At 40.4% G+C, this 143,562-nt stretch overlaps 4 protein-coding genes across 12 annotated transcripts in view; 3 read left to right on the top strand and 1 right to left on the bottom strand.

The window, feature by feature from the left end:
* The window catches only part of CD200 (CD200 molecule), a 14,146-nt gene extending 9,260 nt beyond the window's left edge, over positions 1 to 4,886 (top strand). For all 5 annotated transcript variants that reach the window (XM_030456291.1, XM_030456268.1, XM_030456258.1 and 2 more), the window contains one exon: positions 4,176 to 4,886. The gene's annotated coding sequence lies outside the window, so the exon portion shown is untranslated. The remainder of the gene's footprint in view (positions 1 to 4,175) is intronic.
* A 23,974-nt stretch (positions 4,887 to 28,860) lies between these two features.
* Positions 28,861 to 53,098, bottom strand: CGGBP1 (CGG triplet repeat binding protein 1). Of its 3 annotated transcripts, XR_003988614.1 has the most exons (3): positions 52,975 to 53,048; positions 49,413 to 50,393; positions 28,861 to 28,937 (listed from the first exon to the last, which is right to left on the bottom strand). XR_003988614.1 is itself a non-coding variant. In XM_030466146.1 (2 exons), the coding sequence occupies exon 2, from the start codon at positions 50,369 to 50,371 to the stop codon at positions 49,868 to 49,870; it is 504 nt and encodes a 167-aa protein (XP_030322006.1). In that variant the 5' UTR covers positions 50,372 to 50,393; positions 52,975 to 53,098; the 3' UTR covers positions 44,207 to 49,867. The 3 variants fall into 3 exon arrangements, 2 of the variants coding, with proteins under 2 accessions (XP_030322006.1, XP_030322018.1); XM_030466146.1 differs by lacking the exon at positions 28,861 to 28,937 and having other exon boundaries at positions 44,207 to 50,393; positions 52,975 to 53,098; XM_030466158.1 differs by lacking the exons at positions 28,861 to 28,937; positions 52,975 to 53,048 and adding an exon at positions 52,237 to 52,600 and having other exon boundaries at positions 44,207 to 50,393.
* A 551-nt stretch (positions 53,099 to 53,649) lies between these two features.
* Positions 53,650 to 89,695, top strand: ZNF654 (zinc finger protein 654). 2 transcript variants are annotated; one of them, XM_030468108.1, is made up of 9 exons: positions 53,650 to 53,810; positions 65,862 to 66,007; positions 71,634 to 71,715; positions 73,621 to 73,756; positions 77,810 to 78,012; positions 78,771 to 78,910; positions 83,425 to 83,566; positions 84,195 to 86,511; positions 86,904 to 89,695. In XM_030468108.1, the coding sequence occupies exons 1-9, from the start codon at positions 53,679 to 53,681 to the stop codon at positions 86,909 to 86,911; spliced, it is 3,306 nt and encodes a 1,101-aa protein (XP_030323968.1). In that variant the 5' UTR covers positions 53,650 to 53,678; the 3' UTR covers positions 86,912 to 89,695. The 2 variants fall into 2 exon arrangements, with proteins under 2 accessions (XP_030323968.1, XP_030323978.1); XM_030468118.1 differs by lacking the exon at positions 65,862 to 66,007 and having other exon boundaries at positions 53,730 to 53,810; positions 86,904 to 87,918.
* A 6,112-nt stretch (positions 89,696 to 95,807) lies between these two features.
* C1H3orf38 (chromosome 1 C3orf38 homolog) lies at positions 95,808 to 103,368 on the top strand. Of its 2 annotated transcripts, XM_008496837.2 has the most exons (3): positions 95,808 to 95,971; positions 98,088 to 98,308; positions 101,369 to 103,368. In XM_008496837.2, the coding sequence occupies exons 1-3, from the start codon at positions 95,839 to 95,841 to the stop codon at positions 101,942 to 101,944; spliced, it is 930 nt and encodes a 309-aa protein (XP_008495059.2). In that variant the 5' UTR covers positions 95,808 to 95,838; the 3' UTR covers positions 101,945 to 103,368. The 2 variants fall into 2 exon arrangements, 1 of the variants encoding a protein (XP_008495059.2); XR_003987813.1 differs by lacking the exon at positions 101,369 to 103,368 and having other exon boundaries at positions 95,895 to 96,046; positions 98,088 to 98,175.
* The last annotated feature ends 40,194 nt before the right edge of the window (positions 103,369 to 143,562 follow it).

The following is a 143,562-nucleotide window of genomic DNA, read 5'->3' as shown; positions in this document are numbered from 1 at the left end:
GTCTGAGGTCATTATTTGGAGCTTTAGTACTTCTGTTCATGCTGCTCCAGGCAACAAGACAAAGCCTTTTCAGCATTGTCAAGATGTCTATTTCTTTAATAGAACAACAGCTTTTGATCTGGATGGCTGGTGACTCTTCATCAAAGTTTCTTCTCTTCTGCTGTTGGTGAGTGTGGTGGGGTTCTGCTTTTCATTTTGCTGTTTCCCTCCTCTCCATGGCAGACACCTGGGAATCAGGTGAAGAGCTGGAGCTCAGTGTAGGTGTTCCATCCCTCAGGCTTTTTCCTGGTGTACCAGTTACAGAGCATACATACATTTTTGTTTTCCCTGAAAACATCCGAAGTGAAGCATCTTCACAATGTCTGGCAAAAGCTAACTTGTGAAATCTCTCATCTTCATCTTCTGCCAAGCAGAGAGGCAAGCCTAGCTATGCCTGTCACTTGATTTGATCTGTTGGAGTGAGTCCAGAGGAGGGCCATGAAGATGCTCAGAGGGCTGTAGCACCTCTCCTACAAAGACAGGCTGAGAGAGTTTGGGTTGTTCAGCCTGGAGAAGAGAAGGCTCTGAGGAGACCTTACAGCAGCTTTCCAGTACCTGAAGGAGGCCTACAGGAAAGCTGTGGAAGGGTTTCTTATAGAGCATGTAGAGATAAATCTCCCTTCTTTCAATTTAAAGTATTCCTAAGTTAGTCATGAAGAAGAAATTTATTTTTGTGAGGGTGGTGAGACACTGGCACAGGTTGACCAGGGAAGCTGTGGAGGCTTCATTCCTGTGTTCAGACCCAGATTGGATGGGGCTTTGAGCAATGTGATCTAGTAGAAGGTGCTCCTGCTCACGGCAGGAAGGTTGGAACTAGATTATCTTTAAGATCCCTTCCAACCCAAATTCTATGATTCTGTGATTTAAGTGCAATGAACAGGCTGCAAGGAATTGCCAGACATAACTTTGCTTACGATGGAGGTTTCACAGTGCTGTTTTTCTGGTAAAATGTTACACCAGTTCCTATCTGGCTCAACTAATAGAGCTTAGCTATTGACCCCACCAGCATAGAGTTAGTCCAGTTAACAAGCCAAGTGCCTGGATTAATGCAAAATGTGGTTATCTGAATAAATTCTTGTGACTTATCTATCATGTACATGTCTCAACCTGAATGCGTCCCACAGCATTAGTTGTTTATTTCAAGGCTTGTAGTATACTCATATTTCAGCCTGGTCTGTTAAAAAGCTTAATAGTTTGTTTTTAGGACATAGCAGTCTGTAGGGGGGATTAAATACCATGCAGACAGTTTTCTGTAGACTTTTGGTAGTCTGGTAGGAAGGATCATTTCACAAATGGATAAAAAAGACAGCATTATTTTTAAAAAAAAAGCATTGGTACGTTGACCTTTCAGCTAGCTTGTGCATGTTTTGCCATGTGGAAAGCTTTTAAATGATCAAATATATATTTGGGTTCAGAAAACTATAATAACAGAATAGAAAATTCAGTGCATCCATCTTGAGAAATCTGAGCAGATTAGGTGAACCCGCAAGAAGAATACCTGAAGACTCCTAGAAAAAAAGACTAGGTCAGAACAAAAAATCTGCAGAATATGCCAACATATCAATGGGATTTTCCTGTTTGGAAATGGAAACATTCAAGTTTTTTTTCTAGTGGAAATTTTACAGAACTTAGATTGAGCACCATTAAATTCCTTGTTTCAAAATGTTTACGTTATTTTATGAACATTGGTGTACCTCAACTATGACACAAGTGTGAGAAAAAAGAGAGAAACTTTGTTACCAGCTAGAAATCACTTAATATCCTGAACAGGAATTTAGGACACCCTGCTTATTATTTTTTCAAGTTTGGAAGTTGCTACAAATAGTACAGATTCAGGCCCGTTAAGCTGTCTTTGCCTGATCTTTGTCTTTGCTAAGCTAATTGCCTGCTATGTAGATATTGCCTTAATATGTAGATTTTGTGAACCTAAATTTTGGTAGCTATAAATATCCTGAACGGTTGGGAAACGTAGAAGTCTTGTGCAAGAGATTCCAGTTATCTGGGAAACTTTACAAGAACACATAGCACACATTTTCCATTGCTTTGTTTGTAGTAAAGATATAATTTCTATCTGGAAAAGCCGTTATAGAAGTATCCTCTCGTGTTTATTCAGTTTGAGAAAGGCTGTGTGTCTAAACTTTGACTGAAAAATTGTGGCAGTTCTTGTTTTATCTGGATGACTTGGCTTCTTTCCCCAGTGGATTAACTTTGACATACAGCTGGTTTTCTTAATAGTGAGTAGCTGAGTACAAAGACAGTAGCAGGTCATTTTTAGGAAATGCTTTAGAATAATTTTTCCTGAAGTGACAGCTGAATACCAGCCTCTCAGATGATAAACTCAGGACATTACTTTCTCTTGCAGATAGATATAGTGTACCCTGCTAGCAGAAGGATGGGTCTCGGGCCATTTGTGTCCCAGCTGAGGAGGTTCATTTTAGAATTGCCTTGGTTGTGTCTCAAGTGTCGCTTTATTATGAGTAGGAAATTATATTTGTCCTGTTTTGAATTCCCCAAAATATGCACTGGTATAATTGAAAATTGTTTTGTTTCCAACAGCCTCATTCCTTTACCCTTCTTAACACTGCACTGAGAAAAACAACCCAAATCAACAAAAAACCACAGTGTGAGGGCCTTGTGGCCAAACAGACCTAAATAGAACTAATGAGGGGAGAAAGAAAGAAGGAAGAGAAAAAAAGACACAAACTCATATATAAATGTCAACAGAGGGAAAATTCTGCTGTCAGGTTTTCTATCAGGTTTCCCGCAGACATAAATATTTTGCAGTCCAAGTGAAGATGTTGTTTTGGGGAGTTAATCACATACTGCTTGCAGACAACTTCCCTAGTGAGTCACCAAACTTTCTGCTCATGGGATCATGCCTGGCACTATCTTCCAGTTTGCATCATACACAGAGAGAGCAGAGAGTAAGGAGAAGGGGAGAGAGGTGAAGGTGTCTGGATGAATTCAAGTTTCCAAGATCATGGTTGGGGTTTTTTTTGGAAGAATGAAATAAATCATGTTTGGCTTGTCACCAGCATCAACGTAACAGTGTAGGAAACGTCTCAGAGCCTCTCTTGCCCATGTAAAAGAGAAGTGTTGAAATATAGGCTATGGAAAGCAGTTCCATTTCTTTGCAGACGGCAAGGCCTTTACTGTGTCTACACTTCTATGCTGCTCATCATATCTGTGCTTGTATTTATTTATGAAATAATTTCCAGTCTGTGGTTCTCTTTTTCATTCCAACAGTCGGGCTTTGTATTGTAACCAGAAAATAAGAAGGCTGGCAGCTGAAAGAGGGAAAGAATAGCACTTCTGTGATATGTGATTGCTGTTGCAATTTGCTTTTTATTTCCTCAGTAAGAATTATTCTGATTCTGTGTGATTCTGAAATGCTTTATCCTTCACAAAGTACTTTGGAGGTATACAGGGCTATTAGATAAGGAAATGGAAACCTTTTTCTTACTCTCCTACATGAAAAATAAGGATGCCATGTATTTTCTGTTTTTTTGTTTTGTTTCTTTTCAAAGCCATGTAAAGGTGCAGCCTTAAATTGTGTCTCAAAGGCCAGAGTGACATTCTGAAATATCAAACTATTTATACGTTGACTAAATATCCTTAGTTGTGTATTACCAAAACCAAGAAAGTTGGTTTGTTACTAGCAGTTTACAAATCCACTTAAACTTTTGTATATTCCTTGTTTCACCATCGTATTCTGAGTTTTGCAGTGTTTGGTTTCCATATTTAAAAAAAATTTTGGTTTGGTAGTAGGTCCATAGTAAGTTGGATTTTTTTAAATCCAAATAACATTGTCTTCATATCAACTTTTGTCATAATCTGAAATATTGTTTGGACTGGTGCTGATGGTTGTAGTTTAATGAAAACAAAGAACAGTGTAATGACTTCTCAGACTCGTTCAGTATGGTATTAGTAGGAAGTTGAGAGTGCTTGTTTCTTTCTTATTTCTTTGCCTTATTTTTTTTAATACATCATTCCTGTTGTGTGCAAATAGATTAATATTAAACCTGAAAATTTGACATGATGTCAATTTTATTGTTTTTTAAATTCAAGTGAATCTCTGCTCAGCAGCAGTAATTGATGTAATTAATCCTTCTTCCTGTTTTTTATTTCTTCTCTAGGATCCTAGAAGATTTCTATTCACCTACCAAATCATTCCAGTCCATCATCCTGAAGTCAACTTCACAAACAGTGACTTGACTGGCTGGAATGCAACAGCAGAGAAAGGGAAATATCACACATAAACTACCATAGCTAGATGCCAATTTGATTATCAAAAAGACTATGCAACGTTTTTTTATCTGGCCAAGATGCTTTAAAAAGTCTTGCTCAGTCTGCTCCTTTGCTGCCTTGCAAAAATTTAGTTCACTTGTGCTGCTCTTGGTACTCCTAGCATGCAAAATATGTTTTCCTCCTTCCAGATGAGTTTTGAAAATACCCTTGGATTGAAGCTATTTGGGGATCCTCTTCGTGTGCCTAATTACTGTTGCAGTGAAGAGGGGTTTAATTTTTACCAACATTTTTCTGCAATTTCACTTTCAACAACTCTCTATTCATCACCCTCTTCCTGGTATCTGTTTTTCCTTCCCTTATCCAGTTGATCTGAATCTTTTTCCTCAGTCAATGTGTGAATGTGTCAGTGACTATACTGCTTAACTCTCTCTGGAGAGAGCTGCTGGGCTTAAAAACACAGGACTTAAATGATGCCAAATACACATAAATTATTGTGGAAGAGCAATAGGGCTCCAAACAGGTAATGGATAGAGGCAGTAGCAGCCACAGTTGGGAAAGAAGAGGGACCTGGACAGACTGGAGAGTTGGGCTGATTCCAATGGGATGAGGTTCAACATGGCCAAGTGCCGGGTCCTGCACTTTGGCCACAACAACCCCATGGGGAGCTCCAGGCTGAGCACAGAGTGGCTGAGAGCAGCCAGGCAGAGAGGGACCTGGGAGTCTGGATTGACAGGAAGCTGAACATGAGCCAGCAGTGTGCCCAGGTGGCCAAGAAGGCCAATGTCATCCTGGCCTGTATCAGGAACAGCATGGCCAGCAGGTCCAGGGAAGTGATTCTGCCCCTGTACTCAGTGCTGGTGAGGCCACACCTCGAGTCCTGTGTCCAGTTCTGGGCCCCTCAGTTTAGGAAGGATATTGAGGTCCTGGAGCTGGTCCAGAGAAGAGCAAAGAGGCTGTGAAGGGATCCACCACAAGTCCTATGAGGAGAAGCTGAGGGAGCTGGGGGTGTTCAGCCTGGAGAAGAGGAGGCTCAGAGGAGACCTCATCGCTCTCTACAACTCCCTGAAAGGAGGTTGTAGCCAGGGGGGGGTTGGTCTCTTTTGCCAGAAGACTTTCAACAAGACAAGAGGGCATGGTCTTAAGTTGTGCCAGGGAAAGTTTAGGTTGGACATTAGAAAGAATTTCTTTACGGAGAGGGTGATCAGACATTGGAATGGGCTGCCCAGGGAAGTAGTGGATTCTCTGTCCCTGGAGATATTTAAGAAGAGACTGGATGTGGCACTCAGTGCCATGGTCTGGGAACCACCGCGGTAGTGGATCAAGGGTTGGACTTGATGATCTCAGAGGTCCCTTCCCTCCCAGCCGCTTCTATGATTCTATTCTATATATAAGTAATTTATTTTATATGGCTTTTCTTTCTAATCCTGGAGTCTTGTGGGTTTTTTAATATGTAAATGAAGAAGACATGGAAGCAAAGCCTGATAATGGAAGTACTGGCATTCCCATCTTTCCGTTCCTTTTTGTTTTGCTGTTGTTCTGTTTTTTTCTGAGATAACTCTGTTAATACCCTAGACTAGCTCTTTCTTAGCAGTCAAAATGTACAGACTGTCGAGTGCTCCCATGGTCATCTTTTGCAGAGTTCAGAATAGTCTCTCCTCTCTTCCTGTTCTGTTTTGTGTTTTTTAAACATAGACAAATCACTCTGCTGGCCTAAAGCTGTTATCCCATACTTGGACCTTATCATGTGGGATGTCACACCCCGAGCAAACCTGTCATGTGTCACTGCTGTCAATGTCATGTTATCAGTGGGGAGTTTTATAGGCAGAGTTTACTGCTTTCTCAAGTTTTCTGTAGCAGAGAATGGCACTGCACTACTTTTACAAGCTGGGACCTAACTCTGCTCCTGCCCCAGGTAAGATTGAAAGAGTTTCCCTCCTCTACAAGCTTACCTCTGAGTGTACCAGGTTTGTGTCCCTTTTTACTGACATACAAGAAAGAGGGAGGGCTCTGGTGATTTTTTGTTTGGCTGACAAGTGCTGGAGTTTCAGGTGTTTCCCAGTCTTCCTTCTGTCTGCATGTTTGTCATCATGTGGAGATCACTACCAGTATCCCCTTGTCTTTTGGGTATGATTGGCATTTGTTTGTGCCTCTGAAATATTTTGGATTGCTAAGCATTTTGGATTGTGCTTTTTATGTATTTATCAAGAGTGCAAACTGTGCAAAAAAAAAAAAAAGTCAACAGAGGAGGTTTAGCAGGTGCAAAACTAAGTGTTCAAAACCAGTATTTTGTTGGTTCCATAGCAGTGGCCTCCAGAGTGTGGCAAAAGTTGTGTGTGTATGGATGCATGTACTACTGAGGACATGACTGCTGCTGTTTGCTATTACTATTGTAGGTGCAATTTTAATTATTTATATATAATGCTTGTTTTAATTAGAAAAAAGAAATCTGATTCAGTCACAGCATCAACTGGTCCTTTTTTTTTAAGTGAGGCTTTTTGCACCTTCTTACCTCTTTGTACAGGAAGTGGGACTTCAGAGGATTTTTAAGGTGTTTTGGTTCAGTGTTTGTTTTTTTAGTTTGTGGTTTTCTGTTTTTTGTTTGTTCTGGGTTTTTTTTTTTTTTGGTGGGGTTTGTGGTTGTTTGGCATTTTTTTTTAAATTTTGAGCAAAACAACTTTTGAGATAAACTTACGTATTTTTGACTGCAGCAGCCTTCATTTACTTTAGATATGAAAATAATTTCAAATTATAAAATTATTTGCATTTTAGATGTAATGTACATGTCATGTTCTTTGATTAGTTATTCTTAATCTGAAGTTACGTGCTTTACTGATGCATTGACTGCCTTGTTTTCTGTATTTGCCTTTGCTGAAAAGAAGCCAAATAAAGCAACTTTGAACACAAGACCTCACGATTCCTTTGTAACGCACTGGTTGTGAGATTTTATAAATCAATGAGAGAAGCATCACACGTGAGCCCTAAATGCAAAAATAATTTCTTTGGGAAATGCAGTAGTGGGCTAGCATATTTTTAAAGACAAATGATCTTTTGAGGTGACTTGTGAGACCACAATTTTTTTTGTCATAGTATCAGCTTTTACTTCTCTTCTTAAAAGATGTGACAGTGAGAAACTTGGATCTAGTTAAAAGGATGTGGCAATGCTGCTATCTCCCTGAAGGATCCAAATGTTGTCGGATTATGTACTATGTGTTGCAATACAGTGAAAGGCAGTAACTTACTGATTCTCTGAGCTCTACATCCTGACAGCAAGTGATAGATATTCTAGGCAGAAATGTCCAGAGGTTTTGAGATTGCAACATAAAACTCCTATTCTTGATTTTTCAGGGAGAGCAGTGATTGCTGATGATGGTATCTGAAGAACATCTTATTAGATGCTGGCCAGAAGTGCAAGTTTTGTTGCTGATGCACTTCACCCTGAGTGATGGGAGTTCACAGTTTCCTCTTTTGGGAATCTGATGCTCTGAGATCAGCTGGGCCACCTCTCTCTGCAGAAAGGGAAGGTAGGGAGACAGCAGCACTGCTGCCCTGAGCACAGTGTGGGGGGCAAGCTGGGGTTTTCCCAGGCAGAAAAGCCAAGAGCTGCTTGCTGTGGCCCAGGTGCTCCTGACAGAGCTGAATCAAGTGTTGCTTGCTTGGTGCTCCATTTGCAGTTGAGTTGTGCTGAGGGACCAGGGCAGGAACAAACCAGCAAGGACCAGGGTGGTTCAGGCTGGGATTGAAGTGTGGCAACAGGTTTGAATGCCTTTAGAGATAGACCACCTCACTACCAGTAAATAAATGGAGACTGTCAGCTTCCTCAAGGAAACTTTAAGGTTGCTGTAAAACCTGCAAAAGGTTGCGGTTTGTTTTGTTTGGTGGTTCTATTTTTTTTGTGTGGTGGTTTGTTTTGTTATTGTTGGTTTTTTTTTTTTTTTTTTTGACATCCTGCACCTCAGAGCCTGGCAAGATGTTTGTTTTTGTTTCTGAGTCTCCATGGATTGTTTAGTTCCTACAGCTGTGTTTTCTCTGTGTGTTTTTTGTCCCTGGCATGCCCAAGGATGCCATTATTCTGTCTGGAATTGTGCAGATGGGGTAGGAAGGTGAAGTGGCTGCTAGAGAGAACTTCCAAGCATGGCTCAGATGATGGAAAAAGAGTCTTTAAAACCCTAGCAGGTAGGGCTGGGTTTCTAGGAAAGGCAGTTTTGGAAAAAAAACAAAAACCCAAACACACAGATTAAATAATTTTAAAAGTTGCTGGATAATACATTACCTTGGCACACTGACCATCCAGCTCAAGGCCAGGGCAGCTGTTGCAGCTGCCCCTGAAGAAGTGGCAAATGCATGCCTGGGGTTTCTTCTGTATCCTTTAATCATCCATGATTTTTGTCCTCTGCAGAGCATGTTTCCAGGTCTAAAAAGCAGGCTTTCTGGGTGCTTTTGAGTGATTTTTTTCCCCTGTCATGCCATCCCATGGGCCTGCCTGCCTTACTCTCATGTCACCCAGCAGCTCCCATGCTAACTAAAACACTCTTTGCTCTGAAAGCCTAACAGCAGCTTTTCTCCAAGTCTGCTGCATAACAAGATGTCATGGAAGGAAGTGCAGGATAATTTTAGAACGTAATAGGGTGTATGTGTGTGTGGGAAGGAGGAGGAGGAGGGGTTGTTAGATTATTTTTTTTTCCCCTCAAGGCCGGCTAAAGTTCACAGCACTGGACAAGAATTTGCATGTTGGTCACCAGTATTTATCACCCAGAGAGGCTTGAAGAGCTTGTAACTTAAAGCTAAAAGTAGTTAAATATGTTTTTCTGAGACCATGTGAAGTGAGCAACATTCACTTTATAAATATAAACCTGCTACCTCCTCTCTGTGACCTCGTGCTATTTTTCATTCTGAATAGGGTGTTTCTATTTCCATGGTCCTAACCTCATGACATCCAGCTGGAAACCTCCACAGCCTTCTGCAGCCCTGTTTCTGTACCATCAGCCACCTAAGGGTGCACTGATCATTCTGTGGGCCAGATGAAATTCACTTTGTGATGTTTCCTAGGGGTTTGAGAGCTCACAAGCTCTGGTGCTGGGGAGGCAAGCATCCATGCTGACATTCAGCAACATTCATGGGTTATAAAAAAACCAAAAAACAAAAAACCTTTCATGTGTAAAAAAACCTGCTTGGATGGAGCCTTAGGCAGGCTTTCTGCCCTGTCTTAGTAGGAAAATGCATGGGTAGCAAGTTTTTTAGTCAGTCCCCTGCTGCTGAAGCCCTTGTGCTGAAGCAAGAGAGGCCATCTGCAGCTGGTGCATGCTGCAAGGATGGGTATCTCCCCAGGGACTGGTTCCTTCTGGCACAGGATGTATAGGGAGTGCCTGAAGGAGATTGGAACTACAGGAGTTTGGTGATTTGAGTCACTCTGTCTGTGAGAGGGGAAGTGTGGCTGCCCAGACATATGGAACTGGGCAGTAAAAAGTCAGATTGTGGCCCTGGCCTTGCTAATCTGGGTTTCCTTAAGGAAATGGAGGAGATGGATTTCCTTACTGATTGCAGCCTAGTAAATCGCTTCTGGAACACAATGCAGCTGAGTGTAAAAAGGCTGACAAAAGGAAGCCAGGTGTTTCCCACTGCTTTCTTGAAACAGGGTTTCTGCCGGCCAGCTCTTGGCAGACGAAGCATTTATCAGACAGATACCTGCCCCTTCTGGAAGGGGTAAGTTAACAAAACATTAATTAATACATTTCAGTAAGAAAACATACTACAAAGGAGTAACTGATTTATGTTTACTTTCACCCACTCTTGAAATGTTTGATTTCAGCTCCTTTCTTGATTTTTTTTCCTTGCCTGGTCAGGCTTCCTTGACCCCTTGTTCCTTTGAGTCCTGGACAAGTCCTCTTCTGGTTTCTCTTTTGTTGTTTGCAAAGGAGTGCATAAAGAGTGCTATTTTCTCACTTGTCTGGACATACTCTCTATGTGACTGCTCCCTTTCCCTCTCTGATACCTGAAAGTTCACAGCAGTCACTCCATCATGGGAAGGTGTTGTTATCTCTCTGGGTCATAGGAACCACATGGTCAAAGTAGCTCCAGTGAAAGCTTGTCCTTGTTTCCAAACTGGAAGGAAGCCTGTCCATGAAAGGTAAATAACCTGGACACCAGTAGACAGACCTGGGAAAAATGGAGATGATTGTTGGTCTGCAGGAGCACCACAGAGCCCAGGCCCTGGGCATGAACTGCTTGGAGCTTCTGTAGAGCCCTCTGTCATGTCTTTTCCTCCCCTTGATGGGCTGCATGATTGTGCCATCAAAATTCATGGAAAAAGATAAGTTGCTAATGTGGGCCCAACTGAGTTATGTGAGCAGTGTTTCACTGTGGAGAAAAAGGGAAGCATACTCTCAAAATTGTTGCACTAGTGTTAAGTTTGATTTATTTTAAGCAGCTGGGGATTTCAGCTGGTTTTATGTAGGGGTGGTAAATACTGATACTGTTCTGCCTCCTTTACTGCAGAATGATCTGGGGTAAGAAGTCAAAAGGTAAGTCTGAAATCCACTTGGTAATGTTTATTTTCTTACTAAACCAACCAGCCTGGTAGCCTGTGGTGAAGAGAGCAGCACTAGGAAAACACATAAGGCTTTTGGAGCACTGGGGAATATTTTGGGGGGCAGCAAGGAAGGCAGAGGGATAGAAAAGAGAGATGAGAAATCTTGGGGTGAGAGACACCTGACACGTGTGTCCTGGCAGGAACCTTCATGAGTGAAAGGTGAGAGAGAGAGTTCATGTGTCCTGCTCTGCCTCTAAATCACATGCCTGGAGTAAAATAGCTGCTTCTGCATGCCCAGCTGTGCTTTTGTCTTGTCCTGAGCTCTGTGGGTGCAAATGTGTACATGTGTCAGGCAGTAGTCACGTTGCTGCTGCATCAGGTGCTCTGCCCTTCAACATACAGGCAAGCACAGTGCCTTCTACTTGTGTTCCTAATTCTGCCTTAAACCACTGCTTTTCTTTACAGATAGAGAGATGTGAGAAGGTGAAAACTAAAAGTTTTCCAGTCTACCTGGAAGAACAGTGTTGGAATTCAGAGCGAAACAAAGGTAAAACCCTTCTGCTTTATTTGTAGTGATAGTAGCATCTCAGACAAGCTATGCAGACACCATAGGGCCTAAATCTTATTGCAACTTGCAGTAGTGACTATGAACTGAGATCCTTTTCCCACCTGCATCACTGCAAAGAGAAACTGTTTCTCTGCCAGGTTTACCAGCCACATTTTGATTTGTCTGCTTGACAGAGCTGCAGTTTGTGAGAAGGGGCAGAGTGGCCACTGGAGAAAGTGGAAAATTGGAATTGGAAAAAAAAAAAAAAAAAAAAAAAAAAAAAAAAAAAAAAAAAAAAAAAAAAAGGAGAAATAGGGTTTCTTTGAGCAGGCTGTCTCCAAGCAAAAGCTGTATTTTCACTGGAAGAGCAGAGGTCCCAGAGTCAGGGAGGAGTAACAGCACAAGTTCAGACTGCTCTTAGGAGGCAGTGGGTGCTCTTCCAAGAATGAGAAATGCTGAGGGAGAGCCCTTGGAATCTGGTCCCATCCTCTCCAAATTGGTAAGGGAGTAGAGATGTTGTGAAGCTCTGTGACTGACCTACAGCATCAGGCTGCAGGAGTTAGCATGACCTTGTTTAGCACCCAAGGTTAAGGGTTTTGCCATGGTCTCCCAGTTGTGTTTTCTATGGAGTGCTCTTATGGGACTGTAAGGAGTTTATATTTTGATTGCTCCACTGGCCTTAGCAGTTCAGGTTCACAGAATATCTTGACTCTGTGTCTTCAAACACATTTCTGGTAGAGCTCTGCAGGCCAGGTGTGGGTGAGAATCTTTAATGTGATTTTGGCTTTGGGAAAGATAAAACTTCCTGCTGTGAGATGAACATAGTGCCTAACAGTTGATATAAAGAGCTCATTATGTGTTTTTTGGCATATAAACAGCATTCCCATTTATGGAAAAATCTCTCCATTCCCACAGGATTAGGGACTGTGTTTCTGTTAGCCAAGCCAGACATTTTCTCTCTCCCTTCTGACACAGTTTGGCACGGTAATGTAGTCCATGTGAAAAAGATGAGGAGTAAAATTAGCCCTAGAAAGTAAAGTGGTATGGACATGCTGGCATCTAGAAAAACTGTTATGCTAAAAGCAGGAAAAATGGAGACCTCAAATGGTATTAGCAGCTAACTGGTCAGACTAAAGCAGATTTCTGGTTTCCTAGAAGCACTCTTTAGGACATTTTCCCTTTATGTTTACAGTGAGGTTTCTGCTGTGAGGTCTGCCTTCTTCAGGCTTTTCTGTCTTAGATGAAAGGTTGGTATTTAAATATAAGAGGAGAAATAGTCCCAGAAATTGCACAATTGTGTCTTCTGGTCTTTATGACCTTTTTATGAGTCTGAAAATTTGAGGGGACAAGTGGTAAACAATTGGCATGAATTTATTTGCTAGCAGCCTGATTTGTATTTTGCAGATAATATGAGAAATTATTCAACACAAGATGTAAATCCTTGGCTCAGTGGTTTTACAGAACTCTTGGGATAGCACAAGCAGCCTTGCTTTTATATCCTTGCTTCATGTGCCTGCATTGCATACAGAATGAGTATTTTCACAGTGTCTGTATAATCCACTCCCTTGCAGAGTGGGTTTGGGCAGACCCAGCTGCCATACAGTTATGTGTTTGATATGTGTAATTGATTGTATCAGTACCTATCTGTTAGCATTTCCTACTGAAATCTTTGTGAGAGACATCTGAGCTGTGTTTAAAATTGGTTTAAAGCATTTATGTGCTTTTGGGGAAAGAATTAGCTGAGGTCTGTTTCTCAAAGACTCAATGCCCCCAAATGAAACAGGCATTTAGGAGCGGGGCTGATGTCTGTTTCAGTTCAGATATTGCATAATTTAGATGTTTACATGTCAATCTTCTCTGCAGGCATATACATCTATGGTGTAAAACAATAAAGAATTCTTATTCATCTTGTCACAGTGTAAATAATGTGAAGTCAAAAAAAGAAAATATTACATCTGTGACTTTACTGCCAGAAATTTTGCTTCCAAAAACAGGAAAAATATAAACAATTGCTTGTTTTGGCCTTTCCAACTGAAATGGTAAAAGGTACCTTCAACAGAACAAATAAATACTTTGTGAAAGAAGTGTTTCAAGGTTCAGTAAGTCTTAAGTTAAAGTGTTCCATAACATTTTCTTTTATCTTTATAAATTACAATGAAAAAGTTTTATGGTAAGGAACAGATGGCTTGTGATGAACACTAAGTTATGTAAAATTCTACTACTTTGGACTCTGATTTGCTGCTTTAGTTAAAGGTAAGAGATTACAGTAGAAGGGGAAAAAGAGAGCAGTGATTATGATGTACAACAAAGCAAATAAGCTATGCTGAGGTTTTAGGTAGGGTTTAGATTTTAAGGTTTTGGCAGTGGTATTTCCAAACCAGTAACTATTTGGCAATGGAGTTGTGTCCATTTCTATTACCTTGAGTGAAGATTTGTCTTAAAGGGAGAGCTGAGAACAAACTCCACACTGCTCTGGGTCCTTGTCTTCAAAGCACTGAGACAGAGGATGGCAGAGCCAGTCCCCTCGGAGAGAGGAGAGATCCTGAACCTGCCCTTTATGGCATGATGTCCCATCAACACAGGGATGTAGGGTAGAAGAGGAGCTATGTTGAATAGCAGACATGACTACAGGGGAGAGTTTAACTTCATGAAGAGAAACCTAAGGAGGCCACTTCTGTGTGTGCTTAAGGGGGTTATGATGGAGAGTACAGGTCAGAAGCACTTCCAGGTGCAGTAGGACAGCCCCTCTCTCTCTGGAGAGCCTACACCTGCAGAAACCTCACAGCTTTTTGCTGTCTGCACAAACTCAACTTTTCCAAGAAAACTGGTAATATCTAATTTGGGTTTGCTGAGCAACTTCTGTGCTAAAAAAAAAAAACAACTACAAAAAATAACCCAAACAAACCAACAAAAACTAAAACCAAAGAAAACCAAACTAAACGAAGCAAAACAAAACCCCCGAATAAACAAAAAACAAAACAAAACAAAAAAATCCAAACAAAAAACCCCAAGCAAACAAAACCAGAAACAAAACCAAACACCAAATCCATGCAAGTTCTCAAATTTATAAAGGGATCTCTGCAGATATGACTTTACTTCTAGATAGCAGGGTGAAATAGAAACTTGGAAAGACAGATATTATTTTTCATTCTTGCAGAAAACCTTTGAGTAACATGTAGTTGTGTTTTATCTTCTAAGATGAATGTGCATATGAATATACAACTAGTACTTTCTGTGCAATTTGCTGACATCCGTGATGTGATCCTGAGATTAATTCAGGTTTGAGGTTACTCTGAGTAGCCCTTTTTCCAAGACAAGTTTTTCCACTGAAAACCAGAATTACTCTTCCTTTGAAAAGTTAGGTTTTGGTTAGTATCTAAATGAGGAGTCTTTGCCTTCTAGAAAGAAGAAAATGAGGTGACAGACAGAAATAATGAGCCTGTAGTACATCTTGTTTTCACCTCATGGTGTCCTCGTAGGCAGATCCTTGTTTTCAGGTTTCATTTCAGGCAACTCTTTTTTTTTCTGCCTTGCATCAGATTTTGCAGAGTACCTCCTAGCAGCTCCTTGTCTGCTCTCAGCTTTTTTGTAGTGCTTTCTTTAGAGGATATAGGTCCTGGGCTCTTCACTGGAACTCTACTTCTATGTATAGCCTGCTAGGATGGAGCTTTCTTTCCTAGAACAGATGTAGTTACTTCCAAGAAAAAGAGGTCTTCTCCTTCCCAAGGGCCGATCACTTGAACCAATCATTCCCTTTCTAAAAATGAAACCTGCCCAAAGTGAGGGGAAAAAAAAAAAAAAAAAAAAAAAGGCACATGAAAGCTTCATCTCTAAGAAGTCAAGTATTTAGACCCAGTGGAAGACACATCTGCATGTCCTGTGAGCATCTTAAAGGACCCCCAGTAAGCAGCTACTGGAGTACAACTATCCCTGTGCCATACAGCATCTCCCTGTGCGTGCAGCAAGTCCATGTTTTCTGGGATATCTTGTTTTTGAAAAAGAAAAGGTTTGACTTTGCTACATATCATAGGGAATTCCTCAGTCCATTGATTCTTCTGGGAGGAGAATAGTTGAATGTGGAAGATGCAGTACCAAAAGGGTGTGTTCCTATGTTACCTACTTTAGGCTATGCTCCACGGGCAAGCACTTGATGATTTCTTGAGGTCCCTCCCAACCCCTAACATTCTGTGATACTGTCAGTCTCCCTGTAAAGGACAGAGATGTGACATAACCCAGGTGTGTAAACCCAGTGGATTTAGGTCAGAAGAAAGATTTGGGTATTAATGTGGACATCTATCTCTTCTTTCTTATTTTCACTATACATGATCAAAGCAGTGTAGTGCAGAAGGAAAAGGCAATTCTCTGCCCTAGCTTGCATGAAAAATTGTTTTGTCCTATGGGGGTAAGAATTCAAATTTTTCACTGAATACTAATTTTGAGTGTGTGTTTTCATTCTGATACATAATCTCCAGAGAATGAGCTGCTAGCAACCCCCTGCCTTTCCCACATCCTGAGAAAGCTGAGACTACTTTTTTCCCAGAGTGTCTTTTCCTTTTCCCAAGCAGTTGCTTAGGAAGAGGCAAGACCCAGAAGTTTGTCTTGCTGCCTGTGAGCAATGCTGCTGATATCATGACCCAGTCCAGAGAGGGAGGGGTGACCTCTCTTAGTCTTGTAGCAAAACTTTCTAAATGTTTAGTTCCTGTCCTTTATGTTTTCTAAAGGTTACTGGAGGCTACCACTAAGTTCCTAGAAGCAGAACACTGAAGAAGGAGGATGAAAGATGCACGTGTTGAGGAAGGCTGGTTGCAAAGTTATTTTCATATCTTGTACCCTTCAGTGTTTGAAGCCAGAGAATGTGGCTGAAAATCACTGGAGAGGAACAGAATGGGTAGCTGTGAGTTTTGGCTGACAAGAAGTGGACAGGAGGGGAAAGGGAGTGAGAGCCACAGAGAGTTATTGGTATAGGTAGAATAGCAACACGTGTGGTGGCTTTAATGGTTCAGGTTCACAGACAGGTTTTCTCTGTCTTCCCCATCTGGTATCTTAATGTTCTTGTGTCTCAATATCTACATGCTCTTTCTTTTTACTTTTTTACTTTTTTTTCTTCTCATGTTGTTTGCTCTTTTTGACTATTTTCTTGCCATCACCTTTGTAGTCTGCCACACCCAAAGATCATACGCAGTGCAGTGGAAACATTTGAATGAGTCATATTTGGCTCCCAGTTGATAGCATCTATTTTGGCAGGACTGCTGGGATGCCATTGATCGTTATAGGAAAATTTCATACTGGCTTGGTTGCAAAAAGAAAGGTTTTCTTTGAGCTGAAGAAGGATGCAGAGGCATGGATCAAAGGAAGGCCTAATGCCTTTGTGTTCAGCCAACAGAGTGTGGTTAGTCCAGTATAAGCCATCAATTTTGTTAACAACTCATCCTATGGATGAAGATTTATTAAAAAATAAAAAAGTAAAAAATTTATGACTGAAAGGTCCGAAAGTGTGAGAGTCCCATTTTTCCAGTACCTGCTACTATAAGCAGGATGAAAAGATAATTATGAATGAGACTAGTGCAGACTGTACAAACTGTTATTTTTACAGGTGGCTTTTATCTGAATGGCTCACACCCCATCAGAGAAATAAACCATGGCACCACTTATTCTTTCCACTGTTAGTGTCTTAAAGTATTCCACTTCCAGATCTGAGCAGATCTGATTAAATGTCATGAACTGTAACTTTGTTATTTTTTCCAGTGTTTATTTTGTTATGTGTATGTGTCATAATATTCTTTTTTTAACTGAGAACAATTGAAAAGCTGTGAAGAAGGAATTATATTGTGCCAGTACTCATTCGTTGAGTTTTGTTCTGATAAATTATTGTAGAAAAACAATTAAGTTTTTGAAAGATTGTGGAAATATTTTCAGAGATCTAGTATAGTATCACATTCTGATTTTCTTATGTAAATGAGGCTGAAGTTCTGGAGCAGTGATGCAGTGTATACTTCATAACTTATTTTGTGTAGGATACCTGTGAACAGTGACTATGTATTAGAAACCAACAGCAGATGCCTCTTTGCAGGGATTGTGAATGTGGTAAGCATTGGTCCCTTCCCCATCCTCATATGAAGCTCTTGCACAGAGGCAGGCAGAGGTATTGTTAAATTTTTGGAAAGTCTTTTGAAGAGTAAGATTGACAGCATGTTGTTAGGGCCGTGGAGGAGCAAGAAATGCAAAAAGGAAGGGCTAGGTATATGGTGACTATGTCATAGAATCATAGAATTGGCTGGGTTGGAAGGGACCTCAGAGATCATCAAGTCCAACCCTTGATCCACTACTGCTGCAGTTACCAGACCATGGCACTGAGTGCCACATCCAGTCTCTTTTGAAATATCTCCAGGGATGGAGAATCCACTACTTCCCTGGGCAGCCCATTCCAATGTCTGATCACCCTCTCTGTAAAGAAATTCCTTCTAATATCCAACCTAAACCTTCCCTGGCACAACTTGAGACCGTGCCCTCTTGTCTTGCTGAGAGTTGCCTGGGAGAAGAGCCCAACCCCCCCTGGCTACACCCTCCTTTCAGGTAGTTGTAGAGAGGGATGAGGTCTCCCCTGAGCCTCCTCTTCTCCAGGCTGAACAGCCCCAGCTCCTTCAGCTTCTCCTCATAGGACTTGTGCTGGAGTCCCTTCACCAGCCTGGTTGCCCTCCTTTGGACCCGCTCCAGGACCTCCATCTGCTTCCTGAACTGAGGGGCCCAGAACTGGACACAGTTTACCAAGTTTTTTTTTCTTTACCAGGAGGCTGGTCAAACACTGGAACAAGCTTCCTGGAGGTGTGGCTGATGACTCACACTTGTTCAAGAGGCATTTGAACAAAGCCCTTAATATCAGGCTTTATCTTTTCATCAGGCAGTTGGACTAGATGATCATTGTAGGTCCCTTCTAACTGAAATAGTCTATTCTTTTCTGTCCAGGAAGCTATTCCACATCCATATTCCCAAAGGAGATCAGCATCTCATTTGGGCAGTTGAAGTCAATTCACCTCCGATAAAAATGATAGCCTCCGTTGAGATCAAGTTGATATTATTAAACTGGTATTCCCGGAAAGACTGTGAAGCTGATGGATTACAGGAAACTCCAGAGAAGGTCTACTTTTAATTAGGTCCCAAGGAGGAGACAGAGGCATGAATTATAGTGTTCTCTGTACCCCGCTAAAATTGGTAACTTGTCGTGTTACTCTGTGTGGCCATCAAATATTTATTTAGACAAAATATCAACTAACTTATTTTTATGTAGCTGGTAAACCAGCAGCTTTTGATTCCCGGGAATAGTAATTAGTAAAAATGAGGAATGGCCCATGTTTGGAGTACCTAGTACCCTCCATAGGGTCTGATTGAGAGGTAGTAAAGCAGAATATTGACTGGAAAGAGATCTCTCAACAGGAATGTAAACCCTGGTATCTTTGGCTAGCAGGACTATGCCAAGGTGCCAGGGCTGGCACAAAATTTACCATCCCCTCCCAATTAACTATAGCTGATGGCTGCAGGGCATTAAACCACCTGTTCTTGTTCAGTGAGATTTCAGGATCTTTTGGTGTGGAAAAAATAATTCTACTATTAAATTAAACTTGTTAATTACTGGCATGAAAAGCAGATGCATTTATTCCATTTGGGCTGCCAAACAAGTGTGCAGTAAAGTTTCTACATAACTGTATTCCTTAATTAGCATCACATAAATAATTTTAGAAGACTTTTTCTGTTATCTAAAATCTTGGAGGAATGCATACTGGAAATTTAAGCCCTCATAAGTGAATAAATAATATGCAGCCTGGTTTGTTTGCAGCAAACATCATAGTAGAAGGTCTTCCATCTAGAGGCTGAAGTCACACCATACCATGACAGTCAAACAGGTTGAATATAATTTCTTGATTCTTGCCATTTGTTATTTTATACAGTATAATTGTATGGAATTTGTTTAGTGAATTACTAAAATAATTTCCCAAAAAAAGTTGGGAAATTAATCTAGCACACGGGAAGGAAAAATCAAAAAAGTTAACTCATTTCTAGTTATGGGATTCATATATTGGCTCAGTTTCTGTTTAAACAGAATGTAAATTTAAACTTTGACTTGAGGTCACAGTACCCTCCCTGGATGTGTCATTTGCTCCATGACATAAAATAGTTCCTATAAAGGAAGTATTGCTGTAGTAATGGTGTTAAACCAAATAAAGGAATACCAGTAGGAATTTTCATCCTACCTACTTCAAAAGTAGGAGTTCTCTGAAAACACAGCCTGAAATAATACACAGTATTTAAACCAAGTGTATCTGTGTTTAGGTAACAGACTAGAAATCTACTAGAAAGTGTGTCTACTGGTTCAGAATTAGTAATCTAAGATACGTGAGCTGGTAATACAGCCCTTATTCCAGAAGAAAAGGATATTTATTTATGGAGGAGGAGTGAGAGGAGGAGGATGATAGTTGTCATACTTGTGCTTTTTCCTTTATTTCTCATTATGCTCTTATTTCCGAATAGCGTTTGAAAAACCTTGTCTTGTTCCTCTTCCTCCTCCTCTGCCACCTTCTCCACCTCCTCCTCCTCCTTTTTTTGCTTTTGTCTCAGGAGGCAATCTCATCTTCCTGTTTCTCCTCCTCATTCTACTCCTACACTTGAGTCACAACAACTCTACAGGCTTGGGGCTGAGTGTCTGGAAAGTGCCCATCAGAAAATGACCCCAGGGGTGCTGATTGACAGAAGATGAATATGAGCCAGCATGTGCCCAGGTAGTCAAGAAGGCCACCGAAATCCTGGCTTGTGTCAGGACTGGTATGGCCAACAGGACTAGAGAAGTAATGACCCCCACAGTGCTGGGCTGCACCTTGAATCCTGGGGTCAGTTCTGGGCCTCTCACTGCAAGAAAGACCCTGAGAGGCTGGAGAGTAACCAGAGAAGAGAAACAAAACTGGTGAAGGCTGTGGAGAAGAAGTCTTAAAGTGGCCATTTTTACTTACCAGGGCACTCTTCCGAAAAACCCTGCCTTTAATCTTTAATGGGTAATACTTTTATCTAGGTCCAGCCATTCACACATAGTGCAGATGTCACAGTGCACGTAACATGCTGTGAGTTTGGTGTTTCTGCATGTGCTGCAGTACCCATGCCACAGTGCTTGCTCCTTTTAGGGGAAGCATAAATGACTGCAGAAACATTTCCTGAATTGTCTGAAATTGCTTAGTAATCTTGAAAGATGATCTCTCCTTTACCTTCTCTTGTAATTTGCATGTAAAGTTAATTTGTCTTCGGGGCATTTGAACATTTCTGTCAACAGAAACAGTGGGGGCTTCCTCTCAAAAATCCTTCATTTTTTCTAAACCAGGAACATACCTCATCTAAATAGGTTTCTGTTAAGTTAGTTACCTTAGTTGCCTCTACATTTGCCATTTCCAGCTGAGCAATGAGCTCCTGGCTACAAAGCTTTTTTTGACTCAACCCATTTCCATTATGAGAAGAAAAGATGCTGAGTAACACACAGCTGTGCATCAGTTATTGGAATATAATTTCATAGGTACTTTCTTGCACTGTAGGGCCTTCAGGTATATTTTTAATTACAGCCTTGCTCATAAAACCTTGATTTCAAAAGCAGTGCACAGCTAACAACTTCTTCATGATGTGTATTCTAAGCCATAAGGGCAGGGGAATGAAATATATTTGTTTCCATTAACAAGACTTTAAGAGCATTTGGCATTTTACAGGGTTGTTTGGTTTTTTTTCCTTTTGATTGAATCTGATGTTGCAAACACTCCATCAGATATTCTATAAATATAAGCTGCATTTGCTCATAGCATTCAACATTTAGATTAACATTCTAATTAGTGTCCCATGGTAATTCTGTACTTATGAGACAGACAACAATGTAGCACTTCATGAGGAAAAGGAAAATACCACCTTCTTCAGAGAGGTCTTTTCACTTATACTGAACGAGTTTTAGTAATTTTGAATTTGCATAATATTGAAGACACAGAATATCTTTGTAGATATCTTTGATTTGGTGCTGAAAGGAAAAGGTGCTTGCCTACTGCCATCACAAGCCACGGAAGAAGAGGAATGACCAAAGACAGAAAAAACTCTGAATTTTGGTAACTTTAGCCATGGGAAGATGCAAAATTAAAGGAACTGCTCTGCTCTTTGACCAGTCTCTACTCCACTAGCAACAGTCATCACAGAAAATTATGTGATCAAGATTCTTGCCACCAGTGTCACACTCTCCAGTGAGGTTCAAACATATTTGTGAGGAAGAACTTTCATATCTGGTCTCACTTTACCTTCTTTTCCCAAGCTGAAAGTATGCTGAAATGCAATCATCTTCATGAATATGCAGCACATATCAGGGCTTAGGTAAGAAAAGGATAAATCCAACAGCCATCAGTATTTGGGCTCAGATGTTTGCTGCCTGTTCGAAGTTAAAGAACAGAAATTGACAGAAATGAACTCAAAGCAGTTAGTGGCAGCATTTCATAGAACTGGAGAGAACTGTCACCAGCTTGATGTCAGATTATAAGAAAGTTTTCAACAACTCTGTCTTAGATGTTATTGCTGGAAGCTTTTTATTTCACATCAGTGTGCAACAGAATCCTATAAAACTTTAAATTGAAACCATTAGTTTTACATTTCCCCAAGAGCTTTTGCTTGCTCTGGTGCCATCCAGATGCAGCACATCCAGACCTTCTATCGGAAGGTCCTGGCCACCACTGCTCCTGGAGTACACGGGACCCGTGGATGCCACCCTGCTCCACAGGAACCTCCAGATCCTCTTCATGGCTGGTTGGGAATGGGCACTGCACCCCCTGGCCTGGCCACAGTGGGCTAAGCCAACACTGGCAACTTCCCCAGCCCCTCCACAGCTCTCACCTGGCAGCCAGACAGGCTCAGCAGTTGGCTGTCACCAGTGATGCTCCCTGCAAGCTCCCACAGGTGATGGTGGCTGGATGCTCCCATGTGCCTTTTTGTGCTTCCTGGGCTCTTCCTGGGGCACCCTGGATGCCTTAGTGTGCCCCTCTCTTATCCCCTGAGAGTCCCTTTGAGGATATCACCAGTACCTCGTCACCATTTTGGGATGCCCCTACCCCTGGGTGTTCTTTCTGGTGCTCCCAGTTGTAACTCAGTTGCAGAAAGAGCAGAAATCTCTTCTGCAATAGGAGGTGGGAGGAGTTACTGCTGGCTCCCCTTTCATTGGGGACATCCCGGTGCAGTCAGGGAAGTGCTGCACCGCAATCAATGCATGTTTGCTCCATGCAGCCCTCGGTGTCCTCAGAGTTCAAATGTGGCTCAGGCTCTCCTCTTCTTTGTTTTCCAGGCAGTTTTGTACAGGTGAATTCAGGTAAGTGAATATAGTGTTACAGGGTCCTTTGAAGTAGTTTTGCAATTCAGGAGAAGAAGCAAAAGGGTGAGCAATGAAGGATATAATTTAAGGTGTAAGGGGGTTGTTTTTATAACTAAACAATGAAAATCTCTCTGAGGTGGCAGCATGTCAAAGAACTGTAAGAAAAGCATTTATTCAACCCTAAAAAACACAGGTTTTCTTCATGCACCAGCACCCTGCCACAATTCAGTGGTATTTTAAATAAGATGCCACATCCTATTTCAGCCTGCAAGAGGGCAAAACAAGAACTACCAAAATACCACAAAAAAAAAAAAAAAAAAAAAAAAAAAAAAAAAAAAAAAAAAAAGAGTTGGGGCTTGCTCGGTGGAGAGGTGTTGTGCCTGATGCACTAATTGAATTTAGGAAGGTAGGAGGGCTTGTCTGCTGGTTTTGTTTGCAGCAATTTGGAGGAATTTAATAGTCCTGCTCACACGGGAAGAAGACGCAGCTGGAGCTCAATCCCTCTCGTTTCCTGCCACCTAGTGGTCTTTCAAAAGAGGAGTTTATTTTGTGCAGTCTCTTACAGTGTTAAAAAGGGGATCAGAAACCAAGTAGGATGCTGTGTGCTCATGGCAGAGAAGACCGGGAGGCTGTAAGTGTGCTGTTCCTGCACGGCCAAGCCACTGCAGCGCTCCTGCATCTTCCCATCCACTCCCTCTGCCCTCTCTTCCTCTTTTCTCTTCAGAAGATGGCCAGGGGCAAAGGTTTTGGCAGCTTTTTCTGACCTTTTCTAGGCTGGAAATAGCTTCAAAGTTTCACCTGTGTGGTTGCAGAATAACGAAGCTGGGGTTTTGCCAGCACTGATGTGGAGGACGGTGATGCCACAGCACAGGTTTTATGGTCCTTGGGGTTACTAGGTTGGGTGGATCAGCATCCTCAGATCTTTAACAGCTTTAATACTCTGATTTGGTCAGCCTGGCCACAGGTGTGCATACAGCCACTACCTCATAGCAACAGGCAGGTAAAATGCTGGAAAACACTGAGAAAAAGATCCCTGGAGTAAGCAAAATCTCTGGAAGTCTTCTTTGATATTTGGCATGTATTTCCTCAGTGGCATCCACTCTTTTTTGGAGACTTACCCTCACTTAACTATTTGGGAACTACTGTTAGATTGAGATGGTGAACTCAGATGCTGATGTCTCTTAGAAGAGGAAAAGTGACTTGCAAATGTGGCTGAGATGGTTGATCTGACAGTTTTGTCACTCCTGTTTACTCAGTCATGGGAACTATAAAAGGTGTTCTCTCTGAAGTTTTGACATGTTGAATAGATTTCAATTGTATTACATTTTTTCCTGGAAGGACTTTGAGTTGCATCCAGCTTTTTTACACAGGCAGTGGCCCTGCACTTTTGCCTCACTGGACACATTATTTACAAAAAGTAACCCTGACCAGATCTAACCTTCAGGGTATTCTTTTTGCAAGCAGGTTCAGATTATCAGGTGTTTAGTAAAAACAGTTTCCAGAGGAAGTCGGATGCTTTGGCACATTCATCAAAAATTTCCATGAGTGTGGGAAATGAAAGACAATAGTGTTCATTACAACTCTGGTATTTTACACCTCATCTTTTATGGTACTGAGATAAAGTGAAAACAGGAGATTGTGTTTGCTTTTTTATTCATAACTTTTCCCCTTTCCCATCCCAGAGAATTCAGGGTATATCTTGCAGCAGTGGAATGGAATGGTAGGTGGTTTCCCTGCCTGTGCCAAAGCGCAGCAGGGCCAGGGAGTCCCTGGAGCAGCAAGGCAGGGTCTGGCAGCCAGAACCTGTCCCACTCCCCAGCCAGGAGCTGGGCATCCAGGGGACACTGAGGGCAGCCCCAGCCCTGGGTATTGGGCACCCCCATGGGGACAGGGATGGGATATCAGCCTACAAGTAGAGTCAGCCCCTTAGCTGTTCAAATCACAGGTGATTGACACACCCTCCAGGAGACAGAAGGGATGTGGTTATTGTGGCCAGAATGAGGGCTTCTTGGCTGTGGTTCTGGCACCAGTTTGTCTTCATGGCTTAGGTGCCATGCTCCTTAGCCTTTCTTTGCAGAAGTGCTCTTTCTGCTGATGGTGGTCCTTTCAGACCAAGGGAACAAGAGGCACCTCCCTCTTGCCTCTAAAACAGCCACCTTGGTGGTGGCTGCTGCAGTCCATGACCCTCTCCTAGCTATACATCTGTGGTGAGGATGCTCACCTTGTGTTCCTAGAAGCCTGTTTGCCAGATAACTTTTATGCATTATAGCTAAGGTTACAGAAGATCTAAGCTAAATTCTCTTTCTGGTCTTTCTTCAGACATGTGACTTGATCACCTTTTGTCAGGATGGAGTTTGCAAAGAATTCTTGTGGTTGCCCAAGCACAGGGCAGCACACTGAGCTATTTATGTGCCAACTCACCACTGAAAGACCTCGGATATATATTTGTCCTGATCAGCATGCATTTCTCTGGATTTGAAAGTGAGAGGGACATTATGTCACCTCTGCAAGGGAAGGAAAGAATAAATTATATTTGTAGCTCCTCTTCTGTCTTTGCAGTAGGTGTTGGCAGGTGTGCTTAGGTTCAGGGTTGTCACAACTCCTGGCAAAATGAATTAATATAATTTGAAATTTCATTTTTAGCTGTATGAAGAGTTTTCACAGCACATGCTTCCCTTGACATTATGGCCTTAAGATCGTTTTTATAACATTAGGATGAAAGCTTATTGCACAGTATCTGTCAGTTTTCTGGAATGAGAATGTTGCTTCCGGATGTACTAATTCACCATCTTCTATCTAGCACAGAGAACTCCTTGATTTTCTTCTCTCTAGTAAAGCAGCTAAGGAATTATTTGAGAATTGTCTTTGATGATTCAGAGATTTTAGAAGGTAGCAGGTCTGATTTTTAGGCATTATGCTTCAAGAAAAGATGTCAATCATTTTGAGACAGGTGAGAGAACAGCAGCAAGACTGAAAGATTTGGGGTCACTTAGTCTACTGTGAGATGTGATGCTTTCAGAGGTTGAAGAGGTAACCAGAGGGTTTCTATCCAAGCGAGATACGTGATTTTAAGTACAGTCCTAGATGGTTTTACCAAAAGCAGATGCATCATCTTTAGCCAAGAAAACCCCACAAAACACTTACTTTCAGCAAAGCAGTTCCATTTCATTCTTGGAACTGATAACCAGAAATAATTTGCCTTCCAAACAGTTAGCAGTCACACTTCCTAGATGTGGAAATGGGTGAATTTTTGCAAAACATGATGAGAAATATGTTACTTCAGTGATGAAACGACATTTTTTTCTCTTTTTTACTAGGGAAAAATGTTCCTAGGGTCTTCTGTGCTGGTGACAGATGCTGCAGTGCCAATTCTGATACCAGATATCCTCTTGCCAACAAACAGGTGCTGCAAACCTTCAGAAGACAAGAAAATGAAGCCCTGTACACCCACCTGACCCAGTTAAAATTTCTCCCTGAGCATCTGTCAGTTTGCACATCTCAGTGAAATCTGCGCTTCAGGAAGGGCTACACAACCAAAGGACAGTCACAAAGAAATGTGAGCTTCTTCAGGATTCCAGAGGGAGGTTTTGTACTTGTGTTCTTTACTTCCACACTGAATTTTCTTCCTGGAAGCCACTCCAATGACTTGAGGTCAGCCAGAGTACTTTAGCCCTTCTGATTTGTCTCTGGCTTTTCTTTAGTTTTTCTTTTGTAGGCTTAGACCTCTAAAACCCCTTCCATAAAGAAAAGAAGCCATAATGGAAGATGAAAGCCTCGCATGTGTCTTGAAACCTGTTTCTGTTCAACCTTTGCTTCATCATAAGTAGATGTCCAAAATTATTATTAATTCTCATCACTTACTTATAACATGAGACCCTCTGGTTTTAGTGAAGTCTCTTCCCAGCCTGCAAAGAAGAAGCTGGGGAACTGACAGGGGTTGTCAGCCCCTGAGTGAGGCAATTGCCCATCACATCCCTCTGAGACGTACCCGGCTGGGGAGCTGGGAGCAATACAGCAACCACAAGTTACATAAGGTTTTGTGTATTACTTACACAATTACTTGCAGAGGTTGTCACTGTAGTTAATGTTTTCAATATGACTTTCCTGAGAAACCACCACTTCCTCCAGAAAACCCTGACAAAGAGCACTACAAGTTATTTACTTAATTTTCTTATTAAATGCGATCGAAGTGGCAATTTCCAAAGGTTCCAGATCTCTGCAGAATTTGTGAAAATTCAGCTGAGGCAAAATTTCAGATGTAAAGTTTAACAACTGAAAAATTACTTAAATATTAACATCTTAAAAAAGGAAGAAAGAAATTTATCAGAAGCCACCCCAGCTTCACCATCATCCCTGTAATCCAGAGATGCTGTTAAGTATGGAAGTTTCTTAGTGCATGCTAGAAGTCAACAATTCCATCTCTTTTACTGAAGCAGACATTGTTTTAGAACAGGTAACATGAGAGAAAATACATGTAGCCTGAGAGACTGCAGCCAGAAATCTGTGAATAGTAACTTTATGGATTACCTTGAGCTCTGTTTGAAGAACTGTTGTCCATAAAACCTAAACACCTGCACACAAACAGGTGTGAGGTGAAGTAGCTCCATATATTTGATGATGATGAATCCCTTTGCTTTAGGTGAAAAGCTCTTTGTGACCACAAAGTGAACAGCACAGAGACCTGGAGAGATGAAATCTCAGTTCCAGGTCTCACCCAGCAAACATGTAGATGCATTTGGCTACATGCAGAAATGCTGCACATGCAGTAGGTGTGCCCTTGGTTTTGGATAATATCCAACTGAGGGGCAAGTTATTCACAGAAAATATTATTAGCCACAACTGCATTTGGAAATTTGTAGATAGAGGGCTATTAAAAAGTTTAAGGGACCCTTATGAGCCCAGGCAGCTTTATATTATGAAATGTTTAGTGCCTGTGCATGTGTCTTGGACCAGAGAGATTGTTACTCTTGGTTTCTAACCACAGTATCATCAAGTTCCTTATCATACACTGGTAGTGTGCTTGTCAAATATGCCTGCCTCTGAGTTCCTTTCTTCTTTCTGAAGCTGCAGTGTGAAAACTGAGTGTGTGTGATTCACTGCCAGCTGACAGGTTTGTGTCTCAGCAGCAGAAGTGGTTGAGCTACAGCAGACATCAGAGCACTGCTGGTGAGTGGCATCTTGGTAATGACACATGCAGACAAAAAATAAACCACAAAGTAATGCATATGCACTAACTACCCTAGAAAATCTTATCTGAAACGAGAATTTGAGTAGGTTTACCTGAGAATTAATGCCATTTGAGTGAAAATTCAGCTGCCATATGGCTATGTTAAAGCCAAGAAAGTTTTTCTCTTCAATCATATAAAATTATCATTCCCATATTCTCAGTTTAGCCTGGTTACATCTCATGCCAAGCATGTTCTTTACTCCAAATGTCAGTTGATTGAGCATGTCTCCTGACTAAAATCAATTATAGAAGACTCATAATTAATTATGCAAGTCTATTATAACATTAATTTCTCTGTCTCACAGGCCAAGATTCATAATAGTTGGAAGCTCAGCCTCTTAACAGTTCTCTTTCCAGTACTTCAAAGTTGCTATATCTATATCACTAACTATGACAGTAGTGTTCCATCCATGGTTTCCCAGAGGTGTTTATGTATTTTTAAGAAGACAGAAAGGGGAACAGGAGTTTGAAATTTGAATTTAGGCTAGGTATGTAATTGCAGTGGTTAGGACAAGAGGAAATAGCCTCAAGTTGAGCCAGAAGAGGTTTGGATCTGGGAATTACTGGGTAAAGTGAAACTAGGATGGTGTCACGGTTTAACACTGGCCCGGCAATTATACCGAATAACAGACGCTCTCTATTAATCACTCTCTCCTCCTTGATAAAGAAAGGAGAGAGAATAAGGGAGAGAGACTTATGGGTTGCAAACTAAACTACACAACTTTAATGAAACAGTAATGATAAATAGGAAAAAATTACTAAATATATACAAATATACAGGAAAATTGATACCATGTTCCTCCCCCTTTTTCCCCCAATAACTCTCACGTCACCACCGAGGCTGCAGGGCAGCCCTGGGAAAGTCCAGGCTGGACTCCTGGAGTCGGCAGCAGTTGGGAACCGGAGGCAGGAACACACAGATATGGGCTGGCACGGATCAGGACCACAGGCAGATGAACGGACGGACGGAATCCTCTCAGGAAGCCTGGTGAAGGAAGGGAAGCAGGAAATCAATGGCTTGGCCCTCTTGATCCCTCAAATTTATGCTGAGTATGATGTATATGGGATGAAATACTCTGTTTGGTCAGTTCTGGCATCTATCTTGTCTGTTCCTCCCCAAAGGAGGGCTGCAGGTGGGACCTCTTTCTTCCTTCTGGAGGGTAAAAGTTTTCCTCAGAGCTGAGCAGTGTCCTTGGCTCTGCACACCAGTCTCTGGCTGTAACTATAAACATCGAGTGTTATCAGTCCTAGAAGCACACACTGTCTGAGAGACTTGCTGTTAATTTCAGCAAGTGCAACTACTTACAAGAGACTCAGCTAAAAGCAAAAGTACAGGACAGAAAATCACCTTTATCCTGGCCCAAACCAGGACAGATGGATGATGTGCTTTACTGTATAAGAGCCCACTCATCTCATCGAAGCTTGTAAGAGGCTTGTGTGCTATGCAGGTTGTTGGGCAGGCAGTAACCAACACGATGTCCCTCCCTTGCAAGAAAACTTTGCCATGAAGAGCAGTAGTGTGCTTTGATGCTGTGAACAGATCTTCAGCTCCACTGGCTTCACTGTTTTAATTCAACGTGGGTTTGTGGGTGTAACAGAGCAACATGGCTTTGTTTCTAGTCTTTGAGCTTCCTGTGTGACTATACCTCTACAGAACATGCAGCACAAAAATAGCAAAGGAAAGAAATGTTTCAGATATAACATAAGCAGGTAGCCCTCAGATCAAGCTTTGGGGAGGCTGTGCAGGTGCTGTGGATCTCTCATGGAATGGGTGGGGGAGTCCATTTGTTTGTTGTGGCGCACTGTCATTACTGTGGGGTTTCACTGCATGCTTTAACCCCGTACTGGTTCTTTTCAGTCATGTCCTGAGTTCAGAGGATGAATTGTGAGACTGTTCTGCTCCCACTGGTGTCCTGCCCCTTCAGTGGGATGCTGCTCTCTAAATTCTGAAGGCTGCCCACCGTGCTTTAACACAACTGACACTGGGTGTGATGTTTCAAACGTGATGTTATGGGTATGAGTGCTTGCACTAGAGGATTGAGGTGAATATGAAGCACCTTAAGTGAAATAGCACTCAGCCCTTCAGTCCACTCTCCAGCTTTACAGCCAGCAGAAGATGGGAATAAGACTTTTTTTCTGTACTTTCAAAAAGCTATGAAAACTGAGTGAAGCCGTATTTATTCTTCTCAGTTTATGAAATTTTTTTTTTTACCTCCAAACTCCATAGTATGCTGAAGCATAAATAATGTGCAATATCTTGTGGTTTCCAAATTATTCTGAGATACCAGTGGTACCCAAAATGGCATTAATATGTATTAACATAGAGTAATATTTGTCTGTTGGGGTTTTTTAGCATTAGGTCTTTCTGATGTAACTGGCTTCCCAATCTACTTAAATATTCCATAACTTGGTGCAGCCCATCATGAGATAACCACCTCCATTCTACAAAGTATGAAGATAGTGCAAGGAAAAGTGCACGATAGTGTCATTGGTGAATGATATATGGCAGAAGGCTGGCAGAAGCAAAGAAAGGGTCAGACTTAGGGCAGTACTCTGAACTTCCAATAGATTTCTGTAATTGTAATTGTGAACAATAACCAACCATGAGTAAAAATCATTCTTCAGACTATGTTAAAGTGCTGGTATAGTATGGTTGCTAATGGTTCATAAATATAAGCCATACATCACTGAGATAGTAGAGAGCATGTCAGAAGTGCAGAATATACCACCAGGAGTTAATGTGATTGGGTTTGTCTCTTTTATGCTGAGTGCTGGACAGTCCTTGACCCCTAAGGGTCACAGATACTGTGACCCCTGAGAAGATGGATCTTGTTCAAATGGGAAGAAAGAAAGTGTAGTGTAACTCCATGAACTTGAATTTGCCCTAACTATACGAAACACTCTAACCCCATTCACAGTAATACAGATTAGTTCCTTTCTTTTAAAGAGGAATCAAGAAGCAGATCTTACTTTCTGTTGAAACCATGAGAATGTTTGCAGACTTTTCTGAAAGAGAAAGACAGGGAAATGAAACAGCAACCTGACATTTTGCACTGCAGTTGTGGTCTCTGCACCGCATGCTGAAGTCTTTACGAGGCTCCCCTTCAATCTGCTGATGGAAGAGGGAAAAAAATGCAACTGCAAAGGGTAGAGAGTGTTGAGGGAGGCAGGAGTGGTGCTTTGGTCTCCCACTGCTGAGAGTGTAATTCTATCTCTCAGACCTCTTTGGCATTAAAATAAATACATCAGCAGAATTGACCCCTCTTTGGGAATGTTTAGTTTGGAGAAGGCTGAGAGGAGACCTTATTGCTCTCTACAGCTACCTGAGAGGAGGCTGTAGGGAGGTGGGTGTTGGCCTCTTCTCTCAAGTGAACAATGACACGACCAGAGGTAATGTCTAAGGTTGCACCAGGGGAGGTTTAGGCTAGATATTAGGAAGAAATTCTTTACTGAGAGAGTAGTTAGGTGTTGCAATGCGCTGCCCAGGGAGGTGGTGGAGCCACCATCCCTGGAAGCATTTAAAAGCCATGTAAATGAGGCACCTTGGGACATGCTCTAGCGGGTGATACAGATATTGATATATATATTTTATTGGGAGAGGACATTGACAGTTGGACACAATGATCTTAGAGGTCTTTTCCAACTGTGGCAATTCTGTGATTCTGTGATTCAGAACATGTGCTTCTCAGGAAACTTGAATCATGTGTTGAGCATATGCAATGCCTGCTAGCATATTATAGCATAAATTTTGTTGCTGCTCTCTCTGTTGCAGCATTTTGTGTGGCAACAAACGAGGTTCTAAAGGTCATTAACCAGAATAGGAACTGGCAATAGAACAACCTTGGACCTCAGCTGCCTTCAGTCAGTAGGAAACTGTGGCCACACAGATCACTTTCCAGCTGCACATCAGCACTGAGGAGAGCACATGTGGCTCTTCATGACCCAGACTTGACATCTTGACTGCCCAAGTTAATGTGAAGGCCTCATTTGCCCTTAAGATCCTTTAAAGCTATTGTAAGCTTTCCTGCTTTTGAACATATTGATGTACTAATTTATACTTTCTCTCTGTTTGTTGTATGAGGGGTCATTCTCAACAAGATGACTGAATTGCTTTGTCCTCTTTATTGTTGTGTGCCTGCATCTACTGCTACTACATGACCATTTGCATCCTGTCTACTCTAGATGATGTATAACCACACTGTCCTCCCACAACCTCTGGGATATTTTTTTTATTATCATATTGGCTGTTAGGTGTTGGCAGCTTTGTTTTTCTCTTCTGTATCCTCCTGTTACATTTTTTTGTTGTTATTGTTCTTTCCTCAATACCAAAAAGCAGGATGGAGGCATGAAGAAGGTGGTAAATACCAGCACAATTGAGCTACCAGACAAACATGTTGGGAGAAGCCATCATCCAGCATATATGAGCTTTTCTTTTGTTTTTAAACAAATGATCCCTTTATAGGGGTCTTTCATAATACAGTGGGGGACTGGAGGATTGTTAAAATGCACCCTCTCCCTCTCATATGAAGTTTTCCCCCCCCTTTTTTTTTTTTTTTTCATATCTCAGTCAAGTTTGAAAATGAAGCATACAGTGCAGGTTTTCCTGTGTTGCTGTTTTCATAGACTGCTTCTGTTAATTTTAGATTATTTTTTACTTTACAGTTCTTGGGAACTTGTGGAAGTAAAGGTGCTTTTTTTTGGTAGAGTTTTCTTAAAACTGTAGTAATAAAAAGAACTATACTTAATACAAATATACCTTATCTCTATTTCTTGATTTTTGTGAACTTTTCTTAAACTCTGTGTTCAAGCTATGGTACATCACCTTAACTCTGGGTCTTGGTATTGAATGTCCAGACCTTTTATGAAAGATTCATGATTCTTGTGGTGTTTTATTTCTCTAGCTAAGTAAAAGTGACAAAACCCACATGACACTCCTGTGATCCCTACTTCCCTACTCAGTCTTACTGTGCAGTTGTTTGAACTGAAGAGAGTGATGCTTCCAAGAACAGAGAAAAAAACCCGACATTTATCTGTATCTTCTGATTGATAGAGGAGTGTATAAAAAGTGATACAATACATTGAAGGCAGGTTTTGTAGAGAGGATGAAGTTGCTGGGGAGGAAAGAGCAGTGTAGGGAGCAGAGGGGTCTGTCAGCAGCCAGCACTGTGTTAAGGAATGGAGCCTCTGGGCCCCCGGACAGCCAGCACACATAAATGTGGGATTTCCTTCACTATTAGGTGGGATTTCTCATTAACATGATGTAGCAATGAGATATATATATCTGGTGAATACATATATATACACACACACGCACTTGTGAATACCTGGGTAGTATATTCAGCAGCTTGGGATGGCCAGATTAATGTTTTCCACTCAGATAACCTCATTTGTAAGTCTTTTCTCTAAAAATCTCAGACTACTCCATACCATAAATAAATTGTACGGTACACATTGATACTGAGTTTTGAAAATAGGTACGTTGATAGCCTTCATTATAGCAGAGCTAACACTTTGCTACTGTTGGTTTTTCAGTTTACTCTCTTTAAGTTGAGTTTGGGAATGAGAGTCTAAAATTTAGGTGGTACTCATTTGCCTCTAAACCTATCAAATGTGCCTGATCTTGCTTGATAATGAGGAAAAGAGTGTATTCACTACAAGACTGATACTTGCAGCCACTGCGAGAACTTGTGGTCTATGGTACCTCTCAGCCACAAGCAACAGAGAAACTGATTTTCTCACATGACTTGTCATCTTGGCAAGTTTCTGCTTTGAGTGGTCTGAATCTGAAATCATCCTTGTATACTGACTTTCCTTTTGCCAGAATGGCTTTAAATGAGGATCAGTGTGAAGTGAGTAGAGAGTGGCAAAAGCACACAGGTAAGTATGCTGGACAAAGACTTTAAAATTAGTCCAATGGCATTCATTCGAGGCAGGATTACTAATGCTGGTTAATTCAGATCAACATTGGTTGTATAGTTAGTCAGAAAGGAAAATATCTTACTAATTGTTAAGTATTCCTCTAAAGAAATTATTGTCTTGCACTGGTCAGTGTAACCTAGAGTAACACTCGGTGGCAGAAAGTTGCAGAGAGGAAAAGGGGTGATACTGGGTACACAGTATTTAATTACTCTGCAGCCCCATGATGCATGAGAATATATACATTTCTCATGTATATAAAAGCAGAAGCCTTTACTGAGGTCTGAATATACTTCTAGGATAGTTTATGTGCAGCCCTTGCACTGTAGGTGAAAGTAGTTCAAGTGTTATAATCTTGCACTGACATCACAAAAAAAAATTCTTTCCATGCACATTCCTGCTCTATTACCAGTTAAGTGATAAGGAGCTATTCCACTGCTAATAAAAGGCTTCCTTGGTTACAATTCGTTTTGTTTTATTTTAAAAAAGACCAGCTGGCATTGATATTATTTGTATTACTTTTGCTCATATAATATACTTTTTAAAGAGTTCAAATAAAATATGCTAGTACATCTCTCATTCAGGTCACCTTGCATATTATTTCCCCTTTTTTCTCCAAGTACATATGCCAACATATGCCACACTTTTGGTTCTTCATCTTCTGGTGGTCATAATTCACTTTGGTGGTAATCATTCACCTCACTACCATAATTCCAAGATAACCAGGTCTGGTTCCCAGAGGAAAATTCCCTGCTTTGTAGCAGGCCTGACTCCATCATCCTTGCTTTGTCCAACAGATTACCTATGGAATATTCCACTGAGCTTTGGGAACTACATGCAGAAAAATTTCATCTACAATTACTACCCAGCCCAAGAGTGTTAGTAGTGCCTTCCCAGGCAGTAAAGAAGTTGAGCCCTTCTTTTCCAAAGACTTGCAGAGGCTCTTTCAGATGGGAGCCTGCATGTCAGAGGGGCTGCACACACCTGCTTGCTCCTGGCCTTCACTTGGCTGCTGATGCAGGTGAAAGTGTTTGGCAGCCTGCTGTCAATTAACCTTTGCCTAAAAATCCTCTTCCTTTTTTTTCTTAAAATAAGGGGAGTTTGATACTACTGGGTTTCACTTAAGTCTTGTACTTCCTCTAGTTTATAGTGCTTCCCCCCTTTCCTTTCTTTTTGCCAGTGTATCTAGAGACTTAGCAGAAGAAACTTAGTTTACTGAAATTTGATTTAGTTTTCTTAACTATACTTTGTGGATCTCTTGGAAGAAGCCTGTGGGCGCCAGGTAAGCACCACTATTTTTTTTCAATTATTATTTTTTAATTATTATTATTTTTCCTGTTGACCAAGTAGAGAATCTTTTGCACTTCCTAACAAGAAGTCATATAAGCTACTGCTTCCCTTTCAGTGTGTATGATAATTTGTAGACTGTCCTTAGAGACTGCAAAAGGGCCTTCCCTTCACATGCTTGGACTAAAGCAGTTGGACTTTAAACCACCTTTAATTAATTTTTAATTTCTCTGAGACAATGCTTGGAGCCTGAAAAATAATCACAATTGCTTTGTATGTTTCTGTGACTTCTTAATGACTGCTGACTGAATGATTTAAGCTTATGTTTTTCACCTTTTTGCTAGGAAGAAACTTAATCCTTGGTAAATGTTGCTGGTTTTCAACCTGGGGACCCTCTACAACAATGTCATTAGAAAAGATGAATTAATAGGCTTTGGGGTATCTTAGCTTGAATTATTTGCAATGTCAGTAACTAAAATTCTGGGCTAGAGACAGCCATTTCCTATAATCCAGCCTTTTTTCCTCTAGTAATTGAGTATGGGAATTCATAATGTACATACGTGTTTAACCTGTCCTCCTTCCCAAATCACACTTCACTTTGCAAGAAACTTTAAGTAGCTAAAAAGCAGGGGAGAAAATCCTTTTAAAAGCACAAAGATTTGGGACCTTCGTTACGTAAAATAAACCATTTAAGGCAGACTTAAAATATCTTTTGCAGATTTCCTATAGAGACCATTTGTCAGGAATACAGTGTCAGTGAAGATTTGGATTAAATAAAAATATAAACCGTAATATAGAGAATGAGTGATGCAATTTTACTTTATTCTTTTGTTATTAACAGGGAGAAAAACATCAACATGCCTGATAATGAGAACCATTGCTGCTCATTGGTTGTCATTAGAAAGACAAACATGAAATAAACTTTAGTCAGTGAATAAGCACAAACATGGCTTGGCATATTTTTCCTGTGACAGTCTGTCTTAGCATTTCCCAGGTGTTGCCTCCTGTGGCTCATGAGAAATTAGTGGCAGAGACACTGTGTGTCTATTATATTCTATATGTGCAAGCTCTTTCTGAGCTAAATTTAATTCCTTTTTTTTTAAACATTATTAAAGAACTCACCTGGAGCCAGTTACAAGGTGTTACACAGAATCTAAGTTTTCAGTGTCACATATATGGATGGTTGTAAGGAATAACTGAATGTGCAGTTTTCAAGAGGGTGAATGAAACTGTAACATATGAAAACTTTCTGTACCAGCTTCAAACTTGCACTCCTTGGTAAGATTCAAGTTGATTAAAAGCATGTTTTCTTTTAGATCACCTGTGTGTGTTCCTGAGAAGGCTGCAGTGAGCCAGGCTCCGTTGGCCCAAGAATTAATTTGCACAGGTAAGGAAAACTTCATGTACAGTGTACTGCTAGGATAAAGATTTCAAATGAAAGCAAGTATTCCATCACTACTACAGTAACAAAATACCCATAATAACACTTTCTCTTATATACATAAAAAACAACTTTAGGGGGTTTTATCATTTTTGTGTTCTAGAAAATGTAGTTATGATACGACGCATTAAGCAAACAAGAGATTGTTCTTTGATGTTAGAAAAGAGGCAGGGTCTAAATGAACTAAAATTGCAGGGGTGAGGGGTTAGAAGGTCTTCCTCCTTGTAGCTTACCAGAAATGAACTTAATTCTCTTTCCCAAATTTAGAAAATATTTGCTTGTTATTGACTTCATTTATTAAATCTGATTCATCAACTTTGTTTCTGTTAAGAGTAAGGGAAACTCTGGATAAATTTGCAGCATATGAAGTTTAAATAAGTTGGTTTCAATTTTCAGCTTACTTCTAACCAAAACAAAAGCCAAACAAGCTTGGAAAACTTCTTACTAGTATGTAAATACATTTTAAAATATTCACATCATGGGTCTATAGGGACTGACTGGCAAAACTTTTCTCTCTGTAATGCTCCAATAGCCATGATTCTGATATTTATAGTAACATGGGTGTCTAGAAGGAAATAGTATAGTGCAACTAATATTAGTTGTCAGAAGATCAAAGTAGTTTCAATGTACATCAAATAAAAAAATGTAGTAAAATAAATCCTGTGTTAAATAATAAGTCGCTATCTGTTTTAAAACCAGGATCTAGCAACTTGGCAGAAACCTGGGGATTTATCCCCGTATTAGTGAACTATACTGAATGATGCAGAGGTGATTGTGTGAGGGACTAACAACAGAGGCAAACTTGATGAAGCGAACAGAAACAGTTATTAACTCTTAGAAAGAAAGAAGATACTTTGGTTTATAGTATGAAGATACACCCCCTTGGGAAGCACATTAGTTTTTTCATTTGAAAATCAAATGCAAAGCAGTTCAACAGCCTCCTTGAGCTCAGATCACACTCTGATAAAGAGACAGCTGCATCTAAATGAGGTGGTAAATCATGTCTCCAAGCTAAATATTTGGGTTTCTCTTCCCAGTCAGATACTCTGAATACTTGTTTAATTTTTCCTATTAATATTAATAATCACAGCATGTTTTATGTTGGAAACAATGTGTTTAATTCATAAAGAACAAGGCATGTCAGAAGATGCTATAGATTTGCATAGTTAGTCATGCATTAAAACTTCAGAAAGACAACTAATTTTGTTTGTGGAGTTTTAGGAGTGCCTGACATTATTTTGATCAAATTATCAGTTTATATATTTGAAATCTATGAATAGCAAATTTGTTATCCAGAGCTATCATCCTTTCTGTATGACTGCTTTCCTTTCAATACCAACTCTTATGTGTCCTGTATCATATTAGTAGGGAAGAACTTGAAACAAAATTATCTCATTAAGCAGTATAAAGTAAAAATAATACTAGGAGTATAGTGGGCACAATGTAATCCTCACATCAGTCCAAACTAGGAGAACATCCCTACTTAAAAACTGTGGCTGTTCAAAACTGAAAGTGGGATGAAAATTAGAGAGTTAAGCTAAATAATTGAAGGTACACTTCTCTGCTAGGGATAATTTGACTGTGGACTGGATCTAATTGAAAGCTAGTAGGATTCCCAGATTTCAAGTAGAGGCTTGAAAGCTGCCAAATTCCCTAAAAGCAGAATCTTTGGCAACAAAGCAAGATGTATTTAATCTCCAAGTGCTAGAGTTCTGTTCTGGACAGTTAGTGAGTATTTCTCATTTATTATCATCCTCTTCAATCAAATCAGGAGTCTCTGATATGGCAATAGAGTAAGATGCATATTACCTCCAGGGTACACTAAGGATTTCTGTGGTTTCTCTTCTCCCCACACCATTTTAACCGCTGCAGGCAGGTTAATTTCTAAGACCACGTTTTACTGTAAACTTTATTGTTGCTCTGAGGAAGCACTGTTAGAAGGATGGAGAGTAATATCCTTTTCATCAACATGATTGTAGGAGTCTTTGTGCTCTGTGCACGGCAGGAAGAAGAGGTTCCAGTGGGTTTAAAAGCACAGTTCAGATGGTCTCTTGCATCTTGTTAGGTTTACCCAGGGGCTGTGTCTGAGCTTGACCCTTGTGATCCCTCAAATTTATATTGGGTATGATTCCTATGGGACAGAACATTCCCTTTGGTCACTTTTGGTCACCTATTTGGTCCCCTCCTCCTTAAAGGAGAGTTACAGGTGTGACCCCTTTGCTCCCATTCTCTTTACAGAGTATAACATGTTTTTCAGAACTGAGCAGTGGCCTTGGTTCTGCACATCATTCTCCAGCTGTAACTATAAACATTGAGCATTCTCAGTCCTAGAAGCAGACACTGGCTGAGAAAATTGATGTTAATTTCAGCAAGTACAGCTATTGAGAAGAGACTTAGCTGAAAGCAAAATTATGAGAAAGAAAAATTAGTTCCATCTTGACTCAAACCAGGACACAGGATTTTTTCAAAGTACTATTGTGAAGAAAATAATTGAACAGCTTTTAAAAATGTCATGATGTCAAGTATGTGATGAGCAGGAGAATCACTGATGTCTGTGAGAAACTGAAATAGCCTTACAAGAGCTGCAATCCAGCTAAAATGGAAAATATTTATGAAAGAAAACTCTCTGAGTATAACAGTGCACACAGTGTACTTCCACTTGAGACAAAATACTAGTACTGGGGATTGCATTTCTGTACATTGAAGCCATCTAGTGGCTGATTCCATAGCTACCATAGGCAGTAAAATCTGCCATTAAGGAATGTGCTTCCTGGCATTTCTGCTTATGTTAGTGCTGGCTTGTCCAAAGTTTCTGCCAGGAATGTAATACAAGTAGCTGGTACTTAATCTCTGTATTCTTATTAGAACTGACAGTTTTGGGCTGAGTCCTTTGCTACTGACTGAAGCATTTTCGTAAGACAAAGGTTTGTCTGTGGTCTTTTGCAATTTGCTTTCTAGGTGGATAATTTCTTGTTGGTAACTTTGTGGAAGCACTCTGAGCAGTAAGATGGGTACTAGAGTACAGCAGGGAGAGGTGAGGTGGGTCAAAGTGGCAGGAAGGAACATGTATTCCCCGTATCACATGCTATATGTGACCTCTCAGGGTTCCTTACTTTGTATAAAAAATACTTTTGTATTTTCAGTAGTAAATGGCTTGGACACTTATCTATCTGTGGTTTTGGAGATATTTTCTTAGAAGGCTTTGGCAAATGTGACTTGCACTATGACTGCTGAGACTTCATTGTTTCCTTTACCTGCTTTCTGTTTAAGAGTAGGATTGTGGCGGTTGTTTGGAGGTGGGTTTTTTTTTTGGTTTTTTGTTTGTTTGTTTGTTTCTTTTTGGTTTTAATCTGCTGGAAGATTTGTTGTTGTTATGACTTTATTACCTCCTTGAGACAGTTGTGGGAGCTTTTTTATTTTTGTGATATTATTATGCAATAAATGAGATCTTTTAGATCTCCAGATGGCAACTTAAATTCAATTTTTTTTAGAGAATCAGTCCCTGAATTTAAGACACTAAAATATTCTAGTTTTACTTTAAAAGCATGTTTATGAGGACAGTAAATACTAAGTAAATACAAGACAACTATTTACCAAAGAATGGAATGAGAGTCCTACTCTAAAACTGTATAACTAGGAGAGGAAGGAGCATATGCATTTTACTCAAGATACCATTTGAAGGTGGCAGAAAAAGATGTCACTAGATGGCACTGACTTCCACTATCTGCAGTAACTGTGTGACTACTTTGCTATATGCAAATCAGATCTCAGCTGAATCCTAGAAGATAGCAAGTATTTAAGGAATTAGGAGATTTCAATGCAATTAAAACACAATGATTAGTACAGTTTTGTGTGTTTTGGATACTATTTCTCAGGAAGAAGCACAAAAAATACAGATTTTTGTGTATCAGATTGAATTTTGAATAGTCTTAGGCATCTAAGGACTGGTATTAATAGAAACTTTCTTCACTTGATTCAGTCCACTTTGTCATATTTGCTGCTTCTGTGCTGAACACAAGTGGAAAAAGCCAGCTATATAATGTTCCCTCTGTTCCATCTCAGTTTTTGCTCTGACAAGACAAGGTTGTGTCAGGTTCCCCTGTTAAAGGGATAAATTACTTTATTTCTTTGCAAGTTCTTTTCCCACAATATAGCATAGAATCATAGAATTGGAAGGGACCTCAGAGATCATCAAGTCCAACCCTTGATCCACTACTGCTGCAGTTACCAGCCCATGGCACTGAGTGCCACATCCAGTCTCTTTTTAAATATCTCCAGGGACGGAGAATCCACTACTTCACTGGGCAGCCCATTCCAATGCTTGATCACTCTCTCCGTAAAGAAATTCTTTCTAATGTCCAACCTAAACTTCCCCTGGCACAACTTAAGACCGTGCCCTCTTGTCTTGTTGAAAGTCTTCTGGCAAAAGAGACCAACCCCCACCTGGCTACACCCTCCTTTCAGGGAGTTGTAGAGAGTGATGAGGTCTCCCCTGAGCCTCCTCTTCTCCAGGCTGAACAGCCCCAGCTCTCTCAGCCTCTCCTCATAGGGTCTGTGCTCAAGTCCCTTCACCAGCCTGGTTGCCTTCCTTTGGACCTGCTCCAGGACCTCGATATCCTTCCTAAACTGAGGGCCCCAGAACTGGGCACAGTACTTGAGGTGTGACCTCACAAAAAAAAAAAAAAAAGCAATTCCAGCATAATGAGATGAGCTAAACTTTGTTACATTAACATACACATCTTGCACCAGGTTCAGACTGAGGTGCAGACTGAGCATGGGCCTGGATGCTGTCACTGGAGGTGTCACTTCATTCAGTACAGAGCTGGCAAAGAATCTACTCAGGGTTTTGCTGTATACCAAGCACTTCATTAAGTGTAAGCATGGATATTCTAGTTTCTGGAGATTTGTCTTATGGTAATGACAGACTTCAGAAATAACGGGGAAGGAGGAGGCAATTTAAAGCTAATTAAAAAAGAATTAAGGTAAGGAGATCTCCTTTACTGGAATGAAATCTAGTAGTGAATTTGGGAACTACTCTGTACATTGAAGGACAAATCAAAAAACCAACCAACCAAACAAGCAAATGACCCAAAAAGCCCCCCAGCTTGAAGCAAACCAATATAAAAAACCCCCAGCAGAGCCTCTAAAGCTTCTAGTTATTTTCTCCTCCAGCTTTGAATAGAACTGCTGAATGATAGCCTCTCTCCACTGCATTTTTGTAAGCTGCTTTGTTGGTTAGAAGAAAATGGAATATTTCCTCTTTTTCCTCAGGGGCTCTGTAATTATTGCTGAAGAGAAGGATCAGATGAGAGGAAAAAAAGTAAAACCATCCACTGAAAGACAGTAGAAACTTCCCCATGAATGTAGCCTTGCTTTGGTGTTTGTGGAGCACACCTGAGAGTACAGGTGACTTCACTGGACTTAGGCTGTCATCTGCTTCTGCTTCCCCTTCCTGTGCACTACCAGCCAGAAGGTGACAGAAAGTTCAGTACTTAGATCCATCTAAAATGTAAATAAATTGCCTGTGATTGTTTGGCTTAGCTGAATAGGGGCTTTGCATACCAATTGAAACCAGTATTCTTTCTCATGCACTCATCCGGGTCTAGCAGAAATCTTCTAGCAAAATACATGCTCTATCACAGGACTAAAACCTCAGATGTTTCCAGTTTCTGAACCTAAAATGAGCATGGAGTTGGGACATTCAAAAGCTAGACAGAAAGGGACTAGAACAGCAATTGTTTATAATTTCTATTTGATACCTAGGTTTCTGTTTTATAGAACTGTATTAAGTATACTTAATATCTAACATTTAGCTTCAGGGCAGCACCGCTCTTGGGGCTGCCCTATTAAGTCTGAGTGACCACCAGTTGCTGTAGCTTTCTGTATCCTATCTCCGAGCCTGTACCTGCTGCTTCTACTTGATGTGCTACCTGCTTTTTAATATGAAAGATCTGGCCTCTGTCACCAGGAGGCCCACAAACCCCCTTCTAGAAAGAGAAGAGTAGTGGGGAAAAAATCCTTACCTGATATAAGCAGAACTGCCCAGATTGTCTATGCTCCAGTCTCTGCTGTCCAGCCTATGTAAATAACAAATGTCAAACCTAATTATCAGTATAAATATGGCCTGAAAGAAGTTATGTGTACTACATCCTACTGCATCTTGAATACGGGCTAAACAATATCATACACTTAGGGAAGTAAAATGTCATTCTAAGAATTTAACATGGCCTAATTATTAAAATTAAGATATATACTTCACCTGATTCTGATTCTGCTTCAGCTTCCATACAAATCCATGCTGTTACGTTGGTTCTGCAAGTATGAATGTGCTGTTTCAAAGAGGAATTGTCCACATAAGAAAAGTTCACAAAACAGTATGTTTATTTCTATTCCCTTTTTCCATTTAGTATAAAGGAAACAGTAGTGTGTTCTTAATGTGCTGTGACCTGAGAATGTCTGAAAATGAGACAGTAATAATTAATAAAATGGGCTGCCCAGGGAGGTGGTGGAGTCACCACCCCTGGAGGTGTTCAAGAAGCATTTAGACGTGGCACTTCAGAATATGGTTTAGTGGTCATGGTAGCTGGCTTTGGTTGGACTCCATCTTGAGGGTCTTTTCCAAACTTAATGATACTATGACTGTATAATAAGTCAAGATATTGCATGAGTTTATCGCTGATCCATCATGAGATACAAGAACTCAGGAAAAGAAATGTGTAAAAAATCAAATCTACTCTTCATAATTTGGATGGGCTGATAGCATTTGCTCAATTTTTATTAAGTCCCTATGAGAGACAGAGATCAAATTGTGACTGTTCTGTCAACAGTTTGGAAATAGCTGATTCTTCTATACTGCAGAAGCCCTTCCTGAAAAGACCTGAAGCATCAGGCAGCTCCAAGATCTTGTAGCTACAAATAGTTTACTCCAATGTAAACATGTGTAACAGTTCTTAGTGTTTGCTTGCAACAGAAGGTGTAATTAGGGAATTTCTGTCACCACGAAGAAGGTTGCATACTTGACAGGAAACAGGGGTTCTATAGAACCATTTGTGGAAAAGACTTCAGTGTGATTGTGAAGATACATCAACACACTGCTTCAACATATAGTATGGTATTTCCTTAAGGTGGAACAACAGCATGTGCATTCTTTATTTTTCCTGTCACCATCCATTTCTACTATCTTACATCATCCTTATACCTTAACTACCACATGCTGTTTATTTTCTTTCTTGGAAAAATAAAAGAACATTCATAAATTCTATGAAAAAGGAATTCCTTTATTTTTTTAGAAAAGGAACATTTTTTCATTACCAACTGAAAACTTTACAAAGTAAAGTATTTCTCTTCCAATAGTATTTTAATATAAAAACTTAAATCTCTTACTCTGGTCTTAACTGTTCTAACAGGAAGTCTTGTGGCACTGCAGGACCCAGGTATTTTCAGCCTCACTCTGGTATGTAATAATAAATCCATCACTTGTTTAAATAAAACCCATTCCTGTGGCTACTTACCACCAGCAAAAAATCCTTACCACCAAACCAAAAATAAATCACCTTCACTAGTCCAAGAAAGACAAAACTCTAATAGTATTACATGATTACAATGAGAAGCCTTGTTAAAAAAATTTATTCTGAAAGTTAGACACAACCTTAAAATTGTACAAAGACAACAAGCACTCAAATTACATAGTTAGCAGTGAGTACAATCTGAACACAACAACAGTGAGTCTTGTCTCTCTTTATATGTAAATATAAAGAGATTATCCTTGCCAAACTTTCAGCTCTCTTTTGTCTCGCCCCCTTGAAAATCAGATTATGCTGCAAAAGTTAGCAGGGAGCATTTCACTGTTCAGTTCAACAGAATTGCTAAAAGGGGCTCTGCCTAAAAATAGTCCTTCTATCATGAGAATATCCCATACTTTGCAGAACCAAGTTTCTCTCGAAATTGAAAAACAGCTTTCCCTTTCATTATGGCAAATGTTTCACCTCTAGGAGCCTGCCAGATTACAGGCTCCAAAATGCTTAAAAATATTAGAACTCACTCACTTTTTTTCAAGAACATGCAAGCTGAAACTAACACGGTGCATACATGTATTCACAAACCAGAGAATGTTCCTGTTTGCATTTTACTCTTTGTATTTTACTCTTTTCTCTGTTCCAAGAAAACCACTTCAGAGTAACTATAGCTGTAAGTTGGCTAAACTAATACAAGTACATGATCAGAGAAGAAATTTTTTTTCTTTGTAAATATTATGAGTTTCAAAGTTATTAATAAAACCACCTGACAAAAAGTATCCCTCATAGCTTGTCCCTACATATGTATGTAAAATGGTAAGCAAATATTGCTACCATCCTCCCTTTACTTCTGAGAACACTTGTTACCGGAAATACATGGAAAAATGATGCCATATTCTTGCCCAGAAAAAAGGAAAGTCCCGTGTAGACTGTTAACAACTTAGTCACAGCCTCTGTTTGAGGAATTAGCCATTACTTAGGTTTAGATAAAAAAACACAAACCCTTCTGCTGTAAATATTTCCTAAGATCAATTGCAATTAACCCAAGGTTATGATTTATCCAGCTATAGACACACTGGCAGAACTATGCTCTGAAGCTGAGTGTTTGTTGGACACTTCCAAGACTGAGTGGAATAATTTTTACTTTCAAAGAAAGTAAGTGTAACTGTCTTGTTGATGATCTGGATTATGTCCATGAACACAAACTTATTTATTATTCTTTCTAGATTACCTCGAAGTACTTTTTTTTTCACTGCTTTACTCCAATATAAATGTTTGTTGCAACAGATCAGTACCTTGATTTTTCAAAAAGCTTTAAGAATGTTGTGGGTTTCCTTTTTTTTTTTTCTTTTTTATAACCAAATATCCTATCAGAGTAAGTCACCAGCATCCTACAAAACTGCTGTGCCCTGGAATTAAGTCAGTTCCATTCAAATTTCTGATGATGAATTTTGCTTCTAAATTGTTCTGACTTGGTAGGCTATGGCTACACTCATAAGGTTTCTCACCAGGTTCATACCCTTGGCAGGATTTCTGCATAAAAAATAAATGTGTACTAGAAAAAATATCAAAATACTTACAGAATTATATTTATTCTATAAACTGAGGCTCTGTACACAGACTGCTTTATGAGTAGGCTTTTCAAAAACTAGGTGTCCAAATATTACTTTGCCTTATTGAAAATAACTTTTTCCTTTTTTAACTTAAGCTTTTGATGTTGCTGACTTCTAGTTTTATGTAAAATGAGACAAGAGTAAGTAACTTGATTTGTTGTGCAACAATCCAATTAATGGGATGCACCCATGGTTGCTGGGGGAACTGGTGGATGTCATTGCTAGGCTGCTCTCCATCATCTTTGGTAAGCCACTGGAAACAGGAGAGGTGACTGAGGACTGGAGGAAAGCAAATGTCACTCCAGCCTTCATGAAAGGCAAAAGAGAGGACCCGGGTAACTACAGACTGGTCAGCCTCACCTTCATCCCTGGAAAGGTGATGGAACAACTCCTTCTTGGTGCTGTCTCCAGGCACATCCAGGACAAGAAATTTATCAGCAGTCAACATGGCTTTACTAAGGGGAAGTCATGTCTGACCACCTGATAGACTCCTATGAAGGATTCTCTGAGGATCCTTCAGGTGGAAGGATGATGGCAGAGCAGTGGACGTAGTCTACCTTGATTTCAGGAAGGCATTTGACAGAGTATCCCACAGCATCCTTGGAGCTAAACTGAAGAAGTGTGGCCTGGATGATTGGGCAGTGAGGTGGATCGGGAGGTGGTTGAAGGACAGAAGCCAGAAAGTTGTAGCCAATGGGATGGAGTCCAATTTTAAGTCTGTTTCTAGTGGAGTCCCTCAGGGGTCAGTACTGGGACCAGTACTATTCAATATATTTACTTGTCATCTGGATGAGGAAATAGAGTACACTATCAGTAGGGTTGATGATGACACAAAACTGGGTGGAGTGGCTGACACCCCAGAAGGCTGTGCTGCCATTCAGAGGGACCTAGACACACTGGAAAGTTGGGCAGGGAGAAATTTAATGAATGATACCAAGGCTAAGTGTGAAGTCTTGCATCTGGGAAAGAACAACCCCAGGTACCAGTACAGGTTGGGGACTGAGCTGTTGGAGAGCAGCACTGGGAAAAGGGGCCTGCGGGTGCTGGTGGGTGGGAGGGTGACCATGAGCCAGCAATGTGCCCTTGTGGCCAAGAAGGCCAATGGCATCCTGAGGTGCATTAGAAGGGGGTGGTTAGAGGGTTGAGAGAGGTTCTCTTCCCCCTCTGGTCTGCCCTGGTGAGGCCACATCTGGAATATTGTGTCCAGTTCTGGGCCCCTCAGTTCCAGAAGGACAGGGAACTGCTTGAAAGAGTCCAGAGCAGAGTGACCAAGATGATGAAGGGAGTGGAACATCTCCCTTATGAGGAAAGGCTGAGGGACCTGGGGCTCTGCAGCTTGGAGGAGAATGAGGGGTGACCTCAATAATGCTTATAAATATTTAAGGAGTGAGTGCTAGGAGGATGGAGTCAAGCTTTTCTCAGAGGTGACTAACAACAGGACAAGGGGCAATGGTTATAAGCTGGAGCATAGGCGATTCTGTATAAATATTAGGAAGAATTTTTTCACTGTGAGGGTGGCACCACTGGCACAGGCTGCCCAGGGAGAGTGTGGAGTCTCTTTCCCTGTAGACATTCAAAGCCCACCTGGATGTGTTCCTGTGTGACCTGCTGTAGGTGACCCTGCTCTGGCAGAGGGAGTCAGGCTTAGATGATCTTTCAAGGTCCCTTCCAGCCCCTGACTTTGATTCTATGATTCTAATGTTACCATTCTTTTCAAAATATCTGTCAGTTTTCCCATCAAAGTGAAAACATGGCATCCTTTATAAAATGGTTATGGGGTGAAAAACATGTGAAATCTCATGCTAGCAAGAACTGAGCTAACTAGCACAAATTCCTACCTTTTAACCACACAATCTTTTTTGAATGCTTTTGTTTAATGGAAGCCTATTTTCTCATTAAAAGCATTGTTTTCTATTTGCTTCAATTCTAGGATAGCAGCCATAAGGTAAAAAACCAAATAATAATTTAACCGTGTTGTTTCACTGTGATGAAACAGCAGCTGTAAGAGAACACTTTCAATTATTGTCAGGGCAGAGAAGTCTCTTGGCAGTGTACCTTTCACTTGGCTTGAAGTTTTATATAACAGTACTAGCCAAAGGCAGTTCATGATGTAAAGGGCTGTTACAATTTTAAGGTAAGCTCAAGTTTGTGCAACAGCAAATGGTATTTTGGAAGGCATATTTTGACATCTAGGACTAGAGAAAAAAATGTTATTTCTGTCTGAAGTTCTAAACCAGCAACCAAAATCATTACAAGGACTGATATGACTGCACGGAGTCCCACTAGCTTCAAGAGGAACCAAAGGTGCAGCAGTGTTCTGAGTACCTGTGTACTGGTACACATGGGTAGGCAGCCTTCTGCTTTTTTAGTTTTGTCTATTTATTCAAACAAGTCTTATAGCAGAATGCTATAAGACATGGTTAGAATGGAACTTAAGTGCATTTCTGTAGAAGCTAATTGCACAGGAACCAGTTGTTACAAAGTCTGTAAGTCCCTCTTCTCCCAGTTTAAAAAAAAAATAAAAATATTGCTCTAGAAATAGTTAGGCAAATAGCTACAGAAACAACGTAAGTAGGTTATTTGTATCTCTTTTTAGCAATTACTTAGGATTGCTCTAAATACATGGAAAAAAGAAATGCTGAGAAATAGATACTGTGAAACTCTATGGGGAAAGGAAGCCTAGCAAAACAAGTGGCTCCACCTGAGGGAGTCCAAGCACACTTACACCACTGAATGCACCCAGTGGAGGATTTCTGTGCTGCTAGAGGATGCCTGACACCACCCTGAGCCTCCAGCACCTCGAAGAAACCTAGAGCAGGCAGAAGTTGGTTGTATTTCAGCACTTTGAACTCTGTCACTGCATTCAAAAACTTAGTTGAGCACTTACATCAAATGGAGTATTTGGCATAATAATTTGGAATAGCTCAGTAATAGGTTACTAGGTTTCAAAGAGTAAACATCACGGAAATTCTTCAATTCCTCATTATACCTTTTGTCAATCCAATAGGTGTGGCCTTGGCACAGAGTGAAAAATACAGCACAGGTCTGTAATTCCACTATAGCTTCAAAATATATCTGCTTTCCTATTTGCACTTAAACATATTGAATAGCCTTTGCAGTAACTATTTTGGAAACTTTTAATCACTTTACCTCCTTTGACTAAAAAGCTGAGGACAAGGCCAGACACAAAGAGGACCTTCAGTGAAAGTTAAAAAAGCTTTCTCAGCAAGTCAGCATCCCTTCCCCCCTGTTTTTGATTTAGCATCATCTGTCCCGCTAGTAGGAAAAAGGCATTAATTCTTTCAACTAAGATCTTGGTCCAGTATAAGTTTCACTTGCCAGGAGCTGCACTGCAAACCACACTCAGTAACTGGTTTGTCTGCTCAACTTCCAAAGATCTGCACTGAAACTGAAGGGGATGTTAAACTGAGACAATGAAACAGTGATTTGAAAACAGTGGGTGTGGCAGGCCTGCAGAACCTCCTAACTTCATCAGGAATAGTGTAGTTCAGAGGTCAATACAAGAGACCACCTATTTAAGCTGGATAATGAATACATCCACAGTTGCACAAAACAAGATAAGAGAGTACTTGAGAAGACAAATGTTTCCCATCTTAGAATGTAAACCAAACTTGAACAGGGATTTGCCAAAAATCCTCCCCCAAGAGAGCAGTTGTATTTTAGCTAACCATTCTACAGATTCTTGCATCTCAAACGTGCAGCACTTCTTGGTCACTCACGGGCAAGACACTGGACAAAGCAATCCACTGACATGATTTGTAATCCCTACAGCATCATCTTTCTTGTCCTTTTAGATGCAGCGTTCAGGTGAGTGCGGTCCTCCATCCAAGTGCCTTTTTCTTAGCATTAGATACAGCCAGACTGAACACACAGGTAAGGTGGACGCCAGGTATATTCCCTACATTCATCTCGAGCTCTACATCAGTGTAGCTCTGAAGGCTACAGCAGGGTTAGCAACAGCCTGTGGCATACCACTAAGTTCACAAATAGATTGTCATTTCTACAATAATACAAAATAGCTTGTAAAACCAATATGTAACACTGTATATATGCATGAATAGAAAAATAAACCACACCATCAATATGTAAAACTTCACAACGATGATGAAAAAGAGTGTTATTCTCAGCGGTCTTCAGTATTGATGAGCTGGTTCTCATTGTCATACCCATCAGGCAGGTACGCTTTCCTTAGCTGATCTGACTTAGGTATTGAACTTCCATTCTTGACATAGCGGGACAGGAAGGCTCGCACGGATGGGTGATCAGCCTTCTCGAGAGGAATATTAGCTTCCAGGCACATTTTCACAAAGTCCTGGATGACACTGGTTTTCTCTGTCTGGGCAGTACTGTTGCACTGAAGGGAGGCAGTTAGAGTCCTCTGCTTCTTCCTGACGTTCTGTTCTTCAAACTCTGCCCGTCGCTTTGTGTGCGTTTTGGACTTGAGGTGGTCGTTGATTGCAGACTTGCGAACGTGATTGAGAACCACATTGCAGGAAGTACAGAAGAGTTTCCCTCCATCTTCGTGCAGCTCGCTGCCAAACTCAGTTACACGATCCTGAGGAGTCACATACAAGGCAGTCTTCGAGCGGTTACGTGACGGAGCAGACTTCACTCCAAACCGTTCCATCGTGCTCTTCGATAAACTTCACCTGAAAAACCAAACCCCGAACCTATGGTTAGAGGGTGTTCATGATGTTCAGGATGCAATCTGTGTAATATCCAATACAGTTCCTATTGACACCTAAAAGATAGTTACATGTAAGCTGGATGTATGAAACTATTATTGAAAGGCTCTTCATCTTGCTGACTAAAGAGCTCGTGAGAGCAAAGCTCCTCATGGGTCAGAGTAAAATACTTTTTATTTTCTACAACTAAAAAGCTCAACAGAATGCCCAAAACTATTTTTTTTATCATTGAACTTCAAATAGAAAGGTTTTTTTCTTTTTCTTGAAAACAATTTCTTTCCTTTATCCTTTAGCATAAAGGGTGCTTTCTTGGTTATATTTTCAACCTGTTTGACAGTTTCGTAGTTATGTTGAGTCAGTATTTTCCTATTTACGTCCTGAAAATTTGTATTAGTTCTGTTTGAAAATGCAGGTGTCCAAATATCTGGCAAGAAAGCCACAACTGTCACTTACAAAAGCCAGTAAAAAAACCCACAAAACCCCAAGCAAGCCAAAACCTAACAAAAAAACCCAAGCTGGAGCTCATGTGTGAACACCCCTCACTTTTGTCCCAGCTCAAACCATAACTACTGGACAGAATCTTAACATGGAGTCAAAAGCAAGTATTTTTGTCATTGCAGCTGAAGACTGGTAAAACAGCCTAACGTGATCAGAAACTAGTACACATTTCAATTCAAAATAAGAACACGTATTTTCAAAGATGACAGCTTCTCTGAGGAAGGTAAAACCAAGTTTTGAACTGTAACTTTTTAACATCACTCTAAATGACACTATGTCACCAAAGCAGGCAATAGCCTAGTCAACAAGTGTGCTAGAATAGAACAGGACCTGCTTCTTTTTCTGATGTTGGGAAATAGAGTAGCTGGTGTAAATCTCGGTCAAGATAGTTTGAGTCCTTTTCAAAGTAAAGCTGGAGTCAAGAAACAGCTCGGTTCAGGTTTAAGGTTTTCTTAGCAAAACAGTAATTCATTAGCGATCCACTTCCTTATCAAAGGCAGGGTAGCAACCAGTTTTGAATTTTTAAGAATTTATTTTGGCAAATACTTTGAGGAAATATATCAGGTTGCCTGGGCATTGACCTATAGGTATGAATGACTCTGAAGAATTCAGTACTGTCTGTGCTCACAAGGCTAAATGAGAGATCCAGTACTTCTAGATTCCTTAATCTTAATTATTTATAGAAGAGTTTACTGTAGCAACATCTTCAAAGATCTGCATTAAAAAATCACGATTGCCAAGCCAATTTTAAGTTGAGCTTATCCACATCTAAGGATGGAATGGAGTCCAGAATGCCTGTTGCTTGCTCTAGCAAGAGAATAAGGAACAGATACTTCAATCTCCAAAACTGTGTTTTTTATTAAACCACAGCCACACTGGGAGCTGAAAAGGGACACCAAGATCTTGCTGTTAGCTCCTTGCCTAGTTATTTTTTCAATCTACCTGCTACTTTTGACAACTTTAAGCCTTGACTGCTATTGCACAGCACTGCACACTAAGATAAACAAGCTTCTTCAGCATCGATGGAACTTTTTTCATTCCTTTTGTTGCTTTATGCAACTCCTTCCCGTGTGTTTCCTAAGTAACTGTTCCTGGAAATCAAGTGGAAAATCAGACTTAACCCCACACGAACTTGTTGCTGGGGCTTCAGAAACGTCAAAACGAATCTCCTACCCAACTAGGTAGGGTGTGCAGTTCCGCTATACCAAAAATCCATACGAAACCTGTGAGCGCTCAAACTACCGAAACACGGAATTTTGGGTGAGGCTTTTTTTGTCTCAAGTTTTGGGGTGGATTCCTCGATGCCTACCGAAGCCTGAACTACTGAGGGCAGGGGAAGGTGTGAGTGAAGGCGAGGCACCAGGACAGACACCGATCCGCCCTCTGTCACACCTGCATAGAAGGAAAGCCCCGGGGAAGGCGGGTGCGCACGCCTCGCCTAACAAGTGTCACCGGGAGTAGAACCACTCCACGCGTGCCCGGGAACTCCCTGCCAACCCCAGGAGTATTTCAGGTACGGAGGGAGGGATCGGAGCTTCCAGCCGCCACACGGGTTCCGCTGCTCTCCTGGCCTGGAGAAGCAGCCTCCGACCGGCCAGCAGGACTCGAAGTGTTTACCCCCCCCCCCCCGGGCTTCGGACACCGGACTGCCGCCGCCATTTAACCCGGGTGGATCTCTGAGGAGCGGCGGGTTTCACGCCACGCCGCCCGCCTTTCTCCGCTCCCGCCCCGGGGGGCGCTGAGGATCGGCGCCGGCCCCGGCGCACACACGCCAGCCCTCCGCTCGCCGTCGCGGCGGCAGACAGGTGCGGCCCCTCCCGCCCTAGCCCCGCTCCTTTCCACCCCCCTTCCCCCGGCATTGAGGATGTTTCCATGGCAGAGCAAGGAGGCGCCTCCGCAGTCGCCGGTGGCCCCGCCGCCGCCGCCACCCTCCCCGCCCCCGCCCCGGAATCCCACAGGCGGCAGCCCGCGACTCCAGGCGGGCCCCGCCGAGGCAGAGCCGCCCGCCCCGCTCCGTCTCCCCCACCCCCCTGCTGGGCGCCGTTACCCGATCCAGCAGCGCGGCCTCCCCACGCCCCGCCGGTGGCCGCCGCCGCTCCTCCGCCGGGCCGCAAGCGCCCCTCCGCCGAGGGCCGCCGCGCAGCCAGCGCCGAGCCGCAGCCAGACGGACCCACCCACCCTGGCGGCCGCGGTAGGCGGGCCCTAGCAACCCGCCTAGCAACCGCCGCGCCCGCCCGCTGCCCGCCCCCGTAGAGAGGCGGAGGTGGAGAAAACCCTCAGCGATTGGCTCAGCCCGGCCCGGCCGTGCGGTGACGGACGGCGCTTCTGCCCAGTGAGAAGCGGAGGGCGGGGGTAAGCGCTGTGATGGACGCTCTCTCAGGCCAATCAGGGTGCGCGAAGGTGACGGTGGCGTCTTGCGGGCGGCGGCTTTGGCCGGAGGCTGCGCAGGGAAGTGTGACAGGCGGGAGAAGCAGCCAATGGCGAGGGCAGGACAAAGTAACGAAGAGACTTTTGCGCCAATCGCAGGGCGCGTCGGCGGGGCGGGGCGGAGGGGGAGGAGCCGGAGGTCGAAGGTCGTGAGCGAGTCCTCTCGCCGTGGGCCATTGATGGGCAGGGCAGCTGGACCAATGGGAGAGCGGCGGCCAAGGGGGCGTGGCCGGAAATGAGGCGGCGGGGAGGGGGGAGCCCCTTCCGGCGCGGCGGGGCGGGGGCAGGGGGGGTGCTCGGTACGCGCAGGGCGGCCGGAGCAGCATGGCGGAAGACGAGAGCGATCAGGAGTCGGAGCGGCTCAGCGAGGAGCTGGAGGCGCTGGTGACGCCGGGTCTCCCCGCCGGGCTGCCGGCTCTTCTCAACAGTCAGTACTACTGCCGCCGCTTCTGCCAGGTGAGCGCCGCCCCGCTTCTCGCCCCTCCCCCCCCGTCGGCGGGGGTGGGGCGCGACGGGGATCGGGCCCCCTCCTCGTCCCCCGGTCCCTCCGGCTGGGTGGGAGGGGGACGTCTCCCTGTCGGGGGACGCTGCCCCGCCAGCCCTTCGCGGGACGGGGGGTCGGGCCGCTTCACGGCGGCCTGGGGTCAGCGCCGGGGCAGGGCTGGGGAGGGCGAGGGGCAGCAGGCGAGGGACCCTGGCCCGGTCCGCTCCCGGATCCGGTGGTAGAGGAGGGGAACGGAGGTGAGGCCGGTTCTGTCGCGGGTCCGCGGGCAGCAGCTGGGGTGGTGTCCCTCGGTGCCCCCGGGCTGGGGGGTAGGGTGGAGGCCGGGCCGGGCCGGGCCGGGCCTGGCAGGGAGGCGTGTGTGGGGGAGGGTAGGGCAGGCCTGGCCCGGCGGGGGGGCGGGAGCAGGAGAAGGGCTTGGGGCGTCGGGGGGTGCGAGGCCGCTGCTGAGGGTCTTTGCCGTTGCCGTAACCCGGCGATCTGGGACGCAGGCGATGGGGCTGGTAGCGGTGTCGGGGCTAGTGGTGCTGTGGGCAGCGCAATTCTGGGGGGCTCTGCTCGGGCTGGGGGGGTACGGTGTGTGGCGGAGGGAGGGAAGCAGTTCCCATAACGGTGGCTAAATGAGACCAGGGTATTGTTTTCTTTTCTTTCGAAAGGAGCGTTTATTTTCATGCGGGCCCGGAGTTCTTGTGCTCTTTGCAGCCTCTCTGTCCGTGCCTTGCAAAGTAACAAGCAACAACAAGTTGCTTTTTCTAGTTGCTTTCATCGGGAGGTGTTGATGAAGCATTAGTTGTGCTGGGTAGAGTTCGGCCAGGCTGCTTGCTGGTTTCAGAATCGCAGTCTGGAGGTTTTATGTATGGAATTACTTCATTTGATCAGCTTCTTGGCTACTTACCACGACGATTGTTTTCTTCCGTTTAAATAAATGTGTTTCTGTGTTCTTATTTTGTTCTTCTCGTTTTAATGTTCAATGAAACTTATTTGAAGCAATTTTTACTCTAATACGTGTTTAAGATCATCTCGGCTGCCATACTGCTCAGTAAGTCAACAGGTTGCTTGTTGATTTTATCGATACTTTTATCTTTTCTTTTGTCAGCGATTTCCCAAACTTAGTATGTTTATACTTACATGGAAAAAAATTTTGAAGCCAGTAAAAGGAGAAGTAAATTTTTTTGGAAGCATGACATAAACCACAGTTGTAAGGAATCGCAACTGCATTTGATTGAGCTGTCAGGCTGGAATGACATTTGCTCCTGTGGAACATTTTGAATTTTATCTTAATTTTTTCTAGCTACATGTGCCACGTGTTGAGTCCATTGTGTTAAGGAGGAAATGTGTGCAGGGTGATAGCTTCATACATTAATGCTGATCCCTCTTTCCCACACTGTCACGGTTTAACACTGTTAAACCCGGCGATTAAACCGAATAACAGACGCTCTCTATTAATCTCTCTCTCCTTGATAGAGAAAGGAGAGAGAATAAGGGAGAGAGACTTATGGGTTGGAAACTAAACTACACAACTTTAATGAAACAGTAATGATAAATAGGTAAAATTACTAAATATATACAAATATACAGGAAAATGGATACCACATTCCTCCCCCCTCTCCCCCAATAACTCTCACATCACCACCAAGGCTGCAGGGCAGCCCTGGGAAAGTCCAGGCTAGACTCCTGGAGTCGGCAGCAGTCGGGAACCGGAGGCAGGAACACACAGATACGGGCTGGCACGGATCAGGACCACAGGCAAACGAACGGACGGGATCCTTCCAGGATGCCGAGAAGGAAGGGGAGCAGGAAAGCAGGAAAAGATCCGGAAAAGATCTGGCTCGGCCCTCCTGATGCCTCAAATTTATACTGAGTGTGACGTATATGGGATGGAATACTCTCTGGTCAATTCTGGCATCTCTCTTGTCCGTTCCTCCCTAAAGGAGGGCTCAGGTGGGACCTCTGTATCCTCCTGGATGGTAAAATGTTTTCCTCAGAGCTGAGCAGTGTCCTTGGCTCTGCATACCAATCTCTAGCAGTAACTATAAACATCGAGTGTTATCAATCCTAGAAGCACACACTGTCTGAGAAACTTGCTAAAAGCAAAAGTACAAGACAGAAAATCACCTTTATCCTGGTCCAAACCAGGACACACACAAAGCTAGAAATTAACAGGAAACATAAAGGACAAGATCAGGGAAAGAATATTTCTATAAAAGTGTTTTATCACAGCGGTTAATAGTAGAATACCTAAATCATTTAACCTTGACTTCTGCAGTTTCTTTTGTGTAGAAGAATTGCCAAATCCTCTCCCCTACTTTGTTGTGGTTTGCTTTGAGTTTATGAACTCTCCACTCCAGCAGACAGTTTCGAAGTATATAAAATACTCTGTAGCCGTTCTCTTTAACAGTGTATAGTTTAAGTAATCCTGATGTGAGTGAGTTAATCCATTAACATTTTGTTTCTAGGGATTTGTTTGTTTGTTTAAATTTGGCCTGGTGTGATCAACAATCACATGCTCACTCAAAATAAGGTCTTCTTGCTTAAGCATGGTTTTGGTAATGGGTTCTTCTACTTATTTAACTACATAAATGCAGGATCTTAATTCGTGTAGCGTACTGATGTAACAGGCTAGTAGCTGTGTGACAGTTGTGGCTTGACAGCAAATGAAGTTAGGTGTGCCCCACATTAACTCATTTACCCTCAGGAGACTGACAGCTGTGTGATTATATAGGTCTATATATACCTGTACATCCAGAGGGCTGATAGGTCCTTAGCCATAGAAATGATGAAGCATGTTTATAGTTCTTGTTCTTTAGAAAGTATAATGAACTTTAGGCCACCTCTTAGCATTTGCTGTAAAACAAAACTTCATACTTAAAGACTCTGTTACTTTTTTAGATTTTTTTTTTAATATATGTTTTCACTGGGTGTGTTTTTTCAGTTCAGTTTTCTCTTTTGGCTCTTGTTTTTGTCAGAGATGATTGCTTTGTACTTTTCTACCTGGATCTTCTGATGGTTGTATTTGGCTGATATGCAGATTAAGCCTCTCCATCTCATGCCACTCCACAGTAATTCTACAACTTGTCTGATATTGTTTTTGGCACCTCTGTATGTCCTAGTATGTCTTCTGTGGTTTTGTTTTTATGACAAAAGTTGAACAACTTCTGCAGAAATAGTAACTTGGGGATAATACCATCAGTTTGAGCTGATGTTTGAAACAATTGTATTTTCAGAATAATAAGCTATTAAAAGATATAACTCTGCTTTAATCAGTGATGAAGCTTGATGTCAGGTGGAAAGAATATTGGGTAGATTGCTTATAGTTATTCTGCTGTGTGAATTATGTGCACATTCATCTCTCTCTGTAGGAGCTACAAGAAAAGTGAAACAAAGTTTAAAACCTTTTTGGTCTGTAGAGAGGTTTTCTGTAGAAAAAAATCAAAGACCTCTAGACTGATCTTTAAGAGGGTGGCCTTGAAAAGCATTGGCCTGCATGTCTTTCATCCTTGAAATCTGTTAGAAAGGTAAGATAGCCAGGTTCAGTATTCTTGAGGCCTCAAGTGGTACAGCAGATAGGAAATTAACTAACTGTTACAAAAAGTGACTGGATTATCAGAGCATTTTGCTTAAATAAATGTATGATCACAATTTAATGATAGAAAATTAAGTCAGAACATGGAGTCTCTTAACCTGTCTGTCCTTTCTGGGTTCTCTTTTTTTTTTTTTTTTTTGTAGTGTCATGGTCATATAGAGGCATTACAGCCCGAATCTTCCCAGGCAAAGTAGAATAAAATGTTTTCATAGATTGATGACATGGTGAAAACAAAAAAATCAAGTTATCTGTGGTTGGGAATGAAAAGAGACAGTTGGGAATAATTGACGAGCTTATACTTCTCACCAGCTGTTCCTGTGTTACTTTCTAATAATTGCTTATCTAGCATTTCTTCTAATTTGTGGAGTTTGCTGTGTATTGAAACCACTTAGGTGTTGGGAGAAGCAAACCTGCTGTCCTCAGCTTTGACAAGCAGAAAAGCATGGCATCCATAACAAATTTGTAAGTTTAAGAAATTGGAAAGGGGGCACCCAGCAGAAATCCCCTCATTCTGAACACTGGAGAGAGTTGCATAAATTTCAACTTGTTATGGTATCTGCCAAATTTGAAATTACTTTCTGAAGTATTTCAGGGATCAGAGCTATGGAGAGGTTCCTGAGTGAGCGAAATACAAATGATGGAGGGCAGAGAGAACAGCATAGATGGTTTCCCTTTGTTGTGAGGGTGAAGGCATATTTTATAATTAGAAAGATGAATTTCCAAATTTACTTGATTTGAAAACAGACTTCAGCAGTGAGGTGGCAAATGGACATAGCATACTTTGTTGCACTTGAAGTAGGTAGTTTTGTCAGGGAGCTTGAAATTGCATTTCCTCTTCATAATATTTTTCCACAACATTAACTACTGTCAAAATACTACAAGTTACTCCCATCATTTCTGTAATTGTCCACGTGGCTGCATAACTTCACTAGGTGTTATTTTGTTTTGTTCAGTACTGACTGAAATAAACACAAGGTAAGCCTGATCTAAAATAACAAGGTCATACTGTGAGAGCTAATCACCACTCGATCTGCTCTTACTGTGGCATCAGCTTATGCCCATCTAGTATGATCTGACTTCCTGAAATAAAGATTACCTAGTTTGCTTACTTTAATTGGTGGTATCTTGAGTCACTGGTAGAAAAATAATTAGTGGGGTTTTGAACTTGAAAGCTAAGAAGTAAAATTTAGTAACGCACTAGAGAAGATAGTGTTTCTGGGATTTATTTTAGTAGGCAGAAAAAAAATAAAAATGGGTGTATGACTCAACTGTTGTCTGTCTTGCTTTGTGGGTATGAAGGTAGAAAAATATACTTCTTTGCTTGTTTTTCTGAGTTTGGGTTTAATGCATGTTCTCGCTTTTTGTGGTGTACTTAAACTTGAAAATACTTTCTTTTGACTCCTATTTTGAACTACAAGTCAGCAGTTGTTAAGTTGCTTTTCCATTTTATAAAAAAACCCAACCAAACAAAAGCTGGTGTCGACATCAGCTCCCTTGCCCCCAAACCTTTCAGATTATGCAAAAGTTTTATCTTACTATTTTTTTGGCCCTTTGGGAGCCATATATGAACTCCATACACTTTTCAGAAAAGGTTTAGCTACAGATACCTTGCTCACATGTGTACTGGAGCTTACTTCTTTGACCAGCTTTTTTTTTGACCAAGCTTTTTTTTTGTTTTTGTAATGATATGTGGTATAGGATTTTCTTTTAGTTTTCCTGAATAAATATGCTTTATACTTATATATCCCTTTACACTTCATATACATCTCAAATTTTGAGAGCACCATTGAAAGTCACATGTGAGTTTTTAACCAATGTTTTTTTTATTTTTTAAAAATGTGTGACATTGCTAGTCATATGAAAGCTTGTAAAGGGAAACCATACATTGCAGTAACTAAATTTAGCTGTGTATGAAAGAATTTCATAACTGCTTGAAGTGGTTTAAATTTGAAAAATAACCTGTTAGTGTCTTCTCTGTTTACTGGGTCTTCTTCCCGTGCTTGGCTGGTGAAAGAAGCATATTGTATTTGCTGGTTAGTACTTTAGTATTGTGCTTGAATGTGAAGTGAGGTTCAGGTTTAAAAGGGGGAATACTTGCAAAAAATAGCTTTGGAAAGCACCAGGTGGTGGTTCATCCCAAGCTGAATGCCAAGTGTGACTTCCTTTCTGTTGGGGATTACCTGTCTGCAAAGAATATTGTGTTCTGGGTCGTGGTACTTTCCTTTGGTCACTGTCACTCAGGACTGGATTGTGATGTATGTAATGCACTTGGGTGTTTTCAGTCAGCTTCTTGGGAGAATTCACCAAAGTAGTTGATTTGCAAGCTCCTTATTTGCAAATCAGTAGACTTAAGGAGTCATTCTTCCTCAGTGTTCCTGTCGTTAACATGATAAAGTCTTCTTATCCAAGTAGTTTATGTTGTACTGGCTTCTCAGCTTTTGTGCCTGCTGTCCTTTTAGCTTTACCCTGAGAAATTATCTCCTTGTTTTAAAAGTGGAATTAAAGAATATTTTTTAACAGGAAACATTGTGCAAATCTACAGATACATTTCTCACTTTTCTTAGTCTTACTTTTTTCTCCTTCCACGTTTTGGCAGCTTTTCTGTTACACGATTTCAGACTCCTTGGTATTGTTATTTCTTCAGTTTTTAAGACCTCATTTCAAACTTCAGCTTTTGAATGCAAATAAGCTTTTGACTTTTGCTTGGAAAAAATATATCAAGATTGTAACTTAAAAGGAGTTGCAGGGTTTTATACCTAAAAAGGATTGCCATTGAATGATGCTTCTGTAGTACAGTCTGTCTGGTAGCTTTGCTATGCATGCTTTTTCAAGTTTGAAGACGTTCAGGAAAAGAAGTAGTTGCAGTTTTTATTTGAAACACCTCTTAAGTTGTCCTTTATTGCTGTCAGTGGTGATCTGGACATAGGCATTCATGAGTGTGTTCAAGAGATTGTCAGTTACCCCTCTGTATTAGCAAAACTCCTTAAATTAGTTGGCTTCCACTCATTATGGGGGGTTAATCAAAAGCTGAGGAGGAATATCACTATCTTTCAGTCATAAAATCTTACACAGGAACAGTTACCACAGGGCTACAAGTAGCCACAACTGCTTTTCAAAGGATAACGTATAATTTTCACTGTTGTGCAAATGGCAGACTGAAAATATAAATGGTAACTAGCTCTTTGGGTGGCTAAATGTAGTGGGGATGCAGAGTCTTAGTTATTGCTCTTGCCTCGAGCAGGCTGAGGAAATGCTTGAGATTTTGGTGATTAAGGGTGGGGGGAAACATTTGGCTTTCAGGGTTAAGGTTTGGCAGAAATTTGTCTCAGAGGATGTGTCATACTGTTGCTGAGTGATGTTTTTTCTTTTGCCAGCAGTGTGATTATGTTTGGTTACTCCTTATGTAATATTCACGTGTGAAATGCAGTAAAGCTTTTGCTTATGTACTTTTTTAAAAGAAATTACACGAAATAAAACCATTTTAAACTTGTATGTGTTAAGTGATGTTTCATGGATAATGGAAGCCCTTTTGTTAGGACTCAGCTTGTTTGTATGTGGAAACAGAACAAGTTTGTCATACACTAAAAAGGGTAAAACAACAGCTAAAAGGGTGTGATTAATTTTTCTGATGTTTCAAGATATAATGGATTTAGTGTTTCTTAAGCTCTCTTCTAGAACTGTACTTTGGTATCCTGGCTGCTCTTCTGTATTTGCTGAACAGTGAACTGTGAAAGGTGTTGCTTTTAATTAGGGGTTATAATTTTCAGGAATTAATTTTTTTAAAACAAGCCCTTTTTTATTTTGGTATTTTAAATACTTTTTGGTTTGTTTTATTCTGTGACAACCACTGTATTTTCTTGTTATAGCCAATTACAAATAATTGCCAACTAACTTTTTTTCTGAAAACAAAATAGAAGCACTCACATCACTGTTGTGTTTTTAATCTGGTGCTGACTTCCTTTGCTATTAAATCTCACGTAAAGTTATGGGAGTGACTTCAGTGAAGTCCTACTCATGACTAAACTAGATTTGTTTCTTATTACTTTCTCTTTTTATTGCTTTGGGGAGGAGCAGGAAAAGCTGTAGGAACCTCAGGCATAACACTGCATAAAACATTTGTTTCTTGTGTCCTGCATATTTGCAAATCTAGTTATTTGCAATGTTATTTCTCTTAAGTGTTTGGATTGTAGTCAGATCACCCCATATATGCATAATGAGTTAGGCAAAATGCATATTTGATCAGTTAAGACATAATATTCCAGGGAAAATTAATTTTCACATTACTTCAGGTCTTTATAACTTTAACTGGGTGACTACTTGTAGGACACTCCTAAGTTTGGTCTTAGGAGCACATGTTGGAATTGTCAATTTTCCTCTGAGTTACTCAGACATGAGAGAGAAGAGGTAGAAATGGAGTGATGTGGGGAATGGTAGTGCTGAATTAAGGGGTGGGTGTTCAGAAAGATGCTTCAGACTCCTTTTCTGTGTCTATACTCAATGAGAAAGGGAAGACAGACGTCTCAGTCTCATCGTGGATTGCAATAAATTAGAAGGTAGAGACAGGCTGGGAAATGGAGAGTCTTTAAGTGTATGAAAATTGTCTCTTAACAGAATTATTGATGGGAATTTTCACACAAAGTCACATGAAAATGTCATGTCCTTTCTGATTTTCTGTTCTGTGTATTGGATGAAGAACAAAACACATCGTTTTGGCTATGTTATATGTTTCCTGTTTGGCTGACTTAATTATAGTGAAACTACTATGCTTGTTAAAAATAGTCTGATAGACTTGAAATAAAGCGTTTAGGACTCTAGCAGCATTTAATTTTCTGAAGTTTTTTGATGACACAACTTCACAGTATGGAGTTGAGCATACACATGTCCCTTCAACTTTTGTTTTCCTTGAAAAATGACAGAAGTAGTATTTTTGGGGTTTCATTTTTGTTTTGGGAATTCTTTTTGGTATAAGCCTCTACCTATGCTTCTATTTACAGTCCTGTTTCAAAGCATGGCATGTTCAGTGTTTTGAACAAAAAAAAATGTGCTAGTTTCTATTCTAGAAAAAAGCATTCTATGAGATCACTTAAAAACATCCATTGAAGTAAGCCTAGAATTGTTCATTCTCTCCCTCCTGTATAGAATATGTGTAGAGCATAGATTGGAATGTATTTTGTCCTAAGTTTTGCTTCCCCCTCCCCACTTTACCCTCTTTTTCTTACGATTGTTGTAAATCTGCTGAGAATTGACCAAATGTAGACTTTTTTTTTTTTTTTTCTGGGACTGAAAAGTGCATGACTTCAAGTATCAATACTCAGAAGATAGCTGTTCATATTCTTCCTGACCAGTTGATGGGGTCAGAGTATGGGGGGAGATGTTGCTGTGAATGCTACCTGGATATTTGAGTTGAGATACATGAGATTTAACTGTGTAATTAAGGCAATGTGGTTTTTGTGGTGTCTTCCTTTTCTGTCCTGCCTCTGGTACTCCAGTGGAAGGGTGGTAGCCCAGTTCAGGCAGCTGATGCAGACAGTGACTGATAGCTTTCTGTGAGAGAGGAAGCTGTTCTCTGCCAGTTAGTTCCTGAACTGCCTTGCTTAGGGTTCAGATGAGCCCTGTAGGCACAGCAGGGGCAACTTGTAGTGCTGTGTAGACCTTCGTGAAGTGTAGGCAGTAGGACTGCACCTTTTGGAGACTGAATTGTCTATCATCCTCAGCACAAGCCTTTTTTCAATTATTTTTAATTACTGACTGTTTGCAGAAGCCATATCCTAGGTATATGCCTAACCAACCCCTTTCTAACCATTTTCAGTTCAGATGAGTTACTGTAGTTAATAGCTATTCATGTAGTTAGAGCCATTCAGCATCCACAGCATCCCTTTAGTAAGGAGCTCTACAGCTTTGTTGCACACTGTGTGAAGAAATCCTTTCTGTAGTTTATTTTGATTCTGCTTGCAAACCTTGTTTGGTGTCCCCCCTGCACTTACTTCTTAACAATCTGAAGTGTCCTAGTGAGCCTTATGTGAAATTTATTTTGCTACTTATACTTACTTTCCTTCAAAGCTTTTTTTAAGGCCTTCTGTGTTCTCTTTTGAGATAGGAATGGTAGGCAACAAACCAGCATGCAGTTTTATAGATATGGGGATGTGTTGTGATTTTGAACAGCTAACACTCTGATTTATCTTGTTACTCTCCTAATATTTAATCTGCTTTCTTCACTATTTTGATGACCATTGAGGTGATTTTTTTCATTAAAACATTTACCATAACTACTGGTGCCCTTTTGGCTATGCTGAATTTCATTACTCGCTGACATAAATCCTTCCTACAGTTCTTTACACTGTTGGAATTTATGCTACCAAGAAAATAGCCCAGTATCATGACAAAATGTCTCGTTGCTTGAAATTACTTATGAACATATCTATCCTGTGCCTCTTGGCACACACAAAGTGTTGTGCAGCACCATAGTCGGAACTGATGTCTTATTTCTACCTTTGTTTGACCATTTGAAGTTTGAAACTGTTAAAGGGCATTCTTTTGCTCTACTTTTTCTTCTAAGTGTTTCTTTGTGTTTTCCTATCTAAGGGACCTTGCTGAAGGTATTTCAGAGAAATTGCAATAGATGTGTGAGGCAGTACTATTTTATAAAGTCTTTGTTCTTCCATGTAAGAGGAAGGCTATTTATCTCTAAGTCTGCTAATTCTCTTCCAGTTGACCTAGATATCTGCTGCATTAAACTAACAGATTTTCCATCAGGAATTAAAATAAATATGGTGAAAAGAGAAAATCTACCTACAAAAATCACAGCTGTGGGTGAGGAGGAAAAATTACCAGTTCCATTATCAGCAAGTGCTTTGTTTGGGAGCAGCTATAACCAAAGTCTCAGAAATGGAACTGTTCCTTCTGCACAGCCTTAAAGTTAAGCACATTGCTTTGGAACTAAAAATGTAGGTCACTTAACTTGACTTAGAAGACATTTATTTAGTTCATGGGGAATTAAACAAATCTAAGTGGGATTCACAGGCCTTGAAGTCAAATCCTAAAGAGGGATATATTTGATTTTTTGTTTGTTTGTTTGTTTAATCTGTGCTTTGTTGGCCAGCCTGGCTCTTTAGATAGGCAGCCAGGTGTAACTAAGATTGGCACTCGTGAAGTCAGTTACTTGTCTCTTCCACATGCTGTGGAGTGCTTTAGCTTTCTCTTTACAACATGGCTGATGGTATTATGTTTTCCTACCTGCTTCTCACATTCTCAGGATGTCTAAGATCTCAGGTTTCCTCAGGTGAAAAAGATGCCCTAGGCCCTGAAGCGTGCAGCTAGTTCACTTCTCCTTACATTGAAGCTGTCATCTTATGATGGTAAAATTGAGGCAAGAGCAAAAGGAGCCTGACTCTAGTGCAGTGAGAAGCAATGTGGCAGAACATGGAACAAATCCAGTTTTCAGTCTCTGCTTATAATACCGCCTATGAGTCACATTTTAGCTGTTGATTAAAAGAGGAGAGAAGACCCAAAGCCCTTGGCTGTCTGCTTGCTGGGGACCTACAGCATGGTGACTGTTACATAGACTGACAGCATAGTCTGTCACAGAACTGGTGGATACCTGGACAAACATCTGGTTTAATACTGTGCTTTGTGCTGTGTGTTTTAAATGTGAGGTGCTCTAAATGGACTGGGCCTTTCAGAATACTTCAGTGTAGGGATACTTATGTAGAAGTACCAGCTAGTGCTGAGTTACTGAGCCTCCCAGTGGGGGCACAGGCAGTGCCAGAAATTTGTATTTGTGAATACAAACAAGATGGGCTGGATGACCAGGAAAGGATTTTTCTCCATTAAAATACCTACTTTTCACCTTCATGTTTTTCTACAAGTAGAGATACAGTTCTGAAACTGTAGATGAGGGTATAGCTAGCCTTAATTCTATCATATAGATAAAAATGACCACATTTATCTATTTGATCAGAGAAGAAAGGAAGACTGTGTTTGTAGCTTTATCTACTGACAGAAAGGCTAGAAGAGCTGAGCAGTTATTTCCCTCTTTGAAAGGTTTAGAATGGAGTATCTGGATATTGTTACAGACTCTAATTTGTGTCCCATTGCAAAATTAGATGTGTTTAAATGCAGAGGGTAATACCTATTAGGATAGTATGTAGGATACTATGACACTATATAAGGAGAAAGTGTTTCCTGTCTTATCCTTTGAAAGAAATACTTAAAGGTCCTTTGTGTTGTATCTTTTATAACACAGGACATAAAGTTTCTTTTTGTTTGTTTGCGTGATGACACAAAATGTTCAAGTTTTTTGGTTGCAAACCCTACTTCGGCCAGAGAAGGAGGGCAGATAAAACGTTTACCGTATTAAGTACTTATTTCTGACTAAAGAAAATGTTTTCTATTGTAATATATATTTCGATGTTGGTTTTGTTAGGTTGTTGAAGACTATGCTGGAAGATGGCAGGTTCCTTTGCCTCAGCTTCAGGTGCTTCAGACAGCTCTCTGTTGTTTCACGTCTGCCTGTGTATCATTCCCAGCTGAATGTGAGCACGTACAATACGTATTGAGTAGCCTAGCTTTGTAAGTACATCCTATATTTTTTTACTACTTTCTTTACAATATAGACTGTGTTACTTTCACAATAGCAATAGGGTCTCAGAGATCCTCAGACCTCTTAAGAGGGGTTCTACCAGGTGACTTAACTATGTGGAATAAGGAATTGCAAACTATAGATAAAACCCCTAGAATTTAGTTTAGTCTTTTTGTGTCTTTGTTAAGTATTCAAATTGGCTCACTTAATGTTGTATCATGATGTTGTGTTCCGCCAGGCTATCTGGCAGAATGAATAATATTAATAAATGTAGGATTACCATACAGACTTCTTTTTGGAAAACTTACTTCAGAAGATTTGAAGACCACAGTACATAAGTGTAAATAAATTAACTAAAGTTTTTACTCTTCTACCTCTAGTGATGTAATAAGCTAAATATTTGTTAAGATATATTTTTACAGTGTCAAGAAATCAGTTTTGAAATGGGTTTTTATATTTGAGTCCTCCAAATGCGTATGGATGTGACTCGTTACACAATTAGCTAACCAAAAATCATACCCAGCTTAAAGAACTGCAGAATGTTAGGTCATAAATCTTGCTATGATCTCAGTTTTCAAGATGTAATGGTGCTTTTCCTGTGTGGAAGCTGGGAGTGTCTACTTATCACTAGATAAGTAAAAGTCACATGTTTTTCTTGCTCTAAAAACCTGCTTTTCAGAGTTCAAAACCTCAATGTTGCATGGAAACATGACAAACCCACAGTCATTAAGGGAGTTAGATACTTAGCCGAGATGCAGTGTTCTCTCAGCAGATGAGGACAAAAACTTAAAAGCTAACTTTAGTGTGAGTTTCATTTGGGTAAATCAGTTTCCTTGTCCCACTGCTTAAACTGCTTTCTTCTTGAGCAGCGCTTTCAAATATAGTTCAGTATTTCAGTTAACAATTTTGTGTGGAAATGTCTCACACTTTACCAAAAAACCAGAAATTAATGGTTTCCTAGTCTTCCTCTTAGTTTACTTGGTCAGAAGGACTGGGTTGCTTATCATTTCCACTCTTCTTGAGCTATTAGTACTAATGACACAGAAGTCAAGGTTTCATTCTGTATGTGCTCTTTTTAAGTGGTGATGAAACTTGACCAGAGAGGTGTATTCTTTTGTTTGTGCGAGACTATTTGATCTGTGATTGTTTATGGTGATTTTTACAACCAGAATACTCAGATATTGGACAGTAACTTGCAGTTGCATCAAAACATGGTGACCGCTTTTTTTTCACAGTTTTTTAGAGAAAAAAAGAACTCAGAAACTCTAACCACACTTTTATGTACTTTAATACTTAAAAGCATGGGAGGAAGAAAGGTAGAAATTTAGTTAATTGTTATATGTAGGGTGGTCATTTCCTGATAATCTAGAAGTGAATTCATCACTACATTCTTGTCAGTCCTCTATCTTGGTTTTAGGAGTTCACTGAACTTTTCTTCCATTCTAGAATACTAGCTTATCTTTTCTTCTGACTCTACTCGACTAGCATATTTTTGCTTGTGATATCAGAAAAGGATTCTGGGATGTTTTAATTTCAGTTACCTGTCAAACCTTGCTCAAATGTCCTTTGAAATTTTGTGTTTATTAAGTCTTAGTTCTTGGAGAGCAAAAATCTGCCTGAGCACATTGTCATACTTGAGTAAGATTTCCTTTATAACCAGACAATAAACTATTAACAGTAGTGACTGTTGCATTTCCTATAGTTATTAGTGTCATCTCTAAGCATGTGAAGGAAAATGTTATCAGGAGTAGAATTAATGGATTCACTTAAGGGGAAATCATGCCTAACCAGTCTGATAGCCTTCTATGATGGTATGGCTGGTAGGTAGGTGAGGGAAGAGCAGTGCATATTGTCTACCTCGACTAAACAAGGCTTTTGATGCTGTCATCTGTAACATCCTCATAGGTAAGCTTAGGAAGTGTGGGTTAGATCAGTGGACAGTGAGGTAGACTGAGAACTGGCTGAATGGCAAAGCTCATAGGGTTGTGATCAGCAGCAGCACAGAATCTAGTTGGAGGCCTATAGTTAGCCATGTTCCCCAGGGGTCCATACTGAGCCCAGTCTTCAAGATACTCATTGATGACCTGGATGAAGGGACAGAGTGTACCCTCATCAAGTTTGCTGATACAAAACTGTGAGGTGTGACTGATATACCAGAGGGCTGTGCTGCCATCCAGCGTGATGGACAGACTGGAGAGGTAGGTAGAGGGGAGCCTAATGAAGTTCAGCAAAGCCAAGTGTAGGGTTTTGCACCTAAGGAGGAATAACCCATGCACCAGTACAGGTTAGGGTTTGACTTGCTGGAAAAAAGCTCTGCAGACAAGGACCTGAGAAACCTGGTGGAAAACAAATAAACCAAGAGCCAGCAATATGCCCTTGTGACCAAGAAGGCTGATGACATCCTGGAGTGTGGTCAGCAGGTCGAGGAAGATCATCCTCCCCCTCTATTCTGCCCTAGTTGAGGCCACTTCTGGAGTACTTTGTCCAGTTTTGGGCTCCCCAGTACAAGAGAGAAAAGGAACTACTGGAAGGAATCCAGCACAGGGCTACAAAGAGGATAAGGGGACTGGAGCATCTCTCTTTAGGAAAGGCTGAGACACCTAGGCCTGTTTAGACTGGAGAAGACTGAGAGGGGATCTTATAAATTCTTATCAATATCTAAAGGACGGGTGTCAGGAGGATGGGGCCAGACTCTTTAGTGGTGCCCAGAGACAGGGATGAGGGGCAACGGGCACAAACTGGAACAGAAAGTTCCATCTGAACATGAGGACAAACTTCTTTACTTTGAGGATGACAGAGCAATGGAACAGGCTGCCCAGAAAGGTTGCAGAGTCTCCTCTGGAAATATTAAAAACCTGCCTAGATTCCATCCTCTGCAACCTGCTCTAGGTGAACCTGCTTTAGCAGGAGGCCTGGACTAGATAGGTGATCTCCAGAGGTCCCTTCAGCCCACACTGTTCTGTGGTAGTATGATACCAGCCTTGCTGTTCATCACAAATGAAGCAGCACAGTTGCTACTATTAGTATCAGGGAATTTTAATAAGTGTGCCAGCATAGTAATGTTTTTAGGCAATCTTCTGATGTCAGCAATACCTAGGTAGTGATTGGATAAATCTAGAAGCACTGTTATTATAAACAGATGGATCTAAATGTGGATAATCCAATAATGCAGGCTACTATAAGATAACTGGACCAAGTTGGAACTGACTATAGTAATTGTAACTGAATGGAGACTGGTGATAAGGAAATAGAAATATCTTGATAGCTTCCTTTATTAGTCTAATAAAGTGTGCATTTATAGGGAAGAAAGCTGTAGTTTACATTTTTTTCACATGTAATGTCCCGTTTTATAGGGTTTTAGAATAAGCAAATAACAGCACATGCATACATAATTTGCTATAACTGGTTTTGTCTTAGCATTGAAGTTCCAGTTTGACTGCTTTGCAGATCATGACATGACTCATGTCTGACCTTTACTGAGAGTCAAGTATGCTGCAAAATTTTGTTTATCAACATGTAATAACATAATGTTTAAGTACTCATTTGGGTACCAATTGTTTCTTTGTTCCATATTTGAGTTGAGATACCAGGAGCTACTCTGAAGAAAAATTCTGTTGTTGAATGCAATGAATGTGTATCTTAAATTTTGTAGTTCTGTTTTTTTGGCATAGCTTATTACTGCAGCATAATCTAAAGGAACACTAATTTAGTATTATTTTTGCATTGTTTCTATACTAAATTACAAACTTAAACTGTGAACACTATCTTTTACTGCTCACTATTTCTGAAAATATTGAGAGTAAAAACTGTCTTAAGTCTGCTTTTTAACTTCTTTAAATTAGCTTTATTTAAGATGAAATGTTTTATAGGAATACTTGGGTTTTGAATTGAAATACATTGGAGTTTGAATTGAAATTTGGGGATAATTGCAGTTAGTTTGGTTGCTCTGTAGAAGAGTTCCTTGAAAATCTGTCTTTTGTTTTAAGACAACAACAACAAAAGGCTAAGTGCTTGTAGCCAGAAAAGAAATTGCCATCAGCAAGATCTTGACTTAAAAACTTGAAAGCTGGAAGAATACTGGAACCTCTTTCAGGACTTACATTACATCTTCTCCCCCTCAGCTTCCTTATTCTCCCTTTTAATTTGAAAAAAAAAAAAAAAGTCCTGAATAATCTTACAGAAAGTTATTAATGTTTTATTATGAGACCAAAGACTTGGCTGTGCAGTCCCATTTCGGAAACACCACAGATGCATAGTTTCTCCTCCAAGTGTGATCTTTTCCTCTGGGATTTGCTGTTGCTTCCTGCTTTTCATTACTTTTTCATCCAGAAATTGCAGAATATGTTAGTGGAGTACATGGTAGTTATCTTTTCCAGTCAGAAATTAAATTTCTCAGAATCCTAAGGCAGAGCAATAGCAGGTTCATTGGAGCTGTCTGCAGATCCTGGTTCTTAATTGTATTGACTGATTTGCAAGTATTATCTGGAAATGTGCTTCTGTAAGTGAAGACCTAAGCTGACTCTAGCTCAAGTAAACTACTTTTTACCAGACTCACTGATTCTGCTGCCAGGATTGTTTGTCTCTTAGTCACTATATTAAAAATAAATTAAATGCTAGACAAGTATTTTCAGATTATGGAGGCCACGGGTCAGTTTGAATCTGAGCTGTTGTAGAATCAGTTCTTCCTACTCCCTTACCTGCCACTTCTTTTGAGGTGACATTTGTAAACTTGTGTTCCTGCACATAGACCTGTTTTGCTTCAAAACTTGTTGGTCTTAAAGTGGAAGTTTTTTCAGTTAATTTGAATACCACATGGAACATCAAGTGTAGCTCCGTTTGAAAATAATCTCTAAAAGCTTTTTTTTGTTTGTTTTTTTTTTGTATATGAAATTAATAGCAAAAAGGCTTTTATGTGGAAATATGAAATCAGTAGCACCTTTAAACCTGCATCTTCATAGGGAGACTTCAGTGGATGTTACAGCAAGACAAACTGAAGTGGAATAAATTGTGTTAATAGAAAATGCTTATCATACTTGAAAATATTAATTGGTAGGAATCTGCATTCATTAAACTTACTGCTTCTTGGATGTAACTCCTTATATTCTGTGCATGCTATAGCAACTTTACAGTTGTCTTCTTTATTCCTCAAAGTTACTGACAAATATCTGACAAATACTTTGTCTCTTGAGGAAAATTCACTTCTGATAATCACAAATGGGGATGATATAAGAGTTCTTGAGGAGGAATATCAGGCAGGTACTGTGAGTCTAAATGTCCTGAACCTATGAAGTATCCGGCAGAAGGGATTTGAAGCTGTGCTCAAGTATAAACTTGCTGATTTGGTCTTGTTAGTTTATCTATAGCTATATTATATTTACACTTTGATGCCTGATGAAAAATTTGTTTGAGGTGTGTGTGGGGAAGTCTGACTGCCAAAATCTAGCACAGAATATCATAATGTTTTTTAAATAGAGTGACTCTAGAATGGGAATGGGTCTAGAACTTATGAAAGTCATAATTTTGTTCATAGTGCTGTGAAAAGTAATTGACTTTCAGTAGTTTCATTTTTTTGAATGAACATTTTTAGTTTGACTTGTCACTACTTCTGTTTTTTAGGAGTTTTTTTGAATTGCTGCTGTTCTTTGGAAAGGATGAGTTCTATGAAGATCCTTTGAAAGATATTTTAGGTTCAATCCAGGTAGTGTTGCCTACTTTCATTTAAAACTTTAATATTTTAGTACATGTAAAGACAGTTTTTGTGGATGCCACTGTAGTGAAAGAAGGTAGCTGCTTTACTCATCCCCTCACCTCCCAAAAAACACAACAAAAAATACAAACAAATAAAACCCCAAATGAAAATGAGGGAGAGGATATTTGGAGGCAAAGCCATTTATTCTTACTTTTACTATTAGTATTGCTGTTTGAATCTACTTGGACTAAGTAAAATGTCCTTCTCTTTCTTTGTGATTCTAATCTTTCTAAAGACATGTTTTGTGCATTTGACATTGAGAATAGGGAAGCTTTGCTTGTTTACATATAATTAGATATTAATGTCATCTGGTGTTGCATACCTGTTCATCCCAAGCATCCTCAAGATTCTGTGGTTTTAAACAGTAAATTTGAAATCTAAGCTCCATCTCACTGATCTTTTCAGGTCAGCATAAACTTTCATAGTTTAAAACTGTTGCACTCTTCACTAGGCTGGGAAGAAGTTCTGTTTGCTAACAACTACATAAGATAAATGATCTTGAGTTTAAAATGTGTGGGGTTTTTTGCTAGATAAGGTTTTTTTGACCTAAACCGATTTTGAGAGTTGAATTCAGTGCATGGGAATACAAGCACTTGTGCCACTGTGAGAGGAAACTGTTGTAGGGAAAGGTGTAAAACAGTTTTTTCTTCTGTTAATACTGATCATGAAACTGCAGTTTGAGAAATAGCTATTCTTTTATTATTTTGATATTGAAACCTGTTTGCTACCGCTGCTATAAATAATGTCAGCACTACTTACCTTAATTATCAAACCAGCAGCCATTACATACTTGATTAGAAGTGGTGGAAGAATGGGGTCAAGGAGTGGTTTAACAGCCTAAGGAATGGTAGATTACCTTGCATAAGAGTAATGGAGCATTTGGCAGTCCTACAATAAGCCAATGAATAAGCAAGATTTTAGGAGAAAGTGTGAAGATGCATACTACTTTCTTCTCTGTGCTATTGTATTATAGTTCTCAATTGCCTTGACTTTTAAACAATAAGCATCCTTATCCAATTTTTTTAGATAAAGAATTTCTGAATCAGGTGTGTAATCAAACTAGCAGTGAAAACTGTTTCAGATATTTACCATTCTTTACCATCAGACATACTCATCTGAATATTAAAAAAAAAAGTTGAAACCAAAAATTGACAGCAGAAAAGCATCTGTGAAGTTAATTGTATGTGCATACAAGATGTTATTCAGTGTCATTCTTTTGTTTTGGAATTAGCTTTTTTTGGTCATGAAAACTCTACTGCAGAGGGTCAATATCAGTGTTAATTACCAGCATATAACAAGGCATGGTGGTAGGGGAGAGTCAGAACTTCGCATATGTGAAAACCATGGGAGGTAAAAATGAGCTTAACTTTGATTATGTAGAGATTTGGAGAAAAGTAATTGCTTGAGGGCTGGTGATTCACATGGCTTATTTCAGTTTTTCCCTCATAGAATTCAGACACCATCACTAGATCACAAATCCAATGTCAGCATATCTAAATCTGTGCAGACTTGCATGAGGTGAAGACTTCTTCTGCAACGTATGCCAGTAATATCTCCAACTCAAGGACAGGCATTTTTATTCTGTTATGCAAACAGAAGCCTCTTGCTTCATACCGAGAGTTGACTGTGGCTTGCACAGTTTGTATTGCTGTTTTTAGAGACAATAAAATGTTGCTTTAAGACTTTGTGTAGGTCTGGTTGTCAGTAAAAGAATCTGTAACTTGATCTGTTGGCTAAGAAAATACTTAAAACATGCATGGGTTTTCTTGTTTCATGTATTTTGAATGGCCTAACTTTATTTCTAGACAACTTTTTTTTTCTCTTCTTTCTAATAGTTTTTCTTTTTACATGTAGGAATGTCAGAACCTTCTAAATAGATACAGAAATATGAACTTGGAACTAGTGACGCGAATCATCCGAGATGGTGGACCATGGGAGGATCCTGTATTACAAGCAATTCTTAAAGCAAAGCCTGTGTCACAGGAATTAGGTACTTCATTCACCACAGCAACTTTTTTAGATCAGTGAAAAAATTAATTATACCTTTTATATTGGGGTCAGGTGTTATCAGCTGGCATTGCACACAACTGTTTTTCTGTGGTAAAATTGTACTGGCCCCTTTTCTATTTGAAATGAAAAAAAAAAAAATCTTTGCTAGTAATTTCTTTACTTTGACTTTTGTGTGGATATTAGATTATTCAGATGCAAGAGCCTTCTGAGCAATTACTTATAAAATGATTTACCAAATCCAGGCATTAAACTCCTGAAACAGCTTGGAGCATGACTTGATTTCAGTTAGGCTACTGAAATAACATGATCAAATGAGAATGTGATGTGTATTTCAGTCTCGTGGTACTCCTATTTAATTTTTCTTTTAAATTCTAAAAACTTGGGCTTGTGGCTTTTCTTGGTTCAATTCAGAGTGACACCTGTGACTACGTGTTATGGCTGTTTGAGAAAGGTACTGTGCCTAGAAATGAAATTACCAGAACATTAATAAAAGCTCAGATGAGGAAAAATACACAATCCAGTATAAAGTCTTTACTAACATCTTAAGCAATGTATTTGCTAGCAGTGTTTACAGCAGATCCCTCAAAGTTTGTTTCTATGTGATAGTCAAAGGTTTTTTCTGTTTGATAGTGATAGAAAATATTAGTTCTTCTCTAGTCACAATGGTGTAATCTATGATACCATTTCGTTACTGTGTTTATGACAAAGTGTTCAGGTTGTAGAGAAGAAGAGAACTAATTATACAGTCTGACCATCTCAGTGAGCTGACTTCTTAACCAGGGAATTTTTTTTTATAGCAAATTGCCATCATAAAGTGGGTAGTCTTTGACATTTTTCTTGTGAAGCAAGTGCTTGAGCAACATAGTTTACCCATTATTTTTATTGTGTATCTCAGATGTATAGTAAAACACCTACAGAAACAAAATAATTTTTTTTGTTCTGTATTGTATGGTGAACTCAAAGTTTTGGTAGTGGTGATCAGACATCAGGTCTCAATCTCCATCTCTCCAGCAAAGAGTTAGTTTAGTCCTTTGCTTTAATAATTACCTTGATCATCATGAGACCTCTGTATGATTGCTAACAGTCTGAGGTTTTTTTAGTTTTAGTTTTAACCTGGCTGTGTAGGAATGAGATTGGCTGTTGTCACTAGATGATGGTTTTTTCCTTTGTTGCAGGCCACATCCTCCTTCCCCTCTGCTTGAGGTATTTTTCCTCCTTTTATCTTCTGATAACCCCACACTCCCTCTTTACATAGCCCATCTGTGATGACAGACATTTTATTTTAGATAATATCTTTTTGAAGCTTTTTTTTTTCTTGTCTCACTTGAACTGAAATATGATTCTTGTGTATTATCACAAAAGCAAACATTCCATGCTGCTGCTTTATAGGCTAGCAGTAGTTGGTGTATATTTTGAAACTTGGCCATATGGTTCCCTCAGATCACAATTTTAAATGAGGAAAAACTGCTTACTGCTGAATCACCAACCATTACTTTCACAAGTCAGCTTGATAAATATGTACTGTCTGAACTGTATAATCCTGTCTTGTATTGATTAAGTACACAGAGAAGCTTAGGCCAAGACAGACCTTTCTGTGTCCATCTTTGCATGAATGGTAATATACTTTCAGATGCTGCAGTTCGAGATGGCTGGAAAGGAAGGCAGTCTTTGGGCTTAAAGAAAAATAGCATGGTTGAAACATAGAAATAAATTTCAAATAGATTACAGGGAGAGTAGGGCAGATTACAGTGAACATTCAGCAGAGAATATTGGCAGACGGAGGGTACACTCACATGTAAGCAGTAATTAACTTAGAAACTAATTAAGTTTCTAAGCTGATGGTTGGTGTCTTATCCCTCTAAAGCAAAGCATCTCTCATGCTGCCTGGACAAGAATTGATGTTGTTTTCCACAAGACATTTTAAATTTATCACAGACATAATGCTCCTCTAGTTATCAGTTGTCTTTTGCTTGAGGGGTTAAAAGACCTATAGCTCTTTGTGCTGCTTTGGGAAAAGAGGGCATTCCACTAGAGGGAAGGAGCACAATCCTGATAGTGGTGTAGCTGGAGGTCAGTCTGTTTAAACACAGCATTGGAGGGTGTAAGAGAGTCCTGTCCTTGGAGATCCTGCTGGCAGAAGTGGGACTCATGGATCAGAGGGCCATTCTGGAGAGCTGTCACACAGAGAGTGGGAATGATACACGTCAAGCTGTCTTGTGGACTGCAGTATTTCCTTCTTTAAGAGAAAAATGGTATTACAGCCAGCCAGCTCTTAGATATGCAGTATCATTTTTGACTTTAGCTCATAACAAAACTGAAGTATTTCTGGCCTAATTTTTCAATATGAATATTCAGTAATCTGTTGGGCGATGTTTGCGTATGAAACTGATGATGGGGTTTATTATCCGAAGTACATTAATTGAAAAATGGAGAGGCCTTTGCTTGGCTTTAAGGATCTTTCTGTATAATCTTTCTTGCAGTTAATGACCACGGCTAGACACTGTTTTTTCTTTCGGTCATTTTCTTTACTAAATTTGAACCCAGAACTGCCGATGGATAGTGAGAATGAGATTTCTCTCTTATGAGGGACCATATGGTACGTCTGGTAACAAATCTCATGTAAAACCTTATGTCACCTTGAATAATATTCCTTTAGGTGTTCATAAGCATATAGTACCATTCACTTGTGTAAAAATAAAGTTGCTAGAGAATTTCTGTTTCTGAGAATGAGCGATGTTTTTTTAAACCAAGTGTCCTTTAAAAAAAACCTGTAACTGAAAATTTGTTATACAAATATTCTTTGTATTTTGGGAAAAAAGTTTTCTCTTGGCTCTTCAGATTGTGGTCTTCAGTAACCACTTATTTATGTTATTCCTGTTAAGCATCTCTTTCTTTTTTGTTTTTTTTCTATTCCTGTTGCTTGTAACTTTCTTAATACAGTTTTCTTCTAAGGTATAAACTTTTTGTTCTCACTTCCAGCTTTTACTGACTTTAAATTGAGTTTGTTTTCTTTTTTCTTCTTTTAAAATATGAATCTCTATACAGTAATACAGGGTATGCTCTAGCAACTGTGGGGGTTTAACTCTTTCTTTTAAGGTAGCTGCTGAGAGTATAAGAGGATGATGAAGCTGTATTGTCCAATGTGTTACATAAATGTTAACACACTACTAACACCTCAGTGTGTTCATTTGCTTGACAAGATGAAAACAATTCTTAAAATAAAAACAATGTTATTGTATTTTGTGGCCCTGATTTGGTATTTTAACTTTAAATCCTAAAACATACTAGAATCTGTATCATCTTTTTACAGTAGAGATCTAAAACATGCCTTCTATATATTTCGTAATTTCCCAATTACTTTAATGTTAAGTTTGAGTATCTTGATTGAAATTATTTCATTCAATTATTAGCTTTAAGATTAGGTTTTAGATCCGAAAAGCAGATTTCCAGAAATCAAGGGCTCCAATTTAATGGTATTTAGGCATTTAGATATCTGAAGTCTGCCCAGTATCATTTTTAGAGGAACATAAAGTGTATCTTCTACTATTCCAAGCAAAATCAAGAGGTTCAAAGTTACTTAAAGCAAAAGCATGTGAATTATAGTTAATATTTTCACCACTGTTCCAGTTTAATGGATAAGGAGTATCCTGAGTTGTTTTAAATACAGTTTATAGTGTTGGAAGTGATGTCAGTCTTGTACTTCTGACAATCACTCAGATTCCGATGGTAATCTTCTGTTTCAGAAATGTTTGTATCTGCTTCTGTGTACTGTATATTTTACTAATCTCTTGCAGAACCTTTATCTAATCTGGTAGAAACAAAATACTAAATTAAAGTACTGGCATAAGAAAAATAATTTATTTTCCAAGCCGTAGGACAGATCGATAGTATTTAATATTTGATAGCTTCTTTAGCACAGCCTTTTTATTATTATTTGTTGACATTGCACTAATAAAAACAACATTACATTTATATATAATTGTTGTTTGGACTTCGTATTCTAATTACCTTTAAATCTTTCTTTTCTGTACAGTTAACAAATATTTAAGCTCTGAAAATCCACTGTTCTTTGAACTACGTGCCAGATACCTTATTGCCTGTGAACGCATCCCTGAGGCAATGGCTCTTATCAAATCTTGCATAAATCATCCAGATATCAGTAAAGATCTGTATTTCCATCAAGCTCTTTTCACCTGTCTTTATATGTCACCATTAGAAGATCAGCTTTTCCAGGAGGTATTGTTTGTCAGTCTACATTTTTTTATATGAAGTGGTACATTTTACTTACTGTATACAAGTTGTGAAGAGAAGCATACAGAACTCTGGTTTTGTAGAACCAAATGTCATAAAACCAGGGAACTACACTGATGTAGCTTAACTGAGTGCTGGCTCAAGCTTTAAAAAGTTAAATGTTAAGTGTCTACAGATTTTGTTGACCTAAATGCATTTTTTTTGGTCAGGTTTAGCTGTAGATGTACTGTATTCTCTAAATAACTCGAGTCATTAATATTTTGTAACTTTGACTATTATTTTAGTGAAAGCACTTGAGCCTAATTGTTGTCAGTCCAGTGTTCTGTACATTATATAATTTTATTAGCATTTTGTTGTATTTTAAATTATGACTCAGTGTGTAAAATTACACTCTGGCAGAATGTGGCCCTACTTTTACTACTGATAGCACTTACTAGCTGAAAATGCTTTTCTTAACCTTGCTTTAAAAACAAGCTACCTTCATGCAAAAAACTGCAGTTGTTAAGTCTTAAAATTTCTCAGACAATTATTCTGATTGTTATTACTCTTAGGAAGTATGAAAGAATGCTAAATATCTCCAAAAAGCTCTATTTAACCGACCTACACAAAAGCTGTTTCAAATAAATCCAATGTTAATATCAATTCTTGAAGTTTGCAATAGCTTCTTGATTACAGCAGGGCTTGATAGGTTTTTATTTCGTGTTAGTAAATTCTTCTAAATTGATTTTATTTTAATTGTATAGCACTTGTTGAGGACTGATTGCAAGAGTGGAATTGAGATCATCTGCAACACTGAAAAAGAAGGGAAGACTACCTTAGCCTTACAGCTATGTGAATCGTTCCTAGTCCCACAGCTTCAAAATGGGGACATGTATTGTATATGGTAAATATTTATTTCTGGTGAAGCAGCTTAGCAGATAATAAATGCTTAATGTTGCCAAAAAATGCAGCTCATCTGAGATGTAGCTCAAGTTTAAAATACCAGGTAAAACATTCTAACGTGATTTCTAAACATATCTAGTGGGTCTCCTACACCTTTTTGCTCTTTTACACACAGTCATGTATGGTGGAAGTCTACCTAGCACATAACACTTACTAACAATTTCAAAGTAACAGAAGGGTAAGGTTTTACCTATTTTAGGCTGTAAATACCTATAAATATGGCATTAATTATTTGCAGTGGGTAACAGTCGGCAGTCTGTAGACTTTCTGGCAACAGAAATAGCTTGTCCTGCTAGTTAAATGATACTGCTTATACAAACTGAATTGTAGTATGTCACCAGTGTGTTTAAAAAGAGAATGTGTCATTCTGAAAATGTGCTGTTAATTCTGGAAACTTTTATTTCACAAACAGAGCTATAACATCAAATGGTGGTCCTGTAGAAAACATTTAAGTTAATGTCTTCATACACACTGAATCGTTTTGATAGCTAGGCATTTTTATAGCTAAGAAGGACTGTCAAAACAAATTTCATCATTCTGAGGACTGAAAGATGTCTGGGGAAGATAATCCTTCTGTTTAGCCTGTATAATTTCTGTACCTAGAGAAACATCTGCATTCCTTGATAAAGTATGCTTAATTTGTTTGATTATGTGGTTGAAGCAAAAGGCTTAATATAAATTTGATTCTTATTAATCAATAGATATCAAATTAGTAGCTTCATAATTTTAATATGGAGTTTAGTCTATACAGGATTTCTATGTTCCCAGGCTTCAGGGAATTGAAAAATAGGATGTTTCTTTTTTGTTTCTTGAGGACATAATGAAAGTCAGACATGATTGAGTTTGGTTTGTTATTAAAATTTTTCTGTAATTATTGGATGAGTAATTAATTGCATTGGCTTGAAACCTTTGGAGTTATGACTGACATACATTTACAATACAGAGTATTGCAAGTGCCTGGTGGTGCTTTTCATTCAGTCTATCCAGAAAAAGGTGGATGTGGCTGTCCCAGTAGGACAGATGAAGGTCAACCAAAGAGTTGCCTACTTTGTGTGAGTGCAATGACCAATTTTGGAATGGAATCTGACTTGGCTCATTTGTGCCCAAATGCTGCATTTTCTGACTTCTTACTTACTAGGAAATTTGCAGATGTAACCCATGTGTATTAGCTACATGGTTTCAGGGATTCAATTTTTTAAGAAATACATTTTAAATACTGGATTAAATCTACTTTGTATATCTTTTCTTGTAGTAGCCTGTTAACCTTGCTCTTACCCAGCTGATCATGAAATTTTGCGTAATTAATTTTTAAAATTGCTTTTGCAAACAAGATGTCTGTTTTCATGTTCTGGCAAAGTGGATATAGAAAATGGAATTTCAGAAAAGACTGAAATACTGTCATTCAAGGAAACCATTTTGGTATCTGTTAGGATTTTAATTTTCTGTTCAGAATACAGGATTTGAGGATCTTTGAAAGAGTTCAGAGCAATTATGTCTGTGCTGCTAGACAGCTGTTTCATTCTTTACAGATGCTGGGCCTTAGTAACTGCCTACCCAACAAGAGAATTCTGCATAATCTTTAATAGATGATGTAAACTAGAACAAAGCTTGTGAAGGCATGACTATTGTAATTCAAATTTTTGAAGAAGTAGGAGCTAGGTTAAATTAAAACCACGTAAAATATTTTTCCATAGAGAAGATTTTAATATCTTCAGCACAGCATAAGTTGTCTTATTTTGCCTGGAATTGAGGACCTTCCAGATCTAGCAAAGATAAGACATGAAAATGGATTAGAAACTGTAAATAGCAGATATTTGATATCACTTCATATTAATCTATATGAAACCTTCAACCTGGAACCATTAGCTCTTGTAATATCTTGGAGGTTGATAAACCTTAGTAGCTTTGTCACAAAGCTCTTACTGTTTTCATTGACTTTAAGAATAAGTTTTAGATTCAGATGATCTGAATTATTTTGCTGAAGTGAAAGCCCAAGTTAACAACAAAGCAAACTGTGATTGGAATCAATGAAAGCATCTGTGTATTGTTAAGAGATCAATCTGTAATAATGTAATTAATGGTTTTCTGGTATTAAAAGGTTATGTCTCTTCAGAAGAGTAGGAAAAAATTTGATGGAATGGACATAGCACAACAGACTTGCCTTCTCTGCCAGAAAAATTTTAAGTGCTGTTTTGGCAGTTTTCAATTGGTTTCTATACAGTAAAATCAGTAATTCAGATACTTTTTCCCACAGATTTTTTCAGCCTTTGATCCTTAGGTAATTTTTGTGAATTGAATAACATTTTGTCTAAGTGTGCTATCCATATTTATGGAAAGATATACTTTGTAGTTATGGACAGTAGCAAAGGTTTTAGATCTAGCTATGGTAGGGCAGCCTTAACCATTGTCTTGTGTTGCTGGTAGAGGCACACAATGGTTTTGATACTTTGCAGAGGGTTAGCAGATTGGAACATCTGATTGCTTCTGGTAGAGGTACTGAGTACTGTGATCTCACAGGAACAATTTAAATTGCCCCAAAACATGTCCATAATATTTTAAGCACAGGTCTCAGTGTGAACTAAGTTTTACACTAACCAAGAAGTAAATGCCATTAAGTACAATAGTACTATGACATAATAATGATGCAAATAGTAAACTACCCCTGCCTACATTATCTCCAGTTTATTATCTCTGCTGTGGTCAGTGAGAGGAATATTTCAAGTGATCCTGACTTCAGCATTAAAGGTGGTATCCAGAGCATTTCAGTGATAGAAATTGAGTCCTATCAGCTCTTCAAGAATCCTTTAATCCTTGACGATTATCAAAGTCAGAAATGTGCTTGAGAAGGAGAAGCCTCCATATCTGCATGGAGGAAACTATTTCACATCAGGGTCTAGTCAAAGGCTGTCCTGCTTCCAGTTTTCTCCATTACTGTTTCAGCTCTTTCCTTGTGCCAGCTGTCACACCTTTCTAGACATGTCAAGCCACTTTAACCACTAATCCCTCAGAAGAATAGTTTGAGTTTTCTCCAGTTCTCTGGGATTAATGTTTAAATGGCTTGCTCTGTAATGGTATGAGACGAAGGAGAGAATAATTGTATTGACTGTGGTAACAATTAACAGCAAAAAAGTTATTTATTTTGTACTTCAGGTTGAGACTTTTACTGAATTTTTATTAATGATTTGGTGCACAGAGCTACTAGTTTCAAACTTGTACGTGAAGTTTACAAAGATTTTATGAATTTAGGTTTCCAACCTGATAAGGGCAGAGGTGAACAGCTTGTACCTTTAGTATGTTTTTAAGACTTAATTTTTTGTGGGTAGAGCTGCCTATAGAACTCCCTTCTCAGTTTCTCCTGTGTAAGTTTAGTCTTTCTTTCAGCTTCTGTTTTCTAGGGCTTTGAATGAAAGCAAAGAATCAAGCTCTCTTATCTAGCTCTTAATGTCAAGCAGAATTGTAGAACTCTCCTAAATTTAAAAGTGAAGTTGGTGTTTTGTCATAGGCTGTTCTGTCACTTCTGTTCATGCAGGCACTGACCTCACTAGGCAAGCTTAGATCCAGAAGTTTTTTCTGATTTCTTTCTGGCACAGACTGGATACTCTGGAAGATCAGTGAAATACTTTGTTGAGTAATTGGGTTTGTGTTTTCTGAAGGAGCTGGCTGGAGGAATAAAAAAGTGTCTTTCTTCAGAAAATGAAAGTCAGATTACTCTCCTGTGTAAAATCTTTGTGCTAGCAAATTTTCTTACAAGTTATAGCCCAGTTCCCTTTCTGAGTCTGAATTGAAGCGCATGGAACGTACAAGCTGTAAATTTAATTAGCTATATTTTATAGGCTAAATGCATTATCTGTGCTCTGCTGCAGGGTCTAGCAATCTGTTCTTGTTTCCTTGTATTAGTCAGAAAGATAAGTGATGACAGCAGTATTTAAAAAAAAATTTAAAAACTGTAATAAACATAGTTGGAGAACATCAATATCTCCTGCCAGTGACCCGTATTAGAAGCTATCTTTCTACAACACACCCATTTCCCACATTCAAGCACTTCTTTTCCTGAAGGACTCCTCATCATAGTACTGAAAGTAGCTTACTCCCAAAAGCACAGAGAGCTTGCTGTTCAGCCTGACATTTATTGCTTGTGGTGATAAGGGCTAGATGCTGTAGCATCTGATTTTATTATGCAGCTCTCTGATACTAAGCTGAATACATTAATATTTTGTTGAATATTTAATTGGTTCGGTGATAGGAAATACCCTGAATGCTTTAACAAAGTAATTAAGTTGCATTTTCCATTGTGCACAGTGTGTACAACTTGTGGTGTTAATTAGATTGGTATTACATCCTTGAATATGATTTTAGTTAGAGAATATGCAAATAGTTGTTCTTAGTATTGCACCATGCTTAATGATAGAGTTCTAAAACTCAATCTAATTGAAACATTTTGTTCTGTAATTATAGGGACCTGATCTTCATTTGGAGTAAACTGCAGCTTAAATCTAACCCATCTAAACAAGTATTTGTTGACCACTGCTACCAGCTTTTAAGAATTGCTACAAATGTCAGAGTAATTTTCCCCTTCATGAAAGTCATTAAGGATGAAGTAAGTTTTCTTTGTTTTACCCCAATCCCTATTCTTTTTGTAACGAGTTACAGTAAAGAGGAGGGATGTTTATATTATATAATCATCACTTTTTGTGCAAAGTTAAAAGAGGAGAGGGAAGAATGCAGCAGGATCTTAAAACTTTTGCCATGTTCCAGAATATGCTTCAATATTATTATTGCTATTAATATATTGTGGTTTCTTAAGGTTATTTTTTTGACTGAATTCTGAGTTTTTCTTTGTAGTAAGTTTGAGGAATGTAATATTCTATAAATAAATAGGAAATTTAATAACTACATGGAGTAAATATGGAAGGTGCATCAGTTGTTGTTTTTTTTCAGCCTAGCTCTTTAATGAAATTTTTTTGTAAAATGTGCATTCTTTAGGTGAAGTTTACTAGCAGGATTCTTTCTGAACTCTTATTTTATAAGTAGGTGAATATAAATACATGGGATGTTGATGTTTGGGAGTTGTTTATATTAGTTCTGTTGCTTTTTTTTCCATGGGAGTCTGGTTTGTTTATTTATTTATTTATTTTACGTTTAAGGTGTAGAATTTTTTAAGCCTATAAGGAAAATACCACTATGTGTAGTCTATAATTATATGCACTGTAATTTCCTTTCTGCAGGTTGGTGAAGATGGTCTCCAGATATGTGTCGAGATATGTGGGTGTGCTCTACAGTTGGACCTCCGTGAAGATCCCATCATGAAAAGTCTTATTTATAAAACAATTGCTCATTTTCTGCCAAATGACTTGGAGATCCTCAGAATTTGTGCACTCTCAATCTTTTTTCTTGAGCGCACCTTGGAATCTTACTACACTGTTGAACATTTATATAAATGTGCAGATGAAGAATACAATGAGTGCACTAGTTCTGTTCAAAACCGTGTACGTTTTGAATTGCTTCCAATTTTGAAAAAAGGTTTGTTTTTTGATCCAGAGTTTTGGAATTTCTTGATGATCAAGCAGAATTGTTTAGCCTTATTGGGGGATAAAGCCTTTGTTGGCTCAAGTGAAAGTACACTGGAAAACTCTACTCCAAATACAGAGAAGATAACAGAGTATAGTGCTCTGAGTGAGGAACGTGTCTGTTTAACAGATGTAAGCAATGGGGAGCTTGAACCTGAAGACCTCTCTGAAGCCCAGCCCAAAGGTAATGCCAAAAAGAACCATGAAGCTCTTGAGGCATCTGAAATGATGGATGAAACTGTACCAAGACACCGCTGTGTGATATGCAACAAGGAATTTCTTGGTGGCCACATTGTGAAACATGCACAAGCTCACCAAAAAAAGGGCAGTTTTTCCTGTGTACTTTGCACCAGAAAGTTCAGGCAAAAAGGACTCATGCTGAAGCACTTGAAAAATCATGTCAGGAAGATAGAAAGGCAACATCTTGCTGCAGTTCGTGAGGCTGGTCAGCAGGCTCCAGCTCTCAATGAACTAGAATGTTCTGATGTTTCTCTCTCACTTGAAAATGGGAATGCTGATGCTTCTAAAGAAAATGAACCAGAGACTGCAGTAGCTTCAAGCGTTGACCAAGTGATCCAAGTGGAGGAGGAGAATGCAGAACAGGTATTTGATGCAGTGGGAAACCACTTAAGTGATGAGGATGATGCTACTGAGAATAGTAGTGACAGCTGTTTTAATAATGTTCCAGATGCTTTAAGTACAGAAAGTTTGCCTGAAGATGATGAGAGCTCCAGTAAAGAGTCGCCTGTTCTGCATAAAGTCAATGGAGCCTTTTGCCTTCAAAAAGACATTGATGCTATGGATGAGGAAGGAAGCTTTAAGTGCCCTGCTAATGGTTGTGCTAGAGTGTTCAAAAAGATAAGATTCCTCAATAAACATGCAAGAAAAGCTCATCCAACTGATCTGAAGGTGCAGCAGCATATAATGAAATGGAATAAGGGAAAGTGCCGGTTCTGCCAGAGGAAATTTGCTGATTCCCAACATTTTATAGACCATCTGAAGAGGCACGTGTATCCAAATGTTTACTTTTGTTTACACTTTAATTGTAACCAGAGATTTAAGCTGTCGACTGAACTTGCAGAGCATACAAAAAGTCACAGTGTTTTTAAAGCTCAGTGCAATTTTGCAGAGTGCTGTGAGCTATTCGAAGAGCTTCCTTTGCTTTATAAACATGAGGCTCAGCATTATTTAAATAAAACACTAGAATGTTCAGAAGATGCAAGTGAAAAAGATTCTTCAGATGATCCTTCAGAACTTTGTAGCTACCAAGATGATGCTGAATCTATTAATGAGAAGGAAGCTGTAGATTTACCAATTCCAACTTGGAAGTCAAGGAAGGATTCTACAGAACCAAAGACATATATTCAAAGTGTTGAGAAGAAAACAAATAATGTCATTCACAATGGAAACGACAGCTCATCTGAGGGTAGTGCTACAGTTTCAAGTTTGATAGACCAAAAGACACCTGTATTACAGCCAAATTCTGAGAACTGTAATGTTGTTTATGACCAACTAGTCAATGGGCACAGTGACCTAGATCAGACATCATCGAAATCATCAGAAACACCTTTGGACAGAGTGGCAAGTGAAACAAGGACAGAAAATGGGTCGGTGTTACCAGTTTTACAGAATTGTCATGATGTACCCCAAAATAATGCTGCTGCCTCACAATTACCTTCTAAACCAAATCCACCAACAGAGAATACTTCATATGGTGTCATCTTAACAAAACCCTATGTTAGACCATTGCCTCCAAGTTACCTTGATGAGCGATACATTAGCATGCCAAAACGTAGAAAAATTTTGGCTGATAAAGTAGATGCTCATTCTGAACAAGATGAATTTTGTAGCAAAACAACAGAAAGATTTAGATGTGGCAACTGCTTGACCATCTACTGTAATTCAGAAGCACTTGAGGCTCACCTTGCACAAAAGAAGTGTCAGACGCTCTTTGGATTCGATTCAGATGATGAAAGTAAGTTATACACTCTTTCTGGGTTGGTTTTTTTGGAGGTAAACACCAGCCAGAAATTGTCTTTGAAAACAGGCAACTGTATCTGGTGGAACAGATAAGGCAGACATGACTTCTGAGCAATTGTAGTATGCTAGAACTTAGACAACTAAGTCACAATACTGTGCTAAATTGAGAGTTCCAATTGGACATGGTGTTTAGAGTAAGAATATTGGTGAGAATTTCTAGGCAACTGTAATGAAAAAGCCATCTCAAAACAGGGGGTAATTCAATTTGTCTTTACTTGCATGTTTCAAACTAAACATGCTGAAAAATGTAAGCAGTGTTCTAGATCAGAGAATGATTTCCATTGGTTGTTAGTCTTCATTGTAATCCCAGTGCATTCTCTTTTCCAGGTGCCTGATTCACTGTTGTGGGAAAATGTATCAGAGGAGTGGTGTAAGAAAACACTACGTGAAGAAGCATCAATTCGTTTCCCAGTTGGCCTTAATCATAATGCAGTCTCAAATTACTAAAGAAAAGAAACATGACCTTGGTAAAGACAAAGCACATTTTCTAGACAAAACTCACAGAGGAATAATAGGAGCTCTGCAGGTCTTGAGTCCAGAAAGACTGCTACAAAATCCCCAAAGTACCAGTTATCCTAAAAGCCACATTCATTCCAAATCTGTGATTGAAACTTAGCGGCACGGTTGTATTGTCTTGCCACCTAAAAATGTTTTGTTTGGGATACAGAGAGCTGAAAATTCTAATGTGATTGTAGGCATGGAAGCTGTAGTGGTGAAAACTGGTGCGTTACATACAGATGGAGTCATCACAGAAATGTAGGACAGCAAAGACCAACTGTTCCTGCTCAGCTAGTTTGCTTACTGAATACTTCATCACACTGCATGTATGGCAAAATAAGGTGATAACTTGCTTGAATCAACAGATATATAAAAACTTAATGAGAGGAAAAAAGAGGAAAAAACAAAAAGGTACTTAAGATCTGTTCATTGTAGCAATGGCTCACACTTGCAAACCTAAAGGTTTAATTGTAAAATAAGCTGTTAAGTAGTTCTGGAACTTAAACTTAATAACTCAGTAATGCCTCTGCTAATAATCCTCTGTGAAATTAAACAGATATTTGCATTAGTTCTGCTTCCTTTTCCCTTCCTGAGAGGTAAAAAAAGAATGCAAATTTCAAATCATGCTTTTGAATTCTAGAACATTCTTGCCTTAATTTTGGGTTGGATTAACATAGAAGGTTATAAAATTATGATCACAGATATGTGTGCATTACATTAATAGAGACAGTTCGCCCACTTTCAGAGATCTGTATGATGTTTGAGGCACCAAAGAATTATTTTTTGCAGTTGCAAAAAAAAAAAAAATTGATTTAAAGGCATCATTCATTATATATACATATATACACACACTATATATATATTTACATATATAAATACATTTAAATTTTTTAAACATTAATGGGAACCTTATCAGCCAAATGCACTTTCACATTTTTTGCTTTCAAGTTACCAACCAACCTGTAAGGACCCAGTTGTTATTTTGAATGTTCCCAGGCTCCCCTTTCTATGTTCAAGATTGCTAATCTAGTTAAATTTGCTTAAACGTACTTGGAAAAACAAGGTTAATTTCTAAGTATTACAGTTTTAAAATTCTGAAAACTCAGTCAGTAGATACAACAAAAATTTCTGTGTAAAGTCTTTTAAATGTACCTTTAATCTTTGGTGCTTTTTTGCTTTCTCCTGGAGCTCCATGTGTTTCAAGAGGCTTTAGAAACATGATTGAGAATTGTGTTTTTTTGGTTTAAAGTGTGTATATAAGTGCATCTGTGTACATGCATAGACTGTGACCATAATTTTTTGTACCTGCATTAAACTCATTTTTGTTCAAAGATGCTTTTCTTGGACACCACCATTTGTTAATACCATGTGTTCAGTATATACACTGTGGGGAACTGGAAAACTGAATTCTTACATAGGTAAACATGAGCATCACCTAACCACCTGTCAGAAATACACTAAACTGACTTAAAGTGGCGAGTGGGTGGTAACTTTTTGTTTTAAGTTATGATTTTAACTTCTGAAGACATTTCGTTTTCTTTAAACTACTCTGATACCTGGTATTCTCAGATACTTGCAGTATTAAACAACTTTAATTGGGAGCAAAAAGCTAATCATAATTCATAATGTGTAGGTGATAATTCTACATTCTTTTAGTATGTTGAGTACTGTAGCCCTGTACTAGGCCTGCAACTTCTAGGGCTGAAAATTTTCCAAATCCAGAATTCAAAATTCGTTGGGGGTTTTTTGGTGTTGTCTTTTGTTTCTTCTTTTCCCAGGCATTAAGCATTGTATGATACGATTGGAAGTACTTCTTCAAGATCTGTCACTTTGATTCAATAAATACAGAAGTACATGTGTAATATAAGCATGCAAGTATTTAAAAGCTGCCTGCAGTTATACATGAGCTTAGGAGCTTTGTTGGATCAAAGTTTGTCCATTTCATTGCTGATAATCGTATTCTAATAACATTCCTCCAGGTGGCTGTTGCTTGGATTTAGACTTTCATTTTTAGACTGTCTGCTCTAACCTGAACCTCACAGTTCCCTGTAAAGGTCATGTAAGTTCTAATTTTCAAACAGTTGCCGCTTGGTAGGCACCTTTCACAAAAAAAAAAAAAAGACATGCTGAAAATAGGTTGAAAGTGGTCATATCTGTGGAGAAAGGTCACTGGTACTTTGGTTATTTAGCCATATTCATTAAACTATATAAATTGTATAGTTTGGATAATTTATAACATTAAACTTTGTGATTTTAATATCACATTGAAGGTTCGGCTGTACTCGTTTCTTTTATTGTTTAACACCAGTGGTATGGACAAAAGACTCAAAGGGGGGTGGTAGTGTTACTATTTTCTTAATTTATTTGGTACTGTATAACACCTTTCTGAATAAATGCAGTGTATGCATTTTGGGACTCTGTTAATTTGTAAAAGCTGTTACAGGTTCAGCAAGAAAGGAAATTTGTGCTTCCTTGTTGAATGTTAAATTATTTTACTTTGCATTTTATATAAGAGTACAAATTAAAACTGAGCCATCAAACTGCAATAAATCAACAGTAGTGTTTCATTTTAAAACCTTTTTGTACTGTACATAGATTTGTTCAATAAAACATTGTCTTTGTTGTTGATAGAAATTGATTTGTCTTTTGGGGAATCACTCTGAAAACACTGCTGCAACATATTTATAGTTAGCCTGTGCTGTTTGGTATATGGTTGTTGCACAGCACCTTTGTAAAGCTGCCAGGTCTTGATGTTACTTCCAGGTGTGTGGATATTTGGATTTGAACAAACTGAATATGTTGAAGTATATCCAAGAATGTCCAGGACTAGCAAGGAAAATAGAACAGAACTGTCTCTCTCTTCCCCCCACCCCCTCTCTTCCTTCTAGCTAATACCTGCTCTGGTAAATTTGGGACCTCTTATTTAACTAAGTCTTCAAACGGTCATATTATTTTCACAGATTCTTTACAAATAAGTAACTGCTAAAGAGAGAAGCGTGGCTGTGTGTGAAGGAGAGGAATAGGTCATTAATCTGAGATGCATGAAAACACCTACTGCAGGAAAAGCTTCCCTCAGCATTTGAACCATAGACACCCAGCCATCCACTACTCAGGCTTGACTGTCTCTAACCATCTTCAAAACACTGGCAACTTTAAGATCATTATTTAAATCATTAAATAGTTGGCCACGTGCACTGGGGCCCAGACTTTGTCTTTACTGATAGGCCTATATAATGTACAGGCAGCATTTATTGTTCAGATGATGCACTCCCTGATAAATGGAATCTATCAGCACACCAGGGGAGGTTGGAATCTGCTCAGTGATCACTCCAAATCTGGGGGGCAGTACAGGCCCCTGAAATTTCTGACCTGGTGCTGCATGGCTTAGGTAGAGGTGTTTTTACATGTGGAGAATGGTGTAAGGTTGGCAGGGCAAAGATGGAGGCAGTAGTGGTTGGAAGGACTACTAAAGCTTGCAAGGGAAAGTTGCATATGGTGTTTAAAGAAAACTGTGTTCATTTTAATGGTTTGTGTGGTGTTTACCCCAGGGGAATAATGATTTTAAAACACGGTGGATGTTAACCACCCTGAAACTTGTGTAGGGCTTGAAAGCCAGTCCTGGTGTCACAGACAGGTCTGGATGTAGCAATTTCAAGATCCCTCTGTTTCTAACTTGTCTTTTTCCTGCATTAAATTGTTAAAATTCTCCAGTGGCCCTGCAGTACAAGTGCCAAATGCTGGTTGAAACCTCTTTGGAAGATTGGCTGGCAATAATATATGGAGCTGAGCCTCAGTTGTTGCACTTCATGAGTTTGTTTCTGATCATGTTGCTAAGAGAGGTGTGGGAACCTCTGGTGTGATAAACTTGTTCCCGTTGCATTGTTTATAGTCTCCTCCACTGAATCCTGTAGTACAGAGAAAGATGGTATAATTACACTTTCTGTTGCTGAAAAAAGTTCAATGCTGCCATCAGAAAATGCTGGATTATTTAGATCTATTATTCACAGTCCTGTAAATTCTTAATGTTCTTTGATTGCAGGTTTCGGATGTCATAGGCAAAGTTTTAAAATGTTTGTGGTTTTTGTTGTGTTTGGGCTTTTTTGTATGTAGCTTTACTTTAAACTTAGCTATACTTTCTACAGGGCAATGTATTAGAATGGCAATGTATACATAAGCCATTTGATAAATTAATTGCAAAATATATTCATATACCAAATGTAAACTTTTATGCCCTGGATATTGTTTTAATTCTTTTGACAAGAATTAATTTGTAGACAAGAGGATGACCATGAGCCAGCAATGTGCCCTTGTGGCCAAGAAGGCCAATGGCATCCTGGGGTGCATTAGAAAGGGTGTGGTTAGTAGGTCAAGAGAGGTTCTCCTCCCCCTCTATTCTGCATTGGTGAGGCCGCACCTGGAGTATTGTGTCCAGTTCTGGGCCCCTCAGTTCAAGAAGGACAGGGAAGTGCTTGAAAGAGTCCAGCACAGAGCTACTAAGATGATTAAGGGAGTGGAACATCTCCCTTATGAGGAAAGGCTGAGGGAGATGGGTCTCTTTAGTTTGGAGAAAAGGAGACTGAGGGGTGACCTCATCAATGTTTTCAAATATGTAAGGGGTGAGTGTCAGGGAGATGGAGTTAGGCTTTTCTCAGTGGTGACCAGTGATAGGACAAGGGGTAATGGGTGTAAATTGGAGCACAGGAGGTTCAAGTTGAATATTCGAAAAAATTTTTTTACTGTAAGGGTGACAGAGCCCTGGAACAGGCTGCCCAGGGGGGTCGTGGAGTCTCCTTCACTGGAGACATTCAAAACCCGCCTGGACACGTTCCTGCACGATGTACTCTAGGTGGCCCTGCTCTGGCAGGGGGGGTTGGACTAGATGATCTTTCGAGGTCCCTTCCAACCCCAAGGATTCTATGATTCTATGAAATAACAATTTCTGAGTAGAACTCTACCCAAAGCTGGCAGCCAAATGCAGTGTTGTAACTTTTCTCATCAGTGTGGCTGGTAAAAAACACAGGAAAGCTTTGGTGACCAGTGTTAAATGACTAAACATTGAACTGTGAGTCCAAGAGGAGTTGGTGCTTGGGTGAATGAAGCACCAAACAATTAGAAGCAGCTGGACAGACCAAAGTAGTATTCAAGGGCACTAGAAATAATCCATGTAAGTTCAAGACAAATGTCAACTTTAAAGTTGTTTGGTGGTTAGATGACTTTAAGCATTTAAATTTTGTATGTTGAAAATTGAAAAGGTTATATTGGTAACTTTTGTTTTAATTTGTAGAATTATCTAAGAAAAATGACATCAGTGATGGCAGGTAGGAGGTACAGTATCAATTTAAGGTTATGAAATTGGGCAGCACAGTTAAAGTGAACATGCTTCATGTTCCTTTTTTGTAATCTATTCTTTCAGGCTACACATCTCTATCTGTCAGCATTAATTTACACTACACAAGCTAACTTGTTGAAAAATTTAGGATAACAGTGGCAAAATAAGTGGATGCAATTGCCAGAACCATTTAACTGCACGTGAGTATCCTCAGGTTGTTAGAGTTTATGACTGTGTCCACCTAAAAGCAGCAGTTTCTATGGGTGACTGTAAAATTTATATCTGTGTTTGCTTTTTTTATGGAGGCAGTTTGAGTAGCTTTCAAAGGAAGGAAAAAGAAGTCTGTACCTGGTGGTTCAGTTCAGTTCCTGCCACTCTAAATAACCTCTGATATGCTTTATGCTCTTTTGCTGGTATTAGAGCAGTGCCTGTGTGGCTTAGAGCAGTATTTAGCACTGGCTGAAGCTCTCTTCACGTGTCTGAGTGCCATTAAATCCAGTACTGTCTGCCTCAGTGCCTGACTTCTGCACTGTGCTCATATAAAAAAGAGGATGATTGAGTTTTTATGGGTGTCAGTTGCAGTAAATAAAATTCTGAACACACGGAGAGGAGGCAGGACAGGGGGAAAGGATCACTCGTAGTGATTCCTTGAGTTATGACTGCAGTTTAATTTTACAAGAGTTCTACTTACCTTGTGTTTATATATGCTGATAATTTTGCTGTTTCTTCCCCTGTAGGAATGCCAGTTTACATCCCTTGTCAATGATCAAAGTCCATTTTGAAAGTTTAAATTATTCTATGGGCAGTTCTGAGTTACAAGAAAGAAAAGAAAAGATGAAACAAAAAACTATTTCTGAGATTTTTTTCCTTCATTCCTCCTACCACCTCCAAAGGGGAAGTACTTCCAAGGTATATTAAAAAAAAAAACAAAACAAAAAAACCCCCCCACAAAACAGTCAGTTCTAAACATTAAAGAAGCTGTCCAGTCTCTGTGATGACAATGCACTTTTCTTCTCTAAGGATTAATGGAATTGTGACCATTCTAAGGCAACCTGCCAGTCTAAAAATAATAATAATAATAATAATAATAATAATCACTGAAAACACAGCAAACATATCAAAATAATATGATTTTTTAAATGTCATCTTGATCCTCAAGCTTCCCCTCCCCCAAATTCTAGAGTATTTAGTTAGCTGTTAATCCTCTAAAGGCTGCAAATCTAAACAGGTTTATTGAAACAAGCAAAATTAATTTATATTTCTTGAATGCATTTTCTGATTTTAAGCTTGCAGGATGAATTTTTAAAAATCAAAAAGTTCAGCAAAATTTCCTTGGTGTCCTGTAAGCTGTCCAGTTTTTCACTAACCAGTTTTTCTTTGTGAACTCCATCCTGAATATGCAGAATGGTGGTGGGAGGTATTTCTTTTTCATGAAGGGCACACAAGTAACTGGTTTTGCAGAACATGTAGTAGATGTATGGCAGGGGCATGTACATTATATATGAGAGACAGATCTTGTCAATAGAAGCTGCTACATGCTGCTTGAACTGCATAAAGAATATTAAATCAATGTACATGTGAGGGAAAATTTGGCACAGCAAACGTCTTGTTGAATCTTTCCAGATGCTATAGAACAGAATTTTTATCTGAATGTTGGACTTAAAATTATTGAGCCAGATTGATTCAGCTGTTTCTGGTTTATTTTGCTTTCATTGCTGTAGCTCAAGAGAATAGCTGCTTACTTTAGCTGAATGTTGCTTGTTTGCCTATGATGAACCTGGGGGAGCTGCATGAACAGTTTTTTTAGACCTCAAAGAAGAAGCAATCTGCTGAAACGAATGTATGTGTAACATGCAGGGTAGAGATGTGTTCTGTGTTCATGCAGATGTTCTCTGTCTTAGGTTTACAAGATCTTGAGGGCAGGCATTCATTATTATTATTATTATTATTATTATTATTATTATTATTATTTCAAGCATTGGAATGGGCTGCCCAGGGAAGTAGTGGATTCTCCGTCCCTGGAGATATTTAAAAAGAGACTGGATGTGGCACTCAGTGCCATGGTCTAGCAACCACAATGGTGGTTCAAGGGTTGGACTCGATGATCTCTGAGGTTCCTTCCAACCCAGCCAATTCTATGATTCTATGATTATTACAGGTCTGAACAGCCTACCATAAAGAAATGTTCCCTGGCTTTGTCATCTGTTGGAGGAAAAGCCTCACTAGTAATTTTAACTCCCGTCTTCAAGCAGTGGTCTGTGTATCCTTACAGAATCTTGGTCTCCCTGTTTTAGAAACCCCAAGCAGCTTTAGCACCAAAAGGTGCCAGCCTCCTTCTGCTACTCATATTGGAGCATGGGTTCTAATGAGAGTGCCTGCTTTTGCTGCCACGGTGAGGTCAAGCACTCCCTGCATTTGTATTTTTCTCACTGTTAGTCCTCATCTAGCTTACAGTCCTCAAGCTCAACTGAAGCTTCTGTTGTTTTCATTTTTTGTTCATCTTTCCTCCTTTTTCTTTTCCCTCACAACCCCCCAAAGAAGACCATTGTTTTTTTGTCTGCCCTGCACTGAGCTAAATGCTGCTCCTCCAGTTGGCAGTAAAGGTTCAAGCTTCACATGCAGAACAAAAGCAGCTTTGGTTTATAGAAGTTAATTTCCTGAGGGAGATGCTGCACATTTGTGGACATGGGTAGCTTGCTTCGTGTTGGCTCCCAAGGTGTCCCAACAGCTCCTTTAGTGGAAGATTTACTCCATCCAGCAGTGGCTGCATCTCAGATACCCAAAGATGGTACCACAGCTTGAGGAAAAATCATGGTTGAACAGTTGTGGGTTATGGGGTTTCTGTCTTCATTTGCATCCTCTGGCAGGGAGGTGAAATCCCCACACACCCGGGGGTCAGCAATGGGGTCAGAGCCTTTGTTGTGGTTCTGCACTTGGTTTAAGGAGCAGGGGAAGAAAACCAGGACGGCAGCTTCACAACCTGACGGCAGGGAGGCGCGATACTTAAACGCAAACTCTTCATATATACATTTAAATTCACTTTCTTGTGGCCTTCCCTTCCCCCTGGGACAGGCTGCAGCTCTTGGGCTCTCATCTGCCCGGCTCTTGCTCTCCACGGACAGCTGCAAAGATGGCTTAGGATGCTCCCGCCCTCCCGTCCGCCTCAGTGGCCCGCAACACGGGGAGGTTTCTCGCTGCTGGAAGGAGGCCGGCGGCCCGGCATCACGGCCCGACATCAGGGCCCGAATACGGCCCGGCATCACGGCCCCTTTCTCTCCGGCAGCTCCTGAGCGGAACCTCAGTGCTGGCTACTATTTCCACCCGGCGCCTATCACCGTCACGGGAGGGGCCGGTTAGAGCGGCGCACAGGAAGCTGCCGTTGCTAAGGCTGCAGTTGGGGAAGCGGCGGCGGCTCCGGCGAACCCGGCCGGGGCGATGGCGTCGCTGGGGCTGAGCGAGCGGGAGCAAGCTGGTTGCCGCGAACTCCTGGAGTTTCTGGGGACTAACGACCTGATGGCGCTGACGGACACCGTCACCAACCGCCTGATACACCCGGAGAACCGCCAAGGTGCGAGGAGCCTGCGAGGGGAACGCTGACTCCTGCGGCGGCCTTCCCGGCCCGACCGCCTTCCGTACCGGGACGGTAACACCGAATCTTGCCCGTCTGTCTGCCTTGACGGGCGCGGCTACCTGACCCCTTCCCGGCCGGCCCATGGGCTTATCGGCCGCTCAGACACGTCCGGGTCGGACGTGGAAGCAAGGGTGGAGGCTGCGGGCGTGTTTTTGCTCCAGCGCCGCGGACTTCGGGCCAGACTGGCTCAGAGCTGTGGGCTGGGGGGGGAGAAGACTTCGGCCGGTGTGCTGCAGCTGGCTAGGGGGGGTTCGTAGCGCCCTGCCCAATGAAGGCTGCGCCTTTTTCGGTTGTAGCTGCTCGGAGCCTTTTCCTCCAGTGGTCTGGGTACATCGGAGCAGCACCAGGATGTGGCCGGTGGGAGTTGTTTTAGCCAAGGAACTTGCTAGTGGCTTGTAGCAGATTTTCAGTTCTCAAGAGCTTCCTTTTCTCTTAGACCGCCCTCCTCGGTGAGCCTCACATCCTGCTGTGCCCCGGCTGTGCCCTGTTAGTGCTTAGAACGTGTTTAACCCATTGTCTGTTGCTGTTTGCGTTAATGAGGTTTGCTTTCAGGTTTTGAAAAGGTAAAACAAAGATTTAATATTGAATGTATTTTTTCGTAGAACACGGCACTTCCAGGTTTGACCATCCCCCAGCACTTCATAGATGCTAAGATTTGTTTCATCCAACTTGATTTTCCACAAGACTTACCTGAGGCCACTTAATAAAATATTGCCCTGAAATGTAGTCATCCAGAAATCTTGAATATGTTTCATGTGATGTATCTCAGGCCTGTAAGATTTCTCAAACACCAATCTTGAAAAATTCTTATGCCTGTAGTTCTTACCTTTTATTTTGCAGTGGTTGTAAGTTAAATTAGAAATTTTTTTTAGTTCATTCTGTTTTGTTTTTCCCCATCAGTTATTATCTCCCTGCTTCAACTCACAGATTTTATGAGTAGAATTTTAAGTACTCGGCCTCAGTGCTTGCTACCACAATTACTTTAAAAGTGAATTGCAGTTTGTTATGTTTCCTAAATTGAACCAGTCTTGTAGCTGATTTTTTTTAATGTTACTGTGCTGTGATGCATGGTGTTTTCTCATGAACCTGGAAGTATTAATTTTATTAGCATGAAAAATAAAACAGATTTAATTCTATTTCCATCAGCCTTCAGAAACCCAGATGGAACCTCATTTTAACAATGTGTTACCTGAAAAATAGCAGACTGCTTGTGCTAGAATTCTTGTTCAGCATATGAGTCATCAAAGATTATCTTAGTTATCTTTTTGGATTTCTGTCAATTTTCTGTTAATGGGAAAAAATTGAAAACTTGGAAATTTTTGAAAATAACAACATGTTCTCTGACCAAATCATCTGAACATTTGATACATAAATTAAGATTCACATTCCATATTCAGAAGAACCATAAAAATTTTATCTAGTTCTTCATTCTCTGTGTCATTTTTATCCTAAGAAGGTAGGTGGATTGCTTATTTGGAACTATCTCAGAGCTTTTCAAATGAAAAATGAAACCAAACTCAGCTACGTGGAGTTGCTGTATGGTGACACAAAGCAGGAAGTTGTGGGTAATTTCCTGTTACAGGAATTTGTTTTGAAGGCTAGCTGCATCTTGGGAAGTACTGGTGAAATAACATTGTGTGCAACAGACTTTATACTTCTTGAAGTAGTCAAAATTTCTATATAGATTGAAAATACTTCTAAAAAATGTTAGAAATTTAATTTGGAAGAGCTGCATCCTTTTCATCAAACTCAAATAATGCATAATAAGTTCCAAGCAGCCATTGATACTGGAGGAAAATAATTCTGAAGTAGCAGGGACTTCAGTATAAACAACATTGTTTCAAAACGTGTTCCCAAGTCTATAGGTGTCTTCTGTGTCTAGCAGGAGGAGGTCAGATTTCAGGTTGAAAAAAAAACTTTAAAGTATTTGCATTTCATTTAAGCATGTTGTGTACTTTATTTGGAGGTGCTGCTCAGGAGTTTAAGGAATGACATTGGTATGGGATTTAATAATGAGAAAAGCAACTGTTAACTCGAGTTTCTTTACTTGCAGAAGCCATTCGTGCCATTTTGGCTTACAGCCAAAACGTAGAAGAAGTTCTGAAACGCAGAAAAGTCTGTCGAGAAATCCTCTTTAAGTATTTGACATTACATGGAATTCTAGTGCCTCCTTCCTCTGAGAAGAATCAACTCATTGAACATGTAAAGCAGTACTGGAGTAGGCAGCTCACAAGATGTGTCTCAGAGTCAGGGGAGAAAAAAACATACACAGAGGTGAGTACTGCTTTCTGAAAGACCTGTGGGTGTTTAGCATTGCTTTTGCAGGATAACCAGGGTAAATGTTCTTGCATGCATCTAAAAGGTGGCTTTTCACTTGTATTTAGGAATGTACTGAATCTCTGTAACTCTTGGGTTTGTTTGATTTTGGTTGGTTGGTTTTTTTTTTCCTCTTTTAAAAAAATTACATCATTTTAAAGTCTCTGTGCCAATGTATCACTTTCAGAGCACACACTTCTCAGTCTTGCAAAGTGTATGTCACAGTTTAGCCACATCTGGTAACAACCAGCCCTCTTCTCACTTACCCCTCCCACCCCCACTGTGGGAGAGGGAGGAGGAAAGACATTTAAAGGCCATTAATCAAGACAAGGATAGGGACATTTTCACTGTACTAGTCCATGGGCTGCTGAGGGGCAGCTGCCATCTCACCATGGGCTGCAGGGAAATCTCTGCTTGAGTACCTTTTCCCCCCTTCTTTCTCACCAATCCTTTTATCTCTGCTCTGGCATTACTCTCACTTCCCCATCTACTGTGCTCTGTGGGTCTTTTTGTAGTTTCATTTTCCCCTATGTCATTCACAGAGGCACATCCACCTTCCCACATCTGCTCAGCCTTGGCCAGAGGCAGGGCCTGAATTGGAGCCAGAGGAGCTCCCAGCAGCTTCTCTCAGGAGACACCCCTGTCACCTTTACACAATCAAAACCCTGCTGCACTAACCCAAGACACTATATTAGTGTGTTTGAAGTCTAATGTGTTGGGTCTTCTGCATACTTTTAATATTTAAGTTGTACTGTAAGCTAAAACAGAAGCTATTTGCAACTAATTCTGTGGATTTAAGGACAACTGAAAACAGTTTTAATGGTACAGAAGTTCTGCATAGTCCCTTGTCATTTTTTCATCATAAACTTCTGGTATAGATTCGGATTTCCTATCATATTCCATCCACATCAGGCTTTAGCAATACCATTGGCAAGATGCACATCAGGGCAGAGCAAAAAGATGCTGTTGGTAGCAGATCATAGGGTGAAAACATGTCACACTTGGGTCAAAATGTTGCAAGGGAGGGAATGGAGAGAAAACTTCCACTTTGTAAGTGGCCTTGATCTACTTCTAGAGACAGTGCAATCAAAGCAGCACTGTCTGTAAGCTGTATTTTGTTCAGTTAAGAGTGCAGAATGGATTTTAGCTAATTTTTATGTCACTGAAATGAAAAGCCTATAGCAGTGCTGTGCCTGTGTCATTTTTTTGCTTTATGCTAGTAATAAACACAGTATAAATAAATGTGTTTTGGCAGTTACAGATTGTTTTGAAGTTCAAAATTTTGACATTTACATCCATCCTGGTAGTGTCATGAACTGCCAGTGTTTTATTAGTTTTATTATAGTTTATTATTTTATTAGTTGGGGATCTTTACCGTGTAGTTCGGAATGGCCACCTTGCTCTTTCCGTGTTGTACTTCAGAAACCTGATGGGCAACAGCCCCACCAGCTGGACTGGGAGAGCTCTGTAACTGTTGATAGCCTATTGCATTGAGTTTTCTCTCAGGGATTAACTGATGAGAATTATGATTTAGCTGAAGATTGTTTTCAAAACAGTTTTTAGTGTGAGTAGCTTTGGAGGAAAAAAAAAAAAAAAGAAAAAAAGTCACTTTTGCAAGAACACTTCCCAAATGTTACTCTAATAGTTAAGTTTTATGATGAAAGGTAAATAAGTTGTCCAAAGTATTATTTATTATTTTGAAGTTATTATTATTATTATTTATTCTGGAAAACAAGGAAAGTGGCTTGTCTGTAACATATGGGGAACTAGTGGAAGATCTGCTTTGAGTAGTTTCATTGTTTCTTTTACTGACCCAGTCTTCTCTAAGGCTTCCACAGAGTTCAAGAATCGTAAGACCAAGCCTTTTCAAATTATTCTTTGAAGGTCTGGTTATCTGCTAGCAATGCTTACTTTGTGTCAGTACTTAATTGTGCTTTCTCATCAGTTTCAGTGTTGAACAAAGGATTTTATAACAGTCTGAAGGCAGGATTTTTTTGATGGGTTGACTGGAGTTTCAGTAAGCCTATGATGCTATGTGAAAGTTCCTGCAGCACTCCTATCCCAATGACATATAGACTGGTTTAAGTGATTAGTTGTAGAAAATTAACTGAGCTATTCCTCAAGACTTTAGTCTGTTTTGTAGGAACAATGGTAACATAGATTACAGTTTTCTTTGATTTGGGCTCTTTTCCTGTTAAGAAATACGATGAAGACTACAAATTCACTCATAAAAGTGACCAAACATCTTACAGATGATTTTGGGCAGCTAAATTCAGGTGTGTGATCTAGTGGACAAAAAATTCTGGAACACATTAATTCTTTGATTCCATTGACATAGGTAAAATATCCAACCAAATCTGAAGTATTCTGTCAGCTGCAAGTTATAGGATGTGCGTGTTCCAAATGTGGCTTTGTGATAAGACCTATTTGTTCTCATCAGTTATATAAAGATGCAGAAACCAAAGCAATTCACCAGCTTAGAAAGTATGAAAAAGAAGAGCCTGAAAATTACAGGAAACAGGACATGTCAACATAATTATTTATAAGCACTTTTTAGTTGATATGCCTTAATTTGAAATTATCTTTTCAGATTGGGTCTGTCCTTTTTTTTCTGTAACCTTCTTTTGGAAATCAAAGTTGGAAATAAAAGTTAGTTAATAACTTTCTACTCAGTAGAAATTTTGTCTCAGTGTGAGAATCCTGGTCTCAGGGAAGTTGTTCAAAAATCCTTCACCTGCCCTTTTTCAGTAGAACCAGCATTTTCCTCTGTATAGGAATTGTAGACCAACATGAAACTGAAGGACTCCTCTAAATATGATACAAGGCACTGTGATTGTCTAGATAATCATGATACTAAAATGAAATAAGATGTTATTGTGTTTCTTTTATTCAGGCATTTCCCTTGAAGAAGATTTAGTGTGCTTAAAATAAGGATTTGCATGATTTTGTGTTGTTATAAATGGTTATATTGCATGGTAAGGCTAAATAATTCTAAGGGAAAAATGTGCTTGATTGCAGAGTCATGGAGAGAGGAAAAAGCCACCACAAAATGACATTCATCATCTAGGAGAAGAATTCTGTCAATGGTTCTTTGAACTCCTGAATTCTCAACATCCTTTGGGAGTAAAATCTGAAGGAAGATGGGGACCAGAGCATTTTTGGGAGGATGCCAAAATGAAATTTTGTTACAACACATTAGAAAAAAACACAGAAGAATATGTTGGTGCAGAAATAGTCAGCCTTCGTCTGCTCTCCTTGGTTAAAGAAGAATATCTTTTATTCAATCCTAATTTGCGTGCCAATGGACTAAAATGTGTCATGTCTCCACATGGGTTGGTACTGATAGCAGTGGCTGGTACAGTACATAGAGAAAACACTTGTTTGGGCATCTTTGAACAAATTTTTGGACTTATTAGCTGCCCTCTTAGGGACAATACCTGGAAAATAAAAGTTGTGAATCTTAAAATAGTGGGACAGAATGCCCTGGACCCTGGGATGCAAATGGAAAAACCGTCCATAAAGTATGACTCAAACCAACTGCAACAGTTGTATGATGGGAAAGAACTGACTGTATTTGAATGTCAGAAATTCTGAGTAATTCTTTCACAACTGAACAACTGGGGTGGGGGGAATGTACAGCACTTGTAGTGCTTAGGTGAATGTTAAAATGGTTGCAGCCATGTGATGTCTCTTTTTTGAGTTAGATTTGCCAAATGACAAACGGATACAGAGTCTAAAGTATTAAAACAGGTGATGCTTTTGGGCATCTTTCCAAGAGCTACCAAATATTTCAGAGTATTACTTTAGATTTTGTACTGTAGTTAGGAATGGAGTTAGTTTGGTCATCCTCAGTTACAAAACATGTTTCCATTTAAGAACGAGTTGGCAGCAGTGTGTAATGAACCAGGTGACTTGCGGTTCACAAGCTGCATCTTGCTTCTCTTCAGCTCACCAGTTTAAGCTCTTTCTTGAGTTGTAATAGGACATCATTGCCTCTGGCTTTTGGAAATTGGGGTTGATTAGTGTCTAAATGGACATCTAAGCCCCAAGAAAATCTGCCTTATTTCTGGAACTAGCAGGCAAATGGAGACTGCTGCCATTTAGGTTCTAAATGTGGTTCCCTCACTGAACAATTAGAAGTAGCTTAATGGGACAATCCAGGGAATTTAGCATCGTTGAAGTCTTTTCTTTGGGCTAATAGCTTAATTTCTTTTTACTTTATGGTTCCCACTTTGCAATGAACATAAACTCTCAGTTCTGTTGCAAGCAGACAAATCTGAGGTGGTGGCACAGGCATCTGTTTCTAGCACTCAGATTAAGTAGTTGATTTCATAACTTAAAGCAACACTGTATAAACCAAATGCTTTGATAATTATTTTGTACATACTTACTACAGAGTTTTTATTAGAATAGTTGTGATTTTTATATGTTCTCTCAAAGTAAGAATTCTATCTACTTTATTACATTTACTAGAAGTCAGTTTTACACTGGGAAGTTACGAGGTGATCTTAAGTATATCCGATTACAACTTAATAGCTGAAATTGTTGCCTTTGCAGAACTTGAAATTTTTTACTTTTTAAAATTATTATTATTGTTATTATTATTTTTAAGGGATTCGAGTTTCAATGAGGTAAAAACTCCTTTTGCCACATCTTGTTTGGATTATCTGTGTGTTTTATTTTCATTTTATAACTTCACTAATAGAAATCATGAAAACAGGAACGTTACCTGTAACACAGAACAGTTCTTTTGGTTTTGATGTTTTTGTCAAAGATAACAAATGGTAAAATTATGGGTGAGTGTGGAGAAACAAGAAGATTCATGTGTGCACAGAACTAATTTTTACAAACACTCTGAATTATCAAATTATCTTTAAAATTTCTAAAATAATTTCATTTCTTAGCAAAAGTTCAAGTACTTTGTTGGAATGTTCCTTCCCAATAAACAGTTGAGTTATGGCTTCTCTAGCTGCTGATGCATAATAAATAAAAATCAAACTGAATTTAAAATTCAGAAGAAGCAATTGCCTTGTGTGTGTTGAGAATTGCATTCCTCCTCCTTCAGGTAAGGTTAAGGCCTAAATGTGGACCTTTTCACCATTCAATTTGACAGTTCTGTATTTCAACTGAATGCTTTGTCACTTGCAGAAATGTAACTGGCAGCAAAGCTATTACTTTAGTCAGTGTGTTAATTATGAACATGAATCAGAGTATAAATTTCATTACTGATTTAAGCTGAAGTGTGCCCACCCCTTTCCTAGACTTGGGGACCTGTCCTTGCTTCATTCTTGTATCAGCTGTAATGCTGGTGTTAACTGAACAAGAGGGGGTGAGGACTGATCCAAGTGAAAACCAGCTCGTTGTCAGAAACCCTGTAGGCTGATCAGCTCTGTGGGAAGTCTGGCCACACAAGTGCTAGTGTCAGCCTGAGGAACAGAGAGGAGAATTTGTATTTCTTTGGTGACAGCCTGAATTTCTGTGGGATAAAGCAAATGATCAAGTGGCAGACTTTGTTAATTCATACATTCAAAATGTTTGATAACTGTTCATAGAATCATAGAATCGACTGGGTTGGAAGGGACCTCAGAGATCATCAAGTCCAACCCTTGATCCACTACCGTTGCAGTTACCAGACTGTTTGATATATTACGTTAATAACATATGCTGATATGTTAATAATGTTTGATATGCTTGATAACTTTAAAATTCTGGATGCAAGGAGTATTGTGGTAAATCAGCTTTTTACTAAGGTTGGTACCAAATGACCTTATTCTTACTCTTTCAGTTTTCCTATGCTCAGTTTGCAAGAACATGTCAAATGTCACATTCTTGTGACCTCTATGTAAATCCCTATTCTGTTGCAGAGTGGAGGTGGTGCTATAGGATTTACTGATCACCTGGTATGACTTTTTATCCTGTGATACACTTTCCTGTTTTTTCTCCCAGGGCAGCATTGCTCTCTCAAAACCATGCTCATCCCTTCTAAATGCATTTTGTTTCCACTTGGAAAAATGTCTTCCAGTTTTATAATGCTTCTTCAGACTCTCCATCCTGCAAGGAGACAGAACTGCCTTTTGAAGGCTGCTGCCTGTTTGGACTTGGAGGGGAGGCAGAGAGGTGGCAGTGCCTCTGCTCTTTTCCATTCCATCTATGTAGAATCATGCTGTGCCTTGGGAGAGTTGTGAGGTCATACTTGTAGTACTACACTACAAGAATGTCAGGGATTTTTCTGGTGCTCTGATTATTGTTTCTGATATATATCCTTACTAAGAGTTGAGAATTCAATTTTCAAATCATTGTTACATTCAGAATATTTTAAGAATAGAAAAACATGTAATTGCAGGGTAAATTTGAGGAGGTACTTTTAGTTTAACCTTGACTTCAAGGAAGAAGTTGGGACTTGTTTAAATGGAGTACAGCCAAAAAAACTTGACTTTTTATTGAAGGGAGTTCATCACTCCCTCTAATTGCTGCTGTTCAGAGCTAAAGTATCTTCTAATTGGTTTACCTTTTGAAACAATGGATGGTGTAGTTGTATTTAGGAGAGTCAGAAAAATTAAATTAAACTACTTTAAAACTCTTTCAATCAATTTTCCCTTGTAGCACTTTTTATTGAACACATTTGTCTTGACCTAGACTAACAGTTTCTTCTGTGTATCACTACTACTTAAGCTGAAATGCTAAACGTGTATTTTATAGATCTGTCTCTGAAGAGTAATTTTTTAGCAAAATGCTGACTTGAAACAAAGTGGACAGAACCTTCTGAATTGCATAAATATTAACAAGTGGAAGACATAACCCTCTGTTCTAGTCTGCCAGACCAATTGGGTTGAATTTTTTTGTCTCTGAAGTAGGAAGCTTCTATGTCTTGAATCAATATATGAGCAAGACCTCTGTGATTGTATAGGCCAGCTACCTTACTGCAGGTTTTGCTGTATGGCTTTGGCTGTGCTCACTCTCCTTCAGGGGAAGAGAAGACCTTACACAGTATTAAATGAGTTCTGACTTGTGTCTTGTCATCTCACCAGCAGTGACTCTTGTCATCAGTATCCAGCAGTGCTCAATTTACATGATATTTTATCAGGCTTGTAATGGTAACAAAAGAAATGTGTTTTCTTTGGATGCTCACTTCACCCATGAAATTAAATTTTAAAGTGTATTTAGGAATTTGTGTCTAATGTTCCTCATGTATGTCCTGCTGCCTTAATAACCTGAGGAACACATCTGAATGTTGATGACTTAAAATACTTGCTAGGTTGTGTTTCCTCTCCCCTCCCACCATAAATTACAAAGGTAGGAACCATGCCTTTGCAGATTTTGGTGTCTCTCTCTCTTAATGTTTCATAATGTGTGTATCATCAAGCAAGCTGTCAGTTTGACTCTTTTCTACATCCAGTTCCCTGAAGTTGAAAACCCCAACGCTTTTTTGTGGTCCTATTTCAAAAGGTGTGAATTTTTCATTGCTGTTGGAAAGCCTACTTCCCACCTTGGATTAGCTCTATCTTATTAGTTCTCAAATTTATTGTAATACACTCCAATGATGGCTGCAGAAGTAGCTCAGCTGTTAAACCACTGGATTGAGGAAAACAATTTGTTTGTAGTTGTGATATCTTTCTCACCTGAGATGTTTGCAAGCAAGGGGCATGTCTCACACTGGCTGCAGAGTACCTAACATCCCTCTTCGTGTATCAGAACAGAAATTAGGCAGAATAGCAATGACAAAGTTTCCCTGTTAAGCACTCTATGGAAGTGCACGCTTTTAATTCTGCGGGGGATCTGGGTGGTTCTAGAAGTGTAGGGACCTCCTGCTTGGTAGCTGTGACTTTGAAATGGGAGGCTAAAGCTACACTCGACACTAAATGCTGCTAAGGATATTTCTTTAAGATAAGGGGCCTGCAGATCAGAAGTAAAGCCCTACTGTAGGAGTTGAGGGCAGGCAGATGTCTGCAGGAGAACCAGCCGTGCTAACCCATCTCCTGCCCTGTTGCTTGAACAGGTTCTTGTGCTGCGGTTTTCAGAACAGGCTGGAGAAAGTTGTCGTAATGCAGCGCACCTCATGGGCGTGGATTTTTTGCTTTCCAAATAACATGAATTTGATTTTATTTGTAAAATCTTTACTAGTGGTTTTTGGCAGTTTAAGTAATTTGCGTAAGCCAAATGCCTTTTGTGTCCTGTAGCTGAAAATGGATTTAGTATGAGTTAAATAATTGTTTAAAGAGAGCGCCAGATATAAAGATGGTGGAGTGGTAGAGCAAATGTGTAGAGTTAAGTTCATCCTGCAGGGTGATGCCATGCAGTAACTGCTGGCAGAAGTCCTAGTGCTAGAAAATTTGAAAGGTGATTGCAGCAGCAAGACTGTGTCATTGCAGAGAACTGTATCTTTACACTCACTGTGTATTATTCGAACTGTGAAGTTCTAATATTACATTTAATGTGCAAATGCAGCTACTTTGCCACCATGACATTGCTAGGAAATGCAGTGTTTTCTTGTATCTGTCTATAAGCATCACCTCATGAGATTTTTTTCAGCTTGTGGCTACATTTGTAATCTCTTCAAACTAAACCAGAGAGAGCTGGAGAGGTTTAACTGTTAGGTCTGAAGAACTGCAGAAGAATGTTTAAGTAGTGATTTTTTTTTTCTGCTTCCTAGTTATTTTTTACAAATGTCACAGACTACTCACAAATTGGTTTTAAAGAATCACAGATACTTATTAGAGTGGAATTTAAAGATGTTACATAATTAACACCATGCTCTTGTTACTTGTTTCCTCTAATGCCTGCCTATCCTTGAAATTTAGTGTTGGAGCACTTCCAGGATGATGAGTGACATAAGCAGTGGTAAGGCATTCCAGGTGATGAACTTTATTGTTCTGTTTGGGTTGGTTTTGGTTTGTTTTGGTTTTGTTTGGGTTTTGGTTTTTGTTTGTTTGTTTTGTTTTATTTTGGGGTGTGTGTGTGTGTGTGTTCTAATTGTCTTCAGTATGTCATGAAATTTTCCATGGTCCATTGTCATGAGGTACTTTCTTCATTTCTTTCTGTTTCTTGCACTCCATTATCTATCTTGATAGCTTGTTCTTTTCCCCCTAAGTGTTTGAGGAAGGGTAAATCCCACAGGGTGATCAAGTTCTTCAAGAAAGCAAAAACCATATATTTGTCTCATATATTTGTCTCCTGTGACATACTGCATCATTCAAAAGCTTTTGTTTCAGAGGACTTAGTGAAGTTCAAAGTTTCTTTTCCCAGGAATCAGTAGGAATCTTAAGTTCACAGAGTCATACCGTGGTTTGGTCCATGTCACCTACACAGATGTTAAACAGCATTGGTCCCCATGCTGATCCCTGAGGAATGCCCCTTGTCACTCATCTCCAAAGAGATTTATTAATAATAATTGGTAGTTTGTGTCTGAGAATATAAAAAAATAAAAGGAGTGGTTATGTTCCCTAAAGGCAGCCCATCTGCCCTTGATAAGAGATTTTAAAATAATTTTTGACCACAGCTCTTTGAGTGCCACCAGGCAGCCAGTGCCATCCACGAAGTGCATGTCTCTCTCATTTACAGCTGAATGTAGTGCTTCTCTCACAGCTTGGAATTAACAGCAACTTGTATCAACAACTTTTTTTTTTTCCCATGTATTTCATTATAAACCCTCAGGCTGTCATACAGAGTCTGATATAATCACCAGCACAGAACCCAGGGCTCTCCTGCCTTCTGTACAATGCTGGCACAGTTTCAGTGCAGATGGCAAGTGAAACACTCCTACTGGCAGGGATATGGAGTAGCCAGGGACAGGAAAGAGTGAAATTCAATAAGTCTGCCTATCAGTAAAGACTGTTAAAGGGTGAGGAAGGCAGTTTATATTCCTGCCCATGGACAGGAAGGTTGGAGGAGAAGTAGCTGGCAACTGAGAGGTGTGCCCACAGCAGTGCTTGCTGGAGTGCCTTGTTAATCGAGGAGCAGAAGACATTAAAAAGCGGGATTTTATGTATACTGACAACATTTCCATCAGTGTTAGAATCCTTCATCTGAGATTTTGAGTTTCAGTTTGTGATTGATGTGAATTTAAGCCTCTCCCTGGGAAGATTACTTAGCCTGTATGCCATGTTAGTCAAGCAGGGTTTTGTAGTGATGCCAGTCAGTTGCAAGGAAGCCTCTTTTTAGAAATCATTTTCAGCTGTTAGCAGTAGGAAAAATACGGTCTCATGAAACTATAGGGGTGAAAATACCGTTTTCCGCCTATTTGCAGGAAACCCAAAGTCTGGGTTAGACTCGGCAGGCGCGATGGCCTTCTGGTGACATCTGGTGGCAGATTCCTGGCGTGCCTGTAGCCGTACACTTGATGGCACCGAGCGCTGATGCAGGCACAGGCACTCGAGGCTTGCTCTGGAGATGGGAGGAAATTCCTGCTTTATCCCTGCAGTTCCTGGCAACGAAATGGGCTGACATTGCCAGTGGCTCCCTTGTCTTGATCAAAAGGATCAAGGTTGCCTGCCCCAACCCTTGGTAGTTTGCGTCTGAGAATAAAAAAAAAAAAAAAAAAGAGTGGTTATGTTCCCTAAAGGCAGCCCATCCGCCCTTGATAAGGATCTGAAGAATGTTTTAAAGATTTCAGCCCATCCTGATGCCAAGCTGTTATATTCAGGAAACTTGTTGTTCTAGGGTTGTAGAGGGAAACATTATAGTGATAAGGCAGCTTCCTGGCAATAAAATGTGTCCAGTTCTGGGCCCCTCAGTTCAGGAAGGATATCGAGGTCCTGGAGCGGGTCCAGAGAAGAGCAAGGAGGCTGTGAAGGGATCCAGCACAGATACTATGAGGAGAGGCTGAGGGAGCTGGGGGTGTTCAGCCTGGAGAAGAGGAGGCTCAGGGGAGACCTCATCGCTCTCTACAACTCCCTGAAAGGAGGGTGTAGCCAGGTGGGGGTTGGTCTCTTTTCCCAGGCAGCTCTCAGCAAGACAAGAGGGCAGGGTCTCAAGTTGTGCCAGGGGAAGTTTAGGTTGGATATTAGAAAGAATTTCTTTACCGAGAGGGTATGAGTGCCATGGTCTGGTAACTGCAGCGGTAGTGGATTAAGGGTTGGACTAGATGATCTCTGAAGTCCCTTCCAACCCAGCCAATTCTATGATTCTATGACTTCTTAGCAAATGCATTTCTTTTGGCATCTGCTTCCCTGTTGGTTTTTTTTTTTTCTGGTGTTTTTTTTTGTTTGTTTTTGTTTTTTTTTTTTTTGTTGTTTTTTTTTGTGTGTGTGTGTGTGTGTGTGTATATTGGGTTTTTTTGGTTTTTTTTCCCCCTAGAATGCCTCGCTTGAGTGACTGGAATCCTGAAGGTATCACAGTTGCTGTTTCTCAATATTGCTTGTACCTGTGGCTCTCAGGCCCAACCAGAGGAGGATCAACTTCATTCAAAGAGAGTCTGTAGCCCTCGGTGTCATGCTGTGTTCACAGTGTATTTTTATTTTTATTTTTTTCAAGGTTCCTTAGTCTTTCTTGGAAATGCCAAGGAAACAGACAAATTAAATATATTAGAAATTATGATTGAGCAAAGAAACTGGACATGCCCAGCCCAAGACATTTATCATAGAGAGAAGAAAGAAACACATCGCCTTCCTTTGATAAATTTACAATGAGAACAAAAATATGAAATATGTTGGACTTGTTGTAAGTAGTAATTGCCCTTACAGGGGCTCTTTGGAGACATGGATTATAACAAAGCAGAGGTTTTTGTGATTGTCTTATTTGTGCAGAGGCAATGGTTCAAGTTCAGCTGTAAGATTATAGTAAAAAGGATCAAGAAAGACAATAACAGCCATTAGCTGTTGAAGCAGCTGCAGTTGTTCTTCATACAGGTGGTTGTGCTGCTTGCCAGGCAGGTTTATGCAGTTAGAAAGGAGAGGGGGAACAGCGTGCAGCCTGATGATTCCTCCCTTCTGCTCTATGGTCTGCTTGGCCCATGTTCTCAGAGGCAGACGTCTGATGGAAGGAGCAAGGGACATGTAATTCATGCACACCCACCTCTTCTCTGCACTCCCAGAGCATACTTGCAAGGGGAATAACATCTTTTAAAGATATTACACTTTTGAAAATCACTGAAAGCCAAAGCTTCTCATCTAGATGAGGTTTTGGTGTCTTGCCAGCATTTTTCCATGTGAGACTACTGAGGGAAAGGAAATTATGATTTTTAATCACTTGACTGATATAACAAAGCAAAAGAGAGGGCCGTCCTTTATCTCAGAGCTTTCTCCCTCCTCAGCTGCTGAAGTCTGCCACAACCCTTGGTAGCTTGTGTCTGAGAACTGTAACAGAATAAAGGAGTGGTTATGTTCCCTAAGAATAAAGAGGAGCAGCTTTCAGATAAGGAATCAGTGAATAGACTAAGGCTCCACTGGGAAAGGTGGAATCAGAGAAGACTAACTCCCTACCTCTTCCACTCTAAAAAGTGGGAATTGAGTAAAACTTGCAGATAGCAGCTAGAAAACAATGAAGAAATGCTTCTTTCCACTTAGTGGAAAAGTCCAGATCACAGCATCTCAGCTCCCTGGACAGGCATTTTCGGTCTTCAGATGTATTGCAACTTGTCTGGGGACACCTAGGTGCTCTACGTCCTTTCAACTAAACAAACCAAGCAGCTCCTGTGGTAAAAATATTAATAGAAAATTGGCTTATTTATGACTGTTGTCTTTTTCATGTTGGCATTTCTAACTTTTTTCTCTCAAGTTACTCCTCAAAGATAATAGGGTGTGACTAGGTTTTCTCTTGTAATATACAAAGCTTTAATCTCCTGTGAAGAAGCACAGTGTGTGGCCATTGCAGATCCCATCATGACATGAATCTGCTCTTTGTTTCACAACCGAGGCACCAGGAATTCCCTTCAGTGACGTGCCAGTGAAATTAAGGAGCAGTGAACATACTTGGTTTGGGTGGAATTTGTCTCAGACCACACTGAAGCCTAGAAAATATCATTTCAAGTGGCCATTGAAGTAGCCTGACTAACTCCAAGTGTGCTATTTGAATAACCATGTTATGATAGGAAAAAATCAAATAAAATATTGGGTTTTTTTTTCCTCTTGGCAAACTTCAGAAGCTCACAAGCACATGGAAAAACATGATTTTACTTTGTCTTGACAGCCAGTGTAGCCAAATGGTACCAAGACCATTATTTTAGATACTCTTCATTATCACTGGATCATCTATGTAATGTGGGTGAGTGATGCACTTAGTTTTCTGGGGTGTCTGGATTTGTCTTAAAGTGAACCATCTACAGTGCTCTGAGTGCTTCCACTTCAGGAAGCACTTTAGTGGAAGTCAGGAGACTGTTTTTGAAGAAAATTTCACATTCGCTGCCACACACACAACCCCTGTGTTTTGATCCCCATTATAGAATCACAGAATCATAGAATCGTCTGGGTTGGAAGGGACCTCAGAGATCATCAAGTCCAACCCTTGAACCACCATTGCGGTTCCCAGACCATGGCACTGAGTGCCACATCCAGTCTCTTTTTAAATATCTCCAGGGATGGAGAATCCACTACTTCCCTGGGCAGCCCATTCCAATGCCTGATCACCCTCTCCGTAAAGAAATTCTTTCTAATACCCAACCTAAACCTCCCCTGGCAGAGCTTAAGTTCATGCCCTCTTGCCTTGCTGAGGGTTGCCTGGGAGAAGAGACCAACCCCCCCTGGCTACACCCTCCTTTCAGGTAGTTGTAGACAGCAATGAGGTCTCCCTTGAGCCCCCTCTTCTCCAGGCTGAACACCCCCAGCTCCCTCAGCCTCTCCTCATAGGATCTGTGCTCGAGTCCCTTCACCAGCCCAGTTGCCTCCTTTGGACCTGCTCCAGGACCTCAATCTCCTTCCTGAACTGAGGGGCCCAGAACTGGACACAGTACTCGAGGTGTGGCCTCACCAGGGCTGATCTGAGCATTACAGAGCACCCTTGGAGCATGCACTCTAGAGCTGCCTTGGTACAAAGTCAACCTAGAGAGATCCATCAGTCCTGCGCCTAAGGTACCCTGCTTACTGTCAGACAGGCCACAGGATCAGCCTGGACCTAGCTGGGGGTAACCCACCCCCCAGCCCCAGCAGATGTGTGGTTTGTGTGCTGGCACTATCTCGGCAGCAGCTGTTTCATGCTCCTGTTGTACAGCACTGTTTGCTAATGTAAACACAGTTTAAGGGTGTTGAAAATGGTATTACAGCCTCCTTAGGATTAAATTAAATTGGTTTTCATCATAATGTGTTTTTTAAATGTGTGCATATATGTACCTGCATATTTTCAACAAGTCTTTCACTTTCTAGCACTTCCCTTACTAGAATTACATTTCAAATTGAGTAATTGTCAGATTCTCTTTAATAGCAATAAGTGTAAGACATCATGTCAGTACTTGTTCATCTATTCCTTTTTCTCAGTTCATTAGAATTATTTATTGCATGGCTGAATTTTGAGTATTAATGAATTCTTCTCAAAGTTAGATTTTTTTTTTTTAGATAAATTGATCCTTTTGATATATCCTCAGTAATTATGGGTTTAGATCTATTTGCACAGTGCCCCAGCCCTAACAAGATTAATGGCAAGAAAATCCCATTTTGAAGATTAGTGTGATGTATTGAGTTGAACTTTAGGATTTTACTCTGGTGTTTTCATCGTGGAGGTTTATTACAGAAAAACACTTCGTGTTCAGTTCCTTGCTAGCTGAAGTACATCTGAAATGTCATTTTTTTGTGAAATTAGAAGCTTCATCTTATGAGGTGCAAATGCTTTACACGCTGCTATTAGAAATAGTTGACAGCACTTGCTTCAGCCCAGTGTGACACATTTACAGCAGGCTGGTAAGCAAGGACATGCACATGGGAAGCTTTGTCACTGGTGTGCTGAGCAGTGACAAGGAAACAAATGGATCACAAAAATATTCTGTTGAAGTGTTCTAATTAAAACACCATTAGAGGTTTTTTCATCAGGTAAAACCAAACACAAGTTATCAAAGTCTCCACTGGGAGAAACTGACTTGGAGATGGCTTCTTTCAGTGGTACTGTGACACAAGGGACAGTTCTGCAGCTCCTTTGAAGACCAAGACCACTGACCCCGTCCTCCAATAGCCCTGGGCAAGAGGTATGAGTGCCTGGTTAGCCTGAAATATGTTCCTTGGATGTGTGACTCCCAGGGTAGAAAGCTGCTAAGCAGAAGCATCCTACAGCTTGCTCATAATGCACTGTTTCCTTCTGCACAAATAAATTAGCTGTGATTTCCTGTGTTGTGGAAGGCAGAAGCAAGCTATTAATTTGGAAGTTTAATTAGTAACTATGCCACGTTGCAATTGCATGGAGGTGGTGCAGTTCCCTCAGTAGTGTTTTGGGACAGCTACCTGTGTCTAATTAATTTGTATGCAGAGTGCCCTAAATTTGGGCTTTTTGTCAGAAGTCATAGTTATATCCCACTGTGTGTTTCCCTTGGCCTCACGCCCTGTGGAAGGCCAGAGAGAATTAGAGACCTTGTATTTTCCTATCTGCTTATAGTAACTAAAATGTTAAAAAATACAGACTAAGGTTAGAAGAAAACTCTTTTTACTTTAATTAGCTTCGGTTTCTCATCTCCTTAACTTGCATACTGGATACATTTCCATGTTTTTTCCCTTACTAGTTTTTGTTTCTTTTTCTTTTTCTCTTCAACATAAGAGAATTATTTAGCTAAAGACAGATTAACGCTTCCACCTTGAAATCCTGAGCTCTTTACTTCACTTACAGAACACTTCTACTTCCAGTGCCCCCACAAGCTAGTAAAACCCTCTGTATTGACAAATAGCTAAATTTTTTAGTGCATAAAAAGGAAATGTTAGTTTTGGAAGGTTGTTTCCCTTTTCTCAGTCCCAGTGGTTGCTTAAAGAAAGTTTCTCCTCCTCTGAGCTAGTTTTCTGTTCCCTCAAGAGAGCAGATAACTTTCTACTTCTTCCCACTGGATACAGGGTGCTTAGAACAGCATAATTAACAGGGAGAGTTCAGTGAAAAAATAGCTAGCAAATCTGTCTTGGATCCATTTGAAAAGAATTCCATCACCTAAAGGGAGTAATCTCGGTGTGAGATGGTGGTTGCTCGAGTCACTTGCCACACTTCAAATCTTCATTGTCTGTTTTTAATCTGGCAAATCCTAAGTAGGTTAGGTAGAATTGCCAGGTACAAAAGTGAGTACTAAATGTACTACTGTTTGTAGAGAGAGGGGTTTTTTGTAGTATTACAGTTTTTGAACAGAAGTAAAATTGAGCCAGAAAAGTACAGCTTCAGATCCCAGGCAAAAAGTGAAAGTCTGCTAGATAGAATTTCTATTTGTAGCTACTTTTTTGTGGCATAGTTTGATCTCTGCAGGTCACAGTTATCAGAATAACTTTGTGCTCCTGAAGGTATGGTATTTGGTAGGTTTTAATTTCAATTTCACATTTTCTTGCATACGTTCTCTTCTCTGGATGAATATGTAGCCCATTCACTGGTTTTTTTGTTGAATCACATACTGCCCACTCTCCTACCCTCTGGCTTTGGTGCCTTATGGAATATCTCAGCTAACGTGTGCCCACTGGGCAATGCCCTCAAGGAACAGTGCCAGACTGAGTATTGCAAGATCATTAGGATTTATTTTTAATCTTCTTTTCATTTTAAGGGATGTGTGTCAAAACCTAAGGTGAGCAGAAGGGGAAGTAAGTTGTCTCTTACTGTAGCCCTGGTGATTGCTGTCTTGTTTTTTTAAGTTAAATGTGTCTGAATGCATTTGCACTCATGTTTGATGCAGAGACTGAGGTGACCTTTTTTCTTCTCAACTGAAATAACATTTCACTTTTGACATAGAGGTGAAGTTGCTTTGTGAAGGATGTTTGTTGATCTGGAAAACACCAGTTTAAATGCTGGAATAAATCTGACTTCCTGTGATCTGGTCAGTCCAAGGAAAGTTTATGTGCCTGCAATAGTAATTTTCATCTAAGTAATGCATACACAGCATTCAGGCATGGTCAGGAAAGCATCTTTTCAGCATGAAACTAGGTGGCTTTCCCTAATGGGGGAAAGAATTTCTAATGGCTGTCCCCAAAGTATCTGTCATGTAATCAGTATGTTTCTGCTGTCAATTGCTGCAAGGGAGTCCATCTTCCCCAGCTGCTGTTAGCAGGAGAAAGCACTTAAGAGTGGTCCATGTGTGCTTTGCTGGTGATGCTGGAGTACAAAAGAAACCAAAGCTTTGCCTGGAAGTAGGCTGCTTGGCCAAGGTGTTGAGCAGTGTAACTGTGAGGAAGAGCAAAGGGTGGGGGTATGGGCCTCTCTGCTCTTAAGAACCATAGGTTCTGCTTGACCTGAGGAGAAAATGTGGGAATATAAAAATAGAACATAAAAATCTATAGGAAGCATTAGGCACCTTGATTTTGGGAAGACAGGGAAAATAATATTTTCCATCACTTTCTTTCATGTGGCTTCTTTCATACTTTCTAATTGATAGATGAGTCAGGATTTGGAAGGGTAAAAGTTTGTTTTGGTTGGGTTTATTTACTTTTTTTTAAGGTTTTTTTTCATGTCTCACACAGAGAGAAAACTCTGCAGAGACTCAGCTCAAACCTGATGAAGTTGAACTGACGACTGCAGCCAGTTCTGTTAGCTCCAGCCAGAGGGTGGGAAAGAGTTGAACTGTTTTCTGAGGAAGCAGATTTTGCAGACAAAGTCCTGTAGGAAGAGCTGTGAGTTATGAGTTCTGAGCGAAAATGTTTCATTCTATTTCAACTGGTGAATTCCAGCTAAAGAAAGTTATATTTTCCAGCTCTGTTGATGTGTAGGAGCAAAGAAGAAATGCTCAGTCTTCTCCTTCACCTCCAAATAAAAATGGGATCAGAGGGAGCAAACCCAACTTATTCTGTAGTTCTTAACAGCAAAGGGGTTTGGCTTTTGCTGTGCTCCCATTTGCATTCATGTTTGTGAAGGGAAAAAAATGTTATAATTTGTTGTTGGATTGTAGATACAAACTTTCTATTAGTATGACAGCAAGAGTGTGGTTTTTGTTATGAGGATAGCCTTTAGAAAAATCTCACATCTGAAGATGTGAGAAATCAAACTGCACTTGGAAAATCAAACTGTACTCCAGTGCAAGTGACTGTATATGATGTAGCTGTTAACTCATTATGAAACAAACCAGTGAATGGAGTTATTAGCAGATACTAAACCATGTAAAGACATGTTTCTTTTCTGTTGTATTTGCCCTGTAATGCAGGTGACTGCATTCTGGTATGATCAAAGACCTTACTAAAAATTTACACTGCAAATTTCTCTACAGCACAAACAATCCTCAAGTCTGTTTCTTTTGGCAGTAGATGGTGATGGTAAAAAAAGATATAAAAAAATTAGTCATTTGCCTGGCAGTATTAGACTTTTCTCTACTCCTTTAAATTAATTCTAATGGCTGTGGTATCAATAACATCGAATGGGGCTCTTTGGGCCAGGGTAATGGTAGTATAGAAGCAGCAGTAGCATTGCAGAGGGTTGGTGCTGAGAGACTGGATGGAGGAGAGTAGAAAAACGTGACAACGGAGCTAGAAAGAGTCAGACATGAAAAAAGGCATCTCCTGATCCCCCTGAAACGTGGTAGGTGTCGGTGATGATGGCAGGGGTAGGCAGAATGGATGTTTTTTTCAAACCGAGCAGCTTCCAAAAGATGGCTAGAAAAATATTCAGAGATAAAAGTCAGAATTGGGACCAACATTCAACTACACTTATTCAGAGCTGCACTCCGCAACAGCTGCAGTTATAATACAGTTTTGCAGATCTAACACTTCTAAGATGTGGAAAATAAAATTCAGGATGAATTTTAAGAATGTAATAGAAATAACCAGAATGGCAGATGTAGATTTAGGGTATTCTGCACATTCTGAAGGATTTGTTTTTAATGTGAAGCATGTACCTTCACACTCTGTAACATGTGCTCTGATTCACTGACAGATACGTTTTGCACAGTCCCGCTGGAATATTGGCACTCACGCCATCTATAAACAGACAGTCAAGATTTGTGTCTGTCAGGACTGTACTTCATTTTATTTACTGCATGGTCTTTGGGAGTGGGAAGAAAAAAGAATTAATCAAAAAAATCATGCGGTTCTCCCTCCTTCCTTTTATTTATTTTTGAACTTTAAAGCTTTCTGAACCCTTCATTATTCCCAGAGTTAATTTTTTATTCCTTTTCCCAGTAGGAAAGCAGCTGATCTCAGCAAGTGAGGGGCAGAGTGATTAGCTGTTGAAGACAGAAGGCAATTCAAGAGGCCATCAGAGATAACAAGCCCTCTGGTGATTGCTGATAGGGTGCAAGGGAACTAGAAGGGTGAGGAGTATTTGGTTGTCTGCTAGCTGGGGGAGGAGGGTACCATGGGTGAGCTGGCCGAGTCTGGCACAGGGTATGGGTTTCTGTGGCCCACAGCAAGGAAATCTGCCTTTGTACACGTAAGGTGTTATAGCTGAGCAGGCTGTGTGTTTTTGTACCTTCTGTGTGGCAAATTTCATGAAGAGAGACACCACAGGGTGTGTGATGTACCAGAGGTGTTTCTATATGGGATACTTCATCTGTGCTAGCTTGTCAGTAAGACAAAAAACCCTACTCCTAGTGCAAGTGGTAGGAGACAGCATGTAAATCTTGCTAGATTCATACTAGATTTATACTTATTAAAAGTAATCTGTAATGTCTTTCAGGGTCTTCAGTGAACAAACATCAGTAGATCATGACTGGTAGCACAGAACCATGCAATTCCACCTAGCAGAAGTTCACTTTGAGGATGGGCCAAGTCATTGCCTGCAGAAAGCTTGCAATAACAGTTTCCTCTACAGAAAGTAATCTCTTTCCAGGACAGAGCCTTTCGGATTCCATTTGCAACAGAACAAGCCAGACTTGCAAAACTGCAGTGGAAACCAATATTAAAGTTCAGAGTATGGCTAGTTCAGAGACCTGTTTTCAGAGGCAGCGAGTTAAGAAAGTTCATCCTCATTTGCTAATTGCTATTTGTGATTTACTGAAGTTTATTGTAAAACCCGGATTTGCAGCAGTTAGAGCTGTGAACCCTTGATGAACCACGCCTTCGGTATTTCCACCACCAGCGAAGACGACTGAAAGGAGGGGGGAGCAAAGGACTGAAAGAGGAGAGAGGCAGCGAGCGCACCCCAGTTCCTCTCGGCTTCTCTCCTCCCGGCTCAAAGCCGCGGGTCGACAGTCAGATTTCTTTCTCCCTCCTGCATCAGTGCCTGCAGAGATCCCCCCCCACCAACCCTTGGGCGGGAGCGGCTTTTCGAGGAGGGGTCCGTACCCCAGTCACCCCCTGCACCCCTCCCTGCAGCCATCCCCATCCTGCCGGCGCAGTGCGGGCAGCAGCCGCGGTGCGGAGCTCTTGCCCCGCGGTGGCGGCGGGCGGGCGGGCAGCGGGAGCCCCGGTGCTTCCCTTCCAGCCGCGCTGCTGCTACCGCGGGGATGGGGGTCCGGCTCTCCCGGCCCTCGCAGCCCTGAGGGGTTGAACCTACGGTGTGTCCCTTCCCTTGGAGGCCACGGAAAAAAAACCGAACAAAAAAGCAACAAAACAAACCAAGCAAACAAAAAAGTAAACCAAAACAAACCATTTATTGCGATTAACGTAAGGAGCTGTAAGTCTCTGCCCTGCAACTACAGCATCTGCCGCCCGAGCATATTGATTAAACCAACTTCTCTGCCGTAAATAAGAGGGGCAGGAAACGGTAATGAGTGTTTTAAATCTCCATGTAAGGGAGGTTGCACTTGGAGCTGCTCCTGGCTGCATTGTTTGACCCAGTTACAGCAGGAAGCATTGGGCAGCCTGAAGCATCACCATCTCCTCCTGCCCCCATGGCCCACCATGGCCCCTGCACTGTCCCCCCTCTATCCAGGCAAGAAAGGGCAAGTTTCCCACACAACACGTGCCTTGGGGTGACAGCAGCAGTATATGAGAGTAATCATCTCCTCCTGCCCAGGGTGGACCTTGCCACAGGATTTCATCCACACAACAGGCATCTTCTTTGTGGCTGGCGATGCTGACATGTGGAGCTGACTCTTGGGGACATCAGCAGAGAGATGCTTGGCAAAGTGGCACCTACTGGTGTTTACTCCTACCTGCACAGTTCAATAAATGCACTGAGCTTTTTTTAGCAACCATCTACCTACTGCTGGCTGCTGTCACCTGAACTTGTCACAGCACTGTATGCACGGCTCAGCTGCAGTGGGTGAAGCCTGTGGGAGATGATGCGTGTGATTCCCTCTTCCCCTTCCTCACTCTACATGAAAATAGGAAGCCACTGTGATACTTCTGGCTGAAACAGTAAGAATTACTGACCCAAAACCAGGCAGTTTTACTCTAGAGCCTGAAGACAAAGTTAGGGATGAGAGTTGCCTGGGGTACAGTTGAGTGGTTATTTGAGCAACAGGTATCAGATGCACTGAAGAGGCAGCAGAAAAGATGATGACAATGCTTGTGGCATACTTGCAGTGAAAGCCAAGAGAGGATTTATCTTGCTGAGGTGACTGGGAAGGGCTTTGGCTCACCAGTAAAATCATTGCCTGCTCTTGTGTGATTCCTCCTGTGCTCAGGGACAAGCTGTTTGAAGACTTTCCTGACTCCATCACCTGATTCCCTTCCTCAGGGGCATTGTTGGCATGACTCCAAATCTGGCTCATAGCTCAAGTTGAAAGAGGAGTGGTACCAATCCTGGTCAACTCTGATATTCCTGCTGAAACCCTGGCTCTACAAAGCTTCATTCTTTTGCAGTGCTCACCCCATGCAAGGATATTTGCAACTCAGCAAGTCTCACTCTGGTCTGCTTTTCTTCCAAGTCCAGTAACTTCTGACACAGGGAAGGGCATCTAGTCTTGATTTGAGAAATTTAAGCAAAAGAAAGCAACACCTTCCCAGCTTCACCCCCTGGCAGTTCATTTCAATGGGTAACTGTTCAAAATGTGTACCTTGCTTTTCATTTTAATCACCTGGACTTAGCTTCCAGCCACTGCCTGTGATTATAGCTCTCCCTGCTAGTCCAAGTCACCCTTTGCTACCTGGCATTTCCTCCCCTTCACAGCTCTTTGTATACTGTAGAGTGAAGTGACTGAGGACTGTTTGTATTAGAGAGAAATTGCTGGCCAAAACCTCAGCCCAAAGTTTGTTTTCCTTCATCAAGAAAACAATGTTTATGCTGTTGGCGATCCCCATCCCACTATAAAACCCTCATCCTGTTCCTGCTGTGAAGATGACAGGCTCCAACCTGGGATAAATCCATGGGAACAGCAGTTTGGAGGGCAGTGGCTCCCGCTCTCACTGGAAAAGCAGCATTTGCTAGAGGGAGTGAGGAGCTTTTACCTTGGCTCCAGCCCACAAGCTTTCTTCAAAATATTCCTTTCACATGGAAATGCCTGCCAAGTGAAGATTGCTAGCTCTGGCTGGCATGTCAGCCATGGCAAGAGACACAAAGGTTTTGTATCATTGGATATACGTGACACAAAGAAAAGGAAAGAGGTTTGTTTTGTGATGGCTTCTGTAATCAGCCAGCGGCATGCAGGGAGTCTTTGTGGAAGGGGTGGGAGAAGGGGGAGTAAGCCTAGGAAAAGAAAGCTAGATTTATTAACATTAATTCCAAATAATCAGTTTTCTGCTGAAGGCAGAACGTCTAATCTCAAATTTCCCTGCCCCAGAGTCACTACTTGAGTCCCTTGCCTGCTCCACGTTAAGCCCCAGCCAAGAAAGCACACCTGCATTAACTCTGCTGCACATAATTTATTGAGCCAGTTTCACCACAATACTTTTCTTGTTTCCCATCACCAGCAAAACAGAAGTCATTCCTAGCATGGCCATCCCACACATTGGTTTTCAATCAGCATTACTCTGTGCAAAGAAGGCAGATGCTGCTTCGCAGTACAGTCCCCGCACCATGGGTGTTTCTGGAGATTTTCTCCAGCCAGGAGACCCAAGCAGAAGATCAGGAAGGTCTCAGACATGCTGCCCTGATGCCAGGAGGCAGCAGGTTACCTCCTTTGTGGAACTTCATCTATGGACATCCAGGCTGCTGGGTGGGATAGATGTGATGCCCGCAGAGCCAGCCAGCTGCTGCAAGAGCAGCAGGAGTTGCCTGGCAAGGCAGGGGACCAGAACAGCATGATGGGCTGGAGAGTTTCAGTGTCACCAGGAGAGCCCTTCAAAAAGGCGACAAGTGAGTGGGATTTGAACAGAGTTGAATATGCTGGAGGCTCAAAGCACACTGTCCAGCTGCCTGGGAAGAATGGATAGCAATGGATTTGCGAAGTTTTTTTCCCTTTACAAATATTAGCCCCTCTTCTTCTTCATTTTTTTGTTTGTTTGTTTGGTTTGGTTTTGGTTTTTTTGTTTGTTTGGTTGGGTTTTTTTGTTTTTTTTTTGTTTTTTTTTGTTATTTTGGTTTTTTTTTTCCCGGTCTGCCTGCATCTGCAGAACATCTCCACAAGCTCCAAGGTGTTTTCCAAAATGTAACATATACAAAGCCTCATAGGAAGGGCCAACAGCTGCCTCCTGCCACAGGATGAGAGCAACAAAGGGGGATGTCATCACCTAGCATCATGGGTCTGTGGGAAGATGGGAGGTTTCCTATGTCAGATTGCTAGGTGATCCTAGGAATGATCAAATCAAATCAAATGATACTGTAGCTTGTGGAAGAAAGTTAAGAACAAAATGGCCCCAGACAGCCTCACCTTCAGCAAGACTCCTTACCTCAAACCTGAGAGTCAAGCACTGAGTATGAAAAGCACATAGTATGAGCATGAGCAAATTCCTAACTTAGGTGTCTGGTAAGTTTTTTAAATGTCACAGCAACTCTGAAATTTTACTGAAAAAGCCAAATTACATGTCAACAGAAGAAACAAAGTCCATACTGGACTCTGTGCATGACCACTCTGCACCTGTACATGAGAACCATTGCAGCATGAACATGAGAGATTCCACTTCTTCTGAACCTGCTTGGAGGCACTGAGGGTCTGCTATCACCAGCTGAGCTTTTTTCTTTATGAATCTCTATTTTGTTTCATATTGGGTTACCAAACGTGTAATGATGTTGCAGAGATTCCTTATCATCTTCCTAGACAGGCTACTTGAGAACTTAACTTTTCTGATTCTTACCAACTTCCAACTTCTCTCCTTGAAATCTCTGTTCTTCTAAGTTTTGGGTTTTTTTAAGTCATGCTGAAGTGGGAAAAAAAAGACTTCTTTTGAATCTTTGGTAATTGTTTTTTGCGATTTCCTTTTCTTCCTTCTGCAACACAAATTTAATTTTTTTCCACACCTCATTTCAATTCTGTGGTTGTCCAGAAATTTATAGAGAATAAAACCTGAGCAGTTGAATTTGTGTGCATTTTAAATGTCTGTCAGCATCAGCTTCTGCTCGTTGCTAGAGGCTCACATGGTGCTGAGTCTCCACGGGCAACTCGCAACAAGAGAGCTCACCACACCTGAAACCTTCTTGATAAGAAAAGACAAATGTTAATGGGAACAGCCCTTTTCCTCTTTTCTCCTAATTCTTTTCTGTAGCTCTCTGCTGGCCTCACTTTTAGGCAAACATGCTTTACCCTGTTTTCTATCATTCATATTTCCTTCCCTCTGTGTTGCTCACCTCATTGTAAAGCTGTCAATATTTCTTTTGTAATTCTCACTGTTCATTAGGGTATTTAGGCCTCTTCCAGCTGCACCAGCTGTTTTGGGGGCTTTTTTTGTTTTTGTTTTGTTTGTTTTGGTTTGGTTTTTTTAATTGGAACAAGTATGCCTGAGGGTGGAAAGAAAGGTGATGAGGGAGTGAGTGGGGAGAAAGGTGTGGTTTGAAAGAGCAGAATACAGGGTTTTACAGCTGGGAGAGAAAAAGCTTTCCTGCAAGCAATAGCTCATCAAGAGAGGAGGGAAAATGGAAGGGGGGGAGCTAGGTGAGAGACAGGTGAAAGGAATTTAAGAAACACTGATTAGTTAATGTTTGTAAAGTGTTTCTGAGAGTGCATGGTTATATGTATATGCTGATTTACTAATTATTTTGTGGAGTGTCTTGGTTTATGATTAATCACAGCTGACTTGTCAATAGCAATGAATGATGGGAGTGTAATACAAAAATTAAGCAGCAATTAAGGTTGAGCTCTTTCTTTCTTCCAGAGCCTGAGGGAATTTCTGTGAGACTTACTTGGAGCTTTATGAGATGATACCCTGTTTGAGTGGAGAGTGTTCTTCCTCCAGTAGAAGGATCCCCTGATTTTGCCCTGATGCAGAGAAGATGGATGGAACTGGGTGAGACCTTTTTATGGAAAGGGGTGCAAGGATTAATTCTGTAATGTTTTATTGTAATATCTGATACCATGGATGAAAATAATGTGGCACAAGTCTCACTTCATACCATATAAAACCTTCTGCCATTCGGTTTGCATGAATTAAACACTGACTGGGGAAAAAACAGTGGAGGGAAAGAATGTTTCCATGTGGCTCATACAACCACTAAGACATCCTGAGTGAGCTGGAAACCTTACACTTCTTTCTGCTCTTTGGTCTGTCAGGTGTCTGGGGGGTCTGGTTACCAGCATTAGTATGACAACAGCCATAATGGCCAAGGGAAGAGGCTACTGCTAGAGGGAGCCTGTGTGATCGGTTTCAGAGGCAGGAAGAAAGACTAACTAGACCTTGTTTGTGGTGAGATGTTGGAGTAAAACTTCCAAGAGTATCTCAACAAGGTTCTAACTGTACTGGATGGTAGAATGAACTTACTCCTGGTTGACCTGGTTTTTCACTGTCTTGGTGGAAGCTCTTCCTGAAGAGAAGAGGCCTGGTGGGCAGCAGCTGCAGTCGTTGTTGTTCTCCCTATACCTACAGGAAAAAAAGGGAACTGAACAATGGGGTTTGCCACTGAGCTAAGGTATTCTGAAATGATTCATAAATGGCAGAAATGAAACCTGGCCCTGAAGTCCTAATTCTGATGTATTCTAAACACAGATCTTGTGGTTTAAAGTGCTCTGAATTTGAGAGATCTGAGGACATGCTGTGAGAGAGACTTTCCTTAGAGTAGCAACAGTAAAGGCTGCTATGGTGCTTTTCAATGTGATGAAGTCCTGGGTCCATTAGTGGCTGCTGAGTTTTCTGCTATGGTCATGGCACTGCTGAGTATGATGCATTTTTTATTATGTGTTTTGTTTGGAAGTGAATTTATCCTCTGTGCTAGTGCTTTTACACAGCTGCTGACTGTTTTGAAAAAAAAAAAAGCAAACCAAAACTTAACGCCTCTTCTGTACAATCTGTGATAAATCCCTTTGTAGAGCCTTGGTGCTCTTTCTCTCTCCTGTTCCAAGCCTTTAATTTATCTACTCTCTTTGTAACTTTAATTTCAAGTGGTATTCCTCAAGATCAAAACAATCTCCTTTTTAAACAGAAAAAAGATAATCTCCTCTTGATGTAAGACAAAGGTGAAAGAAATTAAAGTTGAATCTTCAATGTTAATAGGATAGTTAAAGACTGGTGGCCTTCATCTATTGCCTTTATGCTTAAAGTACAAACTATAAAAACTTTCTGAAACACACGTATCTTTACAATAGATGGTATTTAACTCTATTTGTGCCTGAAACCTGTTCATCAGAGTCTCTCATGAGAGTTTTGGGATGTATCAGCTAGATTCTGGGTGTTTTTACTGACACAACATGGCGTAAGTAGCTTGGAAAGGTGAATTTAGTAGTGTGAGGTAATCGGGACAAGGGTGTCATACAGGTGGTAATAGGAAAACACTTCCTTTTGTGGCACACACAGACTTAAACAACACCACTTATGCAGGCTCCATAGTGAGGGTGTAACTGGGACACCTGAACTTGAAGATGAACTACAGCAGCTAAGTCAGCATAGAGGAAGGTGCTAACGACATACAACTTCATCAGCGTTTCAGTGGCAACAAGGTAAAGAAAAAACCTGCCCTTGCTACGGGCCAACTTTCGAGTAAGACTTCTTTTGTGCTTGTGAATGCCTGCAGAGGTAGCAGCACTGCTTCCTTGCATGTTTGTAAGGGGGTGTGAAAGGAAGACTTTGTGTTTTGGATATCATAGTGACTGCGGTCCTCCCCCTGCCCCTAAAGAAAACTTACTTCTCGGGGGAAAATCCTAAATGTGTCAAAGCAAAACAGTGAACTGTGGATAACGTAGTTTTCAGACTTGTGGTGTTGAAGGAAACTGGCAGAGAAGTTTTTCCTTTGTGGTGAAAAGTTGGATGATTGACATAATTTTCAGGAGGGGAAATGGAGAATGAAATATTCCTCTCTGGAAATATCAGATGCAGGACTCCTAGATGACAACCAGGGCAAGGATACTTGGAGCCTCCTAAGCTTCTCTGCTGGGGAAGAACATTCTTCTCACAGCCTCCTCAGGTCTTTGTGTTCAGTGGAATAGAAGAGCATGTAAGGATTCAGACCAAAAGCCTGAGATAGTCTGTCACTTCAGAAAGCCTTACCCTGCTGCAGTTCCTGTTCAGCATCTGCAGAGAAAAATTCACCAGCAATCTGCCTAGCTAAACACTGCAGAGGTGAACACTCATCTGTGAGTCTGTTGAATAAACACCAACTCAACTAAATATTTTCATCTCTGGCTGTGAAATGCAATTGGTGAGTGTCCAATGGGTGCAGTGGCAACTCTCACTGGTTTTGTCCTAGTGAAGTGGTGAAATGATAAAATGCAAACACCACATACCTGTATTATTATTCTATTATACACTGCTACAAGACTCTGTGGGTTTAAGAATATGATCTTGAATTCTTTACTGGGAGAGAAAAATCACAAGTTCCCTGTCCTAGCTGGTATTGATGAGAAGGCTGCTGTGGGTCACCAGGTCATCCCTTGTAGTTTCTGTGGCTGATAGCCAAGCCTGAGATAGAAGAGAGCACACTAATTGAAAATCACTATTATTGTATTAGAAAGACACTATTTACTTTTACTTCCCCAACAAAGACATTATAGGGCAAGGAGAAAGCTGAGGAGATGGGGCTGGTGGGATATAGGGAGCCTTTCTACACCAATGCCCAAAGATGTACATCAGCTTGAGACAGAGTACAGGAATTTAACCTAAGCCATCTATCAGATAAACCTTTGGGATGGGATCACTGTTGGAAAAATGAATTGCTGCAGGTAGACTGCTTAGTAGTACCTCTGGTGTCATGGTGATCTGGCTTACAAGTTACTTGCCCTACGTTATGTGACCTATATTGTAAAACCTAAACTAAGGTAACTATACACAAGTGTACATATAATGTGGAAAAACAGATTCTTCAGAAAGTTCTGTTTGTCAGGAAAATCTGCAGCATTTCTGTTAAGATTATTTTAGGGAAGGGAGAAGATCTTGTGTTTCTTAGAGGAACAACTTAAAAAACTAAAAAAGTAAGAGTTCAGATTGCATTCACTGTTCCAGTAAACAGATCTCTTTAAGATCCTTGTAAGGAAGATGCACTCTCTTCCAGTACATAAGGCTTCATTGCCTTTGTGTGCTGCATTTGCTCTCTCCCTAGCCCTTCATTCCAGAGCTCTGGCTGGGATTCCTGCCTGGGGAGGCTGGTGCCAAGCAGGGCATTGCTGGCAGTCCCAGCACTGGCCGTGCTGTGCTCTTGTGAATTGCTCACCCCAGTTCCCAGAGTTGAAGTCTGGCTGACTTCTGACCTTAAGCAGCTCCTTCAAGCCTCTCCTAGTGGGGACTTAACTGAGATGTTTCAGGATAATGTGTTTACAAAGGTGAATTCCTGCTATGAGCTGAAAAAATGTGCAATTTATTCTTTTTGACCCTCCTCCTCCTGCTATTTCATAGGAAAGAGAGATACTGAGGTAACAGTAAAATCTTTTTAGGATTTACATTGAAGGTGGCTTGGATACTGTGCTTGGGAATCACACCTTTTGACTTGTGTTCTTTTTGCAGTCCTCTAGAAATTTCTTCTTATCTTCATCTCAAAATGTGCATTTATTAATAGAAATACTAATCTTGATTAATATCTATAAAGGAAACTTCACCAGAGTTTGTCCACTGGAGTCTATGCATGTTCACATTTTTGCCAATGCTTTACTTTATGGGGAAATATTATTTAAAATAAGTGTGGGTTTAGTTTTCAGGATTTTTTTTATTTGTTTTACAGAAATACCTCAGGTTTTTCTTCTAAGCATTTTAGTTGAGCATTAATGCTCTAATTAATTAAAAATGGGAGAAAGGGAGTACAAGAAAACAGAAGGGGCATAGACTAGACATTTGTCAAGTCATAGAAAAAACTATAGACCTCCTGAGGGTTTCACTACTATCTGTGACCAGGATTTCATCTCCAATAAGTGTTGAGATTTTTTTCCTGTCCTCACAGATTCTTCTTCAGCTTGAAAAAAGTTATTGAATTTCCTCTTGGATATATGGATTTTTCCTCTAAGGTTTTCTTTGCCATAAGCTGCTAAGTGAAGAAGGGAGCTGAATTATTTTGGTTTCAGTGCCAGTCTAAAAATGTCAGGATGAAAAAAATGCATGGATATTGGAGTCAGCTGTTCCTTTCTTTTCCTTCAATATATCATTGGGAAATATCCCTGGAATGCGTTTTTCTATTAAAAAATAATTTAAACCCAAGTCATGCATCTTTTGTATCGGCTATAAGCAATCTGAGGAGCTGATCTTTTGTCTGTCTGTCCTGCCAGCAGCCTTGGTCAGCTCAGACATGCACTTACAATTGTTTCAGGTCATCTGCGTAGTCTGTCTTAACTCATCCTATTTCCTTCATGCAGAGCAGAAAAAAAAAATAAAATAATAAAAAAAAATTAATGCCTTTAGCACAATTTGACTGTTGTAGAATAAATATAATGCCATCAGGAGACAGAGTAAAAGAAAGAAACTCAGCAATGAACATGAGCCAGCAGTGTGCCCAGGTGGCCAAGAAGGCCAATGGCATCCTGGCCTGTATCTGGAACAGCGTGGCCAGCAGGTCCAAGGAAGGGATTCTGCCCCTGTACTCAGCCCTAGTGAGGCCACACCTCGAGTACTGTGTCCAGTTCTGGGCTCCCCAGTTCAGGAAGGAGATTGAGGTCCTGGAGCAGGTCCAAAGGAGGGCAACCAGGCTGGTGAAGGGACTCGAGCACAGACCCTGTGAGGAGAGGCTGAGGGAGCTGGGGCTGTTCAGCCTGGAGAAGAGGAGGCTCTGGGGAGACCTCATCGCTCTCTACAACTCCCTGAAAGGAGGGGGTAGCCAGGTGGGGGTTGGTCTCTTTTGCCAGACGACTTTCAACAAGACAAGAGGGCAGGGTCTTAAGTTGTGCCAGGGGAAATTTAGGTTAGATATTAGAAAGAATTTCTTTACTGAGAGAGTGATCAGGCATTGGAATGGGCTGCCCAGGGAAGTAGTGGATTCTCCGTCCCTGGAGATATTTAAAAAGAGACTGGATGTGGCACTCAGTGCCATGGTCTAGCAACTGCAATGGTGGTAAAAGGGTTGGACTCGATGATCTCAGGTCCCTTCCAACCCAGCCAATTCTATGATTCTATGATTCTATAATTGCAGCTTGTGAGGCATTTACTGAATTACTTGGATTCTTTCTTTTTAGCTTAATGTTTTGCTGTGGGTTTAATGTACTTATTCTAGAATATGTGATTCTACAGTAGCAGGCTCTGTGTGTTGTCTTCTCCCAGGGTTTTAAGGTATTGTTTGGGTGACAGTCTTAAGGCTTTCCAAAAAATTTGTTGTAGGGTGTGGTTTTTTTTTTTCCCTATGAATTATTTTTTTATTGATAGATTTCTGGGACCAACAAATAGAGCTAAGAGACAAACATCTAGGTGAACTTCAGGAACTTGGAATGTATTTTAACCTCTCATGCATACGAACATTCAGGAATTTTGCATGATTGACTATACATATTTATTTCCAACTCTTTTCTCCTGTATATAACTCTTCCCTAAACCACTCATTATAAGGCATTTTGTAAGTTTGACTTTTTTTTCTTTGTGGCCGCATTGCATAGATAGTGCCTATGTAATTTGTTGTCTTCAAACACCAGCCATTCAATATGGCACATAGGAAAAATGTTAACTTACCATCAGTTTCATATCAAAATGAGTTTTTTGATCTTCCTGGTATTTAACTTCTTTGCCCAGGTTTCTTCAGTGTCAAAATGCTTTTCTTCTGGGGGAGAATGAGGAGGGATAGGAGGTTTTGGAATTAATTAATTAAATAAATAAAGAACCCCAGCCAAACCCAGTGTGCAATAAGATAAAAATGAATGAATGAGTTTAAACAGAAAATCAGTCTTTGACTGAAAATGTTTATCATATGCTGCTTAAGTCACCAGAGCATCATCTAGAGATTCTAAATGATGAAAGGCAAGATTAGTCAGTGTGGACCTGATAATGAAATTGTAATTTTATTAATGTCTGCTGAATGTTTTTACTGTTTTGCAGAATGTGAAAAGTAGGCAGGATGTGTGTGGATGTTCATGGCTCACTAAGCTTTCCTATGATTTACTCGTATTCAGTGTGTTTTGTACAGTAGTCTTCAGTGTTGGATGCAGAGGGATGTGAACCTCCAAGCTTTGTGCTTGAAGAACAGTAGCAGAATTATTGGCAATTTCTAGACAGGAACTGCAAAAAAATATATACATAATTGCATGAAAATGCTGGTAACTTGAAAAAGCACGTGTTGTGTGACTTGAGATATGAAAAAGCTAAGGTTTTTAGCCCCAAAGCTAAAAATACTATAAAAAGTGGGCTTGCCTAATGGGGACAATAAATAAATAAATAATGCTTTGCCACAGATTAGATCAGAGGCAAATGCTGAAGGGGATCTCATCATTATTCCGTCTTCTAAAAGAAGAGAAAATTGAGGGACAGCAGCCTTGATCTCATTGAGGAGAAGATTGAAGGGAAAGACAAGGTTGGTTGTTCTTACTTCAGAAGGCTCTGAAAGCTGAAATTGCAAAATCAATTTGCTATCGCTACTGTAACAATTAAATTGACATGATGAAAAGATGGAGGAGGAGGAGGATGGATCAGATAATCCACCCCCACAAACTATCTGTGTGTGCAGGTGGCAAGTGTGAGAGCTGCCAAGGATGGAGCTGCCACGACTGTCTCTCCTCTGACATGACAGGCGGCTGCCTCCTCCCCTTTCTCCATCTCCTCCCCAGGTCTGTGCTGGCTTCTCTGAACACCTCCTCAGGGCTCGGCAGGATTTCTTCCTGTGGAAATTTTTTTTTTTTTTTAAATTTTATTTTTATTTTTATTTTGAGGGGGGGGAGGGGGGTGTTGTTAACCCCCGGGTTTTGTTTCCTGGGTGTCCCTCAAACCCAAGTGTTTTCCCTGGTTTAGCCTGCCATACTGCTTGTGTTTGTACAATGTAATAAGACATCTGCTGCCCACCAGCACTCATCTGGGCCCCGGCGGAGCGCTGCAGTTGACTGCTATCCTATTTATAATAATTGAACACGCCGTATTCTGCATACGCCGCTGATTACCCTCATTTATTTTGTCTCCTAAAGACCCAAGGATTTCTGCTGCTCGCCTTTACAGCATTGTTTTACTCATTTGGCTCCAATTAGCCTCAGCTAATGAAAATACATTATGCTGAACCTCTTGTTACCCGTTGCTGTTTCTAATGACATAATTTGTGAGTTTTGAGCCTTTTCAAGTAGAGACATTAGGAATTGCGTTACAGTTTCTTCGGTGAGGTGGAGAAATATTAATTGCAGGCATCTGGGCTCGCTCCTTTAAAGAAGACTGGTGATTTTTACTTAACTAATAGATGTTGACATAATCAGGGAGCTATCGGCACCATATGTTGGCCTTTTGCGAGATGCAGATCTTATCCCTGCCCGGCTGGGCAAGGAAATGCTTCAGTGTTAGCACTACGTCTTGGTGTATTTTTAAAGCATCACTCAGCACAGGCAGATTGCTGTGAGAAAGAGATGAAGCCTATTTTTAAAAACAGGTGGGCTGTTTCCCCAGCCATTCAGGTGAGGGTGATCTTTAATGATAAACAGATGCCAAAAGCTGCATATGCAACTGTCCTTATCTAGCATGGTATTTGCAAAGCCCCTTTTTGTTAGCAGAGCTCTGCCCTGGGGACTTTTCTGGTGCGGGTGGAGGGGAGCCAGATCGAGCAGTCAGCCGTCTGTTCACTGGGGGTGTGCTCCTCCTTTCTGCTCCCTCCCTTTCTCTTTCGGGGACATCGTGTGCAAACATTGGGCCCTGAGGACACAGTTGCAATTAATGAGATTTGAGGGTCAAATCTGAAGGAGAGGTGTGCTTCTGCCCTTCGTGGAGGGATTGATGCAACTTTCTTGCCCAACCATGCCAAGGAATTAAACAAAGAGGTTTTGTTAATTCAGGAAAATATATCAAGATTTAAAAATAAATACATAGATGTGACATGTACTGCCAAAAAGCAACAGGCAACAATCATTACTTCATTGTGTGTAGTCCAAGCTAGCTTTTGGCACAGCATGTTTCATTCCTGAAATCTGTGCACATCCTCCCTCCTAGCCCCTTTGTTACCTGTTGCGTAACTGTCTCAGACAGGGAAGCTTCACAGGACCTTCTTCCATCTTGCTCTGTCTTTTGTAGGATTTTTTTTTTTTTTTAATTTTTAAATTGTTGTTCACCTGGACTTGCTTGATTTTTCTGAGAACGTTTTATGGCCCTGTTTCTGGAAGAAAGTGGATGTGACCTGGGTGTAGTTAGATGGATAAGGCTGACGTACCTCGGGGATGTTTTTCCACTGTCAGTCTTCAAAGCGTGTGGAAAAGGAGGTCGCTTAATGCATAAGTAGCTGTTAAAAAGGAAGAGCAGACTTAAGAGAGGGAATGTATGGGGAGGCATTAGAAGCTGTGGCATGATTTGAGTGACTGCCTGGTAGCGTTACACATAGACCTCTTTGTTTAAGGCAGTAGTTGGCTGCCTGACAAGGACTGGGTGGGTCAGTTCTTCTGCATTAATCACCTCACTTTCCTTAGCATCCGTGCTACTCCAGGCAGGGCCTCTACAGTCATGGGGAAGGATTGGTTTTCCTCAGCATAAGGTGTCCTGTTTCCTCCATTAATGTGATCAGTCAACCCTCGCCAGCTCTACAAGCACAAGGAAACTGTGGGGTGGCAGTGCCTGGCTGGCTGAGTCTCTTGGAGCCAAGCATTGTTGCTGTGAAGCATCATGCCCTCTGCAGCAGCACCTTGCTCTTGTCCTGAGGAGCCTACAGCTTGAACAGTGTTGAGGGGAGGTGCTGGCTTGTTGGGATGGACAAGTGGTGCTACTGGAGTTGGTTGCTCTGGGTTCATGGAGTGGACTGCCTTCTTGTTATCAGCTTTGGTCTCAGATGTTTTCATCTTCTTGACAAATGCATAGCAATAGAATTTATGCAACAGAAAAAGCTCACTGTTCGTTCTTCGCTAGCTTAAAATTGCTGTAGGTGTTCAGAAGAGGTAAAATGGATTCTTTCTGCAAATATGCTTCTTTTGTTTTTGCTCCAACAAAACTGAGAATTATTTAGGAAGCTGTTATCTTGATGCACTCCAAACACACTAGGAAGATGTGTTTACTTGATTTGTTGGTTAATATTATTTTTTTCTTGCCTAAAAGCAACATGGTAGCTGACATGTCAAGAAGACAAGCTGCAGAGCTGAGTGAGAAGATTATTTTTATTTCATCATTTATTTATTTATTAATTCAATAAATTGGTGTTCCCTCAAGTAGCTAGTCCCATTTTTACATTAACTGCTGGTACTTCTTCCACGTGCATCAGAAACCTAGGGAAATTCAAGCCTATGGTAGGTAACAAAAGACCAACATTTCTCAGGGAGTAGGAAGTCTGGCTGGGGAACGGTCCCAGCTCTAATCCCTTATATGTGGTATGTGTCTTCTTTGAGCAAAGAACTGCCAAAGAGGATTAGGTGATACAAAAGTAACTTTTTAGCTGAAGAAGGAGGAAGAAGCATAGACAGATGCTTCATAAATATTCTGTAATACAATACAGCACTAAAATATTGAGCATGATGACAACCCTCATCTTTGTTAGGTTTTCACTAGGTTGTAGTTATGTCCCTTACCATCCTGCAAGTTTATCTAGTTTGTTATGCAATTTGCATTTTGGCAATGCTCAGCCACTAACTGCTCAGTGAGAGCTTAGAGGTGTTATCTGCACAGCCCTTTAGCTCCTGCCCTATGGGTAACCACAGCTTACTGCTTTACCCATAGGGTTTGTACTAGAAAGGCTGCTAAATTGCTGTATTGAAAAGGCTGCTAAACTGCTCCAAACCCCATCTCCACCTGCAGCCACAGAGCCCTGGAGTAGGGAGGGTGTGGGGAGCTCCCCCATGCAGTCCTGCCTTTCCCCTGCCCAGTGTGCTGGGAACATCCTCATCTACATTGGTCTGGACATCAATTCTGTCACTGTACCTCTGTGAGCAGCTGTCTCCATTGGTTTTATTGTGCATTTAAGTGTGTGCTTGAGAAAAATGGCCAAAGTGTGTTCCTGCATGCTGATGCCTGCTTTTGCCTTCTGCTAGTCCTGAAGCACCTTTGGGGGCCTTGGTCCTTGTGTTTTCCCAAGGGTTAGAGGAAAGAATGGGGGCACCATTCACCCCTCCTGGTCAGTGAGACAAACCAATGGTTTCAGGGGTGACAAAAAGAACCCCCTGGTAGAAATCGTTGTCTTTAGTGGCTGGGGTAGTTCCTTTGGCTGAGGTGGATTGGTGTCTCCTAACTGGGGGTCTTGGTAGCAAGATTTGAAGGTGAGGACCCTGTGAGGGGGCTCTTAGTGGCAGGTCTGGTTTTGGAGCCCTCACCAGGGGTCCTTTTTGTTCTTCTGGTTCTGCCAGTGGGTTTGCAGAGCAGTAACTGACTGGAGGCATGTGAAGGAGGAAAAGGAGAAGGTGGTTGAGGTGCCACAGGAGAAGATTTGGCATGTGGAGAGAGGCAGGGAGCCAGAAGGGCTTGTTCTCCTCTGCTGGCACTGCGACTCTGAGCATGCAGAGCAAGAAAATTGACTTGAAAAATTACTTTTTATATGAAATGTGTCATTTAAGTAAGAAAGCAGTATGTGACTGCTCTTTTCTATTAGCATGTAACACAAACATTATCCTGTAAATGCAGTCTGGGGTGCCCAGAGTACCACGACCAAATTTCCTCTTGATTTTTGCCCCCCCGCCTTCTACCCTCCATTTTTTTTTTTTTTTTTAAATGGGGAAACACGGTGATAGAGTCCAAGAGAACAGAAAATACTGGGCAGCATTCAGCAAATGTTACACCATACCTTTAAATAAAGTCACCCTGTCACAGGGTGGAATCTAAGTGGAGGAAGAGCAAAAGAGCCTGTAAGAGGACAAGCTTTTTGATCAAGTAATGAATAGCGTTGTGTTAATCTTGCTGAGGCAATACCTGAAGACTTACGGGATCTGGCTTGAGGTAAAAGAAGTGTGCCTGTAAATTCATGTTTCAGTATATTACTCTAGCCACATTTTGATGTGCTAGCTAAACTATTATGGCTAGGCTGCATCCAAACTTACTGCACTGATTTGCCATCTCCAGTCCCACTGTCCATCTCCACATGTTTTTGAGGAGAACAGGAGCTTATTCTTACAGATATTTGATTGCTCCTTTTTGACAACAGAAGGGCATGGAAAATTATTATGGTAACTCTGTTAGAATGAAGTGTCTGAAAAAAAAAGTTTTAAAGTTAACCTGAATAAAAGACTTACCCCGCTGTTGAAGCTGTTGCTGGTGTACCCAGGAGCCTGTCTGATGCACCCGAGCTAAGACCTGATCTCTGTGAAATATCCCACACTACAGCTGGTAATTTCTGAGTGCAGACCTAAGATGGGTGTCCTCTGTTCTTTATTAAGGATGATGACAAAAGTCCTCTCTATATTAATTAGCCAGAAACACATCTATTGTAACTGGAGGAAAATCCAGGAATCTGGGTGGAGTTTATCTGCTTACTCAAGGCCAAAATCTGTCCTAATGGCATTTATTTGAATGGAGTCTAAGTAATGTCACCAGCAAGTTTCAGGGCAAATGCCCTGGAGTTGCCTCCTTGATTAGATATTGCATTATCCCTCCCTGTTTTTAACTGAGGGTTGCTCTGTCTGGGCACACTTTACATCCTTCAGTGTAGGAATAAAAAAGTTTTGAGGAGTTTATTTTTCAGAGGTTTAGTGTCACTGTTCTTGCTGGATTGATAATCTTAATGGGATATGTTTGGAATGGTTCCAAATTCTAATTTTGGAAATGGAATTGTTTTAGTGATTAAACAAAGTAACTGAGGGCATCACCCTATTAAATAAGATATTTCATGCATGTGATTAATGGTAATCTCAATATAAATCCTTTTGATTTAGAGATTAATGTTGATTCTTTGCTTCGAATTTACTGTCCATTTGTTTTCTTAATTAAAATTAAAGGTGGAAGACAGATAGCAGAGGAACCTCTTCAGGATGTTGATGTTCACTTTGTTAAATAGAACATTTTTCATTAGGCAGCTCAGAAGTAATAGGCTTGGTATAACTATATTAACCTCAGACAATAGAGGATAGATTGTATGGGTTTTCTCTTGCTGGTGAAGCTTGTCATGCTCTGGATCCCTTTAAAAATATTGGTAGCTGGTCTTCTAGCTTGAATGAAGTCTTTTTCAAAATTAAAAGGTAGCATTTGAAAAATAGCTTCCTGCTTTTTAGAGAGGAAATTTCTTCATCGTGCTTCTTGTAGAGACTATGTTTCAAATTGTCATGTTTCCAAGTCAAAATAAAGTAGTGTATGAGGGTAGAGGCAAAGTCCCTGATTTCCCATCACTTTCACATGGGGCATCTATACCTGGTCTGAGTCCAAATGGATACGATGTCATATCAAGTTTTATAAATGCTTATCTTTTCATTGCTCAGCTGTTAGCCTAAATCCACTGGAGTGTGTTAATGCACTATGCTATCTCGGAGTATGAAAGCCAGAAGTAGTACAAGGGTGGTATTAATGCAATACTTGTTCTTCCACAGTATGTTAAGCAAAATGTTGGCTTTGTGTACCCACAATACTTTATGCTACACAAAGAAGCCACAGAAGGCATTTGTCATACTCGTGCAGAGGGAATATAGAACAAGTGATTTAAAATTAAAAAGCTTTTTAGTGAAAGGACATCCAGCTTTTCTTGAAAACACATATTACTGATAAAGGTATAAAGCTGCTTTGTATTAATGAGGTATGGCATGATAAAACATGATGATCTTAATTCATCTTAATAAGAATGCAAATTATTAAGACAGCAAAACATTATTGAGAATCATTTGAGATCAAATAATGACAAGTAATTCCCATATGTCACCACTCTCATGCCTAATTGTGGCTTGGTGCTGCCACATCTTGTGCTTGACTTCTAGAAGACTTAGAGATGGATTGATAGAAGTACAAAGATGGAGGTAGCCTGAAGAAAAATTAGCCCACCAAAGTGCTATCAAGGATACTGAAGTCAGCCTTGATGGAAGTCTGACTGATCTGATCCTTAGCTGCTGCTTGCTTTTTATGGAATTCGTTCCTAGCATCCCACTTGTCTTTTTTTTTGATGCAAAAGAAATGTTCTCTGCCTGTGGATGTGTAGACCACATGCCCTCTAGAATAGTAGAAATGTATAGAAATTATCTGACTAAGGCTTACAGCCCCTTGCATTCTGCCAAAATCCTCTGGTCTGCCTTCTACTGCTATCAAGGTGATACTGATGAGAGACCATCTTGTGTGACTACTAGTGACCAGACGATATCAAGCCAATTTGCCATTGTAAGCTTTTGGAACCGGTGCTTGTGGGCTGCAGCATTAATGAAATAACTTTTTCTAAGAAATGGAAAATTACAGTAAGTATAAAGAGACTATAGTTACCATTTCAATAACAACAGTTTAAAATGTAAAATTTATTCAATTGTGGTTAAAAATTCAGATTTGATGCACTTCCTGACATTACTCATGCAGTGAATATTGTTAAGCATGCTTAAAGCATAAATCCCATATAATGTTTTCTATCTACTATCATGAAAGTATATTTCTCCTATTAAAATTGATTTAAGCTAATGTTTTAAAGCTAAATCCTCCATCATTTTCACTTGACAAAGAGTTTAATGTTTGTTTAAAATCTAAGGAGCATTTTCAGAAATCCTCCCATTAATGTTCCCTGGATGTGCAATTCATAAACATAACAACACATAACTGCTTGTCGGTGAGATGTAAGATTAAAAGCAGCTTCTACTGTCTCAAAATGTGCTTTCTCATGTGTCCCATATGACTATAATTTTCTTAAAGATCTGTTACTTGTTGTAGTTTACCTCCCAATGCTGTTTAAATTTTTCCTCCTTGTTTTCCAGATGTGCATATACTGTGTGTTTATGAGACAAGTAGGGTTTGGGCTCCAGTCCCGAGTGCAGCCAGGAGATTTCATTGGGTCCTTTTCAGTTGTGCAAACACAGCTGGATTAGAGATGGCAGTTAAATGTTTCCTCTCTGTGATTTGGTTTCCCAGAGAATTCAAAGATAATGACAGGGGAATGCTGTCCTAATTTAGGTTCTATTGGAGCAAACCTACCACTTCATAACCACTACAGAAAAAGATGTGTGCTTTTACAGGTCCAAGCAGCATGATATTTCCTAATTATCCCCTATCAATGGAGAACTTCCCATGGAGATCAAGTAGACACTGAGGAACAGCAGAGAAGTACCTGCCTGTCTATCCCTTCAAAGGCCTTGTATTAGGAGGGAAAGGAGTAAAGAGGGAGCAACAGCTGAAGAGGAGACTTTTATCATGTTGTCACAATTAATTTAGGAATGTAATTTCTGCAAAGCTATCCAGCTTATCAACAGTAGGACCCTACCAAATGAGTCAATTGCATTTTATCAAAGTGGCATTCCTTCCTGACAGACCAGAGGAAACCTGCCCCTTTTAAGCACATCAGGTGCCAGGTACCAAGAGTGCCAGGGTTTGACAAAACCAGGGTAATCCTCATGGTGCTCTTAGGTGGGGCATTCAACTGTCCCCATAAAAGCAGTGGGTGCTCTTTATTCAACACAACTTCGTGCTGTGTTTGCCCATCTCCAGACCTCTGGTCTCTCTCTGTGCCATGTTGGTTTGCAGGGGTGTTCCTGACTGCTTTACCAGAAGCTTCTGGTATCTTCCAGGGGAATGTTGTCCAGGTCTGACAGCTTGCTTGAAACTCACCTATCCATCCCTCTGTCTGTGCTCCCATTAGTTATCCCATAATGCTGAGGACACTTCCCCTTCTCATAAAATCCATAGCACAAGGGAGTAAATAATCTCTTCAGGAAGAATGTTTTACTTTCTCTTGTTTCCTCTTAGAGAAGGCCAGTGAAATTGTTCTTCATGCTTTTTTTCTCTTCCTGGTTAACTTTGTTTTGTCTTTAATGTGCTTTGATTAATATTGGTTCTTTTGCATTCCTCAGTCATGTATACTTGTTTTTGACATATGATTTATGTTTCTTTCTTTTTTTAAGTGCCTTAAATAACTTCTGGCATAGCCTCACGGTCTTGCTGTGCATTCTGTTCCTCTATATCGGAAGAAAAGCTGTTTTGCTTAAAATAATTATGTATGTCTATACACATACTTTTTTGATTGCTGTAATCCAAAGTGTTATTTATTACCCCCATATGTCAAATTCTCAACTGGTACTCTCATGTTAGCCAGGACTGGAGCTCAAACAGCTCCCCTCTAGTACTTCCTCTGTATGAGGGTTTTTTTTTTTTTTTTATATGATACAAGTAGGAAGAAGGTGTCCTGGTTTGGGCCAGGATAAAGGTGATTTTCTGTTTTGTACTTTTACTTTTAGCTAAGTCTCTTGTAAGTAGTTGCACTTGCTGAAATTAACAGCAAGTTTCTCAGACAGTGTGTGCTTCTAGGACTGATAACACTTGATGTTTATAGTTACTGCCAGAGACTGGTGTGCAGAGCCAAGGACACTGCTCAGCTCTGAGGAAAACATTTTACCCTCCAGAAGGAGTAAAGAGGTCCCACCTGAACCCTCCTTTGGGGAGGAACGGACAAGATAGATGCCAGAATTGATGCCTTTCTTTATCAAGGAGAGAGAGATTAATAGAGAGCGTCTGTTATTCGGTGTAATTGCCGGGCCAGTGTTAAACCGTGACAGAAGGGGAAAGGTTATTTGGACAAAGGGTTATCCCATTGAGTTCACTGTGTTGCTGTACTTTACCAAGATATGTAACTGAAGTTTTCTGCCCTATGCATCAGAGAACAGTGGCTTCTTTTCTGATGTGTTTTTAATTTGCCCACAGTAAGCCTCCTATAATGACACAACTCTTGGGTTTTGCTTTTTTTTCCTTTTTTGTCCTCCTTTCACTTTTTATACAAAGCTCTTGAAATTTAATGTAACTTATTGTCCTTCCTATAAAGTAAGTTATGTTATACAAATTCACCCCAGAATCTCTCTTCTAGTACTGGTTCAAGTATTAGAGCTTTTAATTTCCCCTTTTCTCTTTTCCACTTTCATAGGGTTGTTATATAGACATCTAACTAAGTTTCCCAAAGTGTCTCACTGCTGCTTCTTCTGATAAACGCTATTACAGGTTCTTATCACTTCCCCAGATTTCAGCCCTCTGGGCCAGATCGTTGCTTTCAGAACATGAGAATTTTGTTATCTGCTGCTATTCAATCTGGCTTAAAAATCTTTCCCACTTGATAGGCAGGCTGATACTTCCTACCCTCCTCTTCTTATCTCTGTTCCGAGACACTTCTTTGTGGGATAACATCCTCTAGTTACAGAAGCCAAAGAGCTCTTGCTGGTGCCATCTGTACAGCTACACACTTGTTTCTGAGAGGCATCTGTCTCTGCCACCACCAGCCCTGGGTGAGTGGGTGACTGGTACCCTCCAGCTCCTCTGCTGAGCATCACTGGGCTGGGTTGAACAAAGAGGGGAGGAAGGCAGGGGGGAAAGCTTGCTGTCAGTATGGCTTCAGAGACTTCTGCTCAGTGCTGAAATTCGTAAATGGGAGTAGTTTAATATTAGCGCGATGTAATTAGAAAAAGTTTATTAATCAGGACTCTGAGTTGGAAAGGAAATTAAACCCTTTAACTGCCTTAATGGGAAATGCCTAATCATTGAAAAGGATAGTGCTGACTCTGACCTGGAATCCTCTTTAACACGGCTTTTCTTGCATAAGAGGGAAACTACTTAGAATAGGAAAGCAGGCTTTTTCAGTCAATTAAGTGAAATATATTTATTTTATACATATATATACATACCTACATTTTTTCCCTTGTGTCACTGCTTATTAAACTGAAATACATCATCTTCATTTTTCAATGAGTTGTAATTTAACCTTACGCTCTATGTAAATATTCAGTTCTCCATATAGCAATCAGAAGAAAGCCCGGTGAAGCTATGAATAATGCAGCATGTAATACAAAATATATGCAGGAGATAATTGGTGAAATGACCTTTCTTTTGTGGCAGTAACTTCATATTCCTGCTTCAGAATTATTTCCTTCCTCCCCTCCCCCTCTTCAAGCTTGTTGTTTTAAATAATGACATCTCGCAATTGGCAGATATCGGATTTGAAGGAAAGACAGTTTTTTAGGAGCTGAGTTATACCCTGTAGACACACTTCTGCCTGGAGTGGAAGTGCCTAAAAGCTTTTCAGTAGATGAACCTGGGCTGCAGTGCACACTCCTGCAATTGCCCAAGCTGGCAATTTCAGCAGTGTGACCGCAGTGTGAGTGTGCCCTAGGACACTCTTGAAGCATTCTTGTTCTTAAAAATGTTTGCAACTAGTAGAAACTGAAGGAGCTTATTATATTTCAAGAGTTGCCAAGTGCTGCCAGACGCCCAGGTTTTTCAGGGCTCTGTGAAGTACCGTGGCAAGGAGTTAAATCCCAAGTCTGAGGACTCTTGTGTAGGCACGATGTGCAGATCAGGGGATGGATGTCAATCGTGGAAACAGAGTAATGTGAAGTATGTCTGGAGGTGGCTTCCAGCAACTGGAGCTTTGGGATTTACTTCGTCACTGGAACCCTGCAGCAGAGGAGCCATCCCTTGCCAGCTGCTTTACCATGTAATTACCCGTGTAGGGGGAAGCAGACATTTCTGTTCTTGATGTGTGAGTGCAGAGAGGGGGCAGCAGGTCTGGAAGTCAATGTGAGAGGTCAAGGGTTTGTTTCTTGTGTCTGCAGAAGGATGAAGGGAACCACCTCATCTCCCTGGGGAAGTTGGCCCTATTGGCTGGAGTCACTGTGGTGAGAAATGGCAGCTCATGAGGAGATGCTTAAATGCTGGGTGGTTAGAAGAGTGTGTGCTTAAGGAAATGCACTGCCCCACATCCCTGGTTTTCTAGCTGTGGTAAATAGAGAACTGCCAGGATTCCCTGAGGGCTGAGGTTCCTGAAGGCAGCTGTGGCTGTGGGCAGCACTCCCTGAAGCTCAGCCTGGTTGTCTCCTGGGGACAGGCTGGCTGGCTGGCTGCTCTTGGAAGACACAAGCACTGTTTTAAAGCAGAATATTTTCCATTAGATGGGCTTACCATGATCATCTAGTTCCACTGCACCACATCTTGTTGCTGTCTCTCCATTTGCACAGCATTATGTGTTGTGCTAGCAGAAGGCACTGTGCTTGGACAAATGTGACTGTCTAATTCTTGCTGACCAGCTTTAATGAAATGTGATGAGACCTTTGTATAAAAGGAGCTATACAAGCACAAGATCAGGAAATGGTGTATCTCACAGGCAATTAGTGTGTTCAAATGAACAGAGATTTTGTGTGCTTTCTGTACTTGAGATACTTGGACACGGCAGCTTGGGTAGTTGGAGCTTAATTGTTTATCCCTATTTAAATATGCATTGTTGCAAAGCACATTTCTGAACTGTTTACACTTTGCTTCAACACTGTAGGGAGCTGAAATTAAAAAAAAAATAACTTGGAAATGAAAGTCTGAGTTCCAAAAGCTGTAAGAACCTCAAAGAGGATTACTTGTTAAAACTAGAAATAAGACTGATGTGTTTGTTTTCAATACATTAAATTTATTACCACTACCTCAGCATTAGACTCTGCTGTCCTTTCCTTATCTTTCTATTATCATGTATGTAAAAATAAGCTATGTGATAAATGGACAATTTAACATCTGTTTTACATTGGACAGAAGAGACCAGAAAGCTTCATTTAATTATTAAAATCTTCTATTTATGTTACATCTTGATCACTCCTGGAGACTGCAGATGACCACTGTTATACTGTAAGCAGCGAACCGTGGATGCCTGGATGCTGGTGAGGGTGTATGGTGCTACAGAAATGACCATCTGGATGCTCAGCCCCAGAGATGCCTTGCATGAGAGTGGGTGAGGATCTTGGCTTACACTGTGAAAATAGGAGCTGAGAATTGCTCTTGCTTGTGAAGCATTGCTCATTGAAGGAATCCATCAGTTTCTGTGCAATTATTCAGATGAGGGGTTTCTCCTTGGCTATTTGCCCTAGCATCTAACTGGAGTGAATATATGTGAAATTATCACGATAAAGATATGGTATTTCCAATTTCTAGTGACATTTGTATCATGTGTTTATCCCTTCTATGTCTAGGAGCTTTGGAAAAGCAAGATAAATGAGATTTTAGGGACTTGGGACGAAGTTTCATTTCTTTATTTCTCCTTTTGTGAGAAGGAAATTGCAAATTTTCACTGTAGTCCTTATGCCTCATGAGTAGCTCAGAAACAAGCAGAAAAACCTCAGCATGTTTCTCTTCCTTTTTGGCCATTTAATAAGCATGCCTCTTAATTTCTGTCTGATATTAGCGTGCTGTGCTTTCTCTTTTTCTTAAGAAAGGTGAAATCTTAAGGGTTATGATGAAGATAAGCAGTACTGGACTTAAAGTCAGAGACAGACAGACCTGTTTCCAGGTGATGTTTGCTGAATCCTAAAACCATTGCAGTGAATTAAGCAAAAGGTTTATATTTTTATGGCCATATAGCAAACTTTACAGAACATAATGTAAAGTTTTCTTTGGAGCCTTTGTGATGGCTCACATCTAGGAAATAAGTGCAGCAGCCCTGTATTACTGACTGCCTCCCTGCTCCGTGGGAACTCTGAGCACCCCTTGTTGCATCAACAGTTCCTGAGTATGCTACAAAGGCCATGTGCTACAGGAAAAGTTTGAATCTGGGTATAACCTTGGTAAAACAGGGCCTTCCTGAGAGAATTTTTTAACCCATGCACTGTTCTA

This window comes from Calypte anna, chromosome 1 (genome assembly GCF_003957555.1).
Source record: "Calypte anna isolate BGI_N300 chromosome 1, bCalAnn1_v1.p, whole genome shotgun sequence".
Taxonomy (NCBI): Eukaryota; Metazoa; Chordata; class Aves; order Apodiformes; family Trochilidae; genus Calypte; species Calypte anna.
The sequence above is the reverse complement of the archived record's forward strand: the minus strand, read 5'-3'. Positions and strand labels throughout refer to the sequence as shown.

What these genes read in the sequence shown, in the direction of transcription:
- ZNF654 (XM_030468108.1), top strand. Translation starts at nt 53,679, where the DNA reads ATGGCGGAAGACGAGAGCGATCAGGAGTCGGAGCGGCTCAGCGAGGAG. An exon ending in ACTGCCGCCGCTTCTGCCAG is followed by an intron (nt 53,811 to 65,861) that starts GTGAGCGCCGCC and finishes TGGTTTTGTTAG; the next exon opens with GTTGTTGAAGACTATGCTGG. An exon ending in ATATTTTAGGTTCAATCCAG is followed by an intron (nt 71,716 to 73,620) that starts GTAGTGTTGCCT and finishes TTTTACATGTAG; the next exon opens with GAATGTCAGAACCTTCTAAA.
- C1H3orf38 (XM_008496837.2), top strand. Translation starts at nt 95,839, where the DNA reads ATGGCGTCGCTGGGGCTGAGCGAGCGGGAGCAAGCTGGTTGCCGCGAA. An exon ending in ACACCCGGAGAACCGCCAAG is followed by an intron (nt 95,972 to 98,087) that starts GTGCGAGGAGCC and finishes CTTTACTTGCAG; the next exon opens with AAGCCATTCGTGCCATTTTG. An exon ending in AGAAAAAAACATACACAGAG is followed by an intron (nt 98,309 to 101,368) that starts GTGAGTACTGCT and finishes GCTTGATTGCAG; the next exon opens with AGTCATGGAGAGAGGAAAAA.
- CGGBP1 (XM_030466146.1), bottom strand. Translation starts at nt 50,371, where the DNA reads ATGGAACGGTTTGGAGTGAAGTCTGCTCCGTCACGTAACCGCTCGAAG.